A 140290-nucleotide genomic window follows, 5' to 3' on the forward strand; every position below is an offset into this window, starting at 1 on the left:
AGCTCATCCAAACTGACCACTCTTCAAGTTAAAATCCAAGTTAAACCAGAACATCTGGGGGGGGGGGGGTAGGAAAAAACAAGAGGAAACAGGCTACCTTGCATAATGACTTAGCCACTGATTATTCAGAGCCACAGAGCCTTTAGGTGGCTCTGAATAATCAGACTGTCACTTTGATAAGGGTACATGAAAACTCTGTGAGCACAAAAGAAACACTTACACCTTAAGTAAAAATTGATATGGCTAATGTAAAAGTTAAACTATGTAAGCAATGTGCATTTTCCCCAGGACGTGTGCAGTGTATATTGTACAATGGGTAAAAGAAATGCAAACAAAACACGCTATTTAATTAAAATCCTATAAGGACTCCAAAGGGAGCCACAATCGGTTGTGTTTTCTTTTTCAGATTGCTGTGTGTTTTGGAAGCAGGAGTTAGAAGTGGAAAGTAATCAGAACTCTGGTGGAAGTTGATTGTGTCCCTTTTAAAACAGAGTCTCTGAGTTGCGGATGGGATTGGATCCAAAAGCAAGCCAGAGAGCATCTGTGTTGGTGCAAATTACCTAACTGATAGAGAAAGGAGAGACCTGCCCATAAATGGCAGCACAAAGGAGTCAAGCCTAAGAATAACAGAGGGACCTGGCCCGCCATACAGTTTCAGAACCTCGATGTGGTCCTCAGGCCAAAAAGTTTGCCCACCCCTGGCTTATATGCATGACACCCCTACCTTTTAATTCACCAAAACCCCAAGGATATAATTGAATTAAAAAGCCTATGCAAAGATTTCAAGAGAACATTGAACACATGGGCCTCAAAAACAAACTGTCTAAATATAAGGCATGGTATAACAAGATACTTTTAATAGATTTTATGTTAATATTAAACATTGAGATAAACTTAATGTTAATAAGTACCCCTGTAACAATGCATAGTGTGTATGATTTTTGAAAAAAAAATACAATAACCTTTAAGGTCATATGGTAATGATGCTTCTCAGCTATTACCTGTGATCAAACTTAAAGCTTAGCACAGCAGAAAAAAACATTACAAAATTGGTCTGCTGTATAAGAAGGAAAACTGAGGTATACCACTTCATAACTTTAATAACTGGATAGTGGGATAATTTCCCCTAAACCCTTAAAAGGTAGGAGCCATTGAAACCTGGCCTGCCTATAGAACAAAAACACAGGACAGTATAGGGGTAATTTTTCTGTTTTGCCTGCAATCAGTGAGCTGTAGCTCATGAAAGCTTATGCTCAAATAAATTGGTTAGTCTCTAAGGTGCCACAAGTCCTCCTTTTCTTTTTGCGAATGCAGACTAACATGGCTGCTACTCTGAAACCTGTAAAAGGAAAGGGCATTTTAAGCAATAATCTGCCACCCCAGAAGGGGTAGAAACATCTTATTTTTGTCCTTCAGAAAATCAGGAAAAACTGGTACCTGCTGAAGAGCAACCCAGAATACCATGAATCTACTGTCACAACAAAGATTGTGTTTTATGTTTTGTGTTTTGTCTTGCGTTGTTTGTCTTGTTGTTAGCATTGTTGTGTATTGTGCTACAAAAAGAATACTGCATTAGGCAGAAAAGGATTAATAAGCATTTTGCCTGTATTTACAGAAACCAATGTTGCAGAAGGGTGGAGGTCAAGGAATGCCGGTCTGTTACCAGGAAAACATCCTCATGTAGCAGACACCATATTAGGAGAGACTGGTTTTGGAGCAGGAATTATGAATACTGTAGACCTGGAGATAATTAAGACTCAGTTAAGTTCCTTGTCACGACTGCAAGATAGTTTCATTCACAAGCAGGCAGATGTTACTGTGGACTTGGTACAAATCGGACTGGGAACCCTAAAAGCAACATAAAAGATGTGGTGGTGGCCAAACACCACCTCCTGGCTGCTGTATAAACAACAAATAGAGTTTAAAAAAAGAAAACTGCCTTGGCCATCAAATGTACTGAGACGTGAATTCTTAGGTTAGCGTCCCTTGAACACAAAATGTTTGGGGTAATATCTGGGAATGTTCGGGTATTGATGCATCTTTTAAAGCACCAAAAAAGGTCCTTGTTCGACACCTACAAATATAAATGGATGCAATATGGTTCCAGCATCATTACGCCGAATCTGTTATTAGGTGAGATTATTGTTAAAATGGCTCACCAACAGTGTGTGGAGACAGAAATATGGAAAGGGAACCCGCTCCCAAAATTGGCCATGGGATCCTTTTGGCTACCCCAAATTATGGGACAGTGGGCAGGAAAAAAGAAGAAATCATTGGACACCCGAGGGCATACGGAGGGGAGCCCTCAGACGTGGGTCACCCTAGAACCATGCAGCAGCAACACATCATTGGGAACACGTGTATGGGATGAACTAGAAAATGTGACACGTGTTTTGTACAACGGAAAATGTGTATGTGTTACATCATCACAGGCTGGTCCCCGACTTCTAAGGGCATAATGTCTACCACGTTCCACCCATTGCTCATATTATCCTGTATTTGCTTGCTAGGAATGTGCTGTATGTGCTTTTAGACACACAAAATGTTTCTTAAATTACAAGCACCAGCTCAAGTGGCCTCTCAAATATATTCATATTCTCTGTGTATATATAAAGCCTGCTGCAGTTTCCACGATATGCATCTGAGGAAGTGAGCTGTAGCTCACGAAAGCTCATGCTCTAATAAATTGGTTAGTCTCTAAGGTGCCACAAGTCCTCCTTTTCTTTTTGCGAATACAGACTAACACGGCTGTTACTCTGAAAACTGTCCCACCAGTCGATGTTATAGTTACTAGTTCTGATCAATCTAGTGGCCAGCTAGATTGATCACAGGTAGGGAGGAGCCAGGTTCTGTTGGTCATGACACGATGCTCCAGGGAAGTCTTGGCAGGATGAACCCAAAGTTTCATGGCAAGGCACCCTGTTTATATAGTGATTTTCCTTCATTGGGACCAATGAGTTTTGCACCATCATGCTCTAATCAATTGTTGTTTGACAAATCCTTTTTTTCTTAAATTGTCCTTCTCATCCTTTATCTTGTTCTTTCATTAAGTCTCTCAGGGAATTATCCCATGCTGGTTTTGATCACAGCTATCTTGTCCCTATTGATAGGAGCCTGTCTCATCTTTAGAGTCGTCAATCTGCCCTCCTCTGACATTTCAATAGGGACGTGTTGCAACCTCCTGGTGCCCTTGTGTCTGTCTTCGGTTCCTCCCTAGAACATCTGGTTCGGTGATGGCCTTTACAGTTATCTTCTAACACATACATTCCTCATTCCCACACAAAACAGAATTGATTTACACAAAGCATTTGAACAGGAACATCAAATTGCAATGCAAGAGGAAAACAACCATTGCATTCTTTTACTTATTTTAAAATGCTAAACCTACAACTAAGTGGTGACCCTAAAAGGTTTGTCACTGCCTTGAAATCAGCACAGACACCGATTCTAGCTGATGCATCTCTACCAATGCCCCATTAGGCCGTTCCTTTCTGCTTTCAAAAAGGGTGGCTGACAGGATATGGTCAAATCATACACCAAAACATTTAATACATGCTACATTATTATTCTTTATCCTTCATTTTAAATGATACAAAATACAAACATAAAATCCCACTACTACATAGGTATGATATGATGATCTATGATCATACCTGGCTTAAAGCTTCTCATAGCATAACTGCTCCCTGTTCCCCTCTTTCCCGGAGAACCAAGAACAGACACAAAGGGAAAGCTTTTTTCCCCCAATTTGGAAAGTTCTAGCCTTCCCATTGGCTCTTTTGGTCAGATGCCCACTCCCTTTCCTTTACCTGGGGGACTTTTTTAACCATTTACAGATAAAGCAAACAGAGAACAGCCACCAAGAGGGACTTTATAGCTAACTGCCTAGCTGGGTGTCCATAAAAGGGAGCGACCCCGCCTTCATTTATCATAACAACCAACAAGATGAACATGCACGAAAGGGGCAAGAAAAACACAGGAACCATTGGTTTCAGAGTAACAGCCGTGTTAGTCTGTATTCGCAAAAAGAAAAGGAGTACTTGTGGCACCTTAGAGACTAACCAATTTATTTGAGCATAAGCTTTCGTGAGCTACAGCTCGCTTCATCGGATGCATACTGTGGAAAGTGCAGAAGATCTTTTTATACACACAAAGCATGAAAAGATACCTCCCCCCACCGCACTCTCCTGCTGGTAATAGCTTATCTAAAGTGATCACTCTCCTTACAATGTGTATGATAATCAAGGTGGGCCATTTCCAGCACAAATCCAGGGTTTAACAAGAACGTCTGAGGGGGCGGGGGGGGGGTTAGGAAAAAACAAGGGGAAATAGGCTACCTTGCATAATGACTAAGCCACTCCCAGTCTCTATTCAAGCCTAAGTTAATTGTATCCAATTTGCAAATGAATTCCAATTCAGCAGTTTCTCGCTGGAGTCTGGTTTTCAAGTTTTTTTGTTGTAAAATAGAGACTTTCAAGTCTGTAATCGCGTGACCAGAGAGATTGAAGTGTTCTCCGACTGGTTTATGAATGTTATAATTCTTGACATCTGATTTGTGTCCATTTATTCTTTTACGTAGAGACTGTCCAGTTTGACCAATGTACATGGCAGAGGGGCATTGCTGGCACATGATGGCATATATCACATTGGTGGATGTGCAGGTGAAAGAGTCTATGATAGCGTGGCTGATGTGATTAGGCCCTGTGATGGTGTCCCCTGAATAGATATGTGGGCACAGTTGGCAACGTGCTTTGTTGCAAGGATAGGTTCCTGGGTTAGTGGTTCTGTTGTGTGGTATGTGGTTGTTGGTGAGTATTTGCTTCCAGTTGGGGGGCTGTCTGTAGGCAAGGACTGGCCTGTCTCCCAAGATTTGTGAGAGTGTTGGGTCATCCTTCAGGATAGGTTGTAGATCCTTAATAATGCATTGGAGGGGTTTTAGATGGGGGCTGAAGGTGATGGCTAGTGGCGTTCTGTTATTTTCTTTGTTAGGCCTGTCCTGTAGTAGGTGACTTCTGGGAACTCTTCTGGCTCTATCAATCTGTTTCTTCACTTCCGCAGGTGGGTATTGTAGTTGTAAGAATGCTTGATAGAGATCTTGTAGGTGTCTGTCTCTGTCTGAGGGGTTGGAGCAAATGCGGTTGTATCGCAGAGCTTGGCTGTAGACGATGGATCGTGTGGTGTGGTCAGGGTGAAAGCTGGAGGCATGTAGGTAGGAATAGTGGTCAGTAGGTTTCCGGTATAGGGTGGTGTTTATGTGACCATCGTTTATTAGCACTGTAGTGTCCAGGAAGTGGATCTCTTGTGTGGACTGGACCAGGCTGAGGTTGATGGTGGGATGGAAATTGTTGAAATCATGGTGGAATTCCTCAAGAGCTTCTTTTCCATGGGTCCAGATGATGAAGATGTCATCAATATAGCGCAAGTAGAGTAGGGGCGTTAGGGGCCAAGAGCTGAGGAAGCGTTGTTCTAAGTCAGCCATAAAAATGTTGGCATACTGTGGGGCCATGCGGGTACCCATAGCAGTGCCGCTGATCTGAAGGTATACATTGTCCCCAAATGTAAAATAGTTATGGGTGAGGACAAAGTCACAAAGTTCAGCCACCAGGTTAGCTGTGACATTATCGGGGATAGTGTTCTTGACGGCTTGTAGTCCATCTTTGTGTGGAATGTTGGTGTAGAGGGCTTCTACATCCATAGTGGCCAGGATGGTGTTATCAGGAAGATCACCGATGGATTGAAGTTTCCTCAGGAAGTCAGTGGTGTCTTGAAGGTAGCTGGGAGTGCTGGTAGCGTAGGGCCTGAGGAAGGAGTCTACATAGCCAGACAATCCTGCTGTCAGGGTGCCAATGCCTGAGATGATGGAGCGCCCAGGATTTCCAGGTTTATGGATCTTGGGTAGTAGATAGAATATCCCAGGTCGGGGTTCCAGGGGTGTGTCTGTGTGGAATTGATCTTGTGCTTTTTCAGGGAGTTTCTTGAGCAAATGCTGTAGTTGCTTTTGGTAACTCTCAGTGGGATCAGAGGGTAATGGCTTGTAGAAAGTGGTGTTGGAGAGCTGCCGAGCAGCCTCTTGTTCATATTCCGACCTATTCATGATGACAACAGCACCTCCTTTGGCAGCAACCATTAGCTCTCCCTCGTAGCCTCCCGGTTGGAGAAACACAAGCCCAGACCTGGCTCCAGTGGGCCATGCCGAGAAGTGGCAAACTGGTCCCAGTGACAGGTGAGTACTTTTGGTTGGATGTATTCATGGAGGTTTCATCACAACATAATCTTTCATTGACGTTTAACTTTCGATTCCTGGAAACACCAGGACAATCCTGGAGGGTTGGCAACCAAAGATGCCGCCTTGGCCAGCTAAGTCCGACTCTTCTGAGGGAGAGGCGGAAAAAACAAGGGGGGAAGGAAAAGAAGAGCATGGGGGAGGGGGGGGAGCAGGAATCCATGTCTCACGTACTGGGGTGGGTCTGGGATTCAGCCGGAGGCAGCGGAGGTGGCAACATCACGTGGGTCCCCCTGTCTTGCCTGACCCCACCTCAGCTCCTAGACCCGGACACTGAAGGACCAATGACTTCATGGTGCAGCCCAGGAGATGGTGCCGGTGGCTCCCATCTGTCCACCTGGCTCTCTTTTCATCCTGGAAATGAAGTAGTCAAAATAGCCCCCGCTCCTGATTTTGTCCACCCATCTGGCCACATTTCCAACCCTCCAGATTTGCTCTGTTCATTCCCCGTTCCATTGTCCTTCTTAATCATGAATATCCAATCCAGAAGGTGCCTCCAGGACTATGCACGGCTTGTTCAGCCATGGGTGCCCTTTCAGAAGCTAGGCAAAAAGCAAGGGATCAAGACACGTGCCGAGGTTCCATGGGTGTAAAGCTTAATATCTGCCCTAGTGATTTACGACTAAACCCTGCCATGGGAACTCTGGTCAACCTAGCAGCGATGGAACCTCTGAAGCGAGCTCTGAGCTCCTTGCATTAGACTGGGATTCTGTCCCTGTAAGAGAGATCAGGGCACAGCAGTGCGAGGGGCGGGGTCATAAATCCTCATCGGACCTTGCTGGGCCTAAGGGGAGAAGACAAGGCCCTACAAGGCGACAGCCGAGTAGAAATGCAGGGAAGGGGCCTTTTCTGTGCTGCTGATCAAAGTTTTTCCTGCTCTCTTCTAACCTAAATCTCCCTTCCTGCCAATTAACCCCGTTACTTCTTGTCCTACCTGAACAGTTGATCCCCGTCCTCTTTATACCAGCCCTGAACATATTTAAAGACTGTTCTCGAGTCCCCCTTGTTTTCTCAAGACTAAACACGCCCAGTTTTTTAACCTTTCCTCACAGGTCAGGTTTTCTGAATCTTTTCTCATTTTTGTTGCTCTCCTCTGGACTCTCTCTAGTGTGTCCGCATCTTTCCTTAAGCCTTTTTTGCATCTGCATCACGGTCTTGACTCATTGAATTTGTGATCCACTCTCGCCCCTGGTCCTTCCCTACATCAAATCCTCCTCAAATGTAATGACTTGGAGTGATGCCAAAAACTCGGCAGTGGGGATTTCATTTTGGCTTAACCCCCCACCAAAAATTCAGTTTTTTGGCAAAGTGAAAGCCCATAAAAAATATTACGTGCTGTCAAATAAAATGCTTTGAGGGTTTTAAAAAATAAAACAATCCTGAATGGTGGACAAAAGTGGGAGAGGAGGGGTATTGCGGCAACTGCCCCCTTTCAGGGAGCACTTGGGGGTGGGGATGAAGGGAGCTGGGTGGACAGATGGGAGCCATCGGTACCATCTCGGGGCTCCACCATGATGTCATTGGGCCTTCATTATCCTGGGCCTTGGAGCTGAGCTGGGATCAGGCCAGACAGAGGCACCCGGGTGACATTGCCACCTCCACTGGGTTTGGCTAAATCCCAAACACGGCCGGGGAGGTGAGATGTGGTCGTCCTGCTCCCTCTCCCTCCCTTTTGCTCGTCTTTTCCTTCCCCCTCTTCTTTCTTCTCTCACCTCTTTCTCTCGCTCTTTTCGCCTCTCTCTGAGAAGAGTCTGGTTCAGTTGGCCCAGGCCACATCTTTTGCAACACCCGAAATGGCCATGTTCGCCAACCCTCCAGGATTGGCCTGGAGTCTCCAGGAATTGAAGATTAATCTTTCATTAATGCGATAGAACCTCCAGGAATATGTCCATCCCCAACAGGCAGCCCTGAAACGGGCCCACCGCTGGGACAAATTTGCCACATCTTGAAGTGACTGATCAGAGCAGGGCCTGGGGCCACAAGTGCTTGACCCCCAGCTCTGCCCCAGGCCCCCCCCCACTCTACCCCTTCCCCCAAGGCCCCACCCCTGCCCTGCCTCTTCCCGCCACATTCTACCTTGTCATAAACATACAGCTAAGGGTAGCAAAAAATCCCTCCTTTACTTGTAAGGGGTTAAGAAGCTCAAATAACCTGGTTGGCACCTGACCAAAAGGACCAATAAGGGAAGAAGATCCTTTCAAATCTCTGGGGGAAGGTTTTGTTTGTGTCTCTTTGTTGTGTTCTCTCGGGACAGAGAGAGGGACCAGGCAGGAAAGAAACCTCTCCTAAAACCCTACCTGAAATAAGCATCTAAGATTACAAAATTTGTAAGTAAAGCAAGGAAATGCATTAGATTATCTTTTGTTTTAGCTTGTGAATTTTCCCTGTGCTAAGAGGGAGGTTTATTCCTGTTTTTTGTAACTTTGAAGTTTTGCCTAGAGGGGAATCCTCTGTGTTTTAAAACTTATTACCCTGTAAAATTACCTTCCATACTGATTTTACAGAGGTTTTTCTTTTACTTTTTTCTTTATAATAAAGTTCTGCTTTTAATAACTTGATTGGTTTTTAGTGTCCTAAAAATCAAGGGTCTGGTCTGTGCTCACTTGGCTAATTTATTGGTTGGTATATTATTCTCAAGCCTCCCCAGGAAAGGGGGTGAAGGGGCTTGAGGGGATATTTTGGGAAACAGGAACTCCAAGTGGTCCTTTTCCTGAATCTTTGTCTAACTCACGTGGTGGTGGCAGCATACTGTCCAAGGACAAGGAAGAATTTGTGCCTTGGGGAAGTTTTTAACCTAAGCTGGTAGAAATAAGCTTAGGGGGTCTTTCATGTAGGTCCCCACATCTGAACCCCAAGAGTTCAGAGTGGGGAGGGAACCCTGACATGCTCCATCCCCCAAGTGCATCGTGCCCTCGCTCCTCCCGCCCCCACCACAGTGCCTCCCGCACGCTGCAAAACAGTTGATCACAGCTGATGAGAGGCATGGAGAGGGAGGGGAAGTGCTGACTGGGGAGCTGCTGGTGGGTGTTCAGCACCCTCCATTTTTTCCCCTTGGGTGCTCCAGCCCTGGAGCACCCCCAGAGTCAGGGACTATTCCTGGGGCTGTGTTTCTCCAGCTGTGAGGCTACAAGGGAGGGTCAACGCCAGTGACAGCTGCTGAGTTTTTCTCTCTCTCTGCCGGTCTTTTCTCTCCACTCTTGTGTGAGTTGGTCTTGTTGGGTCTTCTGGGAGACAAGGTCGGCCTTTCACAGCAGCAACATCCCCAGCAGCTCCACCCATGGCTCCCCCCAACCCCAGAGGACAGTTCGTTTCAGATAGAACCCCACCTCAGTCCTTATCAAAACACAAGGTCAAGTCCCACCCACCCCCAAACTGGGACTGAAGCAGAAAGCGCCCCCTAGAGGGGAAAGGCCCTACATAGAATCATAGAATCATAGAATATCAGGGTTGGAAGGGACCCCAGAAGGTCATCTAGTCCAACCCCCTGCTCAAAGCAGGACCAATTCCCAGTTAAATAATCCCAGCCAGGGCTTTGTCAAGCCTGACCTTAAAAACCTCTAAGGAAGGAGATTCTACCACCTCCCTAGGTAACGCATTCCAGTGTTTCACCACCCTCTTAGTGAAAAAGTTTTTCCTAATATCCAATCTAAACCTCCCCCACTGCAACTTGAGACCATTACTCCTCGTTCTGTCATCTGCTACCATTGAGAACAGTCTAGAGCCATCCTCTTTGGAACCCCCTCTCAGGTAGTTGAAAGCAGCTATCAAATCCCCCCTCATTCTTCTCTTCTGCAGGCTAAACAATCCCAGCTCCCTCAGCCTCTCCTCATAACTCATGTGTTCCAGTCCCCTAATCATTTTTGTTGCCCTTCGCTGGACTCTCTCCAATTTATCCACATCCTTCTTGAAGTGTGGGGCGCAAAACTGGACACAGTACTCCAGATGAGGCCTCACCAATGTCAAATAAAGGGGAACGATCACGTCCCTCGATCTGCTCGCTATGCCCCTACTTATACATCCCAAAATGCCATTGGCCTTCTTGGCAACAAGGGCACACTGCTGACTCATATCCAGCTTCTCGTCCACTGTCACCCCTAGGTCCTTTTCCGCAGAACTGCTGCCTAGCCATTCGGTCCCTAGTCTGTAGCTGTGCATTGGGTTCTTCCGTCCTAAGTGCAGGACCCTGCACTTATCCTTATTGAACCTCATCAGATTCCTTTTGGCCCAATCTTCCAATTGGTCTAGGTCCTTCTGTATCCTATCCCTCCCCTCCAGCGTATCTACCACTCCTCCCAGTTTAGTATCATCCCCAAATTTGCTGAGAGTGCAATCCACACCATCCTCCAGATCATTTATGAAGATATTGAATAAAACCGGCCCCAGGACCGACCCTTGGGGCACTCCACTTGATACCGGCTGCCAACTAGACATGGAGCCATTGATCACTACCCGTTGAGCCCGACAATCTAGCCAGCTTTCTACCCACCTTATAGTGCATTCATCCAGCCCATACTTCTTTAACTTGCTGACAAGAATACTGTGGGAGACCGTGTCAAAAGCTTTGCTAAAGTCAAGAAACAATACATCCACTGCTTTCCCTTCATCCACAGAACCAGTAATCTCATCATAAAAGGCGATTAGATTAGTCAGGCATGACCTTCCCTTGGTGAATCCATGCTGGCTGTTCCTGATCACTTTCCTCTCATGCAAGTGCATCCCATTCCCCACCCATCTGAGCCAGCCTGTCCCGTGTCCTAGGGCCGGAGTGGAGCCGGCACCTCCTAGAGGAGAAAGACCACATGTCCTGCTCCCAACCAGCCCCGCAGCTCAGGGGCTGGATCTGGGAAAGGGAGTATGGCTTACTGGCACAATAAAGGTCTCCATGGCCTAGTTTCCATTGCAAAGGCTCCCAGTGTCCTTCCTTCTTCTGTGTCTGTCACACAAGGCCACACAGACTTAACCCACTAGAGTTCCCGCCTCAGCTCTGAGAGGGGAGTAGGCTCTGGTGGGTTGCGGGGGGAGGGGGCTAGTAAACAGGACTCCTGGGTTCCATCCTGGGCTCTGGGAGGGGAGTGCGGTCCAGGGGCTAGAGTTGAGCAGGGGGGACGGGACCGGAAGCCAGGACTCCTGGGTTCTATCCCCAGCCTCCTGCTTGGCTTACCCACGCCCTCTCCGTGCCTCAGTGTCCCCAGCTGTAAAACAATCCAACTGATGCTCACTTCTCTTTGCACAGAGCCCAGCCCTGCTCTGATGTGGCTCTGCCCCCCAGAGCTGCGCTGACCTCTGTGGTCTTGATTCTCACGCTCCCCACGGGGAGGGATGGCAGCTGTGCAAGGCTGCCTGCTGGTGGGAGCAGGCTTCTGGCCACATCCTGGTGCCGTCTCTGCTCACGAGTTTACTGGCAGCCCATGACTCATGTGGCCACAAAAAAGGTGGGCCCCAGAGGCTGCAGCATTCTGCCTCCATCTGCAGCCCAGCCCTGGCCCCACGCATGGCTGCGGGCTTTGATGTGGATTGCGAGGTCCCCTTTGAAATGGGAAGGAAATGGCCACGCCCTGACAGGTCCCCTCCGCTCCACCCCAGAGGCAGCTGCATCTCACACACCCCTTGGGTGGGGGTGGCTGTTGGGTTAAGATAGGAGCCGGCGCCCCCTAGAGGGGGAAGATCCCTTTTCCTACCCCATGAGAGTCAGTCAGTGCCCCGCCCTGGAGCCAGATTAACTCCTGCCAGCATCTCAGAAGGGCCCAGTCATCTCTTCCCTTGTGTCCCTACGGCATTGAAAATGTCAATGCCCTGACCCATGGAGCTCTGTGGTAGGAAGAAAAGACATGAGAAAGGGGGCAATGGGGGGCACATAGAGCCCTTGACATAGTGGGAGGTGGAATGGGGGGCCTAGAGAGCCCCTGGTATGGGGGGAGGGGCCAATGGAGGGGCCCACAGAGCCCCTATATGGGGGAGGGGGGACAATGGAGGCCCACAGAGCATGAGGAAGGGGGACAATGAGGGGCAATAGAGCCCCCGGCATGGGGGGAGGAGGATGGGGGGGCCCACAGACCCCCCGGCATGGGGGGAGGGGGATGGGGACCTTCAGAGCCCCCAGCATGAGGGGAGGGGGAAGGGGGACCCTCAGAGCCACCAGCATAGGGGGAGGAGAATTGGGGGGGGCATAGAGTCCCCGGCATGGGGAGAAGACAGGGGCACACAGAGTCCCTGGGAAATGGGGGGAGGAGTCACAGGGAGGGGGGCACAGAGAGCGCTGGTGCAATGAGCTCAAATTCCAGCAGCATCGGAGGGTGCAACCCCCCTAGTTTAACACCTGACAAGGACTAAGCCTGGTCAGGAGATTCCCAGCCCACCAGAGCGGGGCCAGAGCAGCAGGGAGCGGGGCTCCCGGAGGGCGTTCCCGGGAGGAGGTGCCAGAGGGCACCAGACGTGGTCAAGTCCACCTCGAATAAGTGTATTTGGGCTTTGCTTCAATTTTTTTGAGAGCGGCGGCCTGTGGGAGTTTGGGGGCTTGTTTTATTTGGAGGTAGCTTCTTTCCTTTGTGTACGAAGAGTCTTCGGCACAAAGCGTAGGGTGACCCGAGAGCAAATGCGAAAAATCGGGACGGAGCCGGGGGGTTCCTTTGTAAGACAGAGCCCCGACTCTTGGGCCTGTCCCTATGAAAGCGGGACGTCTGCTCACCCTACCAAAGTCGCGCCATAAAACCGGTGGTCGGCGCGGTTTCGGTGACTCATGCCCGTCGTCAGAATTTGAGGAGCCCCCGCTCCCGCTCAGTGAAGAAAATCCCGCCCCCTCGCTGCATCCCGCGCCGGAAGATGCTTCAACGGTTCCACGCGGGAACGTCCCACCACGAGGCACCGGAGCCCGCGGCGGGTGGCGAGCGAGAGGGTGACCTCTTTCCTTAACAAGGGAAGTCCGTGAGCGCTTATTATTTTTAATGTGTAACTTCCTGTTTTGGCAGCAAAGAACTGGAACTACTGAAAAAAAGAGAATGGAATTTGTATAACACCCCCCCACACACACACACAAATACACACACAGCTCATTCCTCTGAGATGGGTTGGGCTTGTTTCAGGCCCTTTTTTTTTTCTTGTGAGACTTGGAGCTGGGACCCCTGGTTTCGGATCCCAGTTCTGGGCGGGGAGGGGAGGCTAGTGGGTTACAGCAGCGGGGGCTGGGAGCCAGGACTCCTGGGTTCTATCCCCTCAGCCTCTCGCAGGCACGTACTCCTGGCAGCGGTGGCCCCCGAGGTTGGGCCCGCACTCCAGCGTGTAGGAAAACTTCAAGTGGCCATGTGCGAGGTGGCAGGTATGTCTGACATCCCTGCTGACCTCGAGGTCGGTGGAGCAGCGGTCCACGAGGTCATTCTCCCACAGGTCACGGTCCCACCCCTCCATTTCCATTTTGGGCCACGCCGGCAGCGTCACCCAAAGTCCAGGTCATTGAATCAGATGGGGTCGTTATCTTCCTCACCGTAGCCCGTCTGCAGCCGCTGGCCTTGGAACAAGAACCTGACGTAGGCGTCGGTGGCAGACGTGGGGTCCTCCCACAGGTCTTCGGCCCGTAACAAGTGGACCTTCATTTGGGCCATGCCCCGCTCGTGTGAGCAGCATGTGGAGTCGGTGAGGCGGCTCATGGAGCAGTCGCATTTGCAGGGGTCCCAGGAGTAGGTTTTGCCCTCCTCGGGGAAGCTACGAGGGCAACTCCTCCTCTGTCCCCGCTCAGCCACGTACTTCTTCGCTGCCTGCCTCAGTGCCTCCCGCCTGGGGTCGTCTGGCCCCACCAAGGTGTGGCTGGGCGTCGGAGAGTAGGAGACCAGGCTGGGGCTGGTTTTGAGGCTCTCCACCCAAGCCGAGAAGACCCCAGGTCGGCACGGTGCGGTGCTCCAGGCCGCCTGGGAGAGCCACTTGTACCAGTGGCTGCTCCACTCACGGCCCGCAGAGTTTGAGGGAAGTGGCCCCAAGCCCAGGTTCAGTGAGAACTGTGAGACCAGGCACGCCTTGATGTCGGAAGCCGTCAGCCCATCCAGTACCGCCTGGCCAATGTAGTGGGTGCCATACATGGCCAGGAAGGGCCAGTATGCGGCTGAGTCATAGCTCGGTGGGAGGCGGCTCAGGGCCGGGAGAAGTGGGGTGTCAGCGGGGGGGTCTTGGGGGATCCTCAACCTGCCCAGAGGGGAAAGAGAGAGGAGTTCGGAGCCAACCAGAGAGACCCCTGGCACCTTCCCCCTGAACAAACTGGCCCCACCTTCCCAAGTGTCCTCCCTGTGGCATCCCTAGCAGTCAGTGCTGACCTTATCACCTCAATGCAGTGCTAGGGGGCGCTGGGCTGCAGGGAGCAGGGCAGGGGGCCGGCAGGGGGCGCTGGGCTGCAGGGAGCAGGGCAGGGGGCCGGCAGGGGGCGCTGGGCTGCAGGGAGCAGGGCAGGGGGCCGGCAGGGGGCGCTGGGCTGCAGGGAGCAGGGCAGGGGGCCGGCAGGGGGCGCTGGGCTGCAGGGAGCAGGACGGGGGGCCGGCAGGGGGCGCTGGGCTGCAGGGAGCAGGACGGGGGGCCCGAGAGGGGGCGCTGGGCTGCAGAGAGCAGGGCAGGGGGCCCGAGAGGGGGCGCTGTGCTCCAGAGAGCAGGGCAGGGGGCCGGCAGGGGGCGCTGTGCTCCAGAGAGCAGGGCAGGGGGCCGGCAGGGGGCGCTGGGCTCCAGAGAGCAGGGCAGGGGGCCGGCAGGGGGCGCTGGGCTCCAGAGAGCAGGGCAGGGGGCCGGCAGGGGGCGCTGGGCTCCAGAGAGCAGGGCAGGGGGCCGGCAGGGGGCGCTGGGCTCCAGAGAGCAGGGCAGGGGCCTGGCAGGGGGCGCTGGGCTCCAGAGAGCAGGGCAGGGGCCTGGCAGGGGGCGCTGGGCTCCAGAGAGCAGGGCAGGGGGCCGGCAGGGGGCGCTGGGCTGCAGGGAGCAGGGCAGGGGGCCGGCAGGGGGCGCTGGGCTGCAGGGAGCAGGGCGGGGGCCTGGCAGGGGGCGCTGGGCTGCAGGGAGCAGGGCAGGGGGCCGGCAGGGGGCGCTGGGCTGCAGGGAGCAGGGCAGGGGGCCGGCAGGGGGCGCTGGGCTGCAGGGAGCAGGGCAGGGGCCTGGCAGGGGGCGCTGGGCTGCAGGGAGCAGGGTGGGGGCTAGCAGGGGGCGCTGCAGGAGATTCTCACCTGCAATACACTCAGGACACCTCGTGGCATATGAACATGTACCTGTCATGCAGCTCCTTCTGGTAGGCATAACCAGCGAGCCGGGATTGGGACACCCCCCTCAGGGCCAGGACAGGGGACTCATCCGGCAGCCCCAGCTCCGACTTCCAGTCATTTTTCACATCCGACGTTATTGCCCGGGCCACGTCCATGGCTGACGCTTTCCCCGAGCTGCTGAGGTCCCGGTTGCAGGACCCTCCAGTCAACCACAGCCAGAGGCACCCTCTGCAGCTCCCCCCGCCCCCGCAGCGGGTTCTGGCACAGGCTGCAGGTGCCGTTTGGGCGGCGGCATAATCTGGTGTCCACCAGGTAGGCCCCCGTCCACTCCAGTGTGGTGAAGTCGGTGTCCTCCCCCACCAGATTGTGCACAGGCACAGAGGCCGTGTTCTCACCGCACACCTCAGCTTTGCCTGTGTAGCAGTAGGGGGAGACCCCCTGGAGAAGGAAGAGGAGGAGGAGAGGGATGAAGGCAATGGATCTGGGCTTGGCTAGTGTGATGGGATCCCTCACCTGGTCTCTAAGTCTCCCTGGAGGGAGAAAACAGAGAGAGCCTTCATTAGCTACAATCCAGTGGCAGGCAGTTCCACAGGCACATCACATCCTAGCAGCATCACAGCAGCCTCTATGCTGCTGCAACCCTCCCTGGATCTGCGATGAGAGATCTGCAACACACCTACACTGTAACCTGCCCCACCTTGCCCTCCGAACCTAAAGGAGAATTGCTGCTGGGTGTGGACAGTATAGGGGCTATGACACACACAGGCTGGCATTTCTGATTCAGTCCACTAGGGTGCACTGGGTTTAGTTGTGTGTAGTAGGGGACCTGAGACATGTGGGTGGGTAGTTCACATTTCCTCCAACAGATGGAGGTGCAGACATGCACCTGCATGCTTGTGCACACCCCTGGCCCTCCCCTCATTATGACTGGAACTGAATCCCCCATGTGAGCTGCAGCCACTAGAGGGTGTCATTGCTCTCTCTCTCTCTCTCTCTCTCTCTCTCTCTCTCTCTCTCTCTCTCTCTCTCTCACACACACACAATGCCTGATTCCCTCCAGCAGGGGGCAACAGGGACAGACAGACAGACACCCTTGTCCTGAATGCCCTTCTCATCTGACATCCTAAATTGCTGTATGTGCCAGGATCCCTTGCATGACACTGAGGTGCAGCCAGCTCTGGGGTGGGGCAGCTGGAGAACAGCCAGATTGTGATGCTGCATGGGGATGGCTCACCTGGCACTGAGGTGCAGCCAGCTCTGGGGTGGGGCATATGGATAACAGCTGCACAGACAACACCGCACAGGGACGGCTCTCCTGGCACTCAGATGCAGCTACCTCTGGGGTGGGGCAGCTGGATAACAGCCAAACACAATAGCGCACAGGGATGGCTTGCCCAGTTCTGGGATGCAGCCAGCTCTGGGGTGGGGCAGCTGGAGAAGAGCCAGCCACAATGCTGTATAGGGACGGCTCGCCCGGTGCTGGGATGCAACCCCCCTGGGGCAGGGCAGCTGGATAACAGCAGCACACACAACATTGCACAGGGACAGCTCGCCCAGCTCCTGGATGCAGCCACCTCTGGGGTGGGGCACCAGGGAACAGCCCCCCAGAGAGCCCTGGGAAGCACCAGCATGGGGTACAGTGCTCCCCCCGCCCACCTACACAGACCCCAGCATATCAGCTGCTCCCTCCCCCTGCACCCCAGCCTGGCTCTGGCCCCCCTGCCCATCCTGTCCCCCCGGGCTCCCTGCCCCCAGGTTACCTGTGCGAGCAAAGAGTAGGGCTCCCGGCTGGGAATCAGGGCACATTCCCTAGCCACTGGCTGCTGCCTGCCCCCGCAGCTCCCAGTGCTGAGTGCTGGAGTCACAGAGTTTCCAGGGGCCGCCCCACCCATGCCAGGCACAGATGTCAGCACTGGGCTTGGCAACTGGGGAGAAAGAGGGACTTTCCCTGGACTGGAGCAAGGGGGAGATGGCTGGGGGGAAGGGCTGGATCCTGATCTCCCTGATCCCAGTGTCAATCCAAAGTGGGGTCTTGGGGCTGGGAACCAGGACTCCTGGGTTCTCTCCCCAGCTGGGAGTGGGGTTGAGTGGTTAGAGCGGGGGGGCTGGGAGCCAGGGCTCCTGGGTTCTCTCCCCAGCTGGGAGTGGGGTTGAGTGGTTAGAGCAGGGGGGGCTGGGAGCCAGGGCTCCTGGGTTCTCACCCCAGCCCTGGGAGGGGAGTGGGGTTGAGCGGTTAGAGCAGGGGGGGACCTGGGAGTCAGGACTCCTGGGTTCTATTCAAAGCCAAGGACTTGCTGGGGAGACAGGCTGTCTTTGTGGGTGCTGGGGCACCCCCCAGAGGCAGTGCTTTGGCCCCTGCCCTAGACCCAGGCGGGGAAGTTTCAGGCAGGAATCCGAGCATGACACCAAAGCATCTGACTCATGGTTGCTTTAGCCAAAGGCTTGAATTTTATTTCGGGGCCCAGCCTGGGGGAGGGAAGAAGAAAATAAAATGAATGACACCAGGCGAAGCTTGCCGTGAGGGGCGGGGCCCCCAGTGATGGGCGGGGCTATATGGAGAGGGGGGGGGCTCAGGACAGATGTGGGGAGGGGCGAGGACACGGGGTAGGGGGAGTGGTAGGGTTTAGGCATGGGGCTGCACTGAGCCTTTCTCCCGGCCTCTCCCCCACACCCACCTGGCTGTGCCAAGATCGGGACGGACTGAGTCGTCCCCCCCCCCGTGTGTGTGCCAAGAACTGGGGGGACCCGAGCCCCCCCCTGCGCCCGTGTGTGTGCTGGGATGAGTGTGTGGGGTAAACCTGTCTCCTCGCCCTCCATGTGTGGGCTGGGGTCTGGGGTTCAGGAAGGAATTTTTCATTGATGGGGTGGGAGGGCCAGTAGGGATCGGGGGAAGAAATGGGGGAGGGGCACTGGGGGTAAGATAGGGGGTGAAGGAGGGACTTGAGGGTCAGTTGAGGGGGCTGAGGGCCCAGTGCTAGGGCGGGGGCAAAGGGGGATCCACAGAGCGAGACACCAGGGCGGCTCAGTCAGCTCTCCCTTTCCTTTATTGTGTGGGACGCTCACGCTCTCGCCCCTCCATTGCTACCCCCGGAGCCCCGTCACCCCCCGTGAGAGAGAGCCCACCCAGCTCCTGGTGAAGTGAGGTCACGGCAGATGCCCCGGGGGAGAGGGGAGACCCCTGGCTGCGGGGGCGAGGTGGGGCGAATTGCTTGTCCTGGAACATCCCTCTGAGCTAACCCTGGGCTGCCCCATAGTTCCCGGGGCCCTGGGGGACATAGTCCAAGCAGTGGGGCCCGCCCAGGCTGGGACCACACACCAGGCTGTACCGGAAGTCCAGCCGGCCGTGGTTCAGGTAGCAGACCTGGTGGCGACTCTCTCCAGAGCGCAGCGGCTCGTCGCACGTCCCTAGTAGGTCGTCGTCGTACTTGTTGTCCTCGTCCCAGACCTGGAGGCGGAGCTGGCTGGTCTCCGCCACCCGCACGTGCCCCAGGTCCAGGTGGACGTCCCAGACCGGGTTGTCGGTGTTCCACACGGTTGCCGTCCGCACCTCCCGGTCCTGGAAGTAGACCTTGACGTAGGCGTCTGTGCGGCTGGTGTAGTCGCCCCACAGGCCGCTGGCCCGCTCCACCGTCACCGTCAGCTTCCCCTGACCCCGCTCCCGCGAGCAGCACATGGTGTTGGTGGAGCCGTCCCCGGGGCAGACGCAGGAGCAGGAGTCATGGGCGCTGCGCTGGGTCCCCGGAGGGCAGCTGTGGGTGCAATTCCTCCACAGGGCCCTCTCGGCGATGTACTCACTCACCGCCTGCCTCAGCACCTCCCGCTTGGGGTTGTCCTGCCTCACCAAGTTGTGGATGGGGTGCAGTGAGTAGGACACCAGACCGGGGCTGGCTTTGAGGCTCTCCATCCAGGCCGAGAACACCCCGGCGTCCTGCCCCTCAGAGAACAGCAGGTCAGCGTGGCTGTGGCCGCCCGTCACCTCGGTGTGACGCTCGCTGTAGGTCTCGTGGAAGGTCCGCTTGAAGTTCTTCTTCTTCTTCTGCTCCTCACACTGGCTGAAGGCCGCCTGGGCCCTGCCTTTCCCGGCCCCAATGCTGGCAGAGGCCTCCAGGCTCAGACAGTCCTTGACCTCATCAGCTGTCACCCCATCCAGCGCTGCCTCACAGACCCTCACGGCCGTCACATCCCGCACCCGGCCCCCCAGCTGCAGCTGGGACACATAGTGGGTGCCGTAGGTGTTGATCAGCTGACGGTACTCGAGCCGCGAGCTGCGGGTGTAATCCTCCGGGAGGTCCCTCAAGGCCCGGATGAAATGTCTGGTGAGAGGAGGTTTGTGGGTAATGCGGAACCTGGGAGAGAGAAATGGCCACCATGTGACGTACTGTTGGACATCGGCAACTTGTAGGGGTAGAGCTCAGTGTTCTAGATCCACAGACTCTAAGTCCAGAAGGGACCCTTCTGGTCATCTAGTCTGACCTCCTGGATAACACAGGCCAGAGAACTGCCCTGAATTGATTCCCGTTCGAACTAGAGCAGGTCTTCTAAGAAAAAACATCCATCTCAATTTAAAAATTGGCCATGATGGAGAATCCACTGCAGCCCTTGGTAAATCGTTCCAGTGATTAATCCTGTCACTGTTACAAATTCACACCTTATTTCCTGTCTGAATTTGTCTAGCTTCAACTTCCAGCCACGGGATCATGTTAGACCTCCCTCTGCTAGACTGAAGAGCTCATGACCAAGGGTTTGCTTCCCATGGTAATTTAGTCTTATATGTTGCCTGCACCTTTACTGAATTGATGCGAGATTCAATTACTTTTATACAGGTTACACAGGATGCTTGGAGTACATACTAGTGTATTTTATGCGCTTGTGATCTCATTGCTTGTAACTGCCCCCTTCCCTCCCCCCCCGCCCATGGCCTATGATCATGCTCCTGGCAGCCTGACTCAGGTTCCCCTCTTGGCCTGTTCAAGATACTCAACGAGCACCTCTGTCCATTCACATCCCTTCTCCGGTTGGGTTTCAGTCCATGAACAAATATTCAAAATAAAGTTTCAAGTCGGTTCAAAAGTCCACACAACCAAGTTTTCTCTTCCTCTTCCCAGGCCTACCAGGCCAGAATCTGAGCATTTTCCCACTTGCTGTTGCCTCCGGCTTCTCATTATACAACCACCCCCCTGATCTCTCCCAGATGTGGCTCCTGCTTTTCTCTGGGTTGGTTTGCCCCAGAGCCAACCGGTTACACCATGTTATTGCCTTATATGAAAGATTTAAGCTGGCTAAACCAATGCCTAGGAGGAATCCTGTCTTCTGTCAACATTACAGACCTCATATGCCAAACTAGATAACACCGTTGGCCATAAAACAGCCCTATGCAGCTTATAACATAAGAGCGGCCATACTGGGTCAGACCAAAGGTCCATCTAGCCCAGTGTCCTGTCTTCCGACAGTGGCCAATGACAGGTGCCCCAGAGAGAATGAACAGGGCAATTTTGAGTGATCCATCCCTAGTCGTCTAGTCCCAGCTTCTTGCAGCTGGAGGTTTAGGGACACCCAGAGCATGGGGTTAAGTCTCTGCCCATCTTGGCTAATAACCACGGATGGACCTACTCTCCATGAACTTATCTAATATATTTTGAATGCTGTTATACCTTCGGCCTTCACAACATCCCCTGGCAATGAGTTCCACAGTACGAGTCCTGTACATTGCGTGAAGAAATACTTCCTTTTGTTTGTTTGAAACCTGCTGCCTGTTAATTTCCTCGGGTGACCCCCTGGTTCCTGTATTATGTGAAGGGGTAAATAACTCTTCCCCATTCGCTTTCTCCATGCCTGTCATGATTCTATAGACCTCTGTCATATCCACCCCACCCTTAGTCGTCTCTTTTCTGAGCTGACGAGTCTTTTTAATCCCTCCTCCTATGGAAGCTCCCCCTGGGCCATTTCCGTTTGTAAGAAATCTTTTTTGAGATGGGGCAACCAGAACGACACTCAGCATTCAAGGGATGGGCGTACCGTGGATTTATATAGTGGCTTTGGGATATTTTCTGTTTTATTAGCTATTCCTTTCCTAGTGCTTCCTGACATCTTAGACTATTTGCTGTTAGTCTACGTTGTGGAAGAAGTAAGTATATTTTTGCAAATGTGCACCCTCACCTTGAGGGCGCCCCCTCATGCCTGGCCACGGTGTTGCAAGGGACTTTGCCTCTGGGGGCTAATTTTTCAGCCGCAGTGATATATCACAGCTGGTCTCTTCCCCGGACATCCTCTCTGAGTCTTCTGTGATTCAGCTCTCCGTCCAAATCCCCTTGCAGGGTTCAGCTCTAGGGGCTCCACCTCAGTTCATCCCCCTTGTCCAGGTACTGACCGACATTGGGCTTTTCCCTTCTGGGTGTCCAAGTACCACTTAAACTAGCCTTCTGGCTTTCATGGACTTCTATCACATGTGGGTACTCACCACCCCTGGCTCAGGGCTCGGCTCGGCTCCTCTCCTCTCCAAGAGGTAACCCTGCTCCTACAGCTCTGCTTTCTGGCCACCACCACTTCCAAACAACTGGATCTTCTTCCTCATCAGGAACTCACCCTCATTCCTCTATCTTGGGTCTCTCCTTCCACTAGGTTCCCAGCTCTGTTTAAGTAGTGTCCTCCCTGCTTCACCACCACAGTTGAAGTCAGTCCTCCTAATCAAGCCCCAGGACACCCAGCAGGTGTTACTAGTTAGCCCTGATCTTGCCAGCTCATCAACTGAGGACTAGCTGCTAAATCACAGGCAAAACTGAGCCCAGCTTGCTTCAAAGGGCAGGCCAGCTGGTGACAGTACTTTGGGGGTTCATGCTCTGCATAGGAGAGTTGATATAAATCTTTAAGTGCTGGTCGTAAACATGCTCAGAGGCACATTGTAGATCTAAAAGTCTTTTGCTCCATGGGTAAACTAGCTAGCAATTATGTTATCTGTGACTATGCTATGGAGAGCCACAAACAATCTCATCAAAGTGAAGATTTCTTTAACCTGAAACTTTGCTAGAAAAAAACTTGGTGTCAAACCACCCCACAAGGGAATCTAGGAAAGTCCCTATTAAAATAAAAACCTTTAAAAAGCTTGCACCATGGACCTATCTTTGTTGGTTCAGCTTGAAGGAGAACATAGATGGTTGGGAAATGTTCTCCAGAAGATTGGTCACACTTATGTTTCCTGCTGAAAATCTTCCTATTCCTTAAATGCTTAAAGATGGCCAAGGCTGATGTGTATTTGTAAATGTTTTGTTGCTACACCCACACATTTGTGTCATAAGTTCATGACAGAGTTGTTAGGTGAATAGCAAGACAGTTTGAGTAGTAATCATGTAACAAGATCCAATGGCTGGAAGTTGAAGCTACACAAAAGGAGACTGAAAATAAGGTATACACTTTCGATAGTGAGGGGAAACAATCTTTGGAACTTCTACTAATCACTCTCCGCTGAAACTTCACAAGCAACCAATGACTGACCTTCCTCCTCACTGCCAGCCTTCACCCACACCAACCACTAACCTTGCCCCTCACTCTCAGCCTTCACCGACACTCAACCCCTCACCTTCCCCCTCACCCCCAGCCTTCACCAGCACCAACCCCAACCTTCCTCCTCACCCCCAGCCTTCACCAGCACCAACCCCTGACCTTCCCCCTCACCCCCAGTCTTCACCGACACTCAACCCCTGACCATCCCCCTCACCCCCAGCCTTCACCAGCACCAACCCCAACCTTCCTCCTCACCCCCAGCCTTCACCAGCACCAACCCCAACCTTCCTCCTCACCCCCAGCCTTCACCAGCACCAACCCCAACCTTCCTCCTCACCCCCAGCCTTCACCAGCACCAACCCCTGACCTTCCCCCTCACCCCCAGCCTTCACCAGCACCAACCCCTGACCTTCCCCCTCACCCCCAGCCTTCACCAGCACCAACCCCAACCTTCCTCCTCACCCCCAGCCTTCACCAGCACCAACCCCAACCTTCCTCCTCACCCCCAGCCTTCACCAGCACCAACCCCAACCTTCCTCCTCACCCCCAGCCTTCACCAGCACCAACCCCTGACCTTCCCCCTCACCCCCAGCCTTCACCAGCACCAACCCCTGACCTTCCCCCTCACCCCCAGCCTTCACCAGCACCAACCCCAACCTTCCTCCTCACCCCCAGCCTTCACCAGCACCAACCCCTGACCTTCCCCCTCACCCCCAGCCTTCACCAGCACCAACCCCAACCTTCCTCCTCACCCCCAGCCTTCACCGACACTCAACTCCTGACCATCCCCCTCACCCCCAGCCTTCATTGACACTCAACCCCTGACCTTCCCCCTCACCCCAGCCTTCACCAGCACCAATCCCTGACCTTCCCCCTCACCCCCAGTCTTCACTGACACTCAACCCCTGACCTTCCCCCTCACCCCCAGCCTTCATTGACACTCAACCCCTGACCTTCCCCCTCACCCCCAGCCTTCACCAGCACTCAACCCCTGACCTTCCCCCTCACACCCAGACTTCACCGACACTCAACCCCTGACCTTCCCCGTCACCCCCAGCCTTCACCGACACCCGACCCCTGACCTTCCTGCTCACCCCCAGTCTTCATCAGCACCAACCCCAGACCTTCCTGCTCACCCTCAGCCTTCACCAACATCAACCCCGGACCTTCCTCCTCACCCTCAGCTTTCAGCAGCTCCCTCACCTTCCCCCTCACTCCCAGCCTTCACCAGCACCAACTCCTGACCTTCCCCCCCACCCCCAGCCTTCACCAGCACCAATCCTTGACCTTCAATCTCACCCCAGCCTTCACCAGCACCCAACCCCTGACTTTCACTCTCACCCCCAGTCTTTTCCAGCACCCAACCCCAACCTTCTCCCTCATCCCCAGCCTTCACTCGCATCCAACCCCTGTGTGACATTGCACCCCATAATGCTTTATAGAAATATGCTTATGAATGTAAATATGACATAACTGGAACATGTTTTATGCTAGATATGCCATGTAACATATCTTTGCAAAGGTTATGATGTACTGGATATATTCATCCTATTCATATGAATGCATCATTTTTATGTCTGAAGTTATGAGCGTTGGCTCTATGCTTGTATTTAAAGTGTTTGCTGTAGGAAGCACCTAAGGCAGATTTAGTTGACATAGTGTGAAGGGGTTATTCAAGTAATGGGGAGCATTTAGCTAACAATGGACCTTGAGAGATGCCAATCCACACCTGAGCTTTCCTGGGAATGTTCAAACAAACGTAAACAATGGCGTCGGCCTGAAAAAGCTGAATCATCCATAGACTTGCCCAGGTGGCTACAGACTCCATCTTGTTGTTGTGATTTTGCACAGGAGAACAAAGGGGTTTCCACCCACAAGAGAGAGAATATAAAAGGCCCTGGAAACCCCTCCCTTTTGTCTTCAGCTGGCTCAAAAGATAGCCTCTCCACCCCCAAGAGATACCTGAAAGAACCTGGAACAAAGAACAGTAACTACAGGGATGTGAGTGATTGCTGGACCCAGACTAGGAAGGAGTCTAGTCTGTGAAATAAGCTTATTGGAACACCTCTGAGGGTGAGATTTACCTGCATTTAGTTTCCCACTGTATTAGGCTTAGACTTGCATGTTTTTGTTTTATTTTGATTGGTAATTTACTTTGTTTTGTCTGTTATTACTTGGAACCACTTAAATCCTACTTTTTATATTTAATAAAATCACTCTTTGCTTCTTAATTAAGCCAGAGCAAGTAATTTATACCTGGGGGAGAAAACAGCTGTGCATGTCTCTCTATCAGTGTTATAGAGGGCAAACTATTTATGAGTTTAACCTGTATAAGCTTTATACAGAGTAAAACGGATTTATTTGGGGTTTGGATCCCATTGGGAACTGGGTGTCTTGATGCTAGAGACAGGAGCACTTTTTAAGCCATTTTTAGTTAACCCTGCAGTTTTTGGGGGATGTGGTTCAGACCAGATGTGTCTGGCTCAAGAAGACAGGATACTGAAGTCCCAAGGTGCCAGGGAAAATGGGCTCAGAAGTACTCTCAGCACATCAGGTGGCTGTCCCAAGGGGGTCTCTTTGACCCAAGCCATCACACCCTGGCCTTCCCCCTCACCCCCAGCCTTCAGGAACAACCAACCCCTGACCTTGCCCCTCACCCTTTGACTTTAAAAGCACCAACCACTGACCTCCCCCCTCACCCCCAGCCTTCACCTGTACCCAACCCCTGACCTTCCCCCTCAGCCCCAGCCTTCACTGGCACCCAACACATAACCTCTAATCTTCATGCTAACCCCTACCTCTAGTCTTCTTCTCCCTCCTGCCCCTCCCCTGCCCCTTACGTATAGTATGCGCAGGACACCTCATGGCTGGTGAAACTGTATTTGTCTTGCTGAGACTTCTCCGTGCTGAACTCTGCCAGTTTGGAGTGCGAGCCGGCCAGCGTCACCTGGGTGTTGGCGCCGGGCTTCACTTCTACTTCCAGCCCCACCTTCCAGTCATTCTGTACCACGGCGTTCGCCGCACGGACCATGCCCATGGCCGACTCCTTCACGGCGCTGGAGAGTTTCCTGCGGCATGAAACCTTCTCCCTCCAGTCCGCCGCAGCCAGCGGCAGCCTCTGCAGCTGCCCCTCCAGCAGCGAGTTCCGGCACAGGGTGCAGGTCCCATCCGGGCGCTGCCAGTGGCTGGTGTCCACCAAGTAGGCCCCTTTCCTACCCAGTGTGGTGACGTCGATGCCCTCTCCTACCAGATTGTGCCCAGGCACAAAAGCCGTGTGCTCCTCGCACTCCTCAGCTGTGCCCGTGTGACAATGGGTGGAGACCCCAGGGAGGAGAATGAGTAGGAGGAGGGGGAAGAAGGACCTGGGTCTGGGCATGGCCGAGAGGGGATGTCGGTCTCTGAATGACCCTGCAGGGAGAATCACGGAGAGATTCTGCATTAACAACAATCCTGTGGCTGGCAGTTCCACACATTAACATGCTGTTAAAGTTACATCCACACTGGGCTCCTCAAAGCAGGGCCCAAATACCAGTGAAATTGGGAGTCTGGGTGCCTTGCACTTCTCCTATATCCATAGTTAACACCTTTTCTTTTAGGTGCACTGCAGTTAGTTTAGACCCATGGGTCCAGCGAGCCTGCTATCCTGCCCCTCCCTGCCACCCTCGATCAGACCCATGGTCCCATGTAGCCCAGTATCCTGCCCCCTCCCTGCCACCCTGGATCAGACCCATGGGTCCAGCTAGCCTGGTATCCTGCCCTCCCACATACTCTCTACCAGGGGGGTGGGACTATGCCCCAACATGATTTGTGGGTCACAGGGGCTGTTGTTGAAGGAGTGAAAATCTCTCTGACACAGGATGTCTCAGAACATGAAACTGAAACTTAGAGTGAAGCTGGAGAGGGGCGGGGGTGGGATGTCACCCCAGCTTGTGTGTGTATGTGTTTCCACTCGTCACATACGGGCTGGAGCTCTGACCCGTGGAAGGGAAAGAGGAATCTCAACCCACGGCCCGCTGCTCGCCCTGCACTGAGCTCCCCACAACCAGCTCTGCTGGTGCCCCTCAACCCCAACCCACAGCCCCTGCTAACGCAGAACGGGGTTCCCCCCACCCCCACAGCTCTGCGGGTGCCCATCAATTTTGAAGTTCCTTTCAGTGTGATAAACAGTCATATAAGACGATTAGATAGATAGATAGATAGATGAGAGGGGTGTATGGGGATAGGTAGATAGATAGATAGATAGATAGATGAGAGGGGTGTATGGGGATAGATAGATAGATAGATGAGAGGGGTGTATGGGGATAGGTAGATAGATAGATAGATAGATGAGAGGGGTGTATGGGGATAGGTAGATAGATAGATAGATAGATAGATGAGAGGGGTGTATGGGGATAGATAGATAGATAGATAGATAGATAGATAGATAGATGAGAGGGGTGTATGGGGATAGATAGATAGATAGATAGATAGAACTTCTTCACATCTTAAACTCTTCCTACCTCTGGGGTCTAGATCTGGTAGAAAGAAACAATCTGACAGATCTCAAAGTGAAGCTTTCTACGTCCCCAGTTAGTACTAATGAGAAAGGCTTGATGTTTGGGGGGAAGGGGAGATGGAAGTCAGGACAACTGGATTCTTGTCCTGGCTGTTGGAGGGGAGTGGGATCAAGTGGGTTAGAGCCGGGGAGGGGGGAAGACCTGGGAGCCAGGACTCCTGGGTTCTATCCCCAGCTCCAGGAGGGGCCTGGGAGCCCAGAGATTCTCCCTCCACCATTCACTCACCTGCTGGGGGTGACTGTCCCGGGGCTGGCAGGGCCGATGAGAAAGGCCCAGGCTTGGACGGCGGGGCAGCTCTGACTGGTGCGGCAGCGGGTGTGGCAGGGAGCTCTGGGATCTCCCCCCACTCCCCCATCACTGACGTCGCAGGCGCTCTCTCCCTGCCCCAGCACCGTGCAGCTGCAGCGAGGGGCGGGGGGAAGCCTGTGGTCAGAACCGCTCTTCCTGCCGCTAGAAGAGCAGCGCTGCCCGATGCTGCATCTTGAGTCAGAGGGGCTACATGTGCGAGGCAGGGGGGCCATCACGCTAGGGGAGGGGGCTACGGGAATCCCGTCCCCGTTCTGCCACATCTGCCAGGCCCCCTTTTCTCCTGGCCTGTGCCCCATGATTCCACCCGACTGCTTCCCAGCAGGAGCATTCTGCTCTGGGGTGGGCTACGCCCCAGCTCCATCCTGGTCTGCACCGCTTGGCTCCCAGTTCCCCAACTGGGCTCTGTGACCTTAGCACTCGGCCACAGTTTGCACCTCCCTCGGCGCAGAAGTAGCTTGCAGGTGGGACCATTCTGCCCTGCGGTCTCCTGCCTCCCAGCCCCATCCTGGCCTGGCCTTTGTGGCTCCCCGCTTCCTGATCCGGGCTCTGGGATGAATGTTTGCACCCCCTTCCACTACCACAACTGGGCCATGGTTCAAGCTACGAGATGCCTGTGTTGGCCCGTGTGTCTCGTAAGTGTCGCCACGTCCTTGATCTCCCCCCCACTCCCTAATCTCTGCTGTACCACCAGCCGCTGGGCTCCCATTTCCGCCCAGCCCGCTGCCCCCTATCAGCTTGTAATGTTGCCCTGGGCACTGCAGAAACGTGCTGATTTTATGCTCCTCATCTCCCAGTGTGAAGGCACCAGGGCAGCGGGAGGGCTAGGGGGCAGCAGGATGGAGGTGGGCCGTGCCAGCTAGGACCATGTACCCTGAAGGAGCTTGCTCTGAAGCCACTGGGTGTGTGGTGGGGCAGGAGGAGGCTATGGAAAGATCCTCTTCAGTCCACCATGCGTCTCAACCACACTCCCGCCGGCTCTCCGGAGCTGCCCCATCTCTCAGGCTCTGCACCGTGATCCCAGCCTTCATTCCAGGGACAGGTCAGGAATTCAGAGCCGCTCCCCACCCCCTGCTAACACCTTCTATGCGTTGTAGGAACTGACCTGTAGGTGCATTTAGCTCACAGTTGGGCAAACTTTTTGGTCTGAGGGCCAAATATGGAAATTGTATGGAGGGCCATGAATACTCATGAAATTCAGGGTTGGGGTGCGGGAGGGGATGAGGGCTCTGGCTTGGGGTGCGGGGCTGGGGTTGAGGGGTTTGGGGTGTAGGAGGGTGCTCTGGGCTGGGACCAAGGGGTTCCGAGTATGAGAGGGGGATGAGGGCTAGGGCAGGGGTTTGGGGCCTGGGAGGGGATCAGGGGTGCAGGCTCCTGGTGGCGCTTACTGGAAACAGTGACATGTCTCCCCTCAGACTCTTATGCGGAGGTCTGGTGCCAGCAAGGCGGCTCTGCACTCTGCCACGTCTGCAGGTGCCGCCCCTGCAGCTTCCACTGGCCATGGTTCCCAGCCAATGGGAGCTTTGGGGGCCGGCGCTTGGGGCGTGCAAAGCGCCCTGGCTGCCCCTACGAGTAGGAGCCGGAGAAGGGAGATGCCACCTCTTCTGGGAGTCACACGGAAAGCCCCCAACCCTGCTCCCCAGAAAGAGCTCGAGGGCCGGATTAAAAGGTCTGACATGCTAGTCGCAGCCTGCAAGCTGTAGTTTGCCCACCCCTGATTTAGCTGATCAACTGCCTGGGGGCTTTACGAATCCAGGCTGCCAACTGCTGGAGGGAATCAGAGATGCACCATTAGAGGAGGACTATTACTATAATTCCCCAGCCCCCGGAGCCAGCCATGTCTTGGGGCCAGATCAGAACCAGCGCCCCCTAGAGGGGAAAGGCCCCGTGTCCCATTCGCCAGCCCCCTGAGCCAGCCAATCCCCCTGTTCAAAAGTCAGATGAGAGCTGAATCCACTTTAAGGGAAAATTCCTCGTAACCCCTTGGCAATAGCAGAGTCTTGCTAATATCAGCTCGGGGATATTAATGCCCCTCTAAGAACACTGCCCATCTCCCTGTATCTCTTTCCCACCCCCACTCTGTCCCCGACAGAAGCCATTCGCATTGACTGGCATTAGCCACTTTACACTGTAGCCCCTCTGGCCCAGAGCTCCCCCTAGTGTTCCAAGTATTGCAGCTACTCATTTCTACTCTACATCTGGGTCCAGCCCACTGAGGTTGGAAGAATGACAAGGCTTTCTGCTTAGAAATTTGCTTTCACACACATTTATTGAAGCAGGGAGATACATTTGTAAGACATTCAGAGAGCTGGAATCCTCCCAGAAGCAAATAATTTTGCTGTGGAGCTGCAAAGCTGCATGGCAGTTTTCCAGACAGGAGATATTTAACTTGCAATCAGTAGGGTTCAGAGTTAACAACCATCATTCACCAGTTAACTGCACAATGGAGCTATTAATCTAGGCTCTCACAGATGCAGATAGGGGTGAAGCAGTAAAATGCTTTAATCCCCAAATTAGGGGGAATTTGCCCTTCCCAATGTGACCCCAATGCAGTGCCCTCTCCCTGAGCCTGATGACAGCTGGAATCAACAGCCCTGTGGCATGACTTCCTACCAAGAGGATGTGATATATCTGCATCACTGCTGACCATCTGAGCAGGGATGGTGGGTGGGGCCTGCACATTCAGGATGAGATAATTAACCCCAAAGCTGCTGGGTAGTAGTGGAAAGTAAGATAAATGACAGTTAGGGAACAGCCCCCTAGTGAATGAGGACCCTGGGAGTTCAGAACCATGTCCATTCCCTGGGAGTTCAGAACCATGTCCCTCCCTGGAATATCTTTGGGTTTCTGCAGAGGGTTAATCCCTGATGCCACAATAGGACAGGGGCTTAGCTTTGCTCCTGATGATCTCTTTTCAGCTGGATGCACTAGACCGGTAATTACAGTGGGTGGATGGATACATGGGCTGAGGGATTAGTTGCATTGCCGGCACATATTGGTTGACTGGATGAACTTGACGTTCATTGGTTGCTTGCTTGCACTGGCTACACAGGTTGGTTGGACGAACATAAGGCATTAGTTTCTTGAATACACCAGATGCACTAGATACATACACTGATTGGTTGGTTGGATGGATACATTGGATACATTGGTTGAATTGGTTGGAAGGTTGGCTGGATACGCTAAATAAATTTGTTGGTTTGCTGGTTACATGGGACAGCCTAAACACCTTCGTTGGCTGGTTGGCTGGTTGGCTGGCTGGCTTTTTACGTTGGATATGCTAGATAACATTTATTGTTTGTTTGGATGCACTGGCTACATTCATTGGTTGGTGGTTAGCTGGCTGAATATGTTGGATAACATAAATTAAACAATTTGTGGGTTGGTTGGCTGATGGTTGGTTTGATGGGGTGGGGCAGATAGGTTGGCTGCAGTAGGTATATATTTTGGTTAGTTGGTTGGATGGATACATTGCATGACTGGAATCACTGGACACACTGGTCTGATGGATCTGGGATATTTTCCCAGAGGGAGCTGTGAGGATGACGGGCCCACAGGAGCAGGCCGTCTCTTGTGGCATAGAAGACACAGATTCCCGAGCAGGGGTGACAGCATGAAGCCCAGTAGCATCAGCAGAGCGGGAACTAGGAAATGCTCTGGGGGACAGGGGTGCTATTGATCAATGCACACCCATGCCCCTCTCCGATCCCCTGTCTGTGGGGTTCACCAGAAGGCCTCCACCTCCTTCCCCTTGGCTGTGCTCTGCTGGGGTGGCTGGGAGACATAGTCGAAGGAGCTCTGACCCCCGAGGTGGGGCCCACAGCGCAGGCTGTACTGGAACCAGATGCGGCCGTGGTTCAGGTAGCAATCCTTCTGGTGGGGCCCCCCAGCCTCCAGCGGGATGTCGCAGCTTCCCAGCAGGTCATCGTTCCACTTGTTGTCCTCGTCCCAGACCTGGACTCGGATCTTGCTGGCACTGGTGATGCGGACGGTACCGAAGTCCAAGGGGACGTTCCAGACGGGACTGTTGTTGACCCAGATGGTGTCAGTTCGGATCTCCCTTCTCTCAAAGAAGACCTTGACAAAGGCATCCGTAGTGGTAAAGTAATCCCCTCACAGGCCACTGACTGTCTTCACTGTCACCACCAGCTTCCCCAGGCCGCGCTCCCGCACGGCCACCTCCATGCTCAAGCAGTCCTTGATCTCGTTGTCAGTCAAGCTGCTCATTGACGCTTTGCAGACTCGCATGGCTGTCACGTCCCATGCCCAGCCCCCCAGTTGCAGTTGGGACAGGTAGTGGGTGCCATAGTTGCTGATTAGCTGCTGGTACTCCAGCTTGGATTTGCTGTCGTACTGCTCCGGGAGGTTCTCCAGCGCCAGAGTGAAATGGCTGGTGAGTGGGGGCATCTCGCTGACCCGGAACCTGGTCAGGGACACAAGAGGTGGATGCTACTCAGCCCGGTGAGTCAGCTGAGGTCATTAGCTGCGTATCCTAAGGCCCCAGCCAACCCACAAGTAAGGATCTAAGCAGGTGGCTCCTACTCAAAGCAACCACCCACTCTGCTGAATCTCACAATCTTGCTGGGGATACTGCCGGCTGCTTGATAGTTATGACAGACTGCCCCCACTCTGGCCACGGCAGGTTGCTGGGCAGTCCTGAGACTCAAGAGAAGAAAATCCCCCATAGCTGGCCAGTCACAGGTGGTAGATAGTGCCTTCTAGAGGGGAAAGGCTCCGTGTCCCATTCCCTGCCCCACTGAGCCTGCCAGTCCCTCCCTTCTGGACCTAGATTGGAGCCATCACCCCCTAAAGGAGAAAGGCCCCATATCTCTGTGTGGTGTTGCTGTGATCTGAATTCCAGGTGATGCCTCCCGACCCAGGCTGGCTCTCACCTGTAATAGCCGCAAGAGACCTCGTGGCTCACAAAGCTGTATTTGTCCATCAGTGTGTGGTTTACCACGAAAGTCGTCAGTTTGGAATGCGATCTGGCCAGCGCCACCTGGACCTTAACCTTGGGCTTCACAGGCATGTCCAGCCCCACCTTCCAGTCGTTCTGCACTGTGGACGCTGCGGACTCCATAATGCCTATCGCTGACTGCTGCACCGAGCTACTCAGCTTCCGGCGGCACGAGATGTGGACTCTCCAGTCCACTGAGGCCAGAGGCAGCCTCTGCCACTGGCCTCTGCAGTCGGTTCTGGCACAGGATGCAGGTACTGTCCTTTTGCTGTCAGTGGTTGTTGTCCACCAGATAAGCCCCCTTCCTGGCCATCGTGGTCACATCGATGACCTCCCCAGCCAGGCTGTGCCCGGGCACAAAGGCCGTGTGATTCTTACATTCATTGACTGTGTCTGTGTGACAATGGGAGGAGGCCCCAAGGAAGATGAAGAGGAGGAGGGGGATGAAGGCACCAAATCTGGGCATGGCTGACATGACGGGTTCCCCCACCCAGGAGGGGCTGTTGGTTCTGAACGTCCCTAAAGGGAGAGACACACAGAGGTCCAAAATTAGTGACAATCCAGTTGCAGTCAGTTCCGTTGTTTAACTTTGTTGTAGAGACAGAGGCATCCACCTACCACCCATGACATCAGCCATGTTCTGTAGCACACCTATGAAAAATTTGAGATCTAGGAAGCCTGGAAGCATTATGCAAATGACGTGATATCTCGTTTGCATGTTTGACTTTGGATTACGTAATTTGCATCAATTCCCTCCCATTCCTCTTTTCTGAGTGTTGTAATCCCAGCACTAACCACGAGGCGGGTATAGTTTCACATTCCCATCTAGAATATGCAATATAATAAGGGACCACTGAAATTGCTCAGTGGAACCAATAGAGGGCAGTGCCATGTGGACAGAATCCGTGGCTGGGTCTGGTCACTAGGAGGAAGTGAGAAGCCACCCACAACCCGTGGCTTGCAAGACATAGTCCCCCAGATGGTGGGTTTTATAGCCAGCGACACCAGTGGGAGCTTTGTCCATGCTGGCTGTGACTGGTTTCCCTGTAGAAGCCGCTGGGCCCCCCTAGTTGCCTCACAGAGTTGTGGATTTGATTATGTTTAACGACCACCGAAGGGTCATTTTCTGGAGTTTCTCATGGTCAGAATCAGACCCAGCATACAGTGCTGTGTCCTTTACACTGTGGCTGTTGGGGAAAATGGCAGGAAACCCTACCAACCTGCAGGAGATCCTGGGCCCACCTAGCCCAGTATCCTGTCCCCACCCTTTTGCCCTGTATCAGGCTCATGGGCCCATCTAGCCTGGTATCCCGCCTCCTCCCTAAAACTCTGGAACAAACCCCAGGCCCATCTACTCTGGTATCCTGTCCCCTTCCTTCTGCCCCAGATGCTTTGACCACCTCACCCCTCTGTTTGCGTCCCTCTCGTTACTAACCACAAGGAATGCTGGGTTAAATGTAGATTTGAATTGTGTTTCACTTGGGTTGGAACTGTACAGCAAAGCTGGCTGTGGGGCAGGAAAGGGTGACAGCTCTGCATCCTGTCAGGGTAGCAGGCTCGGACTGGGAGGGGACAGTAAATGTGTGAATTTGCCCCAGCATCACTGGTCAGGAAAATCACATTTGAATATTAACTGCTTGGCTCTGCTGGTGCCTCTCAATCCCCACCCGTAGAAAGGTGACCAGATGTCCCGATTTGATAGGGACAGTCCAGATATTTGGGGATTTTTTTTATATGGGCTCCTATTACTCCCCACCCCCTGTCCCGATTTTTCACACGTGCTGTCTGGTCACCTTAACCCATAGCCCCCTGCTAGCCCAGCCCTGGCGTTCCACCCCCCTGCCCCCACTCTGCCAGTGCGCCTCAGTCCCAACCTGCTGCCCCACTGCTTTGTTGAGAATAGAAAATCAAACAGCCTGCAATTGCAAGATGCCTCTGATATGAAAGATATCAACCGTGTAAATTAATTGTCAAAAGCTGATTGGCAACGTGGTCTAGGGGATAGAGCATTGGATTGAGAGCCAGGACTCATAAGAACATAAGAATGGCCAGACTGGGTCAGACCAAAGGTCCATCCAGCCCAGTATCCTGTCTACCAACAGTGGCCAATGCCAGGTGCCCCAGAGGGTGTGAACTTAACAGGTAATGATCAAGTGATCTCTCTCCAGCCATCCATCTCCACCCTCTGACAGACAGAGGCTTGGGACACCATTCCTTACCCATCCTGGCTAATAGCCATTAACGGATTTAACCTCCATGAATTTATCCAGTTCTCTTTTAATCCCTGTTATAGTCCTAGCCTTCACAACCTCCTCAGGCAAGGAGTTCCACAGGTTGACTGTGCGCTTTGTGAAGAAGAACTTCCTTTTATTTGTTTTAAACCTGCTGCCCGTTAATTTCATTTGGTGGCCCCTAATTCTTCTATTATGGGGACAAGTAAATAACTTTTCCTTCTTCACTTTCTCCACACCACTCATGAATTCATATACCTCTATCATATCCCCACTCAGTCTCCTCTTTTCCTAGCTGAAAAGTCCTAGTCTCTTTAATCTCTCCTCATATGGGACCCATTCCAAACCCCTAATCATTTTAGTTCATAGATTCATAGATTCATAGATATTTAGGTCAGAAGGGACCATTATGATCATCTAGTCTGACCTCCTGCACAATGCAGGCCACAGAATTTCACCCACCACTCCTAAAAAAGACCTCACACCTATATCTGTGCTATTGAAGTCCTCAAATTGTAGTTTGAAGACCTCAAGGAGCAGAGAATCCTCCAGCAAGTGACCCGTGCCCCATGCTACAGAGGAAGGCGAAAAACCTCCAGGGCCTTCCAATCTGCCCTGGAGGAAAATTCCTTCCCGACCCCAAATATGGCGATCAGCTAAACCCTGAGCATATGGGCAAGATTCATCAGCCAGATACTACAGAAAATTCTTTCCCGGGTAACTTGGATCTTACCCCATCTAAAAACCCATCACAGGCCATTGGGCCTATTTACCATGAATATTTAATTACCAAAACCATGTTATCCCATCATACCATCTCCTCCATAAACTTATCGAGTTTAATCTTAAAGCAAGATAGATCTTTTGCCCCCACTACTTCCCTCGGAAGGCTATTCCAAAACTTCACTCCTCTGATGGTTAGAAACCTTCGTCCAATTTCTAATCTAAATTTCCTAGTGGCCAGTTTATATCCATTTGTTCTTGTGTCCACATTGGTATTGAGTTTAAATAATTCCTCTCCCTCTCTGGTATTTATCCCTCTGATATATTTATAGAGAGCAATCATATCTCCCCTCAACCTTCTTTTAGTTAGGCTAAACAAGCCAAGCTCCCTGAGTCTCCTTTCATAAGACAAGTTTTCCATTCCTCGGATCATCCTAGTAGCCCTTCTCTGTACCTGTTCCAGTTTGAATTCATCCTTCTTAAACATGGGAGACCAGAACTGCACACAGTATTCCAAGTTGCCCTTCTCTGAACCTTTTCTCATGCCAGTATAGGCTTTTTGAGATGAGGAGACCACATCTGTATGCAGTATTCAAGATGTGGGCATACCATGGATTTATATAAGGGCAATAAGATAGTCTCCGTCTTATTCTCTATCCCTTTTTTAATGATTCCTAACATCCTGTTTGCTTTTTTGACTGCCGCTGCAAACTGTGTGGATGTCTTCAGAGAACTATCCATGATGACTCCAAGATCTCTTTCCTGATTTGTTGTAGCTAAGTTAGCCCCCATCGTATTGTAGGTATAGTTGGGGTTATTTTTTCCAATGTGCATTACTTTACATTTATCCACTGTGACGGGGCAAGACCAGATGGCTATAGAAAAGTAGTGGGAGATAGATATATTAGCTCCAGGCTAAACAAATCCCTGGTACCAGGATAAGTGAAATGGCAGCTGCTCCAGGTCAATTAAGACACCTGGGGCCAATTAAGAACTTTCCAGAAGGCAGGGAGAATGCTAGGTTGATTGGGACACCTGAAGACAATCAGGGGCTGGCTGAAACTAGTTAAAAGCCTCCCAGTTAGTCAGGTGGGTGCGCATGTCAGGAGCTGTGGGAGGAAGTTGCGCTGTTGGAGAGACTGAGCAGTACACGCCTATCAGGCACAGGGAAGGAGGCCCTGAGGTAAGGGTGAAGTGGAGCTTGAGGAAGTGAGGGCTGCTGTGGGGGAAGTAGCCCAGGGAATTGTACATGTCATGTTTCTAAAAGTTCAGCAACCATAGCTGATACTATTAGGGTCCCTGGCCTGGAGCCCGGAGTACAGGGTGGGCCCGGGCTCCCCCGCCTTTGCCCCCTGATTAATCACTGAGACTGGGAGACAACAGAGACTGTGCAAGGAAGAATAACTTCTCCTCACCTCCCTTGCTGGCTTATGAAGAAAATGGCTCAGTAGACTGTGACCCTTGTCTCCAGATAGAGAAGGGTTACATGGAGGGTCACAGTGAGCCTCTGAGGCTAGCGAAATCCGCCAGGAAACGTGGGACCCACGGAGGCAAGGACAGATCTTTGTCACACCACATTAAATTTCATTTGCCATTTTGTTGCCCAATCACTTAGTTTTGTGAGATCTTTTTGAAGTTCTTCACAGTCTGCTTTGGCCTTAACTATCTTGAGCAGTTTAGTATCGTCTGCAAACTTTGCCACCTCACTGTTCACCCCTTTCTCCAGATCATTTATGAATAAGTTGAATAGGATTGGTCCTAGGACTGACCCTTGGGGAACACCACTAGTTACCCATCCCCATTCTGAAAATTTACCATTTATTCCTACCCTTTGTTCCCTGTCTTTTAACCAGTTCTAAATGCATGAAAGGATCTTCCCTCTTATCCCAGGAAAACTTAATTTATGTAAGAGCCTTTGGTGAGGGACCTTGTCAAAGGCTTTCTGGAAATCCAATTACACTATGTCCACTGGATCCCCCTTGTCCACATGTTTGTTGACCCCCTCAAAGAACTCTAATAGATTAGTAAGACAGTAAGATTAGTAAGTTTCTCCCTTTACAGAAACCATGTTGACTTTTGCACAATAATTTATGTTCTTCTACATGTCTGACAATTTTATTCTTTAATATTGTTTCAATTAATTTGCCAAGTACTGACGTTAGACTTACCAGTCTGCAATTGCCAGGATCACCTCTAGAGTCCGTTTTAAATATTGGCGTTACATTAGCTATCTTCCAGTCACTGGGTACAGAAGCTGATTTAAAGGACAGGTTACAAACCATAGTTAATAGTTCCGCAACTTCACATTTGAGTTCTTTTAGAACTCTTGGGCAAATGCCATCTGGTCCCGGTGACTTGTTACTGTTCAGTTTATCAATTAATTCCAAAACCTCTTCTAATGACACTCCAATCTGTGACAATTCCTCAGATTTGTCACCTACAAAGATCGGCTCAGGTTTGGGAATCTCCCTAACATCCTCAGCCATGAAGACTGAAGCAAAGAATTCACTTAGTTTCTCCGCACTGACTTTGTCGTCTTTAAGTGCTCCTTTTGTATCTCGATCGTCCAGGGGCCCCACTGGTTGTTTAGCAAGCTTCCTGCTTCTGATGTACTTAAAAAACATTTTGTTATTACCTTTTGAATTTTTGGCTAGCTGTTCTTCAAACTCCTTTTTGGCTTTTCTTTTTACTTGTTGACACTTAATTTGGCAGTGTTTATGCTCCTTTCTATTTATCTCACTAGGATTTGACTTCCACTTTTTAAAAGATGCCTTTTTATCTCTCACTGCTTTTTTTATGGGGTTGTTAAGCCACGGTGGCTCTTTATTAGTTCTTTGACTGTGTATTTTAATTTGGGGTATACATTTAAGTTGGGCCTCTATTATGGTGTCTTTGAAAAGTGTCCATGCAGCTTGCAGGGATTTCACTCTAGTCACTGTTTCAGAGTAGCAGCCATGTTAGTCTGTATCCACAAAAAGAACAGGAGGACTTGTGGCACCTTAGAGACTAACAAATTTATTTGAGCATAAGCTTTCATGAGCTACAGCTCACTTCATACGTTTTAATTTCTGTTTAACTAATCTCCTCATTTTTGCAAAGTTCCCCTTTCTGAAATTAAATGCCACAGTGTTAGGCTGCTCAGGTGTTCTTCCCACCACAGGAATGTTAAATGTTATTATATTATGGTCACTATTTCCAAGCCAAGTGGGGTCGAGTGGGTTAAAGGGGGGGGGGGGGCTGGGGACCAGGATGCCTGGGTGTGACTCTCTGTATCTCGGGGGAACAGTCTGCACCCCCATATGCAGGCTTATAATATGATTGTGTGGTATCCAATGCAAAATTTGTCATGTCGGGTGTCTTCGGAATGCTCTTGATGCACCGAGCATTGTTGTTATAGTACTGTTATAGGTTGTAATTTCATGTATATAGTTATGAGGCTAAAAATGTGTCCTCATGGCTTAAAACAAGCCCAGTAAAAACTCTCCAGGAACAGAGGGGCAGTTCACACCTCATCAGGGCATGTATGGGACAAACCCAGCCCAGCCTCTCAGGAACAAAGGACACTGGCCTAGGCAGCAAGAAAGGATCTGCTGGACTCTCGAGTGAGTCACCTCCCTTCCCTTGGTCAGTTTGGGATTACGATGAGGTAATGCTCAGCTGACTCTGAAGGGGGGGTGCAAAGCCAAGGGATGAAAGGACATGATAAAAGGGAGAGACGTTTGTCATACTGGCTCTCTCTTCCACCTACATTTACAGACACCACCACAAAGGGACTGAAGCACTGATCAAAGGGGAGAGCCTGGCTGAAAAGCAACCAGCCAGCCTGTGGTGAGAAGCATCTAAGTTTATAAGAGCACTGAAGGTGTTAAGATCAGCTTAGAATGCGTTTTGCTTTTATTTCATTTGACCAAATCTGATTTCTCGTGCTTTGACGTTTTATCACATAAAAAATCTACTTTTTGTAGTTAATAAATTTGTTTGTTTATTCTACCCGAAGCAGTGTGTTTGGTTTGAAGCATGTCAGAGATTCCCCTTGGGATAACAAGACTGGTAAATATCAATTTCTTTGTTAAATTGATGAACTCATATAAACTTGCAGCATCCAGCGGGCATAACTGGACACTGCAAGATGGAGGTTCCTAGGGTTGTGTCTGGGACCAGAGATAGTGGCTAGTGCCATTTGGTTGCACAATCCAAGCAGCGGCTGGCCAGAAGTGCTCACTCACGTAGCTGGGAGCAGCTTACATGCCAGAGGCTGTGCATGAACAGCCCAGGAGTGGGGGTTCTCACAGCAGAGCAGGGAAAGGCTGGCTCCCAGAGTCGAGGATTGGTGCGACCTAGCAGATCACCAGTCCAGATAACACCAGGGGAATGTCACACCAGGTTCTATCCACAGCCCTGGGAGTAGAGTGGGGTCTGGAGGGTGAGAGCAGTGGGGGGACTGGGAGCCCTGATCTTGGTTGAGGTCTGTGCGATGCCCACTGTGATGGGGACTCCAATCTCAGTTGGGGTCTAATAAGTGCCCAGCGCAATGGGGTCCGCAGTCTTGGTTGGGGTGGGGGCGGGCGGGGGGGTTGTGCACTGCCTAGAGTGATGGAGGCCCTGATCTCAGTTGGGGTCTAAGCATTGCCCAGTGTGATGGGTTCCCCTGATGATGGCCACAGTCTGAGCACACCCACCCATCACTCATCTGTCTCAAGAGCTGAGCTGTTCTGCCATGACTCCTACCGGCGGCCAGGGCTGGGCTGTGTCTCTGTTCAGAGAGACACACTTTGAAGATGGATCAAGGCACCAGAAAAAGTCTCCGGAGGTTCTTCTCACTGTCTCACCCCAGCTGGGCGTGAAGCTGTGGCTGGCAAATATTCCACCACCGGGGTGGATCAAACGCGCCTCCCGTGGGTCCCCATCCAGGGTGTGAGGAGATAGACAGGGTTCAGGGGAACCTGTAGTGAGAGAAGCCCTGAACGGGGGGGGGGGAGCACTGGGGGGGGGGGAAATTGGGGGGAAGCACTGTCTGCTGGGGGAAATTTGCCCCCTGCTGAGCCCCTATCCTGCAGCATAACACCCCCTAGTGCCGCACTGTAGCCAGCACCTAGTGCCTCAGGGACCCCAGTGTAAATGTGGAGCAACCACACTGATGCCAATGGAACCAGGCCTGGATTCTGATCCCTGGTAAATCTGGATCAAGCCCAATGCCCTGGCCCTGTGGGGCAGGCTGTGGTGGGAGTGGGGACATGGGGCACTGAGGGCAGGGGTGGAAGGGAGATGGCCCTGGGCTGCTGTAGAGTAGGTCTGAGGTTTCCTTCTCTCTCTGTTCTCCCGTGTTTTGTTCTATCCATGCTTTCATCCCCTGGGACTCCAACCCCAGGGTCCCACAGCCCCCATGATAGCCCCTGTGTGCCCCCCATCAGAGGATTCTGTCACTCCAACCCACTGCTGATATGACCCCATCCCCCTGCACCCCCATTATCTTGCCAGAGGTCCTCCCACTGCCTAAACTTCACATTTATCTTGCCAGGGGTCACCTCACTGCCTGAACCCCCCATTATTCTGCCAGGGGTCCCCCTCACTCCATCCCAGGCTGCCCCCTGCTTTTCTCTCTCCTGATCCCCCATGCTTTTACAAGCTGGGGTGGAGGTATGCTACTCTGTACCTCAAAATAACACCTGGGAACCACTGTGTTATGACTGAGAGGTTTTGTACAATACATGCTTTGTGAGATATCATTGAAGAAGTCATGATCTGTTGAACATGAATATCCTGTTGAACGGTGAGTGCTATCATTGTAAGTGAGGTTATCAAGTGTTGCTATGTTTGCTTTTGAAACATGTGGTAAATGGGAGAAACGCCTTTCAGTGGCAAAAAAGGCATAACAAACAAGACACATTTATATGAGAATGGGCCAGACCCCTGGTGATGGCCCATCAAGAAGAATCCAGACTCCCAGTGACATCACCACTTGGCCTCTCTCCTCCCCCATCTCAACATCGTTGGGAAGACAAAGACTTTGAACTGGGCAGATTGGTCCCAGGCTGAGAAGGGAATCCAGCCTGTGTACAGAGAACTGTCAACTGCCTGGAACACCCAGTGGGGTGAGAAAAGTTCTTGGATTCAAATCTTCTAAGTTTAACAGACTAAGCAATTTAGACTGCAATTCTATTTTTATTTACTGTTTAACCAACTTTGACCTCTGTGTCTAACATTTCTAATCACCTAAAATCTATCTTTCTGTAGTTAATAAACTGACTTTAACATTTTATCCTTACCAGTGAGTTTGCCTAGAGGGTTTGGGGAATCGGCTCAAGTTACAAAGGCTGGCGCATGTCCACTTTCCTTTGACAAAGTGGCGAACAAATTAATGAGCTTGAATTGTTCAAGATAATTTCTTGAGCCATGTAAAATGGTACATTTCTGTGGTGCAAGGCTGGGGAGATTTGCTGGTGTCTGTCTCTGTCTAATTAGAGTATTCATGCAATTTAGCTGGGTGTCCCCTTGCCTATTGTTGGCAGAGTGACCTCAGCCCCTGAAGGGGTTTTGCTGCTTGTGACTGGCAAAGCATTGTTAGTGTTAAGGAAAAGTTAGCACATGTGACTCCATTTTGGTTTGGGGCTCACCATTGTTTAAATGCCAGCACATCATACACCAGGAGAAGTGATCCTTAGATACCGAATCCCTGTGAAAATCCTCCTCCTTGTCTCCAGCCTGCCTTGACTCCCAGTATCTGGTTTTTGTCAGTCTCTAACTCCCTGTCTCTTGGCCTTGATGTGAGGCCTCCCATCCTGATAATAAAAGTTACTGATGCATGGCTTTAGGACCATGCTGTGTAATTAACATACTGGTATAGCACGAGGAATGCACCAAGCAGGGATAGGTGGTAGATAAGACAAGGGTTTGTTTATTGGCTAAGGTTTCCGATGCACGAGGGCAACATGCTTTGCTAAAAAGTATATAACCTTTGTATAATCTGTATTCAGGGTCCCCTCCTGGCTAGCAGGGGGGCACCACGCTCGAGCGTAATAAACTTAGTGTCTTTTGGGAACTCTGCAGCTGTGGACTTTGTTTCTGTGCCTCAGCCTAGATTCGAACTGTGCGTGACCTATCAGGTATAATTCGCAGCATTGGTGTGCGTGTCCTATCAGGTATAATTCGCAGCATTTGTGTGTGTGTCCTACCAGGTGTAATTCGTAACATTAGAGACAGCCCAGGTTGGAGAGTTAAGGGGGCACAGTGGCACCCCAGTTTGAGTTTCTACCTTGGGGATCGAGTCACAGGAGGCCTATCAGAGGCATGGGGAATAAACTGCTTTGGGGTTTGCTTTCCCTGCCAGCTTAAAGTATGGCCCAGGGCGCTGCAGCAACTAGCTGATTCATACTCTACCTCTCCTAGCCCCAGGGCACTGGGGTATGGGGAAGGGCTAGGGCCAGGGGGCAGTGGACTGAAGGTGGGCCATGCCAGATAGGGCCATTTACTCTGCAGGGACTTGCTCTGAAGCCACTGGGTGTGCGGCAGGGCAGAAGAAGGCTATGGAAAGATCCTCTCCTCTCCACCATGCATCACAGCAGCACTCCCGGAGCCGTCCCATCTCTCAGCCTCTGCACCAGGATCCCAGGCTTCATTCCAGGGGCAGATCAGGAGCTTATCCCCCAGCTCCCTAGCTAACACCTTCCATGGTCTCTCAGAACTGACCTGCAAGATGGATTTAGCTGATCAACCGGCTCCGGGCTGCACGAGTCCAGGATGTCACCTGCTGGCGGGAATTGGAGCTGCACCATTGGAGGAGGACTATTACTCTAATTCCCCAGTGCCCGCAGCCAGCCATGTCATGGGGCCAGATCAGAACCAGCGCTGCCTAGAGGGGAAAGGCCCCATGTCCCATTCCCCAGCCTCCTGAGCCAGCCAATCCCCCTGCCCTAGAGCCAGATCAGAGTAGAATCCCCTTAGAAGGATACTTTCTCATATCCCCTCATGGATCTCTTGGCAATAGCAGTGTCTTGCAAAAATCATCTGTGGGATATTAATACCCCCTAATAATACTGCCCATCTCCCTGTATTTCTTTCCCACCCACCCCACTCTGTGCCCGACAGAAGCCATTTGCTTTGACTGGAGTTAGCCACATTACACTCTATTTGCTGTTTCAGCAAATTCATCCAGCTGTCTAGCTCCCCTGTCTTGCCATACCTCACTCCCCTCTAGCCCAGAGCTCCCCCAACTGTTCCCAAGAGTGTATTGCAGCCACTCATTTCTACTCTACATCTGGGTCCAGCCCACTGGGGTTAGAAGAATGACAAGGCTTTCTGCTTACAAATTTGCTTTCACAAATGTTTATTGAAGCAGGGAGATACACTTGCAAGAATTCAGAGAGCTGGAATCATCCCAGAAGCAAATCATTTTGCAGTGGTGCTGCAAATCTGCATGTCAGTTTTCCAGGCTGGAGATAATTAACTTGCAGTCAGTAGGGTTCAGAGTTAACCCCCCCTCCATCAGTGAGGTACAGCATGGAGCTATTGATCTAGGCTCTCAAGAGATGCAGATAGGGGTGAGACAGGAAGAATCTTCAATCCACGAATTAGGGAGAATTTGCTTAGGAAACAGTCCCCTAATGAATCCTCCCCCCGGGACCCCGGCTCATCTTCTGGGTGTTTAGAACCATGCCCACCCTGGAATATTTTAGGGTTTCTACAGGGGGTTTATCACTGAAGCTGCAAAAGGACAGGCCTGAGTTGTGCACCTTATCCCCTCCTGTAGAGACAATCAATTTTCAAATGGATACACTAGGCAGATAAATACAGTTCGTGGATGGACACATGGGGCAGTGGATTGGTTGCCCGGCCTGCACATATTAGCTGACTGGTTGGTTGGATGCACTTAGGACATTCATTGGTTGGTTGGTTGCACTGGCTACACATATTGGTTGGTTGGTTGGCTGGATGTACTTAAGATCTAAGTTGGTTGGTTGGTTGGTTGGCTACACTGGATGCACTAGATCAGTAGTTCTCAACCGGTGGCCCGTGAGTCACTTGTGCCCCAATCAGCACACAGCTGCAGCCCGTGTCACATCCTAAGGGCCATACAGATAGTATATATATAATGTGACTGTGGCCCACATAACACATAGAGAGATGCCTATGCAGTCCACAATCGTAAATAGCTTGAGAATATGTATGCACTAGATACATACGCTGGTAAGTTGGCTGGATGGATGCATGGGATACATTGGTTGGCAGATAGATTTGAATATGCTAAATATATTTGTTAGTTGGCTGGTTACATTGGACACACTAAATACATTTGTTTATTGGCTGGCTGGATATTTTATATATAATAAATACGTTCGTTGGTTGGCTGGCTGGCTTTCACATTGCATGCTCTAGATAAATTCATTGATTGTTTGGATGCACTGGATACATTCATTGGTGAGCTAGTTGCATACATTGGAGGCACGAGATTAGTGGTTCTCAAACTTTTGTACTGGTGATCCCTTTCACATAGCAAGCCTCTGAATGAACCCCCCCCTTATAAATTAAAACCACTTTTAAACTTATTTATCACCATTATAAATGCTGGAGGCAAAGCAGGGTTTTGGGTGAGGCTGACAACTCACGACTGCCCCCCATGTAATAACTTTGCAACCACCTGAGGGGTCCTGACCCCCAGTTTGAGAACCCCTGCACTGGATACATGCTTTAGATGGATGGATGGATGGATATGGCGGATGCACTGGATATGTTCTTTGATTGGTTGGCTGGATGGATAAATTGGATACACTAAATCCAGTTTGTGGTTTACTGGTTGAATACCTTGGATAAACTAAATGCAACCATTTGTTGGTTGGTTGGCTGGATGGGGGAGGGGCAGATAGTTTGGATGCGGTAGGTACATACGTTGATTTGTCGATTAGATGGATACATTGGATGTTTGGAATCATTGGAGACACTGGTCTGATGGATTATAAATGGATGGTGCATGATGGGATGTTTTCCCAGAGTGGGGATGACGGGCCCACAGGAGCAGATCGTCTCTTATGGGCATAGGAAACACCGATTTCCAAGCAGGAGGGACAGCATGAAGCCCAGTAGCATCAGCAGAGAGGGAACTAGGAAATGCTCTGGGGGACAGGGGTGCTATTGATCAATGCACACCCATGCCCCTCTCCGATCCCCTGTCTGTGGGGCTCACCAGAAGGCCTCCACCTCCTTCCCCTTGGCTGTGCTCTGCTGGGGTGGCTGGGAGACATAGTCGAAGCAGCTCCGGCCCCCGAGGTGGGGCCCACAGCGCAGGCTGTACTGGAACCAGATGCGGCCGTGGTTCAGGTAGCAATCCTTCTGGTGGGGCCCCCCAGCCTCCAGCGGGATGTCGCAGCTTCCCAGCAGGTCATCGTTCCACTTGTCCTCGTCCCAGACCTCTATGCGGATCTTGCTGGCACTGGTGATGCGGACGGTACCAAAGTCCAAGGGGACATACCAGACGGGACTGTTGTTGTTCCGGATGGTGCTGGTCCGGATCTCCCTTCTCTCAAAGAAGACCTTGACAAAGGCATCCGTAGCAGTAGATTGGTCCCCCCAGAGGCCACTGGCCTTCTTCACTGTCACCACCAGCTTCCCCAGGCCGCGCTCCCGCGAGCAGCACATGGTGTTGGTCATGGTATCCCCGGGGCAGACGCAGGAGCAGGGGTCATGGGCGCTGCGTTGAGTCCCTGGGGGGCAGCTTCGGGTGCAATTCCTCCACAGGGCCCTCTCACGGATGTACTCACTCACCGCCCGCCTCAGCGCCTCCCGCTTGGGGTCGTCCTGCTCCACCAGCATGTGGATGGGGTGCAACGAATAGGACACCAGGCCGGGGCTGGCTTTGAGGCTCTCCTTCCAGGCCGAGAAGACCTCGGCATCACTGCCAGAGAAAAGCACATCAGTTGTGCTCTCTCCTCCCTCCACCTCCACGTGGCGCTCCTGATACGTCTCGTGGAAGCTCCGCTGGACCTTCCCCTTCTTCTCCTCGCACTTGCTGGACCCACCCTTGACTGAGCCCATTCCGATACTCACGGCCGCCTCCATGCTCAAGCAGTCCTTGATCTCGTCGTCAGTCAAGCTGCTCATTGCTGCTTCGCAGACCCTCACGGCCGTCACGTCCCGCGCCCGCCCCCCAAGCTGCAGCTGGGACAAGTAATGGGTGCCGTAGTTGCTGATTAGCTGCTGGTACTCCAGCTTGGATTTGCTGTCGTACTGGTCGGGGAGGTTTTCCAGCGCCAGAGTGAAATGGCTGGTGAGCGGGGGCATCTCGCTGACCCGGAACCTGGTCAGGGACACAAGGGGAGGAGTGTGATCAGCCCAGTTATCAGCTGAGATCATTAGCTGTGCATTCTGATCATTAGCATCAGCCGTCCAGTGTGCTGAACCTCACAACTTGCTGGGGATACTGCCAGCTGCTTGACTGTTCTGGCAGACTGCCCCCGCTCTGGTCCCGGCAGGTCACCGGGCTGTCCTGAGACATAAGAGAGGAAAATCCCCCTGTCATAAATATAAAGGGAAGGGTAAACACCTTTAAAATCCCTCCTGGCCAGAGGAAAAATCCTCTCACCTGTAAAGGGTTAAGAAGCTAAAGGTAACCTTTCTAGCACCTGACCAATATGACCAATGAGGAGACAAGATACTTTCAAAAGCTGGAAGGAGGGAGAAAAACAAAGGGTCTGTGTCTGTCCTGTGTGATGCTTTTGCTGGGGCCAGAACAGGAATGGAGTCTTAGAACTTAGTAAGTAATCTAGCTAGATATGCGTTAGATTCTGATTTCTTTAAATGGCTGAGAAAATAAGTTGTGCTGAATGGAATGGATATTCCAGTCTGTGTGTCTTTTTTGGTAACTTAAGGTTTTGCCTAGAGGGATTCTCTATGTTCTGAATCTAATTACCCTGTAAGGTATTCACCATCCTGATTTTACAGAGGTAATTCTTTTTTACTTCTATTAAAAGTCTTCTTGTAAGGAAACTGAATGCTTTTTCATTGTTCTAAGATCCAAGGGTTTGGGTCTGTGGTCACCTATGCAAATTGGTGAGGATTTTTACCAAACTTTCCCCAGGAAGCGGGGTGCAAGGTTTTGGTGAGGATTTTGGGGGGAAAAGATGTTTCCAAACAACGCTTTCCCAGTAACCCAGATTAACGTTTGGTGGTGGCAGTGGAAGTCCAAGGGCAAAGGGTAAAATAGTTTGGACCTTGGGGAAGTTTTAACCTAAGCTGGTAAAAGTAAGCTTGGGGGGTTTTCATGCAGGTCCCTACATCTGTACCCTAGAGTTCAGAGTGGGGAAGGAACCTTGACACCCCCATATCTGTCCACTCCCAGGTGGGAGCCAGCACCCCCTAGAGGTCAAAAAAGTCCCATATCACTGTGTGGTGTTGCACTGATACCAGTTCTAGGTGAGCCCTCCTGACCAATGTTCCCTCCAATTATTGACAGGTCGTGTGTGCAAAAAATGTTTTCTGTGCAAATTTCTGTGCGCTCGGTGTTTCGCCGTGTATGTGGGGTTTAGTATCTGTGTGTGCACGCCCAGGCACACAGCTTAGAGAGAACAATGCTCCTGACCCAGGCTGGCTCTTACCTGTAATAGCCACAAGAGACCTCGTGGCTCACGAAGCTGTATTTGTCCATCCGCGTGTGATCTACAACAAAACTGGCCAGTTTGGAATGCGATCCAGCCAGGGCCACCTGGACATTAACCTTGGGCTTCACAGGCACATCCAGCCCCAACTTCCAGTCGTTCTGCACCACGGATGCCGCCGAATCCATCATGCCCATTGCTGACTGCTGCACCGAACTGCTCAGCTTCCGGCGGCACGAGACGTGGACCCGCCAGTCCACTGCGGCCAGCGGCAGCCTCTGCCACTGCCCTCCTTGAAGTCGGTTCCGGCACAGGGTGCAGGTGCTGTCCTGGTGTTGCCAGAGGCTGCTGTCAACCAGATAGGCCCCCTTCCTGCCCATTGTGGTCACATCGATGCCCTCGCCAGCCAGGCTGTGCCCGGGCACGAAGGCCGTGTGCTTCTTGCATTCATTGACCGTGCCTGTGTGACAATGGGAGGAGGCCCCAGGGAAGATGAAGAGGAGGAGGGGGATGAAGGCACCAAATCTGGGCATGGCTGATGTGACGGGTTCCCTCACCCAGGTGGGGTTGTTGGCCTCTGAACCCTCCTGCAGGGAGAGACACACAGAGGTCCAGAATTAGTGACTATCTAGTGGCAGGCAGTTCTCTTGGTTAACTCTGTTGTAGAGACAGAGACATCCACTTATCACCCATGACATCTGCCGTATTTTATTGCACACCTATGAAAACTGATGGGCTCTAGGAAACCTGGAGGCATTACACAAATGACCTGATGCCTCATTTGCATGTTTGACGACAGATTATCTAATTTTTATCAATTCCCTCTCCTCCTTGTTTTCCAGATGTTGGAATTCCATCACTAACTACGAGGAGGAGGTATAGTTTCACATGCCCATTCTACAGCGTGCAATATAATAATGAGTCATTGCAATTCCTCAATGGGGCCACTAGAGGACGGTGCCACGTGGACAGTGTCCGTGGCTTGTACTTAGTGAGCTGATTCAGTGGCTGGGTCTGGCCACTAGGGGGAAGTTCAAAGCCAGGCACAACCCGTAGATTGGGGGTGGTGGCTTTCATAACCAGCGAGAGCAGTGGGAGCTTGGGCCACGCTAGCCATGACTGGCCTCACTGTAGAATCTTCTGGGTCCCCCTTCTGGTCACGCCGAGTGGTGGTTTTGGTAATGTTTAACCACTGATGGAGGGTCATTTTCTGGGGTTTCTTATGGTCAGCATCAGCCCCAGCATCTAGCACTGTCAGCTTTACACTGTGGCTGTTGGGGAAAGAAGGAAGGAAATGCCACCGCCCCGGAACAGATCCTGGTCCCATCCAGCCCAGTAACCTGCTCCCTCCCTTTTGCCCTGGATAAGGCCCATAGGCCCATCTAGCCTGGTATCCTGCCCCCTCCCTACCATGCAAGAGCAGATCCATGGGTCCCATCTACTCTGGTATCCTGTCCCCTTCCTTTCTCACCAGGTACCTGACCACCTCACCTTTCTCTTTGTGTCCCTCCCCTTACTAACCACAAGGGATGCTGGGTTAAATGTAGATTTGAATTGTGTTCCACTTGGGTTGGAACTGCACAGCAATGCTGGCTATGGGGCAGGAAAGGGTGTCCGCTCTGCTATGATTGTAGCAGGCTCTGACTGGGAGGGGACAGTAAATGTCTGAACTCATCCCAGCAGAACCGGGCAGGAAAAACTCACTTGAATATTGACTGCTTGATTCTGCCCGGCCTGCAGCCCTCTGCAAGTCCTTCCTTGGGGTTCCCTCTCCAACTCTGCTGGTGCTCCTCAGTCCTGACCTGCTGCCCCACTGCTTTGTTGCCAATAGAAAATCAAACAGCCTGAAATTGCAAGATGCCCCTGATATGAAAGGTATAAAAGACGTAAATTAATTATCAAAAGCTGAATGGCAATGTGGTCCAGAGCAGTGGTTTTCAAACTTATTTTCTGGTGACCCAGCTGAAGAAAATGGTTGATTCCCATGATCCAACGGGGCTGGTGATCAGGGATTTGGGGTGTGGGAGGGCTCATGGCTAGGGCAGAGGGTTGGGGTATGGGGGTGAGGGCTGTGGGATGGGGCCGGGAATGAGGGGTTCAGGGTGTAGGAGGGTGATCTGGGCTGGGGCAGGGGGTTAGGGTGAGGGAGGGGGTCAGGGCTCTGGGCTGGGGGTGCAAGCTTTGGGTGGGACCAGGGAAGAGGGGTTTGGTGTGCAGGAAGGGTCTCTGGGTAGGTCCAGCTCCTAGGCGGAGGTTCACAAGTGGCTCTGCGTGGCTCTTGCCTGCAGGCACCCCCACCCCCCACAGCTCCCAGTGGCTGGGAACTGGCCAATGGGAGTGCAGAGCTGGTGGTCGGTGTGAGGGCAGCGCACGGAGCCCTGTGGCCCCCCCGCCTAAGAGCCAGACCTGCTGCTGGCCGTTTCAGGGTCGCAAAGCAGTGTCAGAACAGATAGGGATTAGTCTGTCTTAGCCAGGCAGCACCACAACCACCTGGACTTTTACGAGCCTAGTCGTCAGTGCTGACCACAGCCGCCACGACCCAGGGCCTTACATTCTGCCACCCAGTACTGGGTTGCCACCCGCAGTTTTATAACCACTGCTCTAGTGGGTAGAGCGTGGGATTGGCAGTCAGAACTCCTGGGTTCTCTTGTCACACTAGGAGGGGAGTGGGATCAAGTGGGTTAGAGCAGGAGGGAGTGGGGACCATGATATTGGTTGAGGTCTGTGGAGCACATGGGGTGAACAGGCTGGGACTGGGGGGATCTGTGCAGTGCCCCGCATTAGTGGGGCCTCAATCTCAGCACAGTCCTCATTTCAGCCAGGATTTGTGTAGCACCCAGTGCAATGGGGTTCCCCATCTCGGCCGAGGTCTGAGCAGCATCCTGCACAATGGGGTCCCCGATCTTGGCCAGGGTCTGAGCAGACCCACCCATCACTTACCTGCTTCAGGAACTGAGCTGAGGTATATTTCGGCCCTGGGGCCTGTCGGCGTCCCGGGCAGGTCTGTGTCTCTGCTGGGAGAGATGAGCTCTGAAGGTGGATCAAGGCACCACAAAGGGGCTCCCGTGTTCTCAGTGTCTCAGCCGTCATCACGCTCCCCGCAGCGCTGAGTTCCTGTCCCCCTTTCACACCCCCAGCCACAGCCAGCTCGACAGGAAGCTGTGGCCAGCAATTATTCCACCCCTGTGGTGGATCAAACGCGGTTCCCATGGGTCTTGACCCAGTGTATGATGAGCTAGAGAGTCTGCAAAGGAAACCACAGTGAGACAAACTCTGCACCGAGTCATTGGGGCCAACACTTCCTCCCGGGGAGAGCGGCCCCCTCCTGAGCACCCCGCCCTGCAGCACAGCACCCCCTAATGCTACACTGGGGCCAGCACTGCCTTTCGGGGAGAGTGTCCCCCGTTGAGCCCCCACCCTGCAGCAGAGAAGCCCCTAATGCCACACTGGGGCATTGGGGCCAGCATTGCCTGCCGAGGGAGAGCGCCCCCTGCTGAGCCCCCCCACCCTGAAGCACAGCGCACCAGTGTGAGGAAGTGGAACGTGTGAGCACAACCTTGTATAATTGTTCCCTTGGCACAGTTCGGAAATGAACCGGTTTCAAGGCGCGCAGGCAGCTCGGCCTATGGAGAGTAGGGGGGCCGGCAGTCAGGGGCTTGTGGGATAGTGGCCAGACTAAAAGCTCTGGAGGACCTGGGGTGAGGGGTGGGTGGGGAGCACCCCCTCGCAGGACCTGCTCAAGGAAAACCTGAGAGGTGGGCAATAAGGCTTCCCCCACCTCCTGGAGTACGCACACAGGAGTGGAGGGTGGAGAAGGGTGGAGAGCCCCAGGCACCAAATGAGTGCTCAGGGATCCACCCAGTCCCTCCTGTTGTAGTCCAGGAAGTATCAGATTCTTGTGGTTTCTGCCAGGACCAGCCTCTGGCTAATCAAGGGCAACTCCGCCACTTACATATTGGGGGGTCATGCAGCAGGGGCTCCGCGAGCAGGTCTGCCCCCTCGGTGGCCACAACGGACCTGGTTGCCGAGAACAGCTTGCAGGTCCGGAGGAGGTCCTGGTAGAAGACCAGCAGCTTGGAGAGATCTTGGAGGACCCCTCGGATAGAGAAAAAAGAGCTGCCAGTCGTATCGGAGCCCTCGGAGGCAGCGGAGGAAGGCGTGTGCCAATGTGCTGCATGCCAGACTACCTGCACCATAAAGGAGTCTCTGCAGGACCTGGAGGTGGAAGACATGGACCTGGCTGCAGAGACAGACCAGGTCCTGTTCTCCCTCCTCCAGGGGTAGACTCAGAACCCCCGCAGAGACCCTGTGCAGTCCTGGCCAGAAGAACTCCAGAGCCATCCTCTGAAGCCTGGCCAGGATCCCTGGGACTGGGCTCAGGGTGTTGAGTCGGTGCCAAAGCATGGACAGGACCAGCTGGTTGAGCACCAGTGCCCTCTCCCACAGGGAAAGGCAACGGAGCAGTCCTGTCCACCTCCGCAGCCACTCACCCACCCTGGCCTCCAAATCTTGCCAGTTCTCCAGTGGAGAAGGATATATGGCAGAAAGGTAACCGCCAAGATAGGGCAGTGGACCCGCACTCCACCGAATGGCTTGAAGCGCAGGTGGGAGGGAGTTCATCTGGCACCCATCTCCGACCATCAGGACAGAGCCATTGACGCAGCTGACCCGGACAAAGGAGACCACTGAGTAGATCCCCTGGGAGGCCTCCACCCGCACCAGGTCTCTTTGGTCCTGGACCAGCCGCAACTCCGGCTCACGAATCACCAACTGTGTCATCCTCCGGTGGAGGAGACAGAGGAAGGGCTTGATTGTAGAGTATACAGCAGGCCTGACAGTGGACAGCCCTGATGGACCCCTGGCTCGAAGCTGACAGTTTGGTCAGGTCCAGTGTAGCCTGACCAAACACTCCACAAAAGCATCCAGCACCTGGAGAAAATCCACAAACTGGGGCCCAAAGCTAAATGCCCGTAGAGTACCCAGGAGATACCTGTGGTTTATCCTGTCAAACACCTTGTCCTAGTCCAGAAACAGGAGGACGAATGACAGACCATCCGTACACCCAAGATCCAGGAGGTCCTGGACCAAATACAAATGATCAAAGATGGTGCAGCCTGGGACAGTCTAGGTTTCGTTGGATGGACTATGTCCGCCAGCACAGACCCCAGCCGCAGCAAGATGGCCTTTGCTATGACTTTGTAGTCCATGCTGAGGAGTGAGAGGGGATGCCAATTCTGAAGGTCGCAGAGGTCCCACTTCTTTGGTAGCAAGGCGAGCACGGCTCGCCTGCACAACAGAGGGAGGACCCCGCTCCCCAAGGACTAGCCCCAGACAATGGCAAGGTCCGGGCCGAGGATGTCCCAGAACACAGAGTAGAACACCATTGTCAGCCCATCCATGCTCAGAGATGTATTGGTAGGTGTCAAGGTTCCTTTCCCACTCTGAACTCTAGGGTACAGATGTGGGGACCTGCATGAAAGACTCCCTAAGCTTATTCTTACCAGCTTAGGTTAAAAACTTCTTCAAGGTACAAACTTTGTCTTGTCCTTGAACCCTCTGCTGCCACCACTCTCTGTTTTTAACTAACTTTACACCCGAGAGTTAAAAAACCCCAAAAAACTGGCTTGTAGTTTTTTTTTTGTGCTGTAATGTGATACCTATGTTCTCTGATAGCTATTCTCAGCCTACAGAAAAATCCTTTGTCTCCAGGCAAATAGACAGAAAAACGCTCTAGTTGCTCTTACCTAAAAAAAACAAAACAACCTCTTCAGGTCTGTGAAAAACTTGTGAATTTCCCTGCAGGAGGTTAACTACCTTGCCTTGAGATACAGAAAACTCCAGCTCAAAAAAGACAAATCCCTTTTGTCTCTGCTCTGGCCCCCAGGCAGAGACAAAAAAACTCTAACTGCTTTCAGCTTAAAACCTGTTTCCAAGCAGCCCAAAGGGAAAAAAATGTCCTTTTAAAATCCTACTGTGCTTCTGCTTCAAATGATTGAAAAAAAAATCTCAAAATTATCTAAAAAAAAAAATCTTAAAATGATCCCACCGCTCTGCCACCATGTCAAGGTTCCTTCCCCACTCTGAACTCTAGGGTACAGATGTGGGGACCTGCATGAAAGACCCCCTAAGCTTATTCTTACCAGCTTAGGTTAAAAACTTCCTCAAGGTACAAACTTTACCTTGTCCTTGAACCCTCTGCTGCCACCCCCAAGCGTGTTAAACAAAGAACAGGGAAAGAGCCCACTTGGAGACATTTTCCCCCCAAAATATCCCCCAAGCCCTACACCCCCTTTCCTGGGGAAGGCTTGATAAAAATCCTCACCAATTGGTACAGGTGAACACAGACCCAAACCCTTGGATTTTAAGAACAATGAAAAAGCAAACAGGTTGTTAAATGAAGAATATTAATTAAAGAAAAAGTAAAAGAAACAGCTCTGTAAAATCAGGATGGTAAATACCTTACAGGGTAATACGATTCAAAACATAGAGAATCCCTATAGGCAAAACCTTAAGTTACAAAAAGACACAAAAACAGGAATATCCATTCCATTCAGCACAGCTTATTTACTAGCCTTTTAAACAAAAGAAAATCTAACGCATTTCTAGCTAGATTACTTACTAACTTAACAGAAGTTCTGAAGAGCATTCCTGACCTGGTCCCGGCAAAAGCATCACACAGACAGACCCTTTGTTCCCCATCCCCTCCAGCTTTGAAAGTAACTTGTCTCCTCATTGGTGATTTTGGGTCAGGTGCCAGCGAGGTTATCTTAGCTTCTTAACCCTTTACAGGTGAAAGGGTTTTGCCTCTGGTCAGGAGGGATTTTATAGTTCTGTACACAGAAAGGTGGTTACCCTTCCCTTTATATTTATGACAGTGGGCATGAGATGGAGGGCTACCGAGAACTTGGCCAGAGCGAGAAGTAGCACAAGCCAGTCCCAGTCACCCACGCTGACCATTGTGAGTTCATTACAGAGCACTCATAAAGGCTCATAATGTTTGCCCCCTCCCTCAGTGTGGAGAACAGCCTTTGCCCCTTGAGCTATGAGTCCCATACACTTCCCTCCAACTCACTGGGAGAAAGTTTGGGTACAGAAGGGGTACAGGTTCTGGGAGGTAGTTTGGGTGCTGGGTGCTGACTCAGGGGGTTGAGGTGCAGGAGGGGAGCGGGGTGTGGGCTCTGGGAGGTAGTTTGGGTGCAAGAGGTGGTTTGGGGTGCAGGTTTTGGGAAAGAGTTTGGGTGTGAGCTCTGGGAGGGAGTTTGGGTGCTGGGTGTGGGCTCTGGGCTGGTACAGGGGATTGGGGTACAGGAGGGGGTGCCGGGGGAGTTTGGAGTACTGGGTGCAAGAGGGGGTTTGGGTGCTAGGTGCAGGCTTTCGGAGGGGGTTTGGGTGCTGGCTGCAGGCTCTAGGCTGGGACAAAGAGTTGGGATGTGGGGAATGGGACTGGGCTGGGGATGAAGAGTTTGGGGTGGATCAGGCAGGCTGCCCTGGGGCTGGGGGGCAGAGAGGAGGACTCCCCCAAGCCTCCTCCCCGCCAGCAGCAGCGAGCTCCATTGGAGGGGAGGCCCTCCCTGGACCCCCTGGCCCAACACTCACCCAAGCCCCCCAGGCTGCTACTCAGGAGGTCCAGCCAGGATAAGCCCTACCCCCCGGAGTTGACTTGGAGTCGCCTCAGCTCGCCCCTGACACTGCTCCCTTGTAGCCAGCTGTGCCAGTGGCCGGTAAGGGAGCACAGTGCGGAGCTGCAGGGGGCAGCCACCCACTGCCCAGGGCAGGTAGGGGAGGTGTGCGGGGGAAGCAGGCGAGGCTCAGGGACACTCCGGGGGAGGTGTGCAGGGGCAACAGGCGGGGACGGCAGAGAGACCCGGCCCCTAACATTGGTGGAGCTGTGCCCACCAGACCCTGAATTTGCTAGAGCCCGGGGTCCATGGGCTAATACAACTTGCCACCCCTGTAGAATGACAGGACTTCCTGCTTAGAAATTTGATTTCACACATGTTTATTGAGGCAGGGAGATACATTTGCAAAGATCCAGAGACCTGGAATCCTCCCAGAAACAAATCATTTTGCAATGGTGTTGCAAAGCTGCTTGGCAGTTTTCCAGGCTGGAGATGTTTAACTTGCAGTCAGTAGGGTTCAGAGTTAACCACCCCCACTCCATCAGTGAGGTGCACCATGGAGCTATTGATCTAGGCTCTCAACAGATGCAGATGGGGTGAGACAGGAAGAAGCTTTAATCCGCGAATTAGGGAGAATTTGCCCTTCCAAATGTGACCCCAATGTAGGACCATCTCCCTGAGCCTGCTGACAGCCTGAATCAATAGCCCTGTGGTGTGTTCTCCTGTGTATTAACTCTGAAGCCTACTGATGGTGAGTGATACATCACCATCTTTCTTTACAATCTGAGCAGAGAACATCCAGCTGGGTGGTGGTCGGGGCCTGTGTATTCATGATGATATAACTAACCCCAAAGCAGCTGAGTAATTGTGAAAGCAACAGAAACAACACTTAGGGAACAGCCCCCTAATGAATCCTCCCCTCGGGACCCCGGCTCATCCGCTGGGTGTTTAGAACCCTGTCCACCCTGGAACATCTTAGGGTTTCTATAGAGGGTTAATCACTGAACCACAATAGGACAGACCTGAGCTTTGCACCTTTTCCTTTGTTAAGGAAAAGTTAGCACATGTGACTCCATTTTGGTTTGGGGCCCACCATTGTTTAAATGCCAGCACATCATACACCAGGAGGAGTGATCCTTAGATACTGAATCCCTGTGAAAATCCTCCTCCTTGTTTCCAGCCTGCCTTGACTCCCAGTATCTGGTTTTTGTCAGTCTCTAACTCCCTGTCTCTTGGCCTTGATGTGAGGCCTCCCATCCTGATAATAAAAGTTACTGATGCATGGCTTTAGGACCATGCTGTGTAATTAACATACTGGTATAGCACGAGGAATGCACCAAGCAGGGATAGGTGGTAGATAAGACAAGGGTTTGTTTATTGGCTAAGGTTTCCGATGCACGAGGGCAACATGCTTTGCTAAAAAGTATATAACCTTTGTATAATCTGTATTCAGGGTCCCCTCCTGGCTAGCAGGGGGGCACCACGCTCGAGCGTAATAAACTTAGTGTCTTTTGGGAACTCTGCAGCTGTGGACTTTGTTTCTGTGCCTCAGCCTAGATTCGAACTGTGCGTGTCCTACCAGGTGTAATTCGCAGCATTGGTGTGCGTGTCCTACCAGGTGTAATTCGTAACACCTTTCCCGTAGAGACAATCGGTTTTCAAGTGGATACACTAGACAGATAAATACAGTTGGTGGATGGATACATGGGGCAGTGGATTGGTTGCCCGGCCTGCACATATTGGTTGACTGGTTGGTTGGGTGCACTTAGGACATTTGTGGGTTGGTTGGTTGCACTGGCTACACCTAGTGGTTGGCTGGTTGGATGTACGTAACTCTTTAGTTGGTTGGTTGGTTAGTTACACTGGATGCACTAGATCAGTAGTTCTTAACCCGTGGCCCATGGGCCGCTTGTGCCCCAATCGGAACACAGCTGTAGCCCGTATCACATCCCGAGGGCCATACAGATAATATATATATATTGTGGATGTGGCCCACATAACACATAGAGAGCTGTGTATGCATCCCACAATGGTAAATAGGTTGAGAATAGATATGCACTAGATACATACACTGGTTAGTTGGCAGGTAGGCTGGATATGCTAAATATATTTGATATAGTTGGCTGGTTACACTGGACACACTAAATACATTTGTTGGTTGGCTGGCTGGAAATTTTCTATATAATAAACTCATTCACTGGTTGGTTGGCTGGCTGGCTGGCTTTTACATCGCATGCTCAAGATAAATTAATTGGTTCTTTGGATGTACTGGATACCTATGCTCAAGTAAGTGTTCTGATGCCTGGATCCAAACTCTGCATCAGGTCCATTGGGACTTCAGCTTCTCCTGACTGATTGTGCTGGGGGCTCTGCCTGTCTCCCGCACTCCGGACTCTCAGATACTACCACCACCTGGGACCCCCGATCGATTCAAGCTTAATGGAGTGGTAAAAACGGATCTCTCTCCCTCTCTCTCTCTGTCTCGGTATAGCCTTCTGACCCTGACTTGTGTGATCAGTTATAGTTTTGTAAACCCGACTTTTATAACCAGATTTAAGTTAGATTTAATATTATCACTGTTTTGCTTGTTTGGCTCCCCTGTGGTTATTACCTAGCAATAAATAACTTTCATGGTTAAGCTGGTTGCTTCTCTCTCTCTCTCTCTCTCTCTCTCCCTTGTGGGTGGTTTTTTTTTGGTCTCCTCATTCGGTCTGCAGCAATGCTCCTCTTACCTAAGCTAAAAAATCCCTGCAGCGCCCAAAAATCCTGTGGGATTTTCTCATCAAGTGGGTTACTACCAGAAAAATTGTAATGTGAAAGTGGGTCTAGAGACATGCTGAACCAGGGGCCTATGAGGGTGGCGGATTGAAAGTGCTGCTCAACCCGGCCTGCTCAGACGTGCTCTATTCTGGTGCAGTGTCCATGGCATAGGAGGGTGATAGCTTGGAAGTGCTGCTCGACCCCGCCTGCTGAGGCCAGTGACATATAAGGGGTCAGCTTGGGGCCCCCCAGCCACCAGCGGGATGTCGCAGCTTCCCAGCAGGTCATCATCCCAATTGTTGTCCTCGTCCCAGACCTGGACTCGGATCTTGCTGGCACTGGTGATGCGGACGGTACCGAAGTCCAAGTGGACATTCCAGACGGGACTGTTGTTGTTCCAGATGGTGCCAGTCCAGATTTCCTTGCTCTCAAAGAAGATCTTGACAAAGGCATCTGTAGCAGTCAAGTGGTCTGCCCAGAGGTCACTGGCCTGCTTCACAATCATCGTCAGCTTCCCCAGGATGCACTCCCGTGATCAGCACATGGTGTTGGTTGTGGCATTCCCAGGGCAGATGCAGGAGCTGCATTTGGTCCCTGGGGGGCAGTGCTGGGTGCAATTCCTCCACAGGGCCCTCTCGGTGATGTACTCACTCACCGCCCGCCTCATGCCGTGCCAGCTAGGACCATGTACCCTGCAGGGGCTTGCTCTGAAGCCACTGGGTGTGTGGTGGAGCAGAAGGAGGCTATGGAAAGATCCTCTCCTGTCCACCATGCATCACAACCGCACTCCCATCGGCTCTCCGGAGCCTCCCCATCTCTCAGCCTCTGCACCAGGATCCCAGCCTTCATTCCATGTGCAGGTCAGGAACTCAGAGCCGTTCCCCACCCCCTGATAACACCTTCCATGCACTGTTAGAACTGACGTGCAAGATGCATTTAGCTCGGGGTGGCCACATATCGGAAATTGTATGGCGGGCCGTGAATACTGACAAAATTGGAGATTGGGGTGCAGGAGCTGGTGAGGGCTCTGCCTCAGGGTGTGGGATCTGAGGTGGGGCCAGAAATGAGGAGTTCATGGTGTACAAGGGGGCTCTGGGCTGGAGCAGGGGGTTGAGGTGCAGTGAGGGTGAGGGCTCTGCCTGGGGTGGTGTGCTCCGGGGATGGGCTGGGGATGAGGGGTTTGGGGTACAGGAGGGTGCTCTGGGCTGGGACCAAGGGGTTCTGAGGGCAGGAGGAGGATTGGGGCTGGGACAGGGGGTTGGGGGTCTGGGAAGGGGTCAGGAGTGAAGGCTCCAGGTGGTGCTTACCTCAAGCAGCTCCCGGAAGAAGCAGCATGTCCCCCCTTTGGCTCCGACATAGAGGCGTGGCACCGCTCAGATGGCTCTGCATACTCCCGCGTCCGCAGGCACCGCCCCTACCTGTCCCATTGGCGGTGGTTCCCAGCCAATGGGAGCTGTGGAGGGCGGCGCTTGGGGTGTGCAGAGCCTCATGACTGCCCCTATGGGTAGGAGCCAGAGGGGGGACATGCCAAGGCTTCCGGGAGCCACACGGAAATCCCCCGGTGGGAGCTTGAGGGCCAGATTAAAAGGTCTGATGGGCCAGATGTGGGCCTTAGTTTGCCTACCCCAAATTTAGTTGATCAACCGGTCGGGGGCTATATGAGAACAGGCTGCCATCTGCTGGCGGGAATCGGAGCTGTACCATTAAAGGAGGACTATTACTTCTAATTCTCCAGTCCCCGGAGCCAGCCATGTCATGGGGCCAGATCAGAACCAGCGCCCCCTAGAGGGGAAAGGCCCCGTGTCCCATCCCCCAGCCTCCTGAGCCAGCCAATCCCCCTGCTGAAGAGTCAGCTCAGAGCTGAATCCCCTTAGAGGTAAAAATCCTCATATCCCCTCCTGGATCCCTTGGCAATAGCAGTGTCTTGCTAATATCAGCTTTGGGATATTAATGCACCCCTAAGAACATGGCTCATCTCCCTGTATCTCTTTCCCACCCACCCCACTCTGTCCCCAACAGAAGCCACTCCCTTTGACTGGCTTTAACCACATTACACTGGATTCCCTATACCAGCAAATTTGTCCAGCTGTCTAGCTCCCCTGTCGTGCCATGCCACACTCCCCTCCAGCCCAGAGCTCCCCATACTTTTCCCAAGCATATAGTGCAGCCACTCATTTCTACTCTACATCTGGGTCCAGCCCACTGAGGTTGGAAGAATGACAAGGCTTTTTGCTTAGAAATTTGCTTTCACAAATGTTTATTGAAGCAGGGAGATACATTTGAAAGAATTCAGAGATCTAGAATCCTCCCAGAAGCAAGTAATTTTGACGTGGAGCTGCAAAGCAGCATGGCGGTTTTCCAGGCAGAGGAGATATTTAACTTGCAGTCGGTAGGGTTCAGAGTTAACAACCCTCATTCACCAGTTAATTGCACAATGGCGCTATTTATCTAGGATCCCACAGATGCAGATTGGGGTGAAACAGGAAGATGCTTTAATCCCCGCATTAGAGGCAGATGCCCTTCCCAATGCGACCCCAATACGGTGCCTTCTCTCTGAGCTTGCTGACAGCCGGAATCAGCAGTCCTGTGGCATGACTTCCATCATTTAACTCTGATTTCTATGGATGGCAAGTGATATATCAGCATCGCTCCTGATCATCTGAGGAATGAACATCCAGCTGGATGGTGGGTGGGGCCTGAACATTCAGGATGAGATAATTAACCCCAGAGCTGCTGGGTAATAGTGGAAAGCAAGAAAAATCACAACCAGGAAACAGCCTCTGAGTGAATCTTCCTTCTGGGAGCCCATCCCATGCCCTGGGTGTTTAGAACTGTGCCCATCGCTGGAGTATCGTCGGGTTTCTGCAGAGGGTTAATCCCTGATGCCACAATAGGACAGGGGGTGAGCTTTGCTCCTGATGATCTCTTTTCAGCTCGATGCACTGGACAGGTAATGACCGTGGGTGAATGGATACGTGGGCTGGGGGATTAGTCGCACTGCCGGCACGTATTGGTTGACTGGATGAACTTGACATTCATGGGTTGGTTGGTTGCACTGGCTACACATGTTGGTTGGACGTACGTAAGGCATTAGTTGGTTGGATACACCAGATGGACGAGTACATACACTGGTTCGTTGGCTGGTTGGATACATTGGATGCAGTGGATACGTCGGTTGAATAGTTTGGCAGGTTGGCTGGATATGCTCAACACATTTGTTGGTTGACTGGTTACATCTGACAACCTGAACATATCCACTGGTTGGTTAGCTGGCGGGCTGGCTTTTTTACATTGGCAGCTCTCGATAAAATGTGTAGGTTGTATGGATGTACTGGATACATTCATTGGTTGATGGCTTGCTGGTTGAATATGTTGGATAAAGTAAATGCAACAATTGGTTGGTTGGCTGGCAGTTGGCTGGATGTGGGGGGCAGATAGGTTGGATGCAGAAGGTAAATACTTTGGTTTGTTGGTTGGATGTATACATTGGATGACTGGAATCATCGGGCACACTGGTCTGAGGGATCTGGAATGGGCGGTTCATGGTGGGGTATTTTCCCAGAGGGAGCTGTGAGGATGATGGGCCCACAGGAGCAGGCCGTCTCTTGTGGCATAGGAGACACAGATTCCCGAGCAGGGATGACAGCATGAAGCCCAGTAGCATCAGCGGAGGGGGAACTAGGAAATGCTCTGGGGAACAGGGAGCACGAACAATCAATGCACACCCATGCCCCTCTCGGATCCCCTGTCTGTGGGGCTCACCAGAAGGCCTCCACCTCCTTCCCCTTGGCTGTGCTCTGCTGGGGTGGCTGGGAGACATAGTCGAAGCAGCTCCGGCCCCCGAGGTGGGGCCCACAGCGCAGGCTGTACTGGAACCAGATGCGGCCGTGGTTCAGGTAGCAATCCTTCTGGTGGGGCCCCCCAGCCTCCAGCGGGATGTCGCAGCTTCCCAGCAATTCATTCTTCCACTTGTCTTTGTCCCAGACCTGGACACAGATCTTGCTGGCGCTGGTGATGCGGACGGTTCCGAAGTCCAAGTGGACGTTCCAGACGGGATTGTTGTCGCAGATGGTGTCGGTCCCACTCTCCCTTCTCTCAAAGAAGACCTTGACAAAGGCATCTGTAGCGGAAAAGTAATCCCCCCACAGGCCGCTAGCCCGCTTCACTGTCACCATGAGCTTCCCCAGGCCGCGCTCCCGTGAGCAGCACATGGTGTTGGTCATGGTATACCCGGGGCAGAGGCAGGAGCAGGGGTTGTGGGCGCTTCGTTGAGTCCCTGGGGGGCAGCTTCGGGTGCAATTCCTCCACAGGGCCCTCTCACGGATGTACTCACTCACTGCCTGCCTCAGTGCCTCCCGCTTGCGGTTGCCCTGCTCCACCAGGATGTGGATGGGGTGCAACGAATAGGACACCAGGCCGGGGCTGGCTTTGAGGCTCTCTATCCAGGTGGAGAAGACCTTGGCATCACTCCCGAAGAGCACATCAGTCGTGCTCTCTCCTCCCTCCACCTCCACGTGGCGATCCCGATACGTCTCATGGAAGCTCCCCTGGACCTTCCCCTTCTTCTTCTCCTCCTCGCACTTGCTGTGCCCACCCTTGACTGAGCCCATTCCGATACTCACACCCGCCTCCATACTCAAGCAGTCCTTGATCTCGTCGTCACTCAAGCTGCTCATTGACGCTTCGCAGACCCGCACGGCTGTCAAGTCCCGTGTCCGGCCCCCCAGATGCAGTTGGGATATGTAGTGGGTGCCGTAGTTGTTGATTAGCTGCTGATACTCCACCTTGGATTTGCTGTTGTACTGCTCTGGGAGGTTCTTCAGCGCCCGAGTGAAATGGCTGGTGAGCGGGGGCGTCTTGCTGACCCGGAATCTGGTCAGGGACAAAAGGCAAGGAGTGTGCTTAGCCTACTGAGACAGCAGTGTATCCTAAGGCCCTAACCAACCCACAAGCAATGATCTAAGCAGGTAGCTCCTACTCAAAGCAGTCACCCAGTCAGCTGAACTTGACCACATTGCTGGGGATACTGTCAGCTGCTTGATAGTTGAGACAGACATCCCCTACTCTGGCTACAGCAGGTCGCCAGGCTGTCCTGACACACACGAGAAGAAAATCCCCCATAGCTGTCCAGTCCTAGGTGGTAACCGCCATCTCCTAGAGGGGAAGGGCTCCATGTCCCAATCCCTGCTGCCTTCCTAGCCAGGCAGTCCCCCACCCTGGGGCCAGATTGAATCTGGCATTCCCTAGAGAGGAAATGTTCTGTGTCACATTCAATGGACCCCTGAGACAGCCAGTCCCCCGTCCTGGGCATGGATCAGAGCCAGTACCCCACAGAGGGGAAAGGCCCCGTATCTCTGTGTGGTATTGCTCTGATCCCAATTCCAGATCAGCCCTCCTGACCCAAGCTGGCTCTCACCCGTAATAGCCGCAGGAGACCTCGTGGCTCATGAAGCTGTATTTGTCCTTCCGCGTGTGGGCTACCACGAAACTGGCCAGTTTGGAATGTGATCCAGCCAGGGCCACCTGCACATTAACCTTGGGCTTCACAGGCACATCCAGCCCCACCTTCCAGTCGTTCTGCACCGCGGACTCCGCCAACTCCAAGATGCGCATGGCCGACTGCTGCACCGAGCTGCTCAGCTTCCGGCGGCACGAGACGCGGACCCGCCAGTCCACCACGGCCAGTGGCAGCCTCTGCCACTGCCCTCCTTGAAGTCGGTTCCGGCACAGGGTGCAGGTGCTCTCCTGATGTTGCCAGAGGCTGCTGTCTACCAGATAGGCCCCCTTTCTGGCCATCGTGGTCACATCGATGCCCTCCCCAGCCAGGCTGTGCCCGGGCACAAAGGCCGTGTGATTCTTGCATTCATTGACCGTGCCTGTGTGACAATGGGAGGAGGCCCCAGGGAAGATGAAGAGGAGGAGGGGGATGAAGGCACCAAATCTGGGGATGGCTGATATGATGGGTTCCCGCACCAAGGAGAGGCCGTCAGCCTCTGAACAGCCTAGAGGAACAGACACACAGAGGTCCAGAATTAGTGACAATCCAGTGGCAGGCGGTTCTGTAAGTTATCTCTGTTGTAGAGACAGAGACATCCACCTACCACCGACGACATCAGCCATGTTTTATTGCACACCTACGAAAACTCTGGGCTCTAGGAGGCATTACACAAATGACGTGATGCCTCATTTGCATGTTTGACTACAGAGTATCTAATTTGCATCAATTCCCTCTCCTCCTTGTTTCCCAGATGTTGGAATTCCATCACTAACTACGAGGAGGAGGTATAGTTCACATTCCCACTCTACGGTGCGCAATATAATAATGGATCATTGCAATTCGTCAATGGGGCCACTAGAGGGCGGTGCCATGGTGACAGAGTCCGTGGCTAGAAAATAGTGAGCCAATGTAGTTGCTGGGTGTGGCCACTAGGGGGCAGTGCAAGGCCAAAACAACCCGTGGCTTGCAAGTGGTGGCTTTTGTAGCCAGCAAAAACAGCGGCAGCTTGCAGCATGCTAGGCATTAATGGGCTTGCCGTAGAAACTGCTGAGGCCCCCTTGTGGCCACGACGAGTAGTGGATTCGGTTATGTTTAACCACTGACAAAGGGTCATTTTCTGGGGTTTCTCATGGTCAGCATCAGCCCCTGTGTCTGGCGTTGCCACCTTTACACTGTGGCTGTCGGAGAAAGATGGCAGGAAACCCTAGCGCCCTGAATCAGGCCCCAGGCCCATCTAGCCCAGTATCCTGGCCCTGGATCAGGTCCATGGGCCCATCTAGCCTGGTATCCCGCCTGCTTCCTACGACTGTGGAGCAAACCCTGGGCCCATCTACTCTGGTATCCTGTCCCCTTCCTTCTGCCCCAGATGCTTTGAGCACCTCACACTTCTCTTTGCGTCCCTCCCCCTACTAACCACAAGGGATGCTGTGTTAAATGTTGATTTGAACTGTTTTCAACTTGGGTTGGAACAGTACAGCAAAGCTGGCTGTGGGGCAGGAAAGGGTAACAGCTCTGCATCCTGTCAGGGTAGCAGGCTCGGACTGGGAGGGGACAGTAAATGTTTGAACTCACCCCGGCAGAACCAGGCAGGAAAAACGCATTTGAAAATGGACTGCTTGGTTCTGCCAGCCCCCAGTCCCCCTGCAATCCGAGCCTTGGGGTTCCCTCCCCCCGGACTCTGCCGGTGCTCCTCAGTCCAGATCTGCTGTCCCCCACTGCTTCGTTGCCAATAGAAAATCAAACAGCCTGAAATTGCAAGATGCCCCTGATATGAAAGGTATCAACTACGTAAATTAATTATCAAAAACTGAGTGGCAACATGGGCTAGTGTATAGAGCCCTGGACTGAGCGTCAGGACTCCTGGGTTCTATTTTCGCTCTGGCGGGGGAGTGGGGTGAAGCGGGTTAGAGCAGAAGAGACTGGGAACCACGATCTTGGTTGAGGTCTGTGCAGCACCCGGAGTGACAGGGTTCCCAATCTCAATGGGGTGTGGGGGGGGTCTGTGCAGAGCCCGGCATTAGCGGGGGGGGGATCTCAGTTGGGATGGGTCTGTGCAGGACCCGTCGTGATGGGGTTCCTGATCTGGGTCTGGGTTCTGTACAGTGCCCAGCATGATGGGGTTCCTGATCTGGGTCTGATCTCGGCCGGGGTCTGTGCAGGACCCGTCGCGATGGGGTTCCTGGTCTGGGTCAGGTTCTGTGAAGGACCCGTCGCGATGGGGTTCCTGATCTGGGTCTGGGTTCTGTACAGTGCCCAGCATGATGGGGTTCCTGATCTGGGTCTGGGTTCTGTACAGTGCCCAGCATGATGGGGTTCCTGATCTGGGTCTGATCTCGGCTGGGGTCTGTGCAGGACCCGTCACGATGGGGTTCCTGGTGTGGGTCAGGTTCTGTGAAGGACCCGTTGCGATGGGGTTCCTGATCTGGGTCTGATCTCGGCCGGGGTCTGTGCAGGACCCATCGCATTGGGGTTCCTGATCTGGGTCTGGGTTCTGTACAGTGCCCAGCATGATGGGGTTCCTGATTTGGGTCTGATCTCGGCTGGGGTCTGTGCAGGACCCGTCGCGATGGGGTTCCTGGTCTGGGTCAGGTTCTGTGAAGGACCTGTCGCGATGGGGTTCCTGATCTGGGTCTGGGTTCTGTACAGTGCCCAGCACGATGGGGTTCCTGATCTGGGTCTGATCTCGGCCGGGGTCTGTGCAGGACCCGTCGCGATGGGGTTCCTGATCTGGGTCTGGGTTCTGTACAGTGCCCAGCATGATGGGGTTCCTGATTTGGGTCTGATCTCGGCTGGGGTCTGTGCAGGACCCGTCGCGATGGGGTTCCTGGTCTGGGTCAGGTTCTGTGAAGGACCCGTCGCGATGGGGTTCCTGATCTGGGTCTGGGTTCTGTACAGTGCCCAGCACGATGGGGTTCCTGATCTGGGTCTGATCTCAGCCGGGGTCTGTGCAGGACCCGTCGTGATGGGGTTCCTGGTCTGGGTCTGGGTTCTGTACAGTGCCCAGCATGATGGGGTTCCTGATTTGGGTCTGATCTCGGCTGGGGTCTGTGCAGGACCCGTCGCGATGGGGTTCCTGGTCTGGGTCAGGTTCTGTGAAGGACCCATCGCGATGGGGTTCCTGATCTGGGTCTGGGTTCTGTACAGTGCCCAGCACGATGGGATTCCTGATCTGGGTCTGATCTCAGCCGGGGTCTGTGCAGGACCCGTCGCGATGGGGTTCCTGGTCTGGGTCAGGTTCTGTGAAGGACCCGTCGCGATGGGGTTCCTGATCTTGGCCGGGGTCTGTGCAATGCCCGGCGTGAAGGGGTCTCTGATCTCAGTCAGGGTCTGTGCAGAGCCTGGCACAATGGAGTTCCCGATCTCAGCCATGATCTGTGCAGACCCACCCATCACTCACCTGTCTGAGGAGCCAAGCTGAGGTATATTTAGGATCCGGGGCCCGTCGGCAGCCAGGGCTGGTCTGTGTCTCTGCTGGGAGAGATGCGCTTTGAAGATGGATCAAGGCACCGCAAAAGGGCTCCTGTGTTCTCAGTGTCTCAGCCGTCATCACACTCCCCACAGCGCTGAGTTCCTGCCCCCCTTTCACACCCCCAGCCACAGCCAGCTGGGAAGGAAGCTGTGGCCACCAATTTTTCCACCCCTGTGGTGGATCAAACGCGCCTCCCGTGAGTCTCGTCCCAGGGTATGAGGAGCTAGAGAGGCTGCAAAGGAAAGTACAGTGAGCCAAACCCTGCACCGAGTCATTGGGGCCATTGTGTACCCGAGGAGAACGCCCCCTGCTAAACCCCCTGCCCAGCAGCACAGCGCCCCCTAATGCCACACTGGGGCATTGGGGCCTGCACTGCCTGTCGGGGAGAGCGCCCCCTGCTGAGCCCCCAGCCCTGCAGCACAGCACCCCCTAGTGCCGCACTGGGGCATTGGGGCCAGCACTGCCTGTCGGGGAGAGCGCCCCCTGCTGAGCCCCCAGCCCTGCAGCACAGCACCCCCTAGTGCCGCACTGGGGCCAGCACCTAGCGCCTCAGGGACCCCACTGTAAATACAGAGCCACCCCACCGATGCCAATGGAATCAGGCCAGGATTCTGACCCCTGGGTAAATCTGGAGCAAGCCCAATGCCCTGGCCCTGTGGGGCAGGCTGGGGCGGAGGTGGGGAAATTGGACATTGAGGGAGAGATGACGACCCTGGACTGCTGTACAGCAGGTTTGAGGTTTCCTTCTGTCTCTCTGTTCCCCTGAGTTTTGTTCTATCCACACTTTTATTTCCTGGGACTTCAACCCCAGGGACCCCCAGCCCGCACAGGAGCCCCTGTACTCCCCCCATCAGGGGATTCTGCTCACTCCTTCACTCCAGTGCTGGGAGGATCCCTGTCCCTCTGCACCCCCAATATCTTTCCAGGGGTCATGCCCAATCCTTGTACCCCTCATTATTCTGCTGGGGTCACCCCCACTTTCTGCATCCCCATATAGTCTCCCAGGGGTCCCCCTAACTCCATCCCAGCATGCCCCCCATCCGCTTTTGTCTCCTTCTCCCCCATGGAGTTCCACCTGGGGGTGGGGGTGTGACACGCTGTACCTCAAAATAACAGCCAGGAACCCCCCTATTCAACACTGTGATATGACAATGAAATGTTTTGCACAATACCTGCCTTGTGAGGTATCGTTTAAGAAGTCTTGCTCTGCTGAATAGTAATATCCTGTTGAATGGTGAGTCCTATCATTGTAGGTGAAGTTATCAAGTGTTGCAATATGTTTGCTCCTGAGATATGTGGAAGGGGGAAATGCCCACAGTGACAACAAAAGTTCAACAAACAAGACACATTTACATGAGGCTGGGCCGGACCCATGTTGGTGGCCCATCAAGAAGAATCCAGACTCCCAGTGACATCACCACTTGGCCTCTCTCCTCCCCCATCTCAACATCCTTGGGAAGACAAAGACTTTGAACTGAGGAGACTGGTCCCAGGCTGAGAAGGGAATCCATCCAGCCTGTGTAAGTTTCATGTTTTATCCTTACCAGTGAGTTTGCCTATAGGGTTTGGGGAATCGGCTCAGGCTAGAAAGGCTGGTGCATGTCCACTTTCCTTTAACAAAGTGGTGAACTAATTAATGACCTTGCACTATTCAAGAGAAGGTCTTGAGCCATGTGAAAAGGTACATTTCCTGGGTACAAGGCTGGGGAGATTTGCTGATGCCTGTCTCTTTAATTAGAGCATTCGTGCAATTGAGCTGGGTGTCTCCCTGCCTGTTGTTGGCAGAGTGACCTCAGCGCCTGCGGGGGGGTTGGCTTCTTGTCACTGGCAAAGCATTGTAAGTGACAGCCCACGCTGGAGAGTTGGGGAGGGGGGAACGGTCTGGACGCAGGGTCCCACCCTGCCTGGGAGCACAGAGCCGTACTCCCAGGGCTGGGGAGGGGCCCCAGGGATGAGACAGCCACACCCTTCAAGGTACGGCAAGGGGATTGGAAGTGCAGAGATAGGTCCCAGGAGAGAAGGAGCCTCTGGCAAGGGCCCCAGAAAGGGCGAGGAGCACCAGGGCATGAGAATCATGATCCCATGAGGGTATCACACAGCCACACTTCTTCAGTAAGGGGATGGGGCATGGGACCATACAGCCATAACTCATACGGTTCAGGAAGGGGAGGGGCTTAGGCAGGCAGCTGGTGGGGGTGGGGGGGTGAGGGTGGGTCTGCCCATTTCAGGGAACGGCCCACCCCAGGTCCAGCCTCCAGCACAGGACTCCTGGGTTCTGGCCCCTGCTTTGAGAGTGGAGTGGGGTCTAGTAGGCTAGAGTAAGGGGGCTGGGAGCCAGGACTCCTGGCTATCTGGTTCTATCCAGTCTCTGGGAGGGGAGGATTCACACAAGCCCCCGGCGACAAAAAGGGGTGTTGCTTTCATATTTCTTTCACAGCATCACCGCGAGGCTGGGTTACAAAGAAGCTTTGGGCAGGGGTTACCATGAGCTTCCCTTAACTGTTAAGTTCGAAACCCTCAGCCGGACAATCCCTTCCAGCCCCGCTGCACCCCCACGCCACTGCACTGCAGGGAATCAATAAATTGGTTTGAGCATTGACCTGCTAAACCCAGGGTTGTGAGTTCAATCCTTGAGGGGGCCATTTAGGGATCTCGGGCAAAAATTGGGGATTGGTCCTGCTTTGAGGAGGGAGTTACACGAGATGGTCTCCTGAGGTCCCTTCCAACCCTGATATTCTATGATTCTGGAAATTGCTCTCACAGACTGCTCCAATTCCCTCCAGCAGGGGGCAGTGCCCCTCTCACCCCCCCCCCCCACACTTACATGGGTAAGGACAGTGTATTACCAGGCGGAGGCAGCCATGCCCGATGGGGTGGGGCCTGGGAGCACAGAGCCACGCCCCCTGGGGAGGGAGGGGCCAGTACAGCCACACCCCCTGTGAAGGGTGGGGCCTATACAGCCACACCCAGGGAGGGAGGGGCATTGAACCATGTGCTGTGCTACTTTCATAAATCTCCCCCGCCCTCCCCAGAGAGAGCAGAGGGACAAGAGAAGGAGACGGCTCATTGTAGAGCCCACCCTCAGTTGGGGAACAGGCCCTGCATCTCTTGGGGAACAAAAAGCAGCCCCCCACATGGGGGCTGAGGAAAGGGAGAGGACTGGGGGATGAGACAGTTACATCCCCTGGAGGGAGTGTCCGATAGCCACGCCCTTAGAGTGAAGGGGAGGAGCCTGGGAGCTCAGAGCCACGCCCCCATGGACCCAGAAGAGGGAGGGGCTCTAGGGGAGGAGACAGCTATGTTCCAGAGAGAGGAGCATAGGAGCTCAGAGACATGCCCCCCAGGGACTCAGGATGGGGAGGAGCCCTGGGGGGCACAGCGCCATATAGAGGGCTGAGTAGAGCAAGGAGCCCCAGGGAGATCAGAGGGACACACCAACCTGAGTGTGTGTGTGGGGGGGATACCAAAGAGCCAAGCCCCCAGAAGGGGTGGGCCCCAGCGGTACACAGAGCTACACCCCCCAAGAGGGGGGATTGGCCCCAGTGGTGCACAGAGCCAAGCCCCCAAAAGAGGGGGGAGGGCCCCCAGTGATGCAGAGAGCCACCCTCAAAGACAGAGGAGGGGCCACAGCAATGCACCGAGCAACGGTGCCTAGACTGCGGAGTGGGGCTCATGCCGGCGCGGTCAGAGAAGCCCTTGCTGCACTCGGGGTACAGGAAGGGGCACAGGATGAGGCGGAGCTCCCTGTGCTTCCGCAGGTCGCAGGGCAAGGAGAGGGCCTCCCCATATTTGGCGCAGGTGGGGGCCCCGGGGCCTACCTGCAGGTGCTGCCCCGCTGGTGGTACCACAGTGCCCCGGCTTCCTCCCCCTCCCCACCCCACCCCACTGCTCGCCGTGCATCTGCTCGTGCTCGTGGAGGCTGGAGGGGACGACAAAGTTCTTTCTGCAGCAGCCGCACTGGAAGGGCTGCTCGCTCGAGTGCACCAGCTGGGGCCACTTGAGATCCCAGGAGGCCAGGAAGGTCTTGTCACACGGCAGGCACGTGTAGGGGTGCTCGCCGGTGTGGTCCATGGCCAGGACGGCTGGCTAGCGGAGAGTCTTGCTGGACTGGTCACATTGATATGGCTTAACTCCTCTCCACTAGGCTGAAGGCAGGACAGGCGGGTGCCCATGGGGGGCAGGGGGCGCAGGGAGGCCAATTGAGGCAGGGAGGTGGGGCACAATCACCGGCAGGGTGGGGATGCTGCCTCCTCTGGATGCCCTGGGAAGGGCAGGGACTACAATATCATTGTGGGTGTGGGCATGCAGTGAACAGAGGGGGGCAACGTAGAAGGGAAAGAAGTGCTTAGGAAGAGGATATGGGCTCACGAAGCAAGGGGACTGAGTGGGGGCGCAATGGAAGGTAAGGGGGAAAAGGGTCAGGACTGGAAACAGGATGTGGGTGGGGGTGGGTAAAGCACAGGGAGGACCCACAGGATTGAGGGCGGGACAGGCAAACCAACAGACACTGACGGGCTGGGGAGGGGCAGGCAAACTCACAAACACGCAGGGGGTGGGGCAGGGCCGGGAAAGTAACCAAAAACTCCTAAGGGGGCAAGTCGACAGGAGGGACGGGAAGCAAAATGGGCAGCAAGAGGCGGGCGAGGCAGGCAACAACAGGCAAGGGGGCAAAATGCTGCAGGGAAGCTGATGAGCAAAACGGGGGTGGGGGGGCTCACTTTATAATGCAGCAGGGTAGGGAAGGGGGAAAAGGCACAAGCATTTGCACAAGTCTTTGCCAGCAACCCCAGGTGGTGAAGCAGGGCAAAGCAAACAGCTGAATATCATAGACTATCAGGGTTGGAAGGGACCTCAGGAGGTCATCTAGTCCAACCCCCTGCTCAAAGCAGGGCCAGTCCCCAATGTTTGCCCCAGATCCCTAAATGGCCCCCTCAAGGATTGAACTCGCCACCCTGGGTTTAGCAGGCCAATGCTCAAACCCCTGAGCTATCCCTGCCCCGTGTGGAGGGCTGAAGAGCAGGTCCAGATGGTAAGTGGGGGTGCTGGAGGTGGGAGCAGATGGGCCAGGGGGAGGGCCCCACACCACCCCCCCCCCCCGCTCCCCACAACTGTTGCTACCATCACCCCAGGAGCAAAGAGGAAAGTCACTCAGTTCAGCAACGAAGCTCCTCCACGGTGTCCAGCACCCGTCTGCGCGCTCCCCCAACAGGGTCCTCCTCCTGAATGGTAACAGCAGCCGGCTCCGAGGGAGCAGCAGCAAGCAACCCGCAGCCAGCCAGGAGAGACCCCAGAGATGGAGGTGGGGTCAGCCGCTGGCCCCCGGAGGGCAGGCCGGCAGGGCCACCCCGAGCAGCAACAGCAGCCGGAGCCGGGGAGACCTCCAGCCAGCGGAGCAGCCAGAGGGAACTCGCCCGCCACTAGCGTGAGGCCTTCTTGACATCCCGGGAGGCGGGCAGGCTCTTGCCCTTTTTCTTCCCCTGGCCCTTTTTACCAGCCGAGGAGGCTCCCCGCAAACTGGAGGGGGCCGTGGTCATGGCAGCTGGGGAGTCCGGATCCGTGTCCAGCAGCGCCCCATCAGGGGCGGAGGCAGAGGGGCCGGTGGTGGTGGTGAAGAGATTAGCCACCGGGAGAGATGGGGGATTTGGCAGGGGTGGGGCCACCGGGTCAAGGTGAGGGGCCCAACCCACAGTTTCCCCCAGTATTTTGGCACGAGGCAGGAGAGAGAAGGGATGGTTAGGGGAGAAGGGAAAGGTGAACCACTTGTCCCCGCTAGGGTACGGACAGGGGAGGGGAAGGATACCAAGAGGGTGGGGTGTGGGAAGGTCTATCGAGGCGGGCGGGGGGCATGATCAGCAGCATGGGATAGGGATACTGGCTCCTCCGGCTGCACTGGGGAGAGAGAGACTACAATATCAATGGGGGGATAGTGAACAGTGTGTGGGGGGGCAATGTAAAGGGGGCACAAGCACTTAGGGAGGGGGCATGGGCGCACAAAGCAAGGCGGCTGAAGAAGGGGGGGCAATGGACGATAAGGGGAACAACGTGGAGACAGGCAGGGGGTGGGGCAGGAAAATCACTGGGACAAACTTTGACGTCCTGGGTCCACGGAAACAGTATGAATATGTGAAGAGGTGGGGGGGAAAGTGCAGCCCGAATGGCAGTGGGAGGTTCTGGAGGAGCTGTAATTGGGGCTGCAGGTTCTTAAGGGGCCAGCTGCATTTGCTTTACATCTTGGAAGCCCCAGGTCTTACATACCCAGGCTAAAAAATCCCTTTAGCCTGGCTCCAGCACTTCCCCCAGTTTAGTCTTTGTTTCTCAGGTGTTTCCAGGAGTCTTCTTGTGTGGAGAGTGAAGAACCAGGTGATGTCACTCTCTGCCTTATATAGCTTTAGCATAGGGTGGGAACTCTTTGTTTCAAAGCTTGGTTCCCAGACCAGTTTGTGGAAAAATACTGACATCCCAAGATGGAGTCCAGAGACGTGTGGTCTGATCACATGCCCTTGCATTGTTGTAGCAGCCATTGTTTACAAGCTGGCCAAAATGCCCACGGGAAGGTTAAGCTGTTCCACAGTCCGGCTTCGCCATTGTTGTACCAGAAAGTCTAGTTGTGGGTGTCACGCAGAATCAGCATGATTGAAATACAGAGATATAGCCAATATTCCTCAATTTAGATACAAAAATGATCCATGCATACACACAGGATAATCACATTCAGAAAATCCTAACTTTTCAAATGATACCTCAAATGACCTATCTTGTACAAAATGCATCATAATTATGCCCTAATCATATCATAATAATATTATGATGACAAATATGGCGTGCAGTGTCACACCCCCGAGTTCAGCTCGCCTGGTATCCTACCCCTACCCCGCCACTCCTGATCAGACCCATGGGCCCCTCTAGCCTGGTATCCTGCCGCCGATCAGATCCATGGGATGATGTAGCCTTGTATTTTGCCCCGCCATGTACTCTGATTCGTGGGATAGGACTATGCCCTTGACATGCTCTTTGTCGGTCGCAGGGGCTGATGTTGAAGATCTCTTTGACCAAGAACTTTTTCTTGATCAAACTTCTGTCATTCGGGGTGTGTGTGTGTTTTTTTCACACCTCTGAATGACAGAAGTTTTACCCACAAGAGTGCAGTGTAGACAAAGCCAGAGTCATATAAGATGATAGATCGATAGATATGAGGGTGTATGGGGATAGATAGACAGACAGATAGAGAGAGAGGTGGATGAGGATAGTGTGGGGGAGTGTATGGGGATAGATAGCTAGTTACGAGGGTGTATGGGGATAGATAGAGAGATAGATAGACAGATAGAGGGAGGTGGATGGGGATCGAGGGGGGTGTATGGGGATAGATAGATAGTTACGAGGGTGTATGGGGATAGATAGAGATAGATAGACAGACAGATAGATAGAGGGGGGTGTATGGGGGTGTATGCATAAATAGAAAGGGGGTGTATGGAGATAGATAGATAGATCTGTAAATATGTTATGGGGACAGATAGATAGAACTTAACACATTAAACATTTCATATCTCCGGGTTCTAGATTTGGGAGAGAGAAACAATTCTCCTGATGAGAAAGACCCAGGCTTGGACGGCGGGGCAGCTCTGACTGGCGCGGCAGCGGGTGTGGCAGGGAGCTCTGGGATCTCCCCCCACTCCCCCATCCCTGACTCTCATGTGCTCTACCCCTGCCCCAGCGCCGTGCAGCTGCAGAGAGGGGCGGGGGGAAGCCTGTGGTCAGAACCGCTCTTCCTGCCGCTAGAAACTCAGACGTGAGGCTCTAGCGTGCCCCGATGCTGCAGCTTGAGTCAGAGGGGCTACATGTGCCAGACAGGGGGGCCATGACCATAGGCGCCAACTTTACATGACCATAGGCGCCCCCCCGGCCCCACCCCGACTCCACCCCGCCCCGGCCCTGCCACCATTCCAACCCCTTCCCTAAAGTCCCTGCCCCAACTCCGCCCCCTCCCTTCCCCATTAGACCCCTCCCCAAATCCCCGCCCTGGCCCCGCCTCTTCCCTGCGTGCGCCGCGTTCCCCCTCCCTCCCAGCGTTTGCTGCGCGAAACACCTGTTTCACGGCGGCAAGCGCTGGGAGGGAGGGGGGAGAAGCGGGACGCAGCGCGCTCAGGGGAAGGAGGCGGAGCAGAGGGGGAAGGGGGCTGGGGTGGGGGTGCAGGGGGCTGCCAGTGGGTGCAGAGCACCCACCAGTAGTGTCAGTAGAGTGGGAACTAGGAAATGCTCTGGGGGACAGGGGTGCTATTGACCAATGCACACCCATGCCCCTCTCCGATCCCCTATCTATGGGGCTCACCAGAAGGCCTCCACCTCCTTCCCCTTGGCTCTTCCCAGCTGGGGTGGCTGGGAGACATAATCAGAGCAGCTCGGCCCCCCAAGGTGGGGCCCACAGCGCAGGCTGTACTGGAACCAGATGCGGCCGTGGTTCAGGTAGCAATCCTTCTGGTGGGGCCCCCCAGCCTCCAGCGGGATGTCGCAGCTTCCCAGCAGGTCATCGTCCCACTTGTTGTCCTCGTCCCAGACCTCTATGCGGATCTTGCTGGCGCTGGTGATGCGGACGGTACCGAAGTCCAAGGGGACGTTCCAGACGGGACTGTTGTTGTTCCAGATGGTGCCGGTCCGGATCTCCCTTCTCTCAAAGAAGACCTTGACAAAGGCATCCGTAGCAGTAGATTGGTCCCCCCAGAGGCCACTGGCCTTCTTCACTGTCACCACCAGCTTCCCCAGGCCGCGCTCCCGCGAGCAGCACATGGTGTCGGTCATGGTATCCCCGGGGCAGAGGCAGGAGCAGGGGTCATGGGCGCTGCGTTGAGTCCCCGAGGGGCAGCTTCGGGTGCAATTCCTCCACAGGGCCCTCTCACGGATGTACTCACTCACCGCCCACCTCAGAGCCTCCCGCTTGGGGTCGTCCTGCTCCACCAGGATGTGGATGGGGTGCAACGAATAGGACACCAGGCCGGGGCTGGCTTCGAGGCTCTCCTTCCAGGCCGAGAAGACCTTGGCATCACTCCTGGAGAACAGCACATCAGTCGTGCTCTCTCCTCCCTCCACCTCCACGTGGCGCTCCCGATATGTCTCGTGGAAGCTCCCCTGGATCTTCCCCTTCTTCTTCTCCTCCTCGCACTTGCTGTGCCCACCCTTGACTGAGCCCATTCCGATACTCACGGCTGCCTCCATGCTCAAGCAGTCCTTGATCTCGTCGTCAGTCAAGCTGCTCATTGCCGCTTCGCAGACCCACACCGCCACCACATCCCACGCCCGGCCCCCCAGCTGTAGCTCGGACATGTAGTGGGTGCCGTAGTTGCTGATTAGCTGCTGGTACTCCAGCTTGGATTTTCTGTCCTACTGCTCTGGGAGGTTCTCCAGCGCCAGAGTGAAATGGCTGGTGAGCGGGGGCATCTCGCTGACCAGGAATCTGGTCAGGGACACAGGAGAAGAAGTGTGCTCAGCCCGGTGAGTCAGCTGAGGTCATTAGCTGTGCATCCTAAGGTCCCAGCTAATCCACAAGTAAGGATATAAGCAGGTGGATCAAAGCAACCACTCAGTCTGCCAAACCTCACAACCTTTGTGGGGATACTGCCGGCTGCTTGATAGCCCTGACAGACTGCCCGTGCTCTGGCCACTGCAGGCCTCTGGGCTGTCCTGGCACACAGGACAAGAACATTCTCCATAGCTGGCCAGCCCAGATGTGAACTGGCGCCTCCTACAGAGGAAAGGCCCCATGTCTCATTCCCTGCTTCCCTAAACCAGCTAGTCTCCTGTCCTGGGATGGGAACCAGAGCCCACTAGAGGGGAAAGGCCCTGTGTCACCTTGTGGTGTTGCTGTGATCCCATCTCCAGATGAGCCCTCCTGACTCAGGCTGGCTCTCACCTGTAATAGCCGCAGGAGACCTCATGGCTCATGAAGCTGTATTTGTCCTTCCGCGTGTGATCTGGCAGGAAACTGGCCAGTTTCGAATGTGATCCGGCCAGCGCCACCTGGACATTAACCTTGGGCTTCACAGGCACGTCCAGCCCCACCTTCCAGTCGTTCTGCACCGCGGACTCCGCCAACTCCAACATGCCCATGGCCAACTGCTGCACCGAGCTACTCAGCTTCTGTTGGCATGAGACGTGGACCCTCCAGTCCACCACGGCCAGCGTCAGCCTCTGCCACTGCCCTCCCTGCAGTTGGTTCCAGCACGGGGTGCAGGTGCCATTTGGACGCTTCCAGTCGCTGCTGTCCACCAGATGGGGTGGATCAAGGCAGTGCACAAGGTCTCCCTCTGATTCGGGGGGGCAGGACTATGCCCCTGACATGCTGTTTGTGGATCGCAGGTATTGACATTGAAGATGTGAAAATCTCTTTGACCAAGAGCTCTTCACACCGGCACTTTCTGTTAGTAAAACTTGTTTGGTGGGGCAGTGTTTTTCACACAATTGAATGACAGAAGTGATACCCACAAAAGTGCAGTTTACTGAAAGCCAGAGACTTATAAGATGATAGATAGATACGAGGGTGTGTTGGGAGAGAGAGAGAGAGATAGAGAGAGAGATGGGGGTGAATGTGGATGGATAGATAGATTAGATTGATCTGTAAATATGTTATGGGGACAGATAGATAGAACTTCTTAAGACATTGAACATTTCATATCTCTGGGGTCTAGATCTGGGAGAAAGAAGCAATTTAACAGATCTCACAGTAAAGATTTCTACCTCTCCAGTGAGTGCTCATGACAAAGGCTTAATGTTTGGGGTGAGCTGGGTGGGTGGGAGGCAGGACCCCTAGGTTCTCTCCTGATGAGAAAGGCCCAGGCTTGGACGGAGGGGCAGCTCTGACTGTCCTGACAGCGGGCGTGGCAGGGAGCTCTGGGGTCTCCCCCCACAACCCAATCATTGACATCGCAGGCGCTCTCTCCCTGCCCCAGTGCCGAGCGGCTGCAGAGAGGGGCAAGAGGAAGCCACGTGGTCAGAACTGCTCTTCCTGCCTCTAGAAACTCGGCTGTGTGGCTCTGATGCTATAGCTTGACTCATAGGGGCTACATTTGCCAGGCAGGGGGCCATGAGTCTAGGGGAGGGGGATACGGGAACCCCACCCCCGTCGTGTCACATCTCCCAGGCCCCCTTTTCTCCTGGTCTCCTTCCCAGCAGGAGCATTCTGCTCTGGGATGGGCTATGTCCCAGCTCCATACTGGTGTGGGCCGCATGGCTCCCAATTTCCCGACCTGGGCTCCGTGACCTTAGCGTTCAGCCCCTTGGAGCAGAGGTAGCCTACAGATGGGAGCATGCTGCACTGGGATCTCCTGCCTCCCAGCCCCCATCCTGACCTGGTCTTTGTGGCTCCTCGTTTCCTGATCTGGGCTCTGGGATGAATTTTTGCACCCCGCCCCCTACCCCCCCAACCACTTGTGGGTCTATGAGGAGAGCAACACTACGAGTCACCTATATTGGCCCCAGTGTCTCATCAGCCTCACCATGTCCTTATCTCCTCTCCCATTCATCTCGGCTCCACCATCTGCCATGGGACGCCCACTTTTGCCCAGCCTGCTTTCCCTGTCAGGGCTCTTCAGCAACTAGCTGATTCACACTCAGTGTGAATCCTAGCCCCAGGGCACTGGGGTAGAGGGAAGGGCTAGGGCCAGGGGGTAGTGGGTTGGAAGTGGGCCGTGCCAGCTAAGGCCAGGTACTTTGCAGGGACATGCTCTGAAGCCACTTGGTGTGTAGTGGGGCAGGAGGACGCTACGGAAAGATCCTCACCAGTCCACCATGCTGTGACATTATTGACATGAACTGTGACCGTATAGATCATTGTTGCAACCAGGGTCCTATGGCTGCACCAAGTCTTGTACAGAGGAGGTCAAATTGGGTGTCTATGGAAAGACTGTATTTGCTGGTTATGCTTATGCTGTCTGTATGTGTGTACCATTTTTGTATTTTAAGTTATGAATATTGGCTATGGACTTGTATCTCAATGTGTTTGATTCTAATTAGCCTCAGGGAAGCATTTGGTCAGCTTCTTGAGAAAGGACTATTCTCAGTAAGTGCCTAGTCAAGAAATATTTAATTGACAGTGGACTTTGGGAGACGCCAATCCACATGTGAGCTGTCCTTGGGAACGTTCAAACTAACATGTAAACACTGGTGTCGGCCTGCAAAAAGCTGAATCATTCATGGACATGTGATTTGTCCATGTGGCTACAAACTCCATCTTGTTGCTGTGACTTTGCACACAAGAACAAGGGGTTTCTGGCCAGAAGAGGAAGAATATAAAAGGCCCTGGAACCCCCTCCATTTTGTCTTCAGCTGGCTCAAGAGATGGCCTCTTCACCCACAAGAGATGCCTGAAAGAGACTGGAACAAAGGCCCAGATCAGAGTCATGGGGCCAGATCAGAACCAGCGCCCCCAAGAGCGGAAGGGCCTTGTGTCCCATTCCCCAGCCCCCTGAGATAGCCAATCCCCCTGCTCTAAGGCCAGATCAGAGCTGAATCCCCTTAGAAGGAAAATTCCTCATATCCCCTTCTGGATCCCTTGGCAATAGCAGTGTCTTGCAAATATCAGCTGGGGGATATTAATACCCCCTAATAACATGGCCCATCTCCCTGTAGCTCTTTCCCACTGTGACGTTCCCCTCTGGTGTCATCTGGATTGGTGATCTGCTAGGTCACGCCAATGCTTGATTCTGGGAGCCAGCCTTACCCTGCTCTGCTGTGAGAACCCCCACTCCCGGGCTGTTCACACACAACCTCTCGCATTCAAGCTGCTCTTTGTATTGTGCAACCGAACGACACGAGCCAATATCTCCGGTCCCAGACACTACCCTGGGAACCTCCGTCTGGCAGTGTCCAGTTATGCCTGCTGGATGCTGCAAGCGTATATAAGTTCGTCAATTTAACAATAAAATTGATATGTACCAGGCTTGTTATCGCAAGGGGAGTCTCTGACACGCTTCAAACCGAACGCACTGCATCAGGTAGAATACACAAACAGATATATTACTATAAAGATAAATTTTAACTGATTATCAGTCAAAGCACAAGAAGTCAGTATCAGTCAAATGAAATAAAAGCAAAACACATTCTAAGCTGATCTTAACGCTTTCAATGCCCTTACAAACTTAGGGCCTGGCTACATTTGCCGATGTAGAGTGCTGTGAGTTAAACCCGCCTTCGTAGACCGCAGTAGGGAAAGCCCTGCAGTCTGTCCACACGGACTGCTCACTGGCGTGGCCACATTTGCAGCACTTGCAGCGGCATTGGGAGCGGTGCATTGTGGGCAGCTATCCCAGCATGCAAGTGGCTGCAATGTGCTTTTCAAATGGGGGGAGGGGGGGTGAAGTGTGACAGGGAGTGTGTTGTGTGTATGTGGGGGGAGAGAGAGTGGGTTTTTGGGGTTCTGAGAGTGTGTCTGCATGCTGTCTTGTGAGTTCAGACCCCCCTTCTGCCCCCCGCCTCTCTCTCTCTCACTCACTCAAAGCAAACAGTAAATGTTTACTTTTTCTCCGGCTTCTCCGAAACGGAGCTTTCAATGGGCATTTCCGCATTCCTGCAGCCGACTTCACAACAATGACAAGAGTAGCCACTTGACTTAAGGGGATTATGGGACGTTTCCGGAGGCTGTCGAGAGTGCAGTAATGCAACACCTCGTTCACATTGGCGCCGCTGCGCTCCAGGCGGGGCGGAGCAAACGTTACTCCACTCGCCGAGGTGGAGACCAGCAGCGCTGTAGCTGTGGAGTCAGAGCGCTCTACGGGCCTTGCCCGTGTGGACGGGGAGTGAGCTAGGGCGCCCGGGGCTCCTTTACTGCGCTGTAACTCGCAAGTGTAGCCAAGCCCTTAGATGCTTCTTACCACAGGCTGGCTGGCTGCTCTGCAGCCAAACTCTCCCCTTTGATCAGCGCTTCATTCGCTTGGTGTAGTGTCCGTAGATGTAGGTGGAAGAGAGAGAGAGAGAGCATGGCAAATGTCTCTCCCTTTTACCATGTCCTTTCTTCTCTCTTGGCTTTGCCCCCCCCACCCGACCCCCTTCAGAGTCAGGTGAGCATTACCTCATTGCAGTCCCAAACTGACCAAAGGAAGGGGGTGACTCCCTCGAGAGTCTAACAGATTCTTTTGCTGTTGCCTAGGTCAGCAACCTAGGATGCTCCCCCGAGGTACAGAGCGTCACACCCACCCACCACACCACACCAGACAGAAGCCACTTCCTTTGACTGGCATTAGCCACATTACACCAGATTCCCCATTGCAGCAAATTCATCCAGCTGTCTAGCTCCCCTGTCTTGCCAGCCTTGCTTCCCTATATCCCAGAGCTCCCCGTAGTGTTCCCAAGCATGTATTGTAGCTGCTCGTTTCTACTCTAGATCTAGGTCCAGCCCACTGTTAAGGAAAAGTTAGCACATGTGACTCCATTTTGGTTTGGGGCCCACCATTGTTTAAATGCCAGCACATCATACACCAGGAGGAGTGATCCTTAGATACTGAATCCCTGTGAAAATCCTCCTCCTTGTCTCCAGCCTGCCTTGACTCCCAGTATCTGGTTTTTAGGCTTTAGGACCATGCTGTGTAATTAACATACTGGTATAGCACGAGGAATGCACCAAGCAGGGATAGGTGGTAGATAAGACAAGGGTTTGTTTATTGGCTAAGGTTTCCGATGCACGAGGGCAACATGCTTTGCTAAAAGGTATATAACCTTTGTATAATCTGCATTCAGGGTCCCCTCCTGGCTAGCAGGGGGGCACCACGCTCGAGCGTAATAAACTTAGTGTCTTTTGGGAACTCTGCAGTTGTGGACTTTATTTCTGTGCCTCAGCCTAGATTCGAACTGTGCGTGTCCTACCAGGTGTAATTCTCAGCACTTGTGTGCGTGTCCTACCAGGTGTAATTCTCAGCACTTGTGTGTGTGTCCTACCAGGTATAATTCGCAGCAGTTGTGTGCGTGTCCTACCAGGTATAATTCGCAGCAGTTGTGTGCGTGTCCTACCAGGTGTAATTCGTACCACTTGTGTGCGTGTCCTACCAGGTATAATTCGCAGCAGTTGTGTGTGTGTCCTACCAGGTGTAATTCGTAACACCACTGAGGTTAGAAAAATCACAAGACTTCCTGCTTAGAAATTTGATTTCACACATGTTTATTGAGGCAGGGAGATACATTTGCAAAGATCCAGAGACCTGGAATCCTCCCAGAAACAAATCATTTTGCAGTGGTGCTGCAAAGCTGCATGGCAGTTTTCCAGGCTGGAGATGTTTAACTTGCAGTCAGTAGGGTTCAGAGTTAACCACACCCATCATCAGTGAGGTGCACTGTGGAGCTATTGATCTAGGCTCTCAACAGATGCAGGTAGAAGTGAGACAGGAAGAATCTTTAATCCCTGAATTAGGGAGAATTTGCTCTTCCCAAATGTGACCCCAATGCAGTGCCATCTCCCTGAGCCTGCTGACAGCCTCAATCAATAGCCCTGTGGCATGTTCTCCTGGGTATTAACTCTGAAGCTTCCTGACGGTGAGTGATACGTCATCATCTGTGATGACCATCTGAGCAGAGAACATCCAGCTGGGTGGTGGGTGGGGCCTGTGTATTTATAATGATATAACTAACCCCAAAGCAGCTGGGTAATTGTGGAAAGCAACAGAAACAACATTTAGGGAACAGCCCCCTAATGAATCCTCCCCCTGGAACCCCGGCCCATCTGCTGGGTGTTTTGAACCATGTCCACCCTGGAATATCTTCAGATTTCTACAGAGGGTTGATCACTGAAGCCGCAATAGGACAGGGCTAAGCTCTGGACCTTATCCCTTCCTGCAGAGAACATCAGTTTCCCAGTGGATACACTAGACAGATAAATACCGTTGGTGGCTGAAGACATGGGGCGGTGGATTGGTTGCCCGGCCTGCACATCTTGGTTGACTGGTTGGTTGGATGTACTTGGGACATTCATTGGTTGGTTGGATGTACTTAAGACCTTAGTTGGTTGCTTGGTTAGTTATATTGGATGCACTGGATCAGTAGTTTTCAACCCGCAGCCGCTTGTGCCCCAGTCAGCGCACAGCTGACGCTCGTGTCACATCTGAGGGCCAAACAGATAATATATATGCACTGCGGATGTGGCCAAAATAACACAGAGAGCCGCATTTGCAACCCACAATGCAACCTCCCCTGCATATGCAACCCAAAATGGTAAATAGGTTGAGAACAGGTATGCAGTAGGTACATACATTAGTTTGTTGATTGGATGGATACATTGGATGCTTGGAATCATTGGACAGGCTGGTCTGATGGATTTGAAATGGACGGTCCTTGATGGGATGTTTTCCCAGAGGGAGCTGTGAGGATAACGGACCCACAGGAGCAGACGTCTCTTATGGGCATAGGAGACCCCGATTCCCAAGCAGGAGGGACAGCATGAAGCTCAGCAGCATCAGCAGAGCGGGAACTAGCAAATGGTTGGACAGGGAGTGCTATTGACCAATGCACACGCATGCCCCTCTCCGATCTCCTATCTAAGAGGCTCACCAGAAGGCCTCCACCTCCTTCCCCTTGGCTGTTCCCAGCTGGGGTGGCTGGGAGACATAATCAGAGCAGCTCGGCCCCCCGAGGTGGGGCCCACAGCGCAGGCTGTACTGGAACCAGATGCGGCCGTGGTTCAGGTAGCAATCCTTCTGGTGGGGCCCCCCAGCCTCCAGCGGGATGTCGCAGCTTCCCAGCAGGTCATCGTCCCACTTGTTGTCCTCGTCCCAGACCTGGACTCGGATCTTGCTGGCGCTGGTGATGCGGACGGTACCGAAGTCCAAGGGGACATACCAGACGGGATTGTTGTTGTTCCAGATGGTGCCGGTCCGGATCTCCCTTCTCTCAAAGAAGACCTTGACGAAGGCATCCGTAGCAGTAAAGTAATCCCCCCACAGGCCGCTGGCTTTCTTCACTGTCACCGTGAGCTTCCCCAGGCCGCGCTCCCGCGAGCAGCACATGGTGTCGGTCATGGTATCCCCGGGGCAGAGGCAGGAGCAGGGGTCATGGGCGCTGCGTTGAGTCCCCGAGGGGCAGCTTCGGGTGCAATTCCTCCACAGGGCCCTCTCACGGATGTACTCACTCACCGCCCGCCTCAGCGCCTCCCGCTTGGGGTCGTCCTGCTCCACCAGCATGTGGATGGGGTGCAACGAATAGGACACCAGGCCGGGGCTGGCTTCGAGGCTCTCCTTCCAGGCCGAGAAGACCTTGGCATCACTCCTGGAGAACAGCACATCAGTCGTGCTCTCTCCTCCCTCCACCTCCACGTGGCGCTCCCGATATGTCTCGTGGAAGCTCCCCTGGACCTTCCCCTTCTTCTTCTCCTCCTCGCACTTGCTGTGCCCACCCTTGACTGAGCCCATTCCGATACTCACGGCTGCCTCCATGCTCAAGCAGTCCTTGATCTCGTCGTCAGTCAAGCTGCTCATTGACGCTTCGCAGACCCGCACGGCCGTCACATCCCGTGCCCGGCCCCCCAGCTGCAGCTGGGACACGTAGTGGGTGCCGTAGTTGCTGATTAGCTGCTGGTACTCCAGCTTGGATTTGCTGTCGTACTGGTCGGGGAGGTTTTCCAGCGCCAGAGTGAAATGGCTGGTGAGCGGGGGCATCTCGCTGACCCGGAACCTGGTCAGGGACACAAGGGGAGGAGTGTGATCAGCCCAGTTATCAGCTGAGATCATTAGCTGTGCATTCTGATCATTAGCATCAGCCGTCCAGTGTGCTGAACCTCACAACTTGCTGGGGATACTGCCAGCTGCTTGACTGTTCTGGCAGACTGCCCCCGCTCTGGTCCCGGCAGGTCACCGGGCTGTCCTGAGACATAAGAGAGGAAAATCCCCCTGTCATAAATATAAAGGGAAGGGTAAACACCTTTAAAATCCCTCCTGGCCAGAGGAAAAATCCTCTCACCTGTAAAGGGTTAAGAAGCTAAAGGTAACCTTTCTAGCACCTGACCAATATGACCAATGAGGAGACAAGATACTTTCAAAAGCTGGAAGGAGGGAGAAAAACAAAGGGTCTGTGTCTGTCCTGTGTGATGCTTTTGCTGGGGCCAGAACAGGAATGGAGTCTTAGAACTTAGTAAGTAATCTAGCTAGATATGCGTTAGATTCTGATTTCTTTAAATGGCTCCTTGAAGTCGGTTCCGGCACAGGGTGCAGGTGCTGTTATGATGTTGCCAGAGGCTGCTGTCTACCAGAGAGGCCCCCTTTCTGGCCATCGTGGTCACATCGATGCCCTCCCCAGCCAGGCTGTGCCCGGGCACAAAGGCCGTGTGATTCTTGCATTCATTGACCGTGCCTGTGTGACAATGGGAGGAGGCCCCAGGGAAGATGAAGAAGAGGAGGGGGATGAAGGCACCAAATCTGGGCATGGCTGATATGATGGGTTCCCGCACCAAGGAGAGGCCGTCAGCCTCTGAACAGCCTAGAGGAACAGACACACAGAGGTCCAGAATTAGTGACAATCCAGTGGCAGGCGGTTCTGTAAGTTATCTCTGTTGTAGAGACAGAGACATCCACCTACCACCGACGACATCAGCCATGTTTTATTGCACACCTACGAAAACTCTGGGCTCTAGGAGGCATTACACAAATGACGTGATGCCTCATTTGCATGTTTGACTACAGAGTATCTAATTTGCATCAATTCCCTCTCCTCCTTGTTTTCCAGATGTTGGAATTCCATCACTAACTACGAGGAGGAGGTATAGTTTCACATGCCCACTCTACGGTGCGCAATATAATAATACGTCATTGCAATTCCTCAATGGGGCCACTAGAGGGCGGTGCCACGTGGCTTGTACTGAGTGAGCTGATTCAGTGGCTGGGTCTGGCCACTAGGGGACAGTGCAAAGCCACGCACAACCCATGTCGTGGCTTTTTAACCGGCAAGAGCAGCGGGAGCTTGGGTCATGCTAGGCATGACTGGCTTTGCCGTAGAACCTACTGGGGCCCCCTTGTGACCACGCCATGTGGTGGATTTGGTTATGTTGGACTACTGATGGAGGGTCATTTTCTGGGGTTATTCATGGTCAGCATCAGCCCTAGCGTCTGTCGCTGCCACCTTGACACTGCAGCTGTTGGGGAAAGAAGGCAGGAAATGTTACCACCCCGGAAGAGATCCTGGGCCCATCTAACCTCTTATCTTGCTCCCTCCGTTTTGCCCTGGATCAGGCCCATGGGCCCATCTAGCCCAATATCCTGACCCCTCCCTGCTACCCAGAGTAGACCCATAGAATAATAGAATCATAGAACTGGAAGAGACCTCGAGAGGTCATCTAGTCCAGTTCCATGCACTCAAGGCAGGGGTAAGTATTATCTAGACCATCCCTGACAGGTGTTTGTCCAACCTGCTCTTAAAAATCCCCAGTGATGGAGATTCCACAACCTCCCTAGGCGATTGATTCCAGGGCTTAACCACCCTGACAGGTAGGAAGTTTTTCCTAATGTCCAACCTAAACTGCCCTTGCTGCAATTAGGCCCATTGCGTCTTGTCCCATCCTCAGAGGTTAAGAAGAACAATTTTTCTCCCTCCTCCTTGTAACAACCTTTTATGTACTTGACAACTGTTATCACATCCCCCTCAGTCTTCTCTTCTCCAGACTAAAGAAACTCAGTTCTTTCAATCTTCCCTCGTAGGTCATGTTTTCTAGACGTTTAATCATTTTTGTTGCTCTTCTCTGGACTCTCTCCAATTTGTCCACACCCTTCCTGAAATGTGGCGCCCAGAACTGGACACAATACTCCACTTGAGGCCTAATCAGTGCAGAGTAGAGTGGAAGAATTACTTCTCGTGTCTTGTTTACAACACTCCTGCTAATACATTGTCAAGGTTCCTTCCCCACTCTGAACTCTAGGGTCCAGATGTGGGGACCTGCATGAAAACCTTCTAAGCTTACTTTTACCAGCTTAGGTTAAAACTTCCCCAAGGTACAAACTATTTTACCCTTTGCCCTTGGACTTCCACTGCCACCACCAAACGTTTATCCGGGTTCCTGAAAAAACGTAGTTTGGAAACATCTTTCCCCCCAAAATCCTCCCAACCCTTGCACCCCACTTCCTGGGGAAGGTTTGGTAAAAATCCTCACCAATCTGCATAGGTGACCACAGACCCAAATCCTTGGATCTTAGAACAATGAAAAAGCATTCAGTTTCCTTACAAGAAGACTTTTAATAGAAGAAAAAAAAAAGAATCACCTCTGTAAAATCAGGATGGTAAATACCTTACAGGGTAATTAGATCAAAACATAGAGAATCCCTCTAGGCAAAACCTTAAGTTACAAAAAAGACACACAGACAGGAATAGTCATTCTATTCAGCACAGCTCTTTTCTCAGCCATTTAAAGAAATCAGAATCTAACACATATCTAGCTAGATTACTTACTAAGTTCTAAGACTCCATTCCTGTTCTGTCTCTGGCAAAAGCATCACACAGACAGACACAGACCCTTTGTTTTTCTCCCTCCTCCCAGCTTTTGAAAGTATCTTGTCTCCTCATTGGTCATTTTGGTCAGGTGCCAGCGAGGTTACCTTTAGCTTCTTAACCCTTTACAGGTGAGAGGATTTTTCCTCTGGCCAGGAGGGATTTTAAAGGGGTTTACCCTTCCCTTTATATTTATGACAACATCCCAGAATGATTGCTTTTTTTGCAACAGTGTTACACTGTTGACTCATATTTAGCTTGTGATCTGCTCTGAACCCCAGATCTCTGTCCGCAGTCCTCCTTTCTCGGCCGTCATTTCCCATTCTGTATGTGTGCAACTGATAGTTCCTTCCTAAGTGGAGTACTTTGCATTTTTCCTTTTTGAATTTCATCCTATTGACTTCAGACCATTTCTCCAGTTTGTCCAGAGCATTTTGAATTTTCATCCTATCCTCCAAAGCACTTGCAACCCTTCCCAGTTTGGTATCATCCCCAAACTTTATCAGTGCACTCTCTATGCCATTATCTAAAACATTGATGAAGATATTGAACAGAACCAGACCCAGAACCCATCCCTGTGAGACCCCACTTGTTATGCCCTTCCAGCCTGTGAACCACTGATAACTACTCTCTGGGAACAGTTTTCCAGCCAGTTTTGCACCCACCTTATACTAGCTCCATCTAGGTTGTATTTCCCTAGTTTGTTTATGAGAAGGTCATGCGAGAAGGTATCAAAAGCATTACTAAAGGGACCATCTAGCCTGCTATCCTGTCTTCTTCCTTCCGCCCCAGATGCTTTGAGCACCTCACACTTCTCTTTGCATCCCCTGCCTTACTAACCACAAGGGATGCTGTGTTAAATGTCGATTTGAATTGTGTTCCACTTGGGTTGGAACTGTACAGCAAAGCTGGCTGTGGGGCAGGAAAGGGTGACAGCTCTGCATCCTGTCAGGGTAGCAGGCTCGGACTGGGAGGGGACAGTAAATGTTTGAACTCACCCCAGCGGAACCAGGCAGGAAAAACGCATTTGAATATGGACTGCTTGGTTCTGGCCAGCCCCCAGTCCCCCTGCAATCCGAGCCTTGGGGTTCCCCCCACCCCCACTCTGCCGGTGCTCCTCAGTCCAGATCTGCTGTCCCCCACTGCTTTGTTGCCAATAGAAAATCAAACAGCCTGAAATTGCAAGATGCCCCTGATATGAAAGGTATCAACTACATAAATTAATGATCAAAAGCTGAGTGGCAACGTGGGCTAGTGGCTGGGGCACTGGATTGAGACTCAGGACTCCTGGGTTCTTTTGTTGCTCTGGCAGGGGTTTGGGGTGAAATGGGTTAGCGGATGTAGGGTGGAGGGGGAGTCAGGACTCCTGGGTTCTATTGCCGTACTGGGAGGGGAGTGGGATCGAGTGGGTTATGGCAGGAGGGACTGGGGACCATGATCTTGGTTGAGTTCTGTGTAGCACCTGGTGTGACAGAGCCCCCAGTCTCAATGGGGGGGGGGGGTTCTGTGCAGTGCCCAGCATTAGGGGGCCCAGATCTCAGTTGGGATGGGTCTGTGCAGCACCCAGACTGATGGGGTCCCTGATCTTGGCCGGGGTCTGTGCAGGGCCTGGTGCAGTGGGGTTCCCGATCTCAGCTGGGGTATGAGCAGACCCACCCATCACTCACCTGCCTCAGGATTCAAGCTGAGGTATATTTCGGCTCTGGGGCCCGTTGGCAGCCAGGGTTGGTCTGTGTCTCTGCTGGGAGAGATGCGCTTTGAAGGTGCATCAAGGCAGCGCAAAAGGTCTCCTGTGTTCTCAGTGGCTCAACCATCCTCACACTCCACCCAGCACTGAGATCCTGCCCCCCTTTACACCCCCAGCCACAGCCAGCTGGGAAGGAAGCTGTGGCCAGCAATTGTTCCACTCATGTAGTGAATCAAATGCACCTACCGTAGGTGTCAACCCAGGTTATGAGGAGCTAGAGAGGCTGAAAAGGAACCCACAGTGAGACAAATCCTGCACTGAGTCATTGGGGCCAGCACTGCATGCCCGGGAAGAGCGCCCCCTATTGAGCCGCAGCCCTGCAGCACAGCACCCCCTAGTGCCACACTGGGGCCAGCACCTAGTGCCTCAGGGACCCTACTGTAAATACAGAGCCACCCCACCGATGCCAATGGAATCAGGCCAGGATTCTGATCCCTGGGTAAATCCAGAGCAAGCTCAATGCCCTGGCCCTGTGGGGCAGGCTGGGGCGGAGGTGGGGAAATTGGGCACTGAGCGGGGGACAATGACCCTTGGCTGCAATAGAGCAGGTTTGAGGTTTCTTTCTCTGTCTCTGTTCTCCCAAGTTTTGTTCTATCCACCCTTTCATGACCTGGGACTCCAACCCCAGGGTCCCACAGTTCCCATATTCCCCCATCAGGGGATTCTGCTCACTCCTTCACCCCTTGCTGGTAGGACCCATCACCCTTCACCCCCATTATCTTGCCAGGGGTCACCCCACTTTCTGCATCCCCATATATTCTACCAAGGGTCTCCCTCACTCCATCCCAGCATGCCCCCTATCCGCTTTTGTCTCCTTCCCCCCCATGGAGATACAAGCTGGGGGTGGGGGTGTGGCACGCTGTACCTCAAAATAACAGCCAGGAACCCCCATATTCAACACTGTGATATGACAATGAAATGTTTTGTACAATACATGCTGTCAAGGTTCCTTCCCCACTCTGAACTCCAGGGTACAGATGTGGGGACCTGCATGAACCCCCCCCCAATATCCTGCCCCCCAAATCAGAGTACATGGAGGGGCAAAATGCAAGGCTAGATCGGCCTGTGGCTCTTCTCGGGGGCAGGATAACAGGCTAGAAGGGCCCATGGGTCTAATCCAGAGTGGCATGGAGGGGGAAGGATACTGGGCTAGATGGGACCATGGGTCTGTTCAGGAGTGGTGCGGTTGGAGCAGGATACTGGGCTAGCTGGACCCATGGGTGTGACACTGCATGCCATATTTCTCATCGTAATATTATTATGATATGATTATGGCATAATTATAATGCATTTTCTACAAGACAGGTCATGTGAGGTGTCATTGGAAAAGATACAATTTTCTGAATTGATTATCCTGTGTGTATGCATGTATCATTTTTGTATCTAAATTTAGGAATATTGACGATATCTCTGTATTTCAATCTTGCTTATTCTACGTGACACGCACAACTAGACTTTCTGGTACAACAATGAAGAAGCCGGACAGTGCTGGTGGCCCATCAGCAAAGACAATGGACTGGAATAGCTTAAACTTCCTGTGGGCATTTTGGCCAGCTTGTAAACAAACAACGCAAGGGCATGTGATCAGACCACAGGTCTCTGGATTCCACTTGGGATGTCAGTATTTTTCCACAAACTGGTCTGGGAACCAAGCTTTGAAACAAAGAGTTCCTACCGTATGCCTACCAATAAATCTCTGGGCATGGACGGGCTGACCGTGGAGTTCTACTGCGTATTCTGGGACATGCTCGGCCTGACCTTGTCACTGTCTGGGGCTAGTCCTTGGGGAGCAGGATCCTCCCTCTGTCATGCAGGTGAGCCGTGCTCGCCTTGCTACCGAAGAAGGGGGACCTCTGTGACCTTCAGAATTGGCATCCCGTCTTCCTCCTCAGTACGGACTACAACGTCGTTGCGAAGGCCATCTCGCTGCAGCGGGGGTCCGTGCTGGTGGACGTGGTCCATCCAACCAGACCTACACCGTCCCAGGCCGCACCATCTTTGATCATTTGTTTTTGGTCCGGGACCTCCTGGAGCTCGGGCGTAGGGATGGTCTGTCGCTTGCCCTCCTGTTCTTGGACCAGGAGAAGACATTCGACAGGACGGAGCAGCGGATCCCCACCGGCGAGCGCCCCTACTCGTGCCCGCAGTGCGACGAGACCTTCCTGGCCTCCTGGGATCTCACGCGGCACCACCGGGCGCACTCGCACGAGTGGCCCTTCCAGTGCGACCGCTGCAGCAAAACCTCTGTGGTCTCCTCCAGCCTCCACGAGCACGAGCGGACGCATGGCTAGCGGCGGGACGGGGAGGAGGCAGGGGCCATTGCGCTGTACGGCTGCTGCCTCTGCTGGGCCGCCTTCCCTGATGCCGGGGCAGAGTGGTGCCGCCAGCAGGGGGAGCACCAGGAGGCAGGTCCCGGGGCGCCCACCTGCCCCGGGGGCGGGGAAGCCTTCGCCTTGCCCTATGATCTGCGTCAGCCCGAACGTCTCCGCCCCTGCCTGCGAATGACCCAAATGCAGCAAGGGCTTCTCCAACCGTGCTGGCCTGAGCCCCACACCCCTTCTCGACAGCGTGGCTCTGTGCGCGGCTGCGACCCCTCCCCGCTCTGGGGGCATGGCTCTCTGCGTCACTGGGGCCCCTCGCCCCTCTTTGCGGGGGGTGGCTCTGTGTGCCACTGGGGCCCACCCCCTCTGGGGGGTTGGCTCTTTGGTAACCCCCAATCCTAACGTTGGCATGGCCCTCTGATCCCCCTGGGGCTCCTTGCTCTGCTCAGCCCTCATAGGATCTCCACCCCTCTATATGGCTATATGCCCCCCAGGGCTCCTCCCCCTTCTGAGTCCCTGGGGGGCATGGCTCCGAGCCCCTAACCCACACTTTCTCTGGGCTGTCTGCTCCCCTAGAATCCATAATTCTTCTGGGTCCATGGGGGCATGGCTCTGTGCTCCCAGGCTGCTCCCCTTCACTCTAAGGGCGTGGCTATCAGACACTTCTTCCTGGGGCTGTAACTGTCTCATCTCCTGGACCCCTCCCTCTCCTGAGCCCCCACGGGGGTTTGCTTTTTGTTCCCCAAGACATGGGGGGGCCTGTTCCCCAACTGAGCACGGGCTCTACACCAAGCAGCCTCCTTCTCTTATCCCTCTGCTGCCCTGGGGAGGGGTAGGAGGCTGGGGAGATTATGAAAGGAGAACAGGTCGTGCGAGGGGGGGGCAGAGGAGTGGCACTATATGTGAAAGAAAATGTAGAATCAAATGAAGTAAAAATCTTAAATGAATCCACATGTTCCATAGAATCTCTGTGGATAGTAATTCCAGGCTCGAATAAGAATATAACAGTAGGGATCTATTGTCGACCACCTGACCAGGAGAGTGATAATGACGATGAAATGCTGTGGTGGGAAGAAGACCTCAACAGCCCAACACTGTGGCATTTAATTTCAGAAAGGGGAACTATGCAAAAATGAGGGGGTTAGTTAAACAGAAATTAAAAGGTACAGTGACTAGAGTGAAATCCCTGCAAGCTGCATGGGCACTTTTCGAAGAAAACCCTCATAGAGGCCCAATTTAAATGTATATCCCAAATTAAAAAACACAGTCAAAGAACTAAAAAAAAAGCCACCGTGGCTTAACAACCCTGTAAAAAAAGCAGTGAGAGATAAAAAGGCATCTTGTAAATAGTGGAAGTCAAATCCTAGTGAGGTAAATAGAAAGGAGCATAAACACTGCCAAATTAAGTGTCAACATGTAATAAGAAAAGCCAAAAAGGAGTTTGAAGAACAGCTAGCCAAAAGCTCAAAAGATAATAACAAAATGTTTTTTAAGTACATCAGAAGCAGGAAGCCTGCTAAACAACCAGTGGGGCCCCTGGACGATCGAGATACAAAAGGAGCACTTAAAGACGACAAAGTCACTGCGGAGAAACTAAGTGAATTCTTTGCTTCAGTCTTCATGGCTGAGGATGTGAGGGAGATTCCCAAACCTGAGCCGATCTTTGTAGGTGACAAATCTGAGGAATTGTCACAGATTGGAGTGTCATTGGAAGAGGTTTTGGAATTAATTGACAGTAACAGGTCCCCGGGACCAGATGGCATTCACCCACAAGTTCTGAAAGAACTCCATTGTGAAATTGCGGAACTATTAACTAGGGTTTGGAACCTGTCCTTTAAATCAGCTTCTGTACCCAATGACTGGAAGATGGCTAATGTAACGCCAATATTTAAGAAGGTCTCTAGAGGTGATCCCGGCAATTACAGACCGGTAAGTCTAATGTCAGTACCGGGCAGATTAGTTGAAACAGTAGTAAATGTAAGGGGACTGTTGCCCCCTTACTAACATTCAGTGGGGTGTTTTAGTTGCTAGCTCCCAGTACTAAAAGGGGGAAGGGTCGATGGGAAACCAGGACCCTGAGACTGACAGTCCCCAGGAACAATGGGGAGAGGCCAATGCTCCTGGTCAGCCTGAATGACAGGGCGGGCAGGCTAATCAGTGAGTCAGGAGGCCAGGGAGGTCCCGTCCTCCGTGTGAGCTGGATTTGCCTGGGTCAGACAGAGTGGGGCCGAGCTAAGGAGAAAGCAGGGGCCCAAGCTGAGCTGGGGAGCAGAGCTGGGCCAGATCCAGAGGGACCAGAAAAGCAGCCCAGAGAGAGCAGCCCCTGTCCTGGGAGCAGAGCTGCAGCCCCAAAGCCAGAGGCACAGCCCAGAGAGAGCAGACCTGCCCTGGGAGCAGAACTGCAGCCACCAGAGCCAGAGGGGCCAGAGAATCTGCCCAGGGAGCTGGAGGCAGCAGCAGCCGTGCAGAGACCGAGTGGTGGGGCTGGGGCTGGAGCTGTCCGGAGCTGGGTGTCATGAGCAGCTGGGGAGAGCGAGGGGGACCCTGGGCAGTGGGCCCAGCACAGGGAGACGCCTCAGCCAAGGGGCTCTGCAGGCCAGGCTTGGATCATAACCCCGACAGGGCGGGGGCGACACTGGGTCCTGCCACCTAGAGCCTGAGAGCGTGCGGCCACCACCAGAGCGAGTGTCCAACCCACAGCATCCCCGCAGCCCAGCCAGGGCCTGAGAAGAAGGCCTGGGACTTACAAGGAGCAGACTGTGAACCGCCCTGACATTCCAGAGACGCTGTTTGTGATGTTCCCTGCCACGGGGCAGGGTGACGTGTTTCCTTTCACCTTTCCCATTTTTCCTTATTCTTTTTAAAATTAATTGTCGATGAAATAACTTGCATTTGCTTTAACTTGTATGTAATGGTCAGTGGGTCAGAGAAGTGCCCAGTGCAGAGAGAGTACCCCGGAGTGGGGACACCCAAGCCCCTGTCCTAGGTGACCGCAGCAGGGTTGGGGGTCGAACCCCCCAGGAATCCTGGGCCCAGCCTTGTTGGGGTTACGAGGACTCTGCCAGACAGGAGAGTGGAAGGGGAGTCCTCAAGGGCAGGGAGGCCACCGGGTAAAGGAAGTGGGAGTGAGGACTCGGATCCTTTCGCTAACCCACTTCACCAGGGTAGTGCAGAAGCCAGGAAAGTTCCCCACAATAGCGGGACTATTCCCCCGCTTACATAAAGAATAAAATTGTCAGACACATAGAAGAACATAAATTGTTGGGCAAAAGTCAATATGGTTTCTGTAAAGGGAGATTGTGTCTTACTAATCTATTAAAGTTCTTTGAGGGGGTCAACAAACGTGTGGACAAGGGAGATCCAGTGGACATAGTGTACTTGGATTTCCAGAAAGCCTTTGACAAGGTCCCTCACCAAAGGCTCTTACGTAAATTAAGTTGTCCTGCGATAAGAGGGAAGATCCTTTCATGGATTGAGAACTGGTTAAAAGACAGGGAACAAAGGGTAGGAATAAATGGTAAATTTTCAGAATGGGGAGGGATAACTAGGGGTGTTCCCCAAGGGTCAGTCCTAGGACCAATCCTATTCAACTTATTCATAAATGATCTGGAGAAAGGGGTAAACAGTGAGGTGGCCAAGTTTCCAGAGTATACTAAACTGCTCAAGATAGTTAAGACCAAAGCAGACTGTGAAGAACTTCAAAAAGATCTCAGAAAACTAAGTGATTGGGCAACAAAATGGCAAATGAAAGGTAATGTGGATAAATGTAAAGTAATGCACATTGGAAAAAATAACCCCAACTATACTTACAATATGATGGGGGCTAATTTAGCTACAACTAATCAGGAAAGAGATCTTGGAGTCATCATGGATAGTTCTCTGAAGACGTCCACGCAGTGTGCAGCAGCAGTCAAAAAAGCTAACAGGATGTTAGGAATCATTAAAAAAAAAGATAGAGAATAAGATGGAGAGTATCTTATTGCCCTTTATAAATCCATGGTACGCCACATCTTGAATATTGCATACAGATGTGGTCTTCTTATCTCAAAAAAATATATACTGGCATTAGAAAAGTTTCAGAGAAGGGCAACTAAAATGATTCAGGGTTTGGAATGGGTCCCATATGAGGAGAGATTAAAGAGACTAGGACTTTTCAACTAGGAAAAGAGGAGACTGAGTGGGGATATGATAGAGGTATATGAATTCATGAGTGGTGTGGAGAAAGTGAAGAAGGAAAAGTTATTTACTTGTCCCCATAATAGAAGAACTAGGGGCCACCAGATGAAATTAACGGGCAGCAAGTTTAAAACAAATAAAAGGAAGTTCTTCTTCACACAGCGCACAGTCAACCTGTGGAACTCCTTGCCTGAGGAGGTGGTGAAGGCTCGGACTATAACAGGGTTTAAAAGAGAACTAGATAAATTCACGGAGGTTAAGTCCATTAATAGCTATTTGCCAGGATGGGTGAGGAATGGTGTCCCTAGCTTCTGTTTTTCAGAGGGTGGAGATGGAGGGCAGGAGAGAGATCACTTGATCTTTGCCTGTTAGGTTTGCTCCCTCTGGGGCACCTGGCATTGGCCACTGTTGGCAAACAGGATACTGGGCTGGATGGACCTTTGGTCTGACCCAGTCTGGCCATTCTTATATTCTTAACAGCACATGGTTCAATGCCCCTCCCTCCCCGGGACCGTGGCTCTACTGGCCCCTCACTCCCCAGAGGGCGTGGCTCTGTGGTTCCAGGCCCCACCCCATCGGGCGTGTCTGACTGGTGAAATACTGTCCTCATGTGCATAAGTGTGTGTGGGGTGGCGCTGCCCCCTGCTGGAGGGAATTGGAGCAGTCTGTGAGAGCAATTCATTGATTCCCTGCGGCGCTGTGGAGTGGGGGTGCAGTGGGGCTGGAAGGGATTGTTGGGCTGAGGGTTTTGAACTTAACCGTAAAGGGAAGCTCATGGTAACCCCCGTCCAAAGCTTCTTTGTAAACCGGCCTCGCGCTGATGCTGTGAAAAGAATATGAAATCAACATCTCTTTTTGTTACTGGGGGCTTCTGTGATTCCTCCCCACCCAGAGACAGCAGAGAACCCTGGCTCCCAGCACCCCTACTCTGTCCCACTAGACCCCACACCCCTCTTATAACAGGGGCCAGAACCCAGGAGTTCTGTGCTGGGGCTGGACCTGGGGTGGCCTCTTTCCCTGAAATGGGCAGACTCACACTAACCCCCCCCCCAGCTGCCTGCCTAAGCCCTACCCCTTCCTGAACCCCATGGGATGTGGCTGTATGGTCCCAAGTCCCAACCCCTCACTGAAGAGGCATGGCTGTTTGATACCCTCATGGGAGCATGATTCTCATGCCCTAGTGCTCCTCGCCCTTTCTGGGGCTCTTCCCAGAGGTCCTCCTCTCCTGGGGTCATCTCCCTAGACTAGAAGGGCGTGGCTGTCTCATCCCTGGGGTCCCTTCCCTCCAACTCCAGTTCTGGGAGTGTGGGTCTGTACTCCCAAGTAGGGTGGGACTGTACTTCCATAGCCGCCCCCTCTCCCGAAGAGGGCATGGTGTTCTCTGCTCCTGGGCCCCTCCTCCAAGGGGGTGTGACTCTGAGTTCTCCTGGACCCTCCCCAATTTATTTCCCATGCCTCTGTACTGCCCCCTGTGACTGAATCCCCAGGGTAGAACCTTGAATTGGGGCACCACTGTGCCCTCTTACCTCTCCAACCCAGACTGTCTCTTACAATGCTTTGCCAGTGACAAGCAGCAAAACCCATCCAGGGACTGAGCTCACTCTGCCAACAACAGGCAAGGAGACACCCAGCTAAATTGCATGAATGCTCTAATTAGACAGATACAAACATCTGCAAATCTCCCCAGCCTTGGACCCAGGAAATGTACCGTTTTACATGGCTCAAGACCTTCTCTTAAACAGCGCAAGTTCATTATTTACTTCAGCACTTTGTCAAAGGAAAGTGGACATGCACCAGCCTTTCTAGCCTGAGCCGATTCCCCAAGCCCTCTAGGCAAACTCACTGGTAAGGATAAAATGTTAAAGTCAGTTTATTAACTACAGAAAGATAGATTTTAGGTGATTAGAAGTGATAAACACAGAGGTCAATGTTGGTTACACAAGAAATAAAAATAGAATCGCAGTCTAAATTGCTTAGCCCGTTAAACTTAGAAGATTTGAATCCAAGAACATTTCTCACCCCACTGGGTGTTCCAGGCTGTTGACAGTTCTCTGTACACAGGCTGGATTCCCTTCTCAGCCTGGGACCAATCTCCCCAGTTCAAAGTCTTTGTCTTCCCAATGATATTGAGATGCGGGAGAAGAGAGGCCAAGTGGTGATGTCACTAGGAGTCTGGATTCTTCTTGATTGGCCATCAATACATGTCCGGCCCAGCCTCAGATAAATGTGGATAAGGAATACTGTGCATTTCCCACTTACCACATATTTCAGAAGCAAATGTATTGAAATACTTGTAACTTCACCTACAGTGATAACACTCACCATTCAACAGGATATTCATGTTCAACAGAGCAAGACTTCTTAAATGATACCTCACAAGGCATGTGTCATAAATATAAAGGGAAGGGTAAACACCTTTAAAATCCCTCCTGGCCAGAGGAAAAATCCTCTCACCTGTAAAGGGTTAAGAAGCTAGGATAACTTCGCTGGCACCTCACCAAAATGACCAATGAGGACACAAGATACTTTCAAAAGCTGGGAGGAGGGAGAAAAACAAAGGGTCTGTCTCTGTCTGTGTGATGCTTTTGCCGGGGACAGAACAGGAATGGAGTCTTAGAATTTAGTAAGTAATCTAGCTAGATATGCATTAGATTCTGATTTCTTTAAATGGCTGAGAAAATAAGCTGTGCTGAATGGAATGGATATTCCTGTCTGTGTGTCTTTTTTGGTAACTTAAGGTTTTGCCTAGAGGGATTCTCTATGTTTTGAATCTATTTACCCTGTAAGGTATTTACCATCCTGATTTTACAGAGGTGATTCTTTTTTACTTTTTACTTCTCTTAAAATTCTTCTCATAAGAAAACTGAATGCTTTCTCATTCTTCTAAGATGGAAGGGTTTGGGTCTGTGGTCACCTATGCAAATTGGTGAGGTTTTTTTTTACCAGATCTTCCCCAGAAAGGGGGGTGCAAGGTTTTGGTGAGGATTTGGGGGGGGGGGGGAAGACGTTTCCAAACAACGCTTTCTCAAAAATAAACCCGGATAAACGTTTGGTGGTGGCAGTGGAAGTCCAAGGGCAAAGGGTAAAATAGTTTGTACCTTGGGGAATTTTTAACCTAAGGTGGTAAAAGTAAGCTTGGGGGGTTTTCATGCAGGTCCCCACTTCTGTACCCTAGAGTTCAGAGTGGGGAAGGAACCTTGACATGGTGGCAGAGTGGTGGAATTAACTTGAAATCATTTTGAGATCAATTTGAGATTTTTTGAACCAGAAACACAGATTTTAAAAGGAAATATATTTTTTTCCTTTGGGGCTGCTGGAAAGCAGATTTCCAACTGGGAATAGTTGGAAGCTTTTTTGCTTTGCTTTGGGGCCAGAGCAGAGACAAAAGGGAATTATCTTTTGTGAATTGCAGGTTTTCTCTACCTAAAGACAGAGTAGTTAATCTCCTGCAGGGAAATTCACAAGTCTTCACAGACCTGATTTTTTTTTTTTTTTTTTTTTACCTAAAAGTAACTAGAGGGGTTTTCTGCCTATTTGCCTGGAGAAAAAGGTGTTAGGGTTTTTGTTTTTTTTATTTTATTTTATTTTTATTATTCTTGTTGTTGGTTTTTTGGGGGGGGGGTGGATTTTTCTGTAGGCTGACGATCACTATCAGAGAACAGGTGTCTGATTACAGCACAGCAAAATTTTACAAGCCAAGTTTTGTTTGTTTTATTTCTAACCCTTGAGTGTAAAGTTAGTTAAAAACAGAGAGGTAAAGATGACAGACACCAAGGCACTACACAAATAGGAGTTAGCCAAACTGGAGGCAGTGAAAGAAGCAGAAAAAGCTCTAGAAGCTGCTCACAGAAGAGCTATGGAGGCAAAGGACAAAGAAAAGGAGGCAGCGAAAGAGGCAGAACAACACCAAGCGGCTGCTCACAGGAGAGCTATGGAGGCAAAGGAAAAAAGATATGGAGGCAAGGGCCAAAGAACTGGAGGAGAAGGAAAAAGAGAGGAAGCATGTGGAGGAAGAGAAGGAAAAAGAGAAGAAGTCCGAGCGTGGTGTGGGAGCAGTTTTAATGCAGAAAGGACCGGATCAAGAATTCCACCCTGTAGTGTTTCTCAGCAAAAAAACTGTCTGAGAGGGAAAGCAACTGGTCAGTCAGTGAAAAAGAATGTTACGCCATTGTCTATGCTCTGGAAAAGCTACACCCATATGTTTGGGAACGGCGTTTCCACCTGCAAACCGACCATGCTGCACTACGGTGGCTTCATACCGCCACGGGAAATAACAAAAAACTTCTTCGGTGGAGTTTAGCTCTCCAAGATTTTGATTTCGACATCCAACACATGGAGCTTCTAACAAAGTGGCTGATGCACTCTCCCATGAAAGTTTCCCAGAATCAACTGGTTAAAATCGTCCTTGAGATGTGGAAAATATTGTTAGTCTTTATATACTTGGTAGTATATTTAGAGGTGCATGTGTCTTATTAATTCTGTTTTTCCTAGAGCTCCAGGAAGAAATCCCAGGCAGCGTTTCACCCTAGCTGTGATTTGGGAGGCGTGTCATAAATATAAAGGGAAGGGTAAACCCCTTTAATATCCCTCCTGGCCAGAGGAAAAATCCTTTCACCTGTAAAGGGTTAAGAAGCTAGGACAACCTCGCTGGCCCCTGACCAAAATGACCAATGAGGACACAAGATACTTTCAAAAGCTGGGGAAGGGAGAAATAAAGGTTCTCTCTCTGTCTATGTGATGCTTTTGCCGGGGATAGAACAGGAATGGAGTCTTAGAATTTAGTAAGTAATCTAGCTAGATATGCATTAGATTCTGATTTCTTTAAATGGCTGAGAAAATAAGCTGTGCTGAATGGAATGGATATTCCTGTTTTTGTGTCTTTTTGTAACTTAAGGTTTTGCCTAAAGAGATTCTCTGTGTTTTGAATCTAATTACCCTGTAAGGTATTTGCCATCTTGATTTTACAGAGGTGATTCTTTTACTTTTTCTTCAATTAAAATTCTTCTTTTAAGAACATGATTGCTTTTTCTTTGTTCTTAAGATCCAAGGGTTTGGGTCTGTGTTCACCTATGCAAATTAGTGAGGATTTTTATCAAGCCTTCCCCAGGAAAGGGGGTGTAGGGTTTGGGGAGGATTTTGCGGGGAAAGACATTTCCAAGCGGGCTCTTTCCCTGTTATATATTTGTTCATAGATTCATAGATACTAAGGTCAGAAGGGACCATTATGATCATCGAGTCTGACTCCTGCACAACGCAGGCCACAGAATCTCACCCATCGATTTCTGCGAAAAACCTCTCACCTATGTCTGAGCTATTGAAGTCCTCAAATCGTGGTTGAAAGACTTCAAGGAGCAGAGAATCCTCCAACAAGTGACCCGTGCCCCATGCTACAGAGGAAGGTGAAAAACCTCCAGGGCCTCTTCCAATCTGCCCTGGAGGAAAATTCCTTCCCGACCCCAAATATGATGATTAGCTAAACCCTGAGCATATGGGCAAGATTCACCAGCCAGATACTACAGACAATTCTTTCCTGGGTAACTCAGATCCCACCCCATCTAACATCCCATCCCAGGCCATTAGGCCTATTTACCATAAATATTTAAAGATCAGTTAATTACCAAATCATTTTATCCCATCATACCATCTCCTCCATAAACTTACCGAGTTTAATCTTAAAGCCCGATAGATCTTTTGCCCCCACGGCTTCCCTAGGAAGGCTATTCCAAAACTTCACTCCTCTGATGGTTAGAAACCTTTGTCTAATTTCAAGTCTAAACTTACCAATGACCAGTTTATATCCATTTGTTCTTGTGTCCATATTGGTACTGAGCTTAAATAATTCCTCTCCCTCTCCGGTATTTATCCCTCTGATATATTTATAGAGAGCAATCATATCTCCCCTCAGCCTTCTTTTGGTCAGACTAAACAAGCCAAGCTCCTTGAGTCTCCTTTCATAAGACAAGTTTTCCATTCCTCGGATCATCCTAGTAGCCCTTCTCTGTACCTGTTCCAGTTTGAATTCATCCTTCTTAAACATGGGAGACCAGAACTGCACACAGTATTCCAGGTGAGGTCTCACCAGGGCCTTGTAGAACGGTACTAAAACCTCCTTATCTCTACTGGAAATACCTCGCCTGATGCATCCCAAGACCACATTAGCTTTTTTCACGGCCATATCACATTGGCAGCTCATAGTCATCCTATGATCAACCAAGGTCCTTCTCCTCCTCCGTTACTTCTAAGTGACACATCCCCAGCTTATAACTAAAATTCTTCTTATTCATCCCTAAATGCGTGACCTTACACTTCTCACTATTAAATTTCAGCCTATTACTATTATTATTATTAGACGGTTGGTGGTGGCACCATAAAGTCCAAGGGTAAAAGGTAAAATAGTTTGTACCTTGGGGAAGTTTTAACCTAAGCTGGTAAAAATAAGCTTAGGGGGTTTTCATGCAGGTCCCCACATCTGTTCCCTAGAGTTCAGAGTGGGGAAGGAACCTTGACAGGGAGTCAATCTGGGAGTCAGGACTCCTGGGTTCTATCCCCAGCTCCAGGAGGGGTCTGGGAGCTCAGAGATTCTCCCACCACCATTCACTCACCTGCTGGGGGTGACTGTCCCGGGGCTGGCAGGGCTGATGAGAAAGGCCCAGGCTTGGATGGAGGTGCAGCTCTGACTGGTGCGGCAGTGGGCATGGCAGGGAGCTCTGGGGTCTCCCCCTACTCCTTCATCACTGACATCAAAGGCGCTCTTTCCCTGCCGCAGCGCTGTGCAGCTGCAGAGAAGGGCAGGGGGAAGCCTGTGGTCAGAACCGCTCTTCCTGCCGCTAGAAACTCAGACGTGCTGCTCTAGCGCTGCCCGATGCTGCATCTTGAGTCAGAGGGGCTACTTGTACGAGGCAGGGGGGCCATCACTCTAGGGGAGGGGGCTACGGGAATCCCGTCCCCGTTCTGCCACATCTCCCAGGCCCCCTTTTCTCCTGGCCTCTGCCCCATGATTCCACCCAACTGCTTCCCAGCAGGAGCATTCTGCTCTGGGGTGGGCTACGCCCCAGCTCCATCCTGGTCTGCACTGCATGGCTCCCAGTTTCCCAACCTGGGCTCCGTGACCTTAATGTTCAGCCCCTTGGAGCAGAGGTAGCCTACAGGTGGGATCATGCTGCACTGGGATCTCCCTGCCTCCCAGCCCCATCCTGACCTGGCCTTTGTGGCTCCTCGTTTCCCGATCTGGCTCTGGGATGGATTTTTGCACACACATCCCCGACCCCACGACTCGCCCGTGGTTCTATGAGGAGAGGAACACTGCAACATGCCCATGTTGGCCCCTATGTCTCTTCGGTGTCACCATGTCCTTATCCCCCTCCCCCCATCTCAGCTCCACCATCGGCCATGGGGCTCCCACTTCTGCCCATCCCTCTGTCCCTGGCAGCTTAGAGTATTGCCCAGGGTACTCTAGCAACTAGCTGATTCATGCTCTGCCCATGCCCAGGGCGCTGGGGTACGGGGAAGGGCTCGGGCCCAGGGGGTAGTTGGTTGGAGGTGGGCCATGCCACCTAGGGCCTTATACTCTGCAGCCATTGGGTGTGGGTTGGGGCAGAAGCAGGCTATGGAAAGATCCTCTCCTCTTCACAATGAATCACAACCACACCCCCATCGGCTCTCGGAGCCGCCACGTCTCTCTACCTCTGCTCCAGGATCCCAGCCTTCATTCCAGGGGCAGATCAGGAGCTCGCAGCCTCCCCCTGTCCCCAACACCTTCCATGCACTGTCAGAACTGACCTGCAAGATCGATTTAGCTGATCAACCGGCTCGGGGCTTCACGAGTCCAGGCTGCCACTTGCTGGAGGGAATCGGAGCTGCACCATAAGAAGAGGACTATTATTCTAATTCCACAGCCTCCGGAGCCAGCCATGTTGCGGGGCCAGATCAGAACCAGCGCCCCCTACAGGGGAAATGCTCTGTGTCCCATTCTCCAGCCTCCTGAGCCAGCCAATCCCCCTGCCCTAGAGCCAGATGAGAGCTGAATCCCCTTAGAAGGAAAATTCCTCATATCCCTTCCTCAATCTCTTGGCAATAGCAGTGTCTTGCAAATGTCAGCTGGGGGATATTAATGCCCACTAATAACATGGCCCATCTCCCTGTATCTCTTTCCCACCCACCCCACTCTGTCCTGGACAGAAGCCAATCCCTTTGGTTGGCGTTAGCCACATTACATTGGATTCCCAATTGCAGCAAATTCATCCAGCTATTTAGCTCCCGTTTCTTGCCATGCCTTGCTCCTGCCCAGCCTAGAGCTCCCCGTCATGTTCCCAAGTGTGTATTGCAGCCACTCATTTCTACTCTACATCTAGGTCCAGCCCACTGAGGTTAGAAGAATCACAAGGCTTCCTGCTTAGAAATTTGCTTTGACAAATGTTTATTGAAGCAAGGAGATACATTTGCAAAGATCCAGAGAGCTGGAATCCTACCAGAAGCAAATCATTTTGTGGTGGAGATGCAAAGCTGCCCAGCATTTTAAACAGGCTGGAGATATTGAACTTACAGTCAGCAGGGTTCAGAGTTAACCACCCTCATTACCAGTTAACAGCACCATGGATCTAGGCTCTCACAGATGCAGATAGGGGTGAGCCAGGAAGATGCTTTAATCCCAGAAGTAGGGGGAATTTTCCCTTTCCAGTGTGACCCCAATGCAGTGCCATCTCCCTGAGCCTGCTGATAGCCTGAACCGATAGGCCTGTGGCATGTCCTTGTGGGTGTTCACTCTGAATCCTACCAATGGCAAGTGATGTCGCATCATCTCTGCTGATCATCTGAGCATGGAACAGCCAGCTAGACGGTAGGTGGGGCCTTCACATTCAGGATGAGACAGTTAACCCCAAAGGTGCTGGATAATTGTGGAAAGCCACAGAAATGACAGCTAGGGAACAGCCCTCTAATGAATCCTCCCTCCAGGAGCCCATCCCATCCACTGGTGTTTAGAACTTTGCCCATCGCTGGAATATCTTCGGGTTTTTGCAGAGGGTTAATCCCTGATGCCACAATAGGACGGGACTGAGCTTTGCTCCTGATGATCTCTTTTCAGCTGGGTACACTAGACAGGTAATGACAGTGGGTGGATGGATACGTGGGGTGGTGGATTAGTCGCACTGCCGGCACGTATTGGTTGACTGGATGAACTTGACATTCATGGGTTGGTTGGTTGCACTGGCTACACATGTTGGTTGGACGTACGTAAGATATTAGTTGCGTGGCTACACCAGATGCACTAGGTACATACACTGGTTGGTTGCCTGGATGGATACATTAGGTGCATTGGATACACTGGTTGGCAGGATACGCTAAATACATTTGTTGGTTGGTTGGTTGGTTACAGTGGACATCCGAAACACATTCATTTGTTGGTTGGCTGGCGGGCTGGCTTTTTACATTGGATGCGCTAGATAAATTCAATGGTTGTTTGGATGCACTGGATACATTCATTGGTTGGTTTGTTGCATATGTTGGATGCACTAGATATATGCACTGGTTGGTTGGAGGGATGGATATGGTGGATGCACGTCACACATTCTTTGATAGGTTGGTTGGATAAATTGGATACACTAAATCCAATTGGTGGTTTACTGGTTGAATACCTTGGATAAACTAAATGCAACAATTTGTTGGTTGGTTGGCTGGCAGTTGGCTGGATGGATAAATTGGATACACTAAATCCAATTGGTGGTTTACTGGTTGAATACCTTGGATAAACTAAATGCAACAATTTGTTGGTTGGTTGACTGGCAGTTGGCTGGATGCGGGGGGCAGATCGGTTGGATGCGGTAGGTGAACGCCTTGGTTTGTTGGGCACACTGGATGGCTGGAATCATTGGACAGGCTGGTCTGAGGGATCTGGAATGGGCGGTTCCTGCTGGGATATTTTCCCAGAGGGAGCTGTGAGGATATCGGCCCGCAGGAGCAGACCGTCTCTTCTGGGTATAGGAAAGACCAATACCTGACCAGGAGTAACAGCATGAAGCTCAGTAGCGTGAGCAGAGCGGAAGCTAGGAAATGCTCTGGGGGATAGGGAGTGCTATTGACTAGAAGGCCTCCACCTCCTTCCCCTTGGCTCTTCCCAGCTGGGGTGGCTGGGAGACATAGTCGAAGCAGCTCCGGCCCCCGAGGTGGGGCCCACAGCGCAGGCTGTACTGGAACCAGATGCGGCCGTGGTTCAGGTAGCAATCCTTCTGGTGGGGCCCCCCAGCCTCCAGCAGGATGTCGCACCTTCCCAGCAGGTCATCGTCCCACTTGTTGTCCTCGTCCCAGACCTCTATGCGGATCTTGCTGGCGCTGGTGATGCGGACGGTACCGAAGTCTAAGTGGACGTTCCAGACGGGATTGTTGTTGTTCCAGATGGTGCCGGTCCGGATCTCCCTTCTCTCAAAGAAGACCTTGACGAAGGCATCCGTAGCAGTAAAGTAATCCCCCCACAGGCCGCTGGCCTTCTTCACTGTCACCGTGAGCTTCCCCAGGCCGCGCTCCCGCGAGCAGCACATGGTGTTGGTCATGGTATCCCCGGGGCAGACGCAGGAGCAGGGGTCATGGGCGCTGCGTTGAGTCCCCGAGGGGCAGCTTCGGGTGCAATTCCTCCACAGGGCCCTCTCACGGATGTACTCACTCACCGCCCGCCTCAGTGCCTCCCGCTTGGGGTCATCCTGCTCCAGCAGGATGTGGATGGGGTTCAGCAAATAGGACACCAGGCCGGGGCTGGCTTTGAGGCTCTCTATCCAGGTGGAGAAGACCTTGGCATCACTCCCGAAGAGCACATCAGTCGTGCTCTCTCCTCCCTCCACCTCCACGTGGCGCTCCCGATACGTCTCGTGGAAGCTCCCCTGGATCTTCCCCTTCTTCTTCTCCTCCTCGCACTTGCTGTGCCCATCCTTGACTGAGCCCATTCCGATACTCTTGGCTGCCTCCATGCTCAAGCAGTCCTTGATCTCGTCGTCAGTCAAGCTGCTCATTGCCGCTTCGCAGACCCGCACGGCCGTCACGTCCCGTGCCCGGCCCCCCAGCTGCAGCTGGGACACGTAGTGGGTGCCGTAGTTGCTGATTAGCTGCTGGTACTCCAGCTTGGATTTGCTGTCGTACTGCTCCGGGAGGTTCTCCAGCGCCAGAGTGAAATGGCTGGTGAGCGGGGGCGTCTCGCTGACCCGGAACCTGGTCAGGGAGACAAGGGGAGGAGTGTGCTCAGCCCAATGAGTCAGCTGAGATCATTAGCTGTGCAGCCTAAGGCCCCAGCCAACCCAGAAGAAAGGGTCGAAGCAGGTGGTTCCTATTCAATGCAACCACCCAGTCTGCTGAACTTCACAATCTTGCTGGGGATACCGTCAGCTGCTTGATAGTTCTGGCCACAGCAGGTGGCCGGGGTGTCCTGACATACAGGACACGAAAATCCCCCACAGCTGGCCCGTCCCAGATGTGAGCTGGTGCCCCCTAGAGGGGAAAGGCCTCTCTTCCCTCTTCCCCGCTCCCTTGAAACGAGCTAGTCTCCTGTCTTCGGGCTGGATGGGAACCAGGGCCTCCTAGAAGGGAAAGGCCCCATGTCCCATTCCCTGTTTCCCTAAAACAAGCTAGTCTCCTGTCCTGGGGCCGGATGGGAACCAGAGCCCACTAGAGGGGAAAGGCCCTGTGTCACCTTGTGGTGTTGCTGTGATCCCAACTCCAGATGAGCCCTCCTGACTCAGGCTGGCTCTCACCTGTAATAGCCGCAGGAGACCTCATGGCTCATGAAGCTGTATTTGTCCTTCCGCGTGTGGTCTAGCAGGAAACTGGCCAGTTTGGAATGTGATCCGGCCAGCGCCACCTGGACATTAACCTTGGGCTTCACAGGCACGTCCAGCCCCACCTTCCAGTCGTTCTGCACCGCGGACGCCGCCAACTCCAACATGCCCATGGCCGACTGCTGCACCGAGCTAGTCAGGTTCTGTTGGCATGAGACGTGGACCCTCCAGTCCACCACAGCCAGAGGCAGCCTCTGCCACTGCCCTCCTTGAAATTGGTTCCGGCACAGGGTGCAGGTGCCGTCTGGATTCTGCCAGTCGCTGCTGTCCACCAGATCGGCGCCCTTCCTGGCCATCGTGGTCACATCGATGCCCATTCCTACCAAGCTGTGCCCGGGCACGAAGGCCGTGTGCTTCTTGCATTCATTGACCGTGCCTGTGTGACAATGGGAGGAGGCCCCGGGGAAGATGAAGAGGAGGAGGGGGATGAAGGCACCAAATCTGGGCATGGCTGATGTGATGGGTTCCCCCACCCACGAAAGGCCGTCGGCCTCTGAACTCCCCTAGAGGGAGAGAAACAGAGAGATGCAGAATTAGTGACAATCCAGTGGCAGGCAGTTCCATTGGTTAACTCTGTTGTAGCAACAGAGACATCCACTTACCATCCATGATATCTACCATGTTCTATAGCACACCCATGAAAACTGTGGGCTCTAGAAACTCTGGTGGCATTACACAAATGACCTGATGCCTCATTTGCATGTTTGACTACAGATTACCTAATTTGCATCAATTCCCTCCCATCCCTATTTCCCAGATGTTGTAATACCAACACTAACTATGAGGAGGAGGTATAGTTTCACGTACCCACTTGACAGCTTGCTGTATAATCATGGGTCATTGCAGTTCCTCAATGTGGCCATTAAAGGATGGTGCAATGTGGACAGATTCTGTGGCTTATAATTAGTGAGCTGAGGTAGTGGCTGGGTCTGGCCACTAGTGGGCAGTGCAAAGCCACACACAACCCGTGGCTTCGAGTGGTGGCTTTTATAGCCAGCAAGAGCAGCGGGACCTTGGGCCACGCTAGGCGTGACTGGCGTTGCTGTGGAAACTGCTGGGGCCCCCTTGTGGCCACGCCAAGTGGTGGATTTGGTTATGTTGAACCACTGATGGGGGGTCATTTTATGGGGTTTCTCTCCGGCGCTGTCACCTTTACACTGTGGCTGTTGGGCAAAGAGAGCAGGAAATTCTGGTGCCCCAGAGGAGACTCTGGGCCCATCTAGCCCAGTATCCTGCCCCCTCCCTTTTGCCCTGGATCAGGCCCATGGGCCCATCAAGCCTGGTATCCTGCCCCCTCCTTGCCACCCGAGAACAGACCCATGGGCCCATCTACTCTGGTATCCTGTCCCCTTCCTTCTGCCCCAGATGCTTTGAGCACCTCACACTTCTCTTTGCGTCCCTCCCCCTACTAACCACAAGGGATGCTGTGTTAAATGTCGATTTGAACTGTTTTCAACTTGGGTTGGAACAGTACAGCAAAGCTGGCTGTGGGGCAGGAAAGGGGTAACAGCTCTGCATCCTGTCAGGGTAGCAGGCTCGGACTGGGAGGGGACAGTAAATGTTTGAACTCACCCCGGCAGAACCAGGCAGGAAAAACGCATTTGAATATGGACTGCTTGGTTCTGGCCAGCCCCCAGTCCCCCTGCAATCCGAGCCTTGGGGTTCCCTCCCCCCGGACTCTGCCGGTGCTCCTCAGTCCAGATCTGCTGCCCCCCACTGCTTCGTTGCCAATAGAAAATCGAACAGCCTGAAATTGCAAGATGCCCCTGATATGAAAGGTATCAACTACGTAAATTAATGATCAAAAGCTGAGTGGCAACATGGTCTAGTGGCTGGAGCACTGGATTGAGAGTCAGGGCTCCTGGGTTCTATTTTCGCTCTGGCAGTGGAGTGGGGTGAAGTGAGTTAGAGGATGGAGGGTTGGGGGAGTCAGGACTCCTGGGTTCTATTGTCACACTGGGAGGGGAGTGAGATCGAGTGGGTTAGAGCAGGGAGGGACTGGGGACCCCGATCTTGGTTCACGTCTGTGCAGCACCCAGAGTGACAGGGTCCTCAATCTCGGCCGGGGTCTGTGCAGGGCCTGGTGCAATGAGTTTCCCAATCTCAGCTGGCGTTTGAGCAGACCCACCCATCACTCACCTGCCTCAGGAACTGAGCTGAGGAATATTTCGGCAGCCAGGGTTGGTGTGTGCCTCTGCTGGGAGAGATGCGCTTTGAAGGTGGATGAAGGCAGCACGCAAGGTCTCCCGTGTTCTCAGTGTCTCAGCCGTCCTCACGCTCCCCCCAGCGCTGAACTCCTGCCCCCCTTTACACCCCCAGCCACAGCCAGCTGCACAGGAAGCTGTGGTCAGCAATTATTCCACCCCTGTGGTGGATCAAACGCGGTTCCTATGAGTCTCGACCCACGGCATGAGGAGCTAGAGAGGCTGCAAAGGAACCCACAGTGAGACAAACCCTGCACTATCTGCCCTGGGAGAGTGTCCCCTATTGAGTCCTGACCCCGCAGCCCTGACCCCGCAGCAGAGCACCCCCTGGTGCCACACTGGAGCATTGGGGCCAGCACTGCCTGCCCGGGGAGAGCGCCCCCTGCTGAGCCCCCCCCACCCTGCAGCACAGCGCCCCCTAGTGCCGCACTGGGGCCAGCACCTAGTGCCTCAGGGACCCCACTGTAAATACAGAGCCACCCCACCGATGCCAATGGAATCAGGCCAGGATTCTGATCCCTGGGTAAATCCGGAGCAAGCCCAATGCCCTGGCCCTGTGGGGTAGAGCTGGGGAAATTGGGCACTGAGGGGCGGGGGATGACCCTGGGCTGCTGTAGAGCAGGTTTGAGGTTTCCTTCTCTCTCTCTGTTCTCCCATGTTTTGTTCTATCCACCTTTTCATGCCCTGGGACTTCAACCCTAGAGTCCCACAGCTCCCATATTCCCCCATCAGGGGATTCTGCTCACTCCTTCACCCCCTGCTGGTAGGACCCCTATCCCTCTGCATCCCCATATATTCTACCAGGGGTCTCCCTCACTCCATCCCAGCATGCCCCCCCATCCGCTTTTGTCTCCTTCTCCCCCATGGAGATACAAGCTGGGGGTGGGGGTGTGACACACTGTACCTCAAAATAACGACTGGGAACCCCCCTATTCAACACTGTGATATGACAATGAAATGTTTTGTACAATACATGCCTTGTGAGGTATCGTTTAAGAAGTCTTGCTCTGCTGAACATGAATATCCTGTTGACTGGTGAGTGCTATCAGGGTAGGTGAAATTATCAAGTGCTGCAATATGTTTGCTCCGGAGATATGTGGTAAGTGTGAAATACCCACAGCCAGCCTCTTGGTGACAACAAAGGTGCAATGAACAAGACACATGTACATGAGGATGGGCCGGACATGTGTTGATGGCCGATCAAGAAGAATCCAGAATCCCAGTGACATCGCCACTTGGTCTCTCTCCTCTCCCATCTCAACATCTTTGGGAAGACAAAGACTTTGAACTGGGGAGATTGGTCCCAGGCTGAGAAGGGAAGCCAGCCTGTGTGCAGAGAACTGTCAACTGCCTGGAACACCCAGTGGGGTGAGAAAAGTTCCTGGATTCAAATCTAAGTTTAATGAGCTTGCACTGTTGAAGAGAATTTCTTGAGCTCTGTACGTTTCTGGGGTGCAAGGCTAGGGAGATTGGCTGGTGTCTGTCTCTGTTTAATTGAAGCCTTCACGCAATTTAGCTGGGTGTAAGAGACAGCCCCGGTTGGAGAGCTAAGGGGACACAGCGGTGCCCCAGTTCAAGGTTCTACCCTGGGGACCCAGTCACATGGGGCAGTACAGAGGCATGGGAAATAAATTGGGGCGGGGCCAGGAGAACTCAGAGTCACGCCCCCTTGGAGGAGGGGCCCAGGAGCAGCGAACACCACGCCCTCTTGGGGGGGGGGGTGGCTATGGACGCAGGGTCCCACCCTGCCTGGGAGCACAGAGCCGTACTCCCAGGACTGCAGTGAGAGGGAAGGGGCCCCGGGGATGAGAAAGCCAAGCCCTACAAGTCTAGAGACAGGACATCGGGAGGGAAGGAGCCTCTGGGAAGAGCCCCAGAAAGGGCGAGGAGCTCGAGGGCTTGAGAATCATGCTCCCGTGAGGGTATCGCACGGCCACGCCTCTTCTGTGAGCAGATGGGGCTTGGGACCACACAGGCACCTCCCCTGGGGTTCAGGAAGGGGTAGGGCTTAGGCAGGGAGCTGAGGGCTGAGTGCGAGTCTCCCAATTTCAGGGAAAGGCCCACCCCCAGGTCCAGCCCCCAGCACAGGACTCCTGGGTTCTGGCCCCTGCTTTGAGAGGGGAGTGGGGTCTAGTGGGTTAGAGCAGCGGGGGCAGGGAGCCAGGACTCCTGGGTTCTATCCCCGGCCCTGGGAGGGGAGGAATCACAGCAAGCCCCCAGGCTACAAAAAGAGGGGTTTATTTCATTGCAGCGGCAGGAGGCCGCTTTACAAAAAGGCTTGTGTCGGCGGCTACCACGAGCAGTTCCCCTAATTGCCGTTCAACCCCCTCGGCCCCACAAACCCTTCCAGCTCCCCCACGCCACGCCCAGAAGCGAATCAACCCCTTGCTCTCACGGATAGCTCCACTTCCCTCCAGCAGAGGGCAGCTCCGCCCCCCCGCAGACTTACACGCATGCGGACCGCGTCTCACCAGCCAGCCACGTCCGATGGGGCGGGGCCTGGGAGCAGAGAGCCACGCCCCCTGGGGAAGGGAGGGGCCAGCACAGCCACGCCCCCTGGGGAAGGGAGGGGCACTGAACCCCGTGCTGTCCTCCTTTCATAATCTCCCCAGCCTCCTACCCCTCTGTAAAGGGAGCGGCGGGACAAGGAAAGAAGGCTCTGTGTAGAGGCCCCCCCGCCCCGCTTTGGGGAACAAAAGGAACCCCCCATGGGAGATCAGGAGAGGGAGAGGCCCAGAGGATGAGACAGTCACACCACCTGGAGGGAGTGTCTGATAGCCACGCCTTTAGAGTGAAGGGGGGGAGCCCGGGAGCACAGAGCCTCGCCCCCATGGGGCTCTAGGGGAGCAGACAGCTATGGTCCTGGAGAAAGCGGGGCTTAGGGGCTCAGAGCCATATCCTCTAGGGACTCAGGAGGGGGAGGAGTCCTGGGGCGGGGGGGGGGGCATATAGCCATAATCTTCCAGAGGGCTAGTGCCTGGGAGCATAGCCCACACCCCCATGATGGCTGAGGAGGGCAAGGAGCCCGGGGGGGGGGCGGCAGAGGGCTATGCCCACCTGCGGGGGGTTTACCACACAGAGCCGCCACCCCCCCCCGCAAGGGGGGAGGGGCTCAGGAGGACTGGTGCAGTCCGTCTGGCAGGCAGCCGCCAGGCCCATTCGGGGGGGGGGCGGCCTCGTCGAGGGGTGGGCCGGGGGCGGGGCCGTGGGTACGCAGGTGCTTGCGGAGGTCGGAGGCGCCGAGGAAGGCCTTGCCGCAGCGGGGGCAGGCGTGGGGCCGCACCCCGGAGTGGATGCGCTCATGTTTGCGCAGGCCGGCGCGGTCGGAGAAGCCCTTGCCGCACTCGGGGCAGGGGAAGGGGCGCAGGCCGGGGTGGAGCCGCTCGTGCTTGCGCAGGTCGTAGGGCGAGGCGAAGGCCTCCCCGCACTCGGCGCAGGTGGGCGCCTCGGGGGCCGCCTCCGGGTGCTCCCCCCGCCGGTGGTGCCGCAGCCCCGCCGCCTCGCCGAAGGCGGCCCCGCAGAGCCGGCAGACGTGGCGGGCCGCGGCCCCCGCGTCTTCCTCCGCCGCCTCCTCCTCCTCCCCGCCGCCCCGCCGCTCGCCGTGGGTCCGCTCGTGCTTGCGGAGGCTGGAGGAGACCACGAAGGTCTTGCCGCAGCGGCCGCACTTGAAGGGCCGCTCGCCCGAGTGTACCCGGTGGTGCTTGGTGAGGCTGGCCCGCTCGGCGAAGCTCTTCCCGCACTCCCCGCACTGGAAGGGCCGCTCGCCCGAATGCACCAGCTGGTGCCGCTTGAGATCCCAGGAGGCCACGAAGGTCTTGTCGCACTGCGGGCACTTGTAGGGGCGCTCGCCGGTGTGGATCCGCTGGTGCATGGCCAGGTCGGCCGGCTGGCGGAAGGCCTTGCTGCACTTGTCGCACTGGTAGGGCTTGACGCCCTGGTGGGCCCGCTGGTGGCGCCGGAAGCTGGAGGGATCCGAGAACATGCGGCCGCACTGCGGGCAGAGGAACGGCTTCTCCCCGGAGTGGGTGCGCTGGTGGCTCTGGTAGGACGAGAGCTGGGTGAAGCCTTTGCCGCACTGGCCGCAGCGGTAGGGTTTCTGCTCCGCGTGGATGCGCTGGTGGCAGGTGAGCGAGGAGGAGCGGGAGAAGGCTTTGCCGCAGTCGGAGCAGAGGAAGGGCTTCTCCCCGGTGTGGCTACGCTCGTGGTTCTTCAGGTCCTTCAGCTCGGCGTAGGTCTTCTGGCAGGCGCCGCACTGGTAGGGGCGCAGGCCGGCGTGGATACGCCGGTGCTTGCGGAAGACCGAGGGGTCGGCGAAGGCTTTGCCACACTCGCCGCAGGTGTAGGGCTTCTCCCCCGTGTGGGCCCGCTGGTGGATCTTCAGCTTGGAGAGCGTGCCGTAGCCCTTGGCGCAGTGGGAGCAGCGGAAGGGCAGGTCGCCCGTGTGCCGGGCCATGTGGACTCGCAGGCACACTGGCTGCATGAAGGCCTTGCCGCACTCCTGGCAGATGAAGGGCTTCTCGCCCGTGTGGCTACGCCCATGGCTACGCAGCTCCGGCGCCGTCTTGTAGGCCTTGGAGCACTGCGGGCACTGGAAGGGGCGCTCGGCCGAGTGGCTCAGCTGGTGTTTGTGCAGCTGCGAGCGGTCGGGGAACTCCTTGGCGCAGCTGGGGCAGGTGTGCTTGGCCGTGGCGGGGCCCCCCCCAGCGTGGCACTTGGCGTGGCGGAGGACCCGCGGCACGCTGGGGAAGGTCTTGCTGCACGCCAGACACTTGTAGCGCCGGCCGCACTTGGCATAGCTGGCAGGCTCTTCTTTCTCCTCCTCTTCCTCCGAGTCGCCCTCCAGCTTCACCACAATGCTCACTTCGGGCTCCTCCATCTTTGCGGGGGTGGGACGGGGGGCTGCTCTCTGAAAAAGAAGGCAGGGGAGGGTTACAAGGAGGGGTCCATGGCGAGACCAATCCCCCCCCCCCCCTTGGGATACAGTACGATGGCTGGGATGTGCATTAGGGAAAAAATCCCACTGCTCACACCAGTGTGTCCACTGGGCTGCATATAGACTCAACTAGTACTGTATAATCCTGCTCTTACTAGGAGTTCAGCTATTGGGCTGCCTATAGACTAAACTAAAAAGGTATAATCCCACCTCTAGCTGCTCTAGGGCTGCCTGTAGACTAAACCAGCAAAATATAATCCCACCGCTTCCACCAATGGAGCCATACAGGACGGGAAGGAAGGACCAGCCATTAGGACACTACCTGAAGGCTCAGGAGATCTGGATTCAAGACCCTGCTCTGCCACAGATGCCTTGTGTGACCGTGGCTACATCACTTGTTCTCTCTGGGTCTCAGTTTTCCCATTTGTAAAATGAGGTTAATAGCAGTTCCTATGTCCCAGCGGAGTTGTGAGCATAAATATCTACAAGACTGAGGTGCTGATATACTACAAAAATGGGAGCCAGATAAGTATCTAAAATAGGAAGATACTAAACCAGGAAAGTATAATTCCACCATTGGCCTGCACAGAACGTAGGTTCAGATCCTTATAATCCCATGAGCACCTGCATGTAGAATAGGTCAACAGTTTATCATCCCACTGCTCACACCAACAGGTCAATTGGGAGCACTCCAATGCTGCAGACAAAGGGGACATGGTTACACAGGGGGCTGACCAGGTATTTAACCACTCCCGTGGCTGCGAATCTATTGTGAGGCACTTGTGGGTGCTGAACAAGGGCATGTGTTCAAATGGAGAGCCAGACATTTGTTTTGCCACTCCAAGGAGCGATAGCCTTAAAATCCAAGAAACACCATAGATCTGTTTTTCAAGGTCATCTATTTGCCTTTTCTTTTTCGGTCAAGAACTGTAAATGAGGCCACAAAAGGTCTCATTAGTTTTGTAGGACCCACAATATTTCCAGATTTAGCCAACCAGCAGACGGTGCACACATTGACAGGGCACGGTAACAGACAGAGGAGTCTCCTCTCAGCATCCTGGATCCTTTAACTGATGTCCTCTGCAGTTAAACTGAGTTTTAAAGACGCTCTGTCCTAAAGATAAAGCACCAAGGTTTCCTGGGCACAAATCAGTTCCCCAAAGGGCTCAGGGACATTAAAATTAAGAGCTCGGGTCTATTTCCTCTTTGTGGCGTTTTGCCTCTCATCAGCCAGTCCTGCTCATATCAATGGACTCAGCCTTTCCTGTAGACTAAACTAGGAAATAGGTCTGATAACTAGATTCCCAAGCCAGAAGGAACCATTGTGATCATCTAGTCTGTCCTTCTGGATAACACAGGCCAGAGAACATCCCCCAAATAATTCATCCATCCATCCATTTTACTTTAAAAACTGGCAGTGACGGAGAATCCACCATGACCTGTATTAAATTGTTCCAATGGCTAATTACCCTCTCAGTTAAACATGTCCCAACTTCTTTCCAGTCTGAATTTGTCTTCAGCTTCCAGCCATTGGATCACGTGAGACTTCCCTCTCCTAGACTGAAGAGCCTGTTATTAAATATTTGTTCACCATGTAGATACTTGTAGACTAGTTGAGATTCCCTTGTCTATGCATCCCAGGATTGCATTAACTCTCGTGGCTACCGGTTTCAGATTAGCAGCCATGTTAGTCTGTATCCGCAAAAAGAACAGGAGGACTCGTGGCACCTTAGAGACTGACAAATTTATTTGAGCATAAGCTTTCATGAGCTACAGCTCACTTCATCGGCTGCAGCCCACGAAAGCTTATGCTCAAATAAATTTGTCAGTCTCTAAGGTGCCACGAGTCCTCCTGTTCTCTTGGCTACAGCATCACGTTGGGAGCTCCTGTTCCACTGAACGTGACCGCAAAATTTTTTGAGTCACTGCTTCCCTAGAATCCCCCACTCTGTAAGTAAGGTCTGCGTTCTCTGTTCCTAGATGGATCCATTTACATTGAACCGTATCAAAACACGCATCGTTTGCTTGAGCCCGGCTTAGCAAGCGAGCCAGATCGCTCTGTAGCAGTGACGGGGCCTCTTCATGATCTACCACTCCTCTAATTTTGGCGCCAGCTGCAAACTTGATCAGTGATGATTATATGTTTTCTTCCGGGGTCGTCGATAAAAATGTTAAGTAGCATAGGGCCAAGAACCGACCCCTGCGAGACCATATTGGGAACACAACCGCTCGATGATGATTCCCTGTTTACAGTTACATTTGGAGACCTATCAGTTAGCCAGTTTTTAATCCGCTTAATGGGCCGTGTACATTTTATAGCATTCTAGTTTTTTGAATCAAACGTCGTATGATACTATGTCAAATGCCTTACAGAAGTCTAAGGATATTACATCAACTCCATTACCTTTATCAACCAAACTTGTAAACTTATAAAAAAAAATCAAAGTTACTTTGACAGGTTCTATTTTCCGTAAATCCCCGGTGATTAATTATATTACACTCCTTTAATTCTTTATTAATCCAGTCACTATCTCGCCCAGGGTAATGTCAGGAGTCTCTGGATCATCCTGGTTACCCTTTTAAAAACTCGGCACTATATTAGCAGTCTTCTGGCACTTTCCCAGGGCTCCAAGACTTACTGAAAAATCAACATATTGAGAATGCAAAGGAAACGCAGACACCAGAGCCCCTTTGCTTTGGTAGCCCTGAGCACGAGGAGCAAACCAGGGGGTCAGGAGCACAGATGTCTTTGTTACAATGAGCAGGCAGACATGCAGCAAACATGGGGTCCGGGGCATGAATTGTTTAGTTGCACCGAGGAGCAAAGTTAACCGGGTCCCTTTAGGACCAGGAATTGCAAGGGCTAGGGGGCCAGAAACCTAGGGCAGTTCCGGAGAGCAACAGTTTGCAGGTATTTGCCATTCTAGGGAGTAGCCTCCCCTCTCCCTCCGGGGAATTTTGTGCATTATTTCTTGCTTGGGATTGGGACCTGCCGGGAGGCAAAAAGCAATTGCAAAATGACTGTCTTTAGGACCGGGGCAGGCGAGAGCGGTGCAAAGGGGGGGTGTGGGGGGGGTGTCATCCTGCAGAGACAGGGAAAGAACAGCGCAAGGAGACAGAGATGGGCCGCGTTTCTGCGTGGGTTTGCCCGGTTCAACTGAAAAGCAAAATGGCTGTAGCTAGGACCAGGGGAAGGTGGGAAATGCAACCCACAGGGGGCTAGGAGGTAGGACGGGATTGCCAAGGGGAACTCGCCTCTCTTTGTGCATTCGAGCCTGGAGACAAATACCGAGCGGGGCTCGAGTTGCATAGGTTGCAACAGAAGCCAAGCAACGTGGCTCGGGAAGGTGTGTGTGTGTGGGGGGGCGGGGGGGGGGGTAGAAGAGAGATTTGCAAGGCGAGGCCTGTTGCAAAGGGAAGGGCTCCCTTCCAAAGCAATCATTGCATGGCTCCGCGCTTGCAAAATGGCTGGTTTTAGGACCGAGCGAGGAGACGCCGCCCCAAGGAGGCAATGCAAAGGAGAGAGATGCTGGAAAAGAGTATGCCCCAAAAAAGAGGGGAGGAAGGGGGGGGGGTGTTTATTGTCTCCTTCTCCGCACTGAAGGAGAGAGATTTTGCACAAGAAAGTCGTGCAGAGGCGGAGAGGGCTGGCGGCAGGGCGCTGGCTCGGGCGGCTTGCAAAATGGCTCTCTCTAGGACCACGGGAGGAGGCGCCACCCCGCCGGCCGGAGCAGGGTTTGCAGGCAGGCTGCACCAGCGTGCCGCCCCCGGGGGCCCTGCGAGCTGCCCCGGGCTGGCTACCGGGGCTGCTTTGCACCAGGGCTGGCGAGGAGCAAGGCTGGGTTGCAAAATGGCTGGGGCTCGCATCAGGGGAAGAGGCTCTCCCCCTGGAAGGAGGGTGGGGTGGGGTGGGGGGGGGCAGTTTGCAAAGGAGATTTGCCCCCTCCCCAGAGCTGGCGTGCATGCACCCCTTAGGAGGGCTTGCAATGGGTTAATCTCTGCCTTACCTGGCGTCTGCCTCGCCTTTGCTGCTGCTCCCCACTCCCTGCTGGAGCGGAATGAGTCAGCCCCTAGGACCCTGAGGGAGGGGAAGACAACCGTGGGGGGAGGGGGGGGGAGAAATGCAAAGTAAAGGAGCCGCTTAAAGGGATATTAACCCCCCCCCTCCATAGCCCAGCAGGCCTCCAGCCCCTGGGGGGTGTATTGTCGCCAGGCTGGCGGGGGTTGCTACACCCCAGAGCCTGGGGGTGGGGTGGGGTGGAGGAGGGGGGTTGATGGCAAAGGTAGGAACCTTGCTCCCCGGTGGGCTGTTGGGGGGCGGGAAGAGGTTGGGGGTGGCACCGCAGGAAGTGTGGCGTGCCCTGCACAGCCCGGTGGAAGGGGGTGTGGCCATAGCCGGAAGTGTGGCATGCAGATTATCCAATGGGAAGGGGGGCGGTACAAACTATTTTGTCGGGGGACACCCCCCGCCCCAGAAAGGAGTGGTGGCGGGGGGGGAGTGAAGGGAATGCTGCGCAGGGAGGGAGTGGGAGAGAGAGTCCAGGAGTCCTGACTCCCTTCCCCTCCCCCAGAGAACCCAGGAGTCCTGGCTCCCAGCTCCCGCCCCCTCGCCTAGAGAACCCAGGAGTCCTGACTCCCCTCTCCTCCCCCAGAGAACCCAGGAGTCCTGGCTCCCAGCTCCCCCTCTAGCCCCCACTCCCCTCCCAGAGCCAGGGAGAGAACCCAGGAGTCCTGGCTCCCAGCTCCCGCCCCCTCGCCTAAAGAACCCAGGAGTCCTGACTCCCCTCCCCTCCCACAGAGAACCCAGGAGTCCTGACTCCCCTCCCCTCCCCTCCCCCAGAGAACCCAGGAGTCCTGGCTCCCAGCCCCCACTCCCCTCGCAGAGCCAGGGTGAGAACCCAGGAGTCCTGACATATTGAAGGGGAAGGATTTGACTGTAACATAAAGATGTTGATGGGGGGGAGGGGTCAGTTTTTCTCTGTGGACCCCGCCCCCAGGGTGACCAAATAGCAGCTGTGAAAAACCGGGACGGGGGGGGGGGGGGACAGGCGCCTACTTAAGAAAAAGTCCCCAAAACAGGGACTGTCCCTTTAAAAACAGGGTCACCCTCTCCCCCCCTCCCCGAGGGAAGTTGCAGGGATTTGGCCCGGAATGGAGGAGGAGGAGGAGGAGGAGGAGGAGGGGGGGGGCGGGGGCGTAACTTGGCCCCCAGGAGGCGCGTGTGGGGGGGGACCCCTTTAACGGTGACACCCCCCGGAAGTGCAGCCCCATGGCCGGGGGGCTGGGGGGGGCGGGCTTCCCGGGAAGGCTTTCCAAGCTGCACATTTCCTGTTTCCTAGCAACAAAAGGAAGTATTTGTTGTGCCCTGGGCTGGGTGACTCTTCCAGCCCCGGCCCCCTGGCTGAGGGGGCAGCAGGGCCTGGCGGGGGGGGGGTTGCAGGCGCCCCCCTGCCCCCCAGCAGCAGGGCCGAGAGGGGGGCTACAGGGGCAGGGCCCCGCTCTCCACGGGGGACGGACCAGAGCCACCCCCACGGGCTGGGAGGCGAGATTTCCACCCCCACGGGGGGGTGGTTGAATGGTCTGGCCCGCCTGGAGACCCCCCCCCCCCAGCAGGGAAATCAGCCCCCCAGTGGGCAGGTGTCTCGTCTCTTCCAGGGGGCGGTGGGTCGGGGAGCCCCCACCCCGGCTCGCTCCCAGGACTGGGGGTTCGCCCCGCCTGGGCTCTCCCGCCTCCAGCATCACAAGCCCCTGGGCGCTCCGGTCTCCAGCAGCTCGGGGTTCACACCCCGGGGATGTGTCGCCGGCCTCTCGGACGCCCCTGGATCCAGCCCCTCGGGGCTCAAGCCCCTGTGAGCTTCTGTAGCCAGCCACTCGGGGTACAGCAGCCTTGCACCCTGCGAACTGGGGCTCGGTTCCCTCAGCCGTGAGCGCCTCTCTCCAGTCGCTGTCTGGAGCCAGACTTTTGGGGCTCGGAGCCCCCCTTCCGACCTGTCTCTGGACCCTGCCAGAATCCGGAATTGAAGACTGAACTCCATCAAAAGTCTGTGCCGGTCCCTCCCCTGCGGGATAAGGCACCCCGGGGAGCCCTGTATTTTTGGGGCTCGTCCCTACAAATTTCCTCTCTCTCTTGTACCCTGAAGATCCTGTGTTTGCCTCCACGTCTGGCTGTCACTTGGGTTGTGACTCCCTGCCTGGAAACTGCTTCAACTCTCCTGCTCTTGGCCTGTGTGTTACCTCTGGGATGCTCTATTGGACCCTGGAGGTAAGAGGCTGGCTTTTTGGGATGCTGGGTTGTACTGGGGTTAGTTAGGGCCCCATCTTTATCCTGAAGTCACATGTAGTCTTTTAAAACGCTTTTTCCTGTTGTGCTTATGAAGTGGGTGGAGATGGTTATTCTCGTTTTATGAATGGGTAAACACAGGGACGGGGACTTACACACTCCCTTTGCAGCCCTGGGGATCAGAGCTGGGAACCCAGGGGTCCTGGCTCCCAGCCCCACCCCCTGTTCCAATCCACTAGACCCCACTCTCCTCCCAGAGCTGGGGTTAGAACCCAGAAGTCTTGCTAATTCCATCCTCCCTCCCTCCCTGCAGTTTTAAATTGGATGCAATTGTTTCTCGCCCTTCCTTAGCTAAAAATTGTGTGGAATGGCTGTGTGTCCTGTATGCTGTGGCCCGCCCTAGAAGCAGCTGCATTGCAATGCAGGATGAGTAATCCCCAGGCAGCGTCGCTGTGTGGCTGTTACCCAGCTGACCCTCCCTAGAGGTGGCAGCATCTCCGTGCCAGGTGAATCATCCCTGTGCTGCATCGCTGTGCAGCTGTTCCCCTGCTAGCCCACCCCAGAGGCAGCCACATCTCAGCGCTGAGTGAAATGTATTGTCCCCAAAAGCATATCTCACTGTCTCTTTCTCTACCAAGGTTGTGGAGTGGCCTAATTTACCTGTCTCACTATGAGCACAATCAAGTCATGTTGGAGGCTAGAAACTTTGAAACTCTGTTTTTTAAAAGGCTCCCAATTTTAAAGAGCGACTGAATGGAAAACAGCCACCCACCCACACCCGCCCTGAGAGATTGTTGTTCCTTTAGCAATCTCTGGGCCATTGAAGGCAAATGAGTTACACCAGTCACAAATCTTAAAGTTCCCCAACCGATTGCGTGTCCTGCCACCAAAAATTCTTCTCCAGGGCTTCCACTTCTTACGCTTCTTCATCTCAAGCCAGCGATGATATTTGCTCGTGGGGGCAGAAAACATCCATTGTCAATTTTGCCTTGTCCCATAAATCTGTGTGTGTGGCGCTGACCCTTGCTGGAGGGAATTGGGGGCCCCAGCCCGTGGCGTGTGTGTGTTTGTGTTTTCCCACCCTGATGTTTTGTCGATCTTTAAAATGTGGAGCCTGCTACAGCCGGCTGCTGGTGTTCAGAGCCTCAGAAATGGCTTGATGGTGCTCAGAAATATGCCTGGTTGATATTTTTTAGGGGCAAAAGTTTCAAATTAAGTGAGAATTAATTGCATGTTTTTTCTGTGGTGTGTCAGTTATATTTAGCACTTTATTTACCTTGTTACAGGTGGCAAAATGGAGTCATGCACTTTTCTAATTATTATAATTAAGCCAGTGTACTTTAAGTTATCCTTGCCCTAATCAAGGATAAGACACTTATTACAGGTGTTAGCCTTACTAAACATGAGTTGGTATCTGTTCTCCCCATTTAGAGATGGGGAAACTGAGGCACAGAGAAGGGAAATGTGTGTCTTTTTACTTACTCTGTGTCTTTTTGGCAGAGCAGGGTATAGAACTCAGGTGAACCCACCCTCCTCTAACCACTAGAGCCGCGGTTCTCAACCAGGGTTCCCCTGGGGGGGCCACGTGCAGGTTTCAGGGGCTCCACTAAGCAGGGCCAGTATTAAACTCCCTGGGTCCCAGGGCAGAAAGCCGAAGCCCCGCCACCCCGAGCCCTGCCACCCAGGGCTGAAGCTGAAGCCTGAGCAACGTTGCTTCACGAGGCCCTCTGTGGCGTGGGGCCCCGGGCAATTGCCCTGCTTGCTACTCCCTAACACTGGCCCTGGCTTTTATATGCAGCAAACCAGTTGTGGCACAGGTGAGCTGTGGAGTTTTTATAGCAAGTTGGGGGTGGGGGGGGGGTCTCAGAGAGAGAAAGGTTGAGACCCCCCTGCACTAGAGTCCCGTCCCCTCTCTGAGCCCGTGACGGAACCCAGGAGTCCTGACTCCCAGCCACCTCTCCCATGCACTCTAACCCACTAGACCCCGCTCCTCTCCCAGAGCTGGGACCAGAACACTGGAATCCTGGTTCCTTTTGCGAGAGAACTGAGTGTTCGTGACTGTGAGGGGGTGTAGCTCCCTGTCCTGGGCACACACAGTTCTGCCAGTGCCCCTCAGTCTCGTTCCACAGACCCCTGCAATCCCAGCCCTGGGCTCCCCCGACCCCCAGCTCCGCTAGTGCCCCTCAATCCAGACCCGCAAGCCCAGGCCTTTCTTAAACCAAGTACTCCTCCAAAACATGACATAAGCGAGGAAGCCGGGGAAGGAGGCCTGCTGACCACATTTCATTTGTAACCTGCGCTCAGCTTGGAGCTAGTCAGCGGAGGGGACAGCTTAGTTCCTTTGCGTCCCCAACAGAGCTGTCTGTGACTGGTGTTCTGGCAGGCAGGCCAGCTTCGTTTTCCCTTCTCAGACACAATGAGACATCAGATGTTTGTCTTCAGCTTCCTTACATGCTGTTTTATTTAGAACAGGACTCCTGGGTTCTATCTCCAACCCCACTCCCCTCCCAGGGCTGAGTAGGTTAGAGCCGGGTGGGGGCAGGGTGCCAGGACGCCTGGGTTCTATCCGTGGCTCTGCTGTGTGGCGTTTGCTGTCCAATATCCTTCCACCCGCCAGGCTATCAAACAGCGTAGCCCAGGGTAACCCCGTCTGGTCTTTGTTTTTGCGCCTCCTTGGGCTTAGTTCCCCTGGTCTGGAGAGGATGAAGCCATGGGTCCGGTAGCAGCCAGGCGTGAGGCTTGGATATGGGCACTCATCTGGCGGCATTTTAACCCCCCTTCCCTTGCTTGTGTCCCTGCAGCTGCCGCCTTGGGATGCCGTAAGGAGCCGGAGGAGGAGGAGGAAGAAGCAGCAGGAGGGGATGCAGGCTCGTTGCACCGGAAACGGAGCTCTCCGGGCCACCGGTCCGGCCCCGTGAAGCGGGCGGAGACAGTGCCCTCCCGCCGTCCGATGTGAGCGATGGAAGAGCCCGGCTGCGAGCCGAGCCAGCCGCAGCGGGAGGAGCGGCCGTTCAAATGCGGGCAGTGTCAGCGTAGCTACCGCCATGCCGGCAGCCTGGTCAACCACCGGCGCACCCACGAGGTGGGACTCTTCACCTGCCTGCTGTGCGGCAAGGAGTTCTCGAACCCCATGGCCCTGAAGAATCACCTCCGCATCCATACCGAGGAGAGGCGCCACCGGTGCCCGGACTGCGGCCGCAGCTTCCGCGTCGCCTCCCAGCTGGCCAGCCATCGCCATTCGGCCCACGCCAGCCGCGGCCAGAAGGGAGAGGAGGACGGGGAGAACAACTTCCAGCAAGGGCAGGACTCCTCGTCATCGGATGCCGACGTCTTCCCCGCGCTAGAGGGCGGCGGCGCCGGGACGTTGCTGAGCAACCTGGAGAAATACATTGCCGAATCGGTGGTGCCGGCTGATTTCTCCCAGCTGGAGTTCCCTGGCAAAGCGGAGGAAGGCCAGGAGGCCCCCGGCCTGCCGGCAGAGGAGCGGCGCTATAAATGCAACCAGTGCGATAAGGCCTACAAGCATGCGGGCAGCCTCACTAACCACAAGCAGAGCCACACGCTGGGCGTCTACCAGTGCGCCGTCTGCTTCAAGGAGTTCTCCAACCTCATGGCGCTCAAGAACCACTCCCGGCTGCACTCGGAGTACCGCCCCTACAAGTGCCCATTGTGCTGTAAGGCTTTCCGCCTGCCCAGCGAGCTGCTGAGCCACCAGAAGGCCCACGAGAAAGCCCGGTGGGCTGGGAGAGCCCCCTCGGAGGGCTCGGAACACAGCGTCTCAGAGGAGGACTCCATTGAGACTTCGGCCAAGCTGGATATCTACCAGCCGCCGGCGGCCGCCTTCGGAGAGGGCGCCCCCTGCAGTTTGAAGGATGGGGCGAAGGCTGGGGGCGGGGACCGGGGCAGTCCAGATGGGGAGCTGTGCGTGAGGTGCGGGGGAAACTTCGCCGATGAGGAAGAGCTGAGGAACCACAGCTGCCTCTACCCAGAGGAGGAGGAAGAGGAGAAAGAGGATGGGGGTGGCTTGGCCCAACCCACGACGGATTCAGAAGGGGCCTGGGAAGCCAGCAGTAAGGACGGAGACCAAGCGCGGCCCTACCAGTGCGGGGAGTGTGGCCGGACCTACCGCCATGCCGGCAGCCTCATCAACCACAAGAAAAGCCACCAGACGGGTGTCTACAGCTGCAACTTCTGCTGCAAGCAGCTCTTCAACCTGGCGGCCCTTAAGAACCACCTGCGGATACACCTCAAATCTAAGCCGGCCTCCCGGCCCAGCCTCCGGTACTCCTGCCCCCCAGCGCCTGAAGAGGCTGCTTGCCACCTCGACCAGAGCCCCGCTGAGCCAGCCGGCGGGGAGAGGGCCACAGAGCTGCCAGGCCACGGGGAAGCGGATGGAGGAGATGCTCTCAAAGAGGAGGAGGCTGGTTGCATGGAGGAGGAAGAGGATGGGGCATCAGAGGAGCGGCCTTACCGCTGCGGGGAGTGCGGCCGGACCTACCGGCACCGGGGCAGCCTGGTCAACCACCGGCACACCCACCGGACAGGCGTCTACCAGTGCTCCCTGTGCCCGAAGCAGTACTCCAACCTGATGGCCCTACGCAACCACGTCCGCATGCATTTTCGAGCGTCGCGGGGCAAGGAGCGGGGGAACTACCCATGTGCCAGCTGCGGAGAGAGCTTTGAGGGGGAGGCAGAATTCCAGTGGCACCAGCTGCGCCACGCGCCCGGGGACACCGCCCCCTGCCCCAAGGAGGGGAAGGAGGAGGAGGAACCAGGCAGCATCCGCACGCAGGAGGCAGCCCTGCTGCAGGCCATCAAGCGAGATGTGGAGGAGTTGGAGGCGGTGGGGCCTGGGCCAGGGATGTCTCACATCTGTGGCTGCTGCGGGATGACCTTTCACGACCTGGCCAGTTTGCAGAGCCACGCCCTGGTGCATGGCGATGGGGAGCCTTGCATGGGAGAAGGCGAGGTGGAGCCGCCAGGCAGACGGGTGTACAGTTGCGAGCTCTGCGGCAAGTCCTACCGCCACTCGGGCAGCCTGATCAACCACAAACAGACGCACCAGATGGGGGATTTTGAGTGCTCGCTCTGTGCCAAACGCTTCTCCAACGTGGCTGCCTTCAAGAGCCACTTACGTGGCCACCAGAAGCCGAGGAGGGGCCGAGCGGGGCCGGAGGAGGAAGAGGAAGGGGGCGTGGCGGAGGCGGAGCCCAGAGATGCCCCTGATGGGACGATGCAGCCGGAGGGAAGTGGAGATGTTGGGCATGGTGGCCCGGAGAGTACCCGGGTTGGAGAGGAGGGGGCGCTGAGCGAGGAGGAGCCCCAGCGGAGCTACAATCTGCGGGGAGGCAGTGTGGTGAACGGGTGGCAACAGCTGAAAGAGGAGGAGGAGGCCGAAGCGTCACCACCCGGCAGCCCCAACTCTGAGCCCTACCCAGGCGAAATCCTCGACCACAAGAACAGCCAGCAGCTGGGCATATACCAGTGCTCCCTGTGCCCAAAGGAATACTCAGACCTGGAGGCACTGAAGAGCCACTTCCGCGGCCATGCCACGGCCCAGCAGCCAGGTGCCAGTGCCGAGGAACGTCCCTTCCTTTGCAGCCTCTGCGGCATGATCTTCCCAGGTGAGACGGACCTGCAGCGCCACCACGGCCTGGCTCACGGCGGGGATGGGGAGCCACAGGAAGGCAGCTTGGAGGCTGACGAGGCTGCGGCTTTCCCCGGGCTCCAGCAGGAGGGGGAGGAGCGGCCAGATGAGCGCGACGGGGAGGAAGAAATGCTCCTCTCCCACATCTGTGGCTACTGTGGGCAGACGTTCGATGACATGGCAAGCCTCGAAGAGCACAGCCTGGGCCACCGGGAGGAGAAGGAAGCGGCGTTGGCTGACACCACCATCCAGCTGCGGCTGGGACCGCGTCCGGAGCTGCCGGAGGAGCAGAAAACCGGTGTGACGCCCCCAGACAGCCGTCCCTATGCCTGTGGGCAGTGCGGGAAAACTTACCGGCACGGTGGCAGCCTGGTCAACCACAAGAAGACCCACCAGGTGGGAGATTACCAGTGTGGCGTCTGCTCTCGGCAGTACCCCAACCTGTCCGCCTACCGCAACCATCTCCGTAATCACCCCAAGTGTAAGCTGAATGACAGCCGGCCGGCCGGCAATGGGAACAGTGCAGGGAAGGAGCCGGTGCTCCCGCACGGCAGGGAGGGAGGAGAGGCAGCCGCGGCCCCAGCTCCCGGAAAACGGGACCCAGGTGGCAGCGATGCCGAGGAGGGCAAGCTGCACGTGTGCGATGTCTGTGGGGAGCTGTGCAAGGGCGCGGCGGGGCTGGAGGCACACTGTGCCACCCAGCACCCGGAGGAGGAGGAAGAGCTGGTCCGTGCTGCCAAGGAGGAAGATGAGGAGGGTGGCAGCGGGGAGGAAGGCGCCACGTCGGAGCGCCCCTTCTGCTGCGAGCAGTGTGGCCGAAGCTACAAGCACGCGGGCAGCCTGATCAACCACAAGCAGACCCACAAGACGGGCCTCTTCCGCTGCGCCATCTGCCAGAAGCTGTTCTACAACCTCATGGCCTTGAAGAACCACAACCGCATCCACTTCGAGACCAAGCGCTACAGGTGCACCCAGTGCCCCAAGGCCTTCCGCCTTCAGAAGCAGCTGGCCAGCCACCAGCGTGTCCACCGCGAGAGGAGACCGCCACTGCCCTCCTCGTCCTCCAGGAAGTTGGCTCACGCCAAGAGAGCAGGCAAGGCCCACGCCGACGGTGGCAGGGTCTCGGAGCCGCCCAGGGCCCCCAAGAAGGACCCCGAGGAGCGGCCGTACCGGTGTGAGCAATGTGGGCGGACCTACCGCCATGCCGGCAGCCTTCTCAACCACCGCAAGAGCCACAAGACGGGTCATTACTGCTGCCCCGTCTGCCCCCGGGCCTACCCTAACCTCATGGCCCTCAAGAACCACCAGCGCATCCACTTCGAGGTCAAGCGCCACCGCTGCCCCGACTGCGGCAAAGCCTTCAAATGGCAGAGGCAGCTGGTGAGGCACCAGCTGATCCATGCCCAGCGCTGGCCTCGTCCCGGCAGCAGGAGCTCCCCCGCCCGCCCCCTACTAGAGGGCAGCACCCTTGTCCGGAGCAAGACGGCACGAGAATGGCGGGCCGCCCGGAGGGAGCAGGGCGGCAGCCATGTTGACGCCTCAGGTGGCCACGGGGACGGTGGCCATCTTGGCACTACCTCAGGTGGCCATGTTAGTGGTACCTCAGGCCCTCATGTTGACAGCAGCCATGTGGGCAGTGCCTCAATTGGTGCCTCAGGTGGCCATGTTGTTGGTGGCGCCTCAGGCGGCCATGGTGATAGCCGCCATGTTGGCAGTACCTCAGGCAGCCATGTGGGCAGCGCCTCAATTGGCGCCTCAGGCGACCGTGTTGACACGGGCACCCAAACCCCAGTGGGCGTCAGTTCGGCGCCCCTTGGCCCTTTCCAGTGCCCGGTCTGCCCCAAGCAATTTCCCACCCCATCAGCCCTCAAGAACCACGGCCGGGTCCACACTAAGAAGCGTTTCGAGTGCTCGGAGTGCGGCAAGGCCTACCGGGCCTCTCGGGACTTGGTCCAACACCTGTGGCGGCACCAGGCGGAGGCAGAGGCTGGCGCCGCTCCTGGCACCAATGGCCTGGTGGACCAGCGCCCCTACAAGTGCGACCGTTGCGAGCGGACGTACCGCCACGCTGGCAGCCTCCTCCACCACAAGAAGGTCCACACCACCGGTCTCTACCACTGCCCCGCCTGCCTCAAGGAGTTCCACAACCTCTTGGCCCTTACCTACCACCTCCGCACCCACTCGGACAAGAAAGGCCGCTGCTGCCCGGACTGCGGCCAGGCCTTCCGGACTTCCAGCCGCTTAGCCAGCCACGCCAAGGCCTGCCACGGCCAGGCCGGCCGCGCCAAACCCGGCCACGCTGCCACAGGAGGGGCCCAGGGGCCTGAGGCAGGCCCCTGCCAGGACACAGGGGTGGATGGCAATGCCACTGTCACCATGGGGCAAGTTAGCTGAGGGTCGTGCGAATGTGTGGGTGGGGGGGATGAGAGGGGATGGAGAGATGGAGGCGGGGGAGTCAATGTCGATCATTATCCTAGCACCAAATCGTTAGGGAGGGGAGGAATTTTCAGAGGCACAAACGGGGACGGGCAGGAGAGGCGCCCAGTTGCGGGGGAGGCAGTTTGTGGGTGGCATGGACCAATTAGTGAGGGAGGTTTTGGGGTGGATCCCAGTTCTCCAATGGATGGGGAAGGGGAAGCGGTGTTGGTTTGATTCTCTGCTGCCTTTTTGTGCCTCTGAGAACTTTCCCCTTAACCCTATTTTACCTTGTTTTGGCCCCCAATTCAGGAGAGATCTTAAGCACCCGCTTAACTCTAAGCACGTGCTTAAATCCAATTGATTTCAATCAAGTTTTCAATCAGCTTGGCTGTAATTCTCAACGGATTCCACTGAAATTCGTTCAGATGACGCTCCAGTGATCTCCTGCACAGGAGCCTGAACGTTGTGGTTTTAAAAAAAAAAAAGCAACACAAAACATTGGTGCCATGGTTTTATTTTGGTTTGGTTTGGTTTTTCGACGTCTGTAGAATTTAATTTTCTGGTTTGTTTTGACCAATTCCCAGCTTCTTTTTAAATGGTGTCTGTTATTGGAGAAGAAGGAGGACATTTTAAAAATTGCTTTCGTGTGGGGAAAAAAAAAAATTTGCCCCTAAAAATTGACACACGTGGAAAAAAATAGTCTAATTTTTTTTCCTCCCCCCCCCAAATTGGCCAAGATGTCCCCTGCAAAAAGTCCAAATATCTTTAATTTAAAATATCTGTAATTTAATTTTTTTTTTAAATAGACACCTTTTGTCTGAGACTTTTGGTTGTGTTTTTTTGGAAGAGGGAGAGATTTATTTATTTTTTTAAAATTTCCTCCTCAATCAACAAAAGTTGGTCTTAAAAAAACAAAAAAACCCTTTTTTTTAAAGAAAGAAAGAAACTAATAAGAAGACACACTTTTTGTACTGAGAGCAAATTGTCTTAATTATAACAATTTTCCTCCCAAAACAAACAAACTTGTCTTGTTTTTGAAAGAGAACTAAGTTTCCGTTTAAGGAGAATACAAATTTTAAACTGTTTTTTTTTTTTTTCCTGAGAAGAATCAAATCTGAATTTTAAACCAACTTTTCGTTTGTGAACAACACACATTTGCTTTCAAAATTCCTTTGAAACAATTTGCTTAAAGACTCCTTTTATGGGGGGGAGGAAATAAAAAAAAAAATGACCAGTCTTTCAAGAGAGAGAAACGTTGGGGTGTTTTCAACTGAGGTATTGAATTGTCATCGCAGAAAAATTTCCTCCTTCATAGGTTGGGATAAAATATAGTTATACCTCCCAGAAATCGTTATTATTGTGCTACTGATCCAAGATGTATGAATATTTTTTTATTGTTCTATGGTGCAGAATATGTAAGTGTATTGCAGAAATCCTGATGGTACGCAGATCTCTCACACAAAGCAGTCTTCTCTTTTAGAAACTCCAACACTTAAATTTTTCCTGTATTTGTCTCGGTACGTGGAACGGTTTTAAAAGAAGATTCTATTCCCCCACTCCAACTACAAAACCAAACTCCCAGCTGCCTCCACTTTAACCCGTTCGACTCCCCTCCCAGAGCTGGGCCTAGAACCCAGGAGTCCTGACTCCTAGCCCCTGTCCATCCCCCGCTCTAATCATTAGTCCCTGCTCCTCTCCTGGAACCGTGTTCATATTGAAATGGCTATCGCTTGTTCTTCCCCCAGCTGTAATTTGGTGGCTCTTCTGTGTCGAATAAAAACCAATAAATCTGGGGGTTTCCTGCCCCCTTACATTCAGCTCTGTTATTTGTAAGTGACTTTCGCTTTGGAGCTAAGTTTGAGCTCCCTGCAGCGCTGATCTCTGGGTTCTATCCTAGCTTCGCCACAGACTAATCTTAGACCCCGACTGGAGACTGCCCTGACTCAGTTTCCCCAGCTCTTTAGCTACCTCCCTCCTGGTGGAGTAAAGCTTTTTAAGTAGCTCGCTCGATTGATCTGTATCTGTACAGCACCTTGCACGGTGGTCCTGGTGCACAACTGGGCTTCTTGGTGCCATAGTTATAGAAATAATGGCCAGGCAGCATGCGGTAGACTCACTTCTGCCCCCTCGTGTGCTGGTGTGCTGGAAAGCAGTTTCCACCCTATAGAACGAGACACAGATTGTTTCCTGGTGATTATTTTAAAATGTTGTTGCTTCCTAGGAGAACCGAGCCTGGATTTGGGCCTCTGAATCTCAGACGTCTTTCAAAACTTCTGCCGTCAATGATAAAAACGGGTGTCCTTTACCCCCAGCCTCTAACAAGAAGTGGAGACCAAGTACTGCCCCTGCTAGCCCTTTATTGAGCCTTTCCACCCACTCACCAGCTGGCCCTGGGATTCTCATTAATTTTTTCCTCCCAACCGTCTGCCTCAAGAGAGGGCTAGTTTGATGCCCCCATGCATCTGTGTGATCTGTGATACGCTTATAAATTCGGCAAAGCCCTGGTGCTTGTTTTATAAACAAGCATCTAGGCTTCCTGTGCTCACGCGCGCTCTCTCTCTCTCTCTCTTTTGTTTTTCGTTTTGAAATACAGCCCAGCCCACACGATAGCAACGATATTTGCTCTCTGGACCCTAGCTGAGATTTCTCATTGCAAGGCAGGTCTTATAAAGGTGGCATTAAGTTTCTTAGGGTCTTGTCTAAACACAAAAAATAATTTTTATATTCCGTCCCTGTTTAAAATTTTAGAAGGAAGCTAAATTTGTCTGTTTTTCATTTTTCCTGAGGGCTGAGGGGGTTAATTTTCTGCTGAAAATTCAATTTTTTTGGCAGAAGTTCTATTTTTTTTGTAAAAGCTGAAATCTGAATAGTTTTGATTTAGAAATGCTTCTGCAGTGCCTTGTGGGAAGTGTAGTTCAAATGCCTCCTCTTCCTTTCATAGGCTGGGTTTCCTGATCAGTCTATATTTCCCATGATGCACCATGGCATGCCTCCTGAGTTGCTGCAGTGTATCATGGGAATTGAAGTTTGATTACTTCATGCTCTCCATTCTCCTGGCACGCTGCACTCGCTAGTTGGATTATATCTCCCGTGATGGAACATCTCTCTCCAAGATGGGAGAACATGGTGCATCATGGGAGATGTCAGCCACTCATGGAATGGGGCCTCCAGAAGCAAACGAGAGCATGAAACACCTGAGCTATACCTCTCCTGTCTGGGAGAGGGGAAGCAGTGCATCATGGGAAAGGTAGTCTGACTGAGCAGCCTGCCCCAGTGAGGAGAACAGGGACAGGAGGTAATGGACCTATGCCTCCCATGGGGCAGTGCTGGCTCTCTCCAAATGGCAATATTTCAATTTCCAGCCACTCTTTTTTTGACAACAAATTGAAAATTTCCGGAGAACACTGATCCTTTTTTCTAAAACCCCAGTTTTCCACAAAAAAAACCCCGTACAGATGAAAAGTTTTCACCTGATGTAGTTAAAACAGGAGTGGCCCCAGCCTGGATGAAGTTGTACTGACATAAAGATGCTTCTCCCAGTGTAGCTATTCTCATACAGGAAGGGCATTAAGCTATACCAATATAAGACATATTTATACCAGTGTAACTGGCTCCATGCTTGATTGTCCTCTTGGAACTATATCAGGGAAGAAATCACCCCCTGACTGCCATAGTAATACCAGGACAAAATTTGTGTGTAGACCTAAAACTGGGGTAGCTGTTGTAGCTGGACAAACAGCCCCTCTTAACCGGAACCCTTACCATTCTTTGACCATTGCTTGATCAGAGCGGCTACTAAAAATGTTTCTGTAGAGGGGATGAGAGGTTTAGGACACAGGGACCTCAGTCTAGCTAGCTCTCCTTAGCTAAGTTTATCTGATCTAGTGGGGAAGGGGAGTTTTCCCTTTAAAAAGTCTTCTGGCCTCTGAGCGCAGAGGTGGGTCTACGGTTCAAGTTGCTATCGAGTGCGCTGGACTTTTATTTCCAGCCGATCATTAGTGAAATTCGGGGATAAAGTTTGTATAAGAAGAAAATGTTGGTTAGACTTTTGTGTGCAGGCGGGGGTGGCATAGGGAAATGCGTTGTATTTAAGATGTTTTGTTTTTTATTAATTAACTAAAAATCTCACCGAGAAAAAACTCGACCCAACTCCGGCCAGATTGTGATTTGTTGTTATGTAGCGTATGAACCCCGGGGGCTCCTGAAAGCTGCCGGACCTTTGTCTCCGTGCGATGGTGGAAGCGTTTTGGTTTAGTTCCATGGGCGACCTTTGTACCAGTGTAATAATACCTAGCGCTCCCAACTCACTTTGCGGAGGAGGTCGGTGGTATTATCCCCATTTTGCAGAAGGGTAAACTGAGGCTGACATGTCCCAGCAGGCCACTGGTGGAACTGGGAATAGAATCCACATCTGTGTCGGTAGAGTGCTCCAACCATTAGACCTCCCCGTTGTACCTATATAAACACACCTGTAGCAATCTCTGCCTGTTTAAAAATCACGAGTTTTTTTTTTATTTAAGAAAAAACACAACAGTGAAGGCGGGGATCCTCTTTATGTGCCTTGGGGGGTCATTGTTTTGCCCCAAGGTTGAGAGCCAGCACCACACTTTGTTAAAGCTCAGGTTCTTATGTGTTAATCCCATGGACTCCTGGAGCTGGGGCTCTGTGCAAGCCTCATGATTTACACCTGCCCTGGGCCGTATTTCCCTTTCTACAGTTTACAATGTGCTTGAGTGGCGTTCGAGGGGAGCTTAAAGTTAAGCAGAGGCCTGATCGTTTGTGGGATCCTTGCCTGGAAGCATCGGTGGGTTTGACTTTCTAAATTAGAACCTTTTTAGCCTGTGTTTGTAACGGGATAGGTCTACACAGCCTCCCTCAAGCACCCCCGGTTGTGCCAGATGCTGCATGGATCCCCCTGACTAAGGTCTAGGCCCCCATCATGCCAACTGCTGCCCAGACCCCTCCACCCCAACCGAGATCCTGGCTTCTGCGGTGCCAGGTCTTGAACAGAGACAGTGCTGGGAGCCGACAAAACGGGTCATTCTCTGTTTTACAGTGGGGGAAACTGAGGCCCAGCAATTTGGAAGGATTTGCCCAACATCACAGGTAGTGGGGTATGGAACCCAGGTACCCTGTCCCAGAGCCAGAGCTAGAACCCATGGGGTCTCTCTCTGCGGGGGTGACAGGAGTAGAGGTCATGGGGAACTAGGAACTGATTCCCTGGCAAGATCTTTATTTGCAAAGCCAGGAACTCTTTGAATGCAAAGGGCATCAGACAGCTCAGGGGGGCCTGGTGGGGACTGCCTAGGAAGAGGGTGGAGGAGTGATTCTGAAAGGGAGATCCCCAGCTGGGGTCACTCGGCCATAGCTCCATTGGGGTCAATGGGCCAGACCCCCAGCTGGGGTCACTCGGCCGTCACTCCAGTGGGGTCAATGGGGCCAGACCCCCAGCTGGGGTCACTCGGCCGTAGCTCCATTGGGGTCAATGGGCCAGACCCCCAGCTGGGGATCTAGCCCTGACTATTGGCTTTTGCTGTCCCATGCACAAACCTTTCTAGTGCTATGGGTCGCTCTGGCTATGGGGTCCCTTGGAACAGCAGAATCCCAACCCCCACATTGGCCCCTGGCACTCCATCTCCTTTGGCTCACCCCCACCCCCGCACCCATCTCTCCTCTGAACTGCAAGCCCAGGTGCTGGGGGGGTTAAGAAATTGGAGGGTCCCCTCCCCTCTTTACAGAGCCCCGATGCTAAGGGTGATCCCTGGGTGACAAGGGTTTGGGGTTCATGCTTCAGGGTTTCAGCCAGTCACCTGTAGGGGTCAGGAAGGAATTCACCCCCTATCCACCCCATTGCACAGCTGGCCTGCGGTATCTGGGATTGTCTCCCCCTCTTCCTCTGAAGCATCAGAGATCAGCCACCATTGGAGACAGGACACTGATGGGGGGGCCTGTGCCCTGAGCCCCTCCAGGGGTGCTAGGATACTGCATGGGAAGCAGGGAGTATGGGGGGTATGTGTGTATGTGTCCCCACTACTTCTTAGTGGCTGGGATAGTGTGTGTGTGTGATATAAAGATTTTTCTATCAGTGATCAAACCACAGTAATGGTGAGGTGGACAAAATTGACCTCATGCCAACAAGGCATGGGCCTGTGATTAATGCCCTGGTCTAGGAATCAGGACTCCTGGGTTCTGTCTCTGACTCTGGTCTAGTGGGCCAGAAGCTGGGGGTGGGCCCGGGAGTCAGGACTCCATCTTCCGAGCCTGATCTAAATTTCTAAATGTTCTCTAGCTAAAGCCACAAAGGCTGCAGGTTACTTCTGAACCGGACCGCTCCTGAACGCCTGTCCGTGGCAAACCCTCTTCCCCTCACCACAAGGGTTTTTCACTGACAAACCATCGCTGCAACTGGATTAAATTGGTTTCGGCTGATGGAGAACATTGCGTGTATGTAGGTAGTTAGAATTAATGGCATAACTAGTTTGTTGGCAGGAATTCGGTGAATGAAATTAGATTTCCCCCCTTCCTCCCCGCGGGGGACCCTGCTCTGATTCTAGCCTGGATTCTGTTCTATCCCCATCTCTGGGTGGGGAGTGGGGTCTAGTGGGTTAGAGCAGGAGGGGCTGGGAATCAGGACTCCTGGGTTCTATCCCAGGGTCCAAGAGAGTAGGGTAGGGCTTGGAGCCAGGACTCCTGGGTTCTAACCCCAGCTCTCTGAGGGGAGTTGGGCAAAAATCTCCCTCTCTCCCTTCAAGACTTGCAAATGCCATCCTAGGATGGAGCAGGTGAGGTCTATCTGGTCACAATCAGGAAGCATTAGTGCCGTCGGACAAGGCACTGGGAAGACCACACCTGCGATACGGTGTCCAAGTCTGGTTACCCAGGTTTGAGAAAGAGGAATTCAGGTGCAGCGAGGGGCTGCCAGGCTGCACAGGGCAACAGAGAGCCGATCTTGTGAGGAGACTGACAGACCTGGGCTTAGTCTAAAACGCAGGCCGAGAGAAGGGATCTGATGGCTCTCTATGAATGCATCTGCGGGGCAGACACCGGGGATGCAAAGAGAGCAGAGCTGTGGAAGCCGAAGGACAACGGTGGCACAAGAACAACCGGGGCTGGATAAACGGAGGCTGGAAATGAGCTTGCTAACTGTCCGAGGAGGGAGGTTCTGGAGCCACGTCCTGAGAGCAAACACGGGAATTGGTTGGCAAGTGGATGATACTAGGGGACGGATGTGACAGAGCGGCTTGGAATAGCAGGGCCTGCACCAGAGGTTCTTCACGAGTGACAAAACTCACAAGAGCTCAGTGTGAGGGACAAAGTGTGAAATCCGCGAGAGGGAGAGAGACGAGGTGGGTGAGATAATATCTTTTATGGGCCTAGCTTCTGTGGATGACGGAGAGAAGCTTTCCACGCACAGCTCTGTGTAAGCTCCAAAGCTTAGTGGTTTGAGCATTGGCCTGCTAAACCCAGGGTTGTGAGGGGCCCATTTAGGGTCTAGGGCAAAAATTGGGGATTGGTCCTGCTTTGAGCAGGGGGTTGGACTAGATGACCTCCTGAGGTCCCTTCTAACCCTGATAGTCTATGATCTCCTGAGCCCCACCGGGCTCCAATGATGGTAAAGAAATACAGATGGGACTGTCACGGTGCTGTTACACCGACTGAATTAACCTTCCTGTTTGTTACACGTGTTTCCTACAGCCCCGTGTGGATTTGGTAGTATCCAGCTGAGATCTGCTTGGGTCTGTATTGAATTTTCTTTGATAGCATCTCGCTTAGCAGAGTGGAGAGAGACCTTCGATTTTCTACTTAGGATAATGGGACAATCGCACTGATGGTCGTTTCCCCTGTTGGCTGGCTGATACTGATGTTATTTTTAAAGTCTCTATTTTGTAATATTTTATTTAAGTTGGAACAATTGCCTTTTTTTAATCGTGGAGAAGACAAATGAAGGTTTTATTTCGGGTTTGTTTTTCTTTAGGTCAGACTGGGCTGGACTTTTAGATTTAAGGAAATAAATTTCAAAGAAAAAGCAGGGGCTGGGTTTTTTTTTTTAAATGTAGGCGATGGCTTAGAGGGGTGAAGGGGTGGGAAAATATAGGGCTGGATCCTGATCTCAGTGATCCTGGTGTGAATCTGGAGTGACCCGAATTCAAGTCACTAGAAGCTGGCTCATGAATTCCATGATGGAGGAGCTAAAAGTTACTATCCAAGATTGTTTTGGGATGTGTGGGGGAGGGGACATGGGGCCTTTCCCCTCCAGCGGTCGCTGGCTCATTTGTAGTTAGAATCTCTCTTTCCCTCCTTTGTCTTCCACACCTTAGACTTGCACCATTTCCAGCCAATTGGCAGGGGACTACCCTACCCACAATGCTTTGCAGTCACCCTACAGTGTGAGTAGTTCGGTCAACGTCCCGGGGCCATGCATGTCAAAGCAATGACCGGCCAGGGGTGCACGGGTGATTGCAGTAGATATAGGCCAGAGTAAGATCCTTTGCTCCTCTGCAGGCCTAACTACCCAGGTGCTGAGGATGTGAATGGCTGGTGGAGGCTGGGAGCCAGGACTCCTGGGTTCTATCCCTGGCTCTTGAAAATTTGGGATCTTATTGTTGTATTAAGAGACTTAATACAACAAAATCTTTTCTGACCGTCTCCCAGCCCCCTGCTCTAAGGGGAGTGACCCCGGATGTGCAGGGGATGTATATTCTCCCAGGGGTGGACAGTTTCTGATGTTCAAGCACAGGCCTGAAGGATTGATGGAGACATAATGGTGAAAGGCAGGGAGATCTGAGCAGTTTTGGTGGTCCAAGCACAGGGCTGGGAGCCAGGATTCTTGGGTTCTCTCCGTGACTCTGGCACAGCTGCCTTGTGTGATCAGACAGGTCACTGCATCTTTCTGGGCCTCAGTTTCCCCATGTATAAAATGGAGATGATAGAATTGTGTCTATTTAGACTGTGAGCTGGTTGGGGCAGGGACTTTGCAGCACTTGGCACAACTGGGACCCTAATCTCCCCTCCCCTCCAGGCCACCTGCTCCCCTCAGTCAATCATCCTTAGGCAGAGCCCACCCCAGTGCTGAAGACAGGAGGAGTCCTGGCCATCTGTGGGGGGTCTCTTCACCCCATTGGGAGCCCACCTGAGTTGCGCCCAGGCTGTCCGATACACCCCCCTTTGTAGAGTCCCAGCACCCCCAGGTGCGAGGCAGGACATGTTGGGGGGCTGAGATCCAAGTGCCAGGACCCAGCTACCCTCTGGATCTGCCAAGGTAGGGTCTGCTTCTCCATCGGGGTTGTGCCCCTGTGACAAAAGTCGGGGGAGAGCTCAGCTGGGCCTGGGATCTTGACTAGGGGACACTTGCTCCAGGGCATCTGTCGGCCAAGCCGAGCACACCCCCAGGGACCCCTTGCATCCCTCCATCCCCCTTGGGTGTCCCTCTCCCATCCTCTAGTTCAGTTTGCAACCCCAAACTCCTCTCCCATGTCAGGGGCTCTGTATGCACCCCCTTTCCACCTCTCCCCCCATGCCAGGGGCTCTCTGTGCCCCCCATTTCCCCCCACCATTCTATTTCTTTCTCTCTGGAAGATCAGTCATTCAGTTGTCAACAGTTTCAAGCTATTTGGGGCAGGAGCAGAGCCCTGGTTTCAGGGGAAAAAACCACCCAAAAACCAAACACCAATGATGCAATCTCTCAACCTGATGAAAAATGGTCTTTTGTGGGAGGCCGTATCTCGGGCTCCCCTTGGTCCAACGATCCTAAAGTTGGACCATGAATCCTGTCCCATTCCCCCATGAGACACAGCGCAGTTCAGAGCAATCTGCGTAAACATGAGGATTTTAGAGCCCTTTGAAGAGTGGCCCTTCAAACAGAAAGCTGTTCTCCAACTTAACCACAGCAGAACCGGCACTGCACTAGTAGCATATGTTGGGGACTGAGCAGCACTGAGATCTGGGGTGTTGTTAGGCTGGAAGGGGTTAATTTCTGCCGTCAGCTGGTTCTTTGATCTACAGTTTCAGAGCCGGTTGAAGTTAATGGCTTTGCTGGCCAGAAGCCAGGGGATCTCTGTGTGTCTCCCATTTCTCCCTTCTGGATTTTGCAATGTGACCCAAGATCAGTAGGGTTCTGCCAACCGATATCTAGAACATTCCCCGAAATGTAGGAATTGATCGGGTGGGGCGTTCAAAAGATATCGCGTTACCTCCTAACCGCCAAACAGATGTGATGGGGAGTGTCGAACCTCACATTGCTCAGCTAACAACGTTACCTCCTCCTGGAGACAGATGCCCTGGTTCTCCACACACCCAGAGCTGAATGGGCCGAGGAAACCTTTATTAACACTCTTCACCATTCTAGCTTGGTCCCTTCGCCCCCAGCCAATGACCCACCCAATGCAACTCAACAGAGAGCCATAAGCTATCAGGAGAAGCGAACTGGATGCCACAGCCCAGATCCACCAACCCAATTGCTCACTGCCATTTGCCAATTTCCCTGTCCCCGTGTGTGGCTGGAAGATCTGGATTCCAGTGGGAGGTGGTTCATGGACCACCAGGGAGCAATGTGGAAGGGTCTCTAGATTTGTCCCAGAAGGCACCTGGGAAATGTTATAAACCACCCACC

At 53.3% G+C, this 140290-nt stretch overlaps 7 protein-coding genes and 1 pseudogene across 11 annotated transcripts; 1 reads left to right on the plus strand and 7 right to left on the minus strand.

The window, feature by feature from the left end:
• Positions 1 to 13734: 13734 nt before the first annotated feature.
• LOC311522607 (perforin-1-like) lies at positions 13735 to 15659 on the minus strand (the record flags this gene model as incomplete). The annotated part of the gene is made up of 2 exons (XM_084632078.1): positions 13735 to 14452; positions 15511 to 15659. 2 exons carry the CDS (start codon positions 15657 to 15659, stop codon positions 13735 to 13737), a joined length of 867 nt encoding a protein of 288 aa, XP_084488204.1.
• Positions 15660 to 18736: 3077 nt separating this feature from the next.
• On the minus strand, positions 18737 to 27912 carry LOC311522439 (perforin-1-like; the record flags this gene model as incomplete). Its single annotated transcript, XM_084631776.1, has 3 exons — positions 27772 to 27912; positions 25842 to 26399; positions 18737 to 19850 (listed from the first exon to the last, which is right to left on the minus strand). Exons 2-3 carry the CDS (start codon positions 26375 to 26377, stop codon positions 18737 to 18739), a joined length of 1650 nt encoding a protein of 549 aa, XP_084487902.1. The 5' UTR covers positions 26378 to 26399; positions 27772 to 27912.
• Positions 27913 to 31586: 3674 nt separating this feature from the next.
• On the minus strand, positions 31587 to 33286 carry LOC311522608 (perforin-1 pseudogene; annotated as a pseudogene). Its single transcript has 3 exons — positions 32756 to 33286; positions 31992 to 32286; positions 31587 to 31940 (listed from the first exon to the last, which is right to left on the minus strand). The product of its transcript is annotated as a perforin-1 pseudogene (transcript).
• A 12661-nt stretch (positions 33287 to 45947) lies between these two features.
• On the minus strand, positions 45948 to 67781 carry LOC311522437 (perforin-1-like; the record flags this gene model as incomplete). The annotated part of the gene is made up of 3 exons (XM_084631769.1): positions 45948 to 47061; positions 48359 to 48945; positions 67632 to 67781. The coding sequence occupies 3 exons, from the start codon at positions 67779 to 67781 to the stop codon at positions 45948 to 45950; spliced, it is 1851 nt and encodes a 616-aa protein (XP_084487895.1).
• LOC311522581 (perforin-1-like) lies at positions 58856 to 64857 on the minus strand (the record flags this gene model as incomplete). The annotated part of the gene is made up of 5 exons (XM_084632054.1): positions 58856 to 59190; positions 60156 to 60235; positions 62500 to 63609; positions 64154 to 64739; positions 64839 to 64857. 5 exons carry the CDS (start codon positions 64855 to 64857, stop codon positions 58856 to 58858), a joined length of 2130 nt encoding a protein of 709 aa, XP_084488180.1.
• An 8244-nt stretch (positions 67782 to 76025) lies between the features above and the next one.
• On the minus strand, positions 76026 to 110412 carry LOC311522609 (uncharacterized protein; the record flags this gene model as incomplete). The annotated part of the gene is given in 11 exon segments (XM_084632079.1): positions 76026 to 77075; positions 77079 to 77148; positions 77605 to 77998; positions 78553 to 78650; positions 84222 to 85340; positions 85895 to 86141; positions 91880 to 92381; positions 103108 to 103159; positions 106461 to 107576; positions 108116 to 108702; positions 110339 to 110412. Coding segments are annotated over 10 exon segments (5181 nt in total). The 5' UTR covers positions 108649 to 108702; positions 110339 to 110412.
• Positions 110413 to 112625: 2213 nt separating this feature from the next.
• ZNF668 (zinc finger protein 668) lies at positions 112626 to 119582 on the minus strand. The gene is made up of 2 exons (XM_084632125.1): positions 119344 to 119582; positions 112626 to 115309 (listed from the first exon to the last, which is right to left on the minus strand). The coding sequence occupies exon 2, from the start codon at positions 115277 to 115279 to the stop codon at positions 113516 to 113518; it is 1764 nt and encodes a 587-aa protein (XP_084488251.1). The 5' UTR covers positions 115280 to 115309; positions 119344 to 119582; the 3' UTR covers positions 112626 to 113515.
• Positions 118184 to 130525, plus strand: ZNF646 (zinc finger protein 646). Of its 4 annotated transcripts, none has more exons than XM_084632108.1 (3): positions 118184 to 118247; positions 121477 to 121598; positions 124418 to 130525. In XM_084632108.1, exon 3 carries the CDS (start codon positions 124576 to 124578, stop codon positions 129655 to 129657), a length of 5082 nt encoding a protein of 1693 aa, XP_084488234.1. In that variant the 5' UTR covers positions 118184 to 118247; positions 121477 to 121598; positions 124418 to 124575; the 3' UTR covers positions 129658 to 130525. The 4 variants fall into 4 exon arrangements, with proteins under 4 accessions (XP_084488234.1, XP_084488232.1, XP_084488233.1 ...); XM_084632106.1 differs by lacking the exon at positions 118184 to 118247 and adding an exon at positions 118456 to 118562; XM_084632107.1 differs by lacking the exon at positions 118184 to 118247 and adding an exon at positions 118584 to 118683.
• The last annotated feature ends 9765 nt before the right edge of the window (positions 130526 to 140290 follow it).

This window comes from Lepidochelys olivacea, assembly GCF_965140295.1.
Source record: "Lepidochelys olivacea isolate rLepOli2 genome assembly, chromosome: 6".
NCBI classification, from domain to species: Eukaryota; Metazoa; Chordata; order Testudines; family Cheloniidae; genus Lepidochelys; species Lepidochelys olivacea.

Bases quoted from the DNA above. Each gene is read 5' to 3' on its own strand.
- ZNF668 (XM_084632125.1), bottom strand. From the start codon at position 115,279: ATGGAGGAGCCCGAAGTGAGCATTGTGGTGAAGCTGGAGGGCGACTCG.
- ZNF646 (XM_084632108.1), top strand. From the start codon at position 124,576: ATGGAAGAGCCCGGCTGCGAGCCGAGCCAGCCGCAGCGGGAGGAGCGG.